We start from the raw sequence: 144,179 nt of genomic DNA on the forward strand, positions 1-144,179 counted from the left end.
GTATTCTGTTGCTACTTTCAGAAAATTTGATGGAGGTTTAATATTAGCTGCAACCTTTGCAGTAGTTTCTGCATACCTCTTCTGACAGATATTATCAATGATGTTTAAAGTATATTCTGCCCAAATTTAATATAATGAACGCTTAATTCCAATCTTCACGAGTTGTAGCGCTAAACTTAAAGTAACAAATAGAAAACTCATTTAAAGAGGTTCTGGCAGTCTACGAGTGTACGAAACTGGATTATGTTCACAAAGAATCTCGGGATACAATTATTGTGAATCCTGTAGAGACTGCAGATGAGACCAATTTTTTTTACGTTAACGACATGTACTCGGGAGTAGATCTTCTGGAAGAAATGAAGTCGAAAGATGTTTTGCCCATGCCTCATCTTATAATGGAATTTAGAGAGAGATGCCGTAACTTCTTAATTCGTAGATGTAAAGGAATTCAAATGCGGTTTAAATTTAGTGACCATCTTCTAGAATATTTATCTGTATTATCTCCAGGAAGATCCTTGTCTCCTACAGAGAGAGAATTAACACCTACTTTCACAACTCAACTCAACACCATGAGTTAAAACCACCTGAAATGCAAAAGACTGGATGGTGAACGGCGCTGTTTACGGTTGGATGTACTATAAGCAGACCTTTTTTCGCTGGCTGGTGTGACCGAGCGGTTCTAGGCGCTTCAGTCTGGAACTGCGCGACCGCTACGGTCGCAGGTTCGAATCCTGCTTCGGGCATGGATGTGGGTGATGTACTTAGTTAGGTTTAAGTAGTTCTAAGTTCTAGGGGACTGATGACCTCAGATGTTAAGTCCCATAGTGCTCAGAGCCATTTGAACGTTTTTCGAGATCTGAACCTGACAGATTTTGGCAAAAGATACGTTTAGCTTCTCATAATAATATGCTGTGTATGAACTTTTAAAGTAAATGTAGTTTGAAGGAAAAAGCGTTATGTCATGCTTTAAATGTCTGTAAAAAACAGATCTAATTGTAGGACAAGGTACATAATTTTCGGGTTGGACAAATCACATCCGCTGGCGGCGTGCATTTCTATGGTGCTTTAATGGACTTCGCCCAGGCAGTACTGTTACTTCCAAATTCCACAGCAGAATGCGAATAAGTATTCAGTTAAGATAAAAATCATTATTGCCCTGAGATTGTAAGTCATTTAGTTGCTACTCTTACCATCCGTATCGTCAACTATTGAGTTTTTCAACAAGATAATGAAAAAAAAGTTGAGAAACCGACTGTCTACACTTACAATGAATGGAACTCTCGTGGTATCAGAGTGCTTCAAATGCAACGGCGGTTCCTGTACTATATTCCAGACGACCAAGTCTATGATTGAAAGGATAACCACAGCTCAACTTTACCCATCGAAGGACGTAGATGAAGTTGATTGTTTTCATCTGTATCAGACGATTACAATGAAATCAGTGACAGTGAATAGATTCATCCAGACCAAGGCAGGCAGTTCTAGCTTTGACATTGTTTATTTTTATTTTGTTAAACAGGCTTAAGAGTTTATTTATGTAACCATGGAACGTAGCTCAATACTATCAGCCTAGGCCGGGACTGTGGTGGGTGGGCGGACATTGGGGGATGGCTGGCATTGCGGGTGGGAGCAGACTGAGAAATAAGAATGTATGATGTTTCAAGTGGCAGCAGCATAATTTTGCAGTCAGTTGTAAAATGGTAGCACCATAATTTTGCGGTCAGTTGTGTGGTACGAATGCAGTTACTTCCGAACACTGTTTCTGCTTACTACCTCACAGCCGGCAATTGTATTCCGTGATATCGTACATCAGTGAAATAGTCTATCAAAGGTTTAGTAAGTGTCTTTATGAAGTCAGTTGTATCGTACGAGTGCAGTTATTCCCGGGCACTTTCTCTGCTTACTAACTCACAGCCGACAAATATCGTACATGAGTGAAATGGTCTGTGAAATTTATAATAACTTCCTCACAGCCGACAATTGAAAATGGTCTATAAAATTTTTAATAACCCCCTCACAGCCGACAATTCAATTCTAGCATATCGTACATGAGTGAAATGGGCCATGAGTGAAGCGGTCAGCCGACAATTCAATTCTTACAAATCGTACATGAGTGAAATGGGCCATCAAAACTTTAATCGAGCCTCCACAGTCTGTAGCATAATAGGTAGCCGATTTTATAAAGAAATGTAAGATAACTAACTGCGAGCGGCAGTTTGGCTTATACCAGAGCACACGAATATTTCTATTATTAGTAATCTGTTCACTACTTTTAAAATTTTGCCTCTCAGACTGTTTTCAGTAACCGAATTGAAATGGTCTTTACAGATCTACAGCGTTCGTATAGCTCATCAAGCAGAAATATTTCTACGCTATGTTGTAGCCACTGTGGTATAGACGTGCGATATCTTATTTCGTTTTGAAACCAAAGATCAGAATGTTCTGCACCTTGCGCTGTCGAGAAGATCTCTGGATTCCAACACCGTCGTTCATTACCTCTGGCCACTAATACGGCGATGTGTCGTCTGGAAAATTAAATAGATTAATTCAAACTTACTGACACTCAAAATACAGCTTCGCAAAACAGCTTGACAATACGAAACGCTCTAAACATTTCAGAGAGGATTTCTGGATAGGATTGCGATGCAGGTAATGTCCAAAACATGGCATATAAGTTTATTGATGAGCACACCCACAAATGATGTATTTAATAAACGACGTGCCCCTTTATTTTAATATTTGCAAAACACTAATGCATGCTATTCCCGACCATGAACATTTCTGACTTTGCAAAAGTTCTGAATTCGTCTGCTTGAAATGAAAGTTCACGTAACAGTCATTTTTCTTCAGATACCGTTAATTCGTCTGCCACGGTCCCCCTACACCTTTTTCCGTGGCCCTACCCCATTTTTCTCTCTGACGAATGAGTAACTAATAAAATATTCTCTAAAACTTAAGGACGAGCGCGATAAAATAACATAACGTATTAGTATGGGTGAATGTATGTATTGAACTGAGGACCTAGAAACGGCGGAGAGGCTTTCTCCCCGCCGTAGCCCTCAATGGTACACAACCCCACAACAGGCTACAGCATCGGCCCCTAGTGGACCCCGCCGGGAACGTCTCATTCCAGACGAATGCAACCCCAATGTTTGCGTGGTAGAGTAATGATGGTGTACGCGAACGTGGAGACCGTGTTTGCGCACCAGTCGCCGACGTAGTGTAACTGAGGCGGAAGAAGGGCAACCAGCCCGCATTCGCCGAGACAGATGGAAGCCAGCTTTAAAAATCATCCACAGGCTGGCCGGCACACCGGACCTCGACACGAAACCGCCGGGAGGATTCGTGCCGGGGACCGGCACACTTTCCCGCTCGGGAAGCAGTGCGTTAGACCACACGGCTAGCCGGGAGGGCACATAACGTATTAACTAATCGGTGCGGAAGCATATTGCCAGAGGTCTCCCAGTCCTGCACAGAAAGCTGTACTTCGCATGGCGAGACGTCAGAGTGACCATAGCGCCAAATGTGGTTGGTCCCCCAACACGAAGCACTCGAAGGGACAGGAAAAGACAGCGTATGTTAATCAACGAGAAGTTGCGGTGCACTGTGGTGGTGCTCTCCATTACAACATGGCCGGCGAAGACTTCTGGATGGCTTCACACAGGGAATAATCATCGTGACTCGTGTAGCCCAGGAGTTTGGTATTAACTCGCATCATTGTTGTTCGTGCGCTTCGAACCACAGACACTGCTGCCCGAAAGAGAGGAGCTGTTCGACCACCACCATCAACTAGAGCAGCAGATGGCTGGTACATCGTGCAACAGAAAAAAAAGAGACCCACATCAGACAGCGAGAGGGTGCAGTTGCAACCACATTAAACCGGACTGCAAAGCACGTAACCTGACACTCCACTGTGGTACGGCGACTGCATCGGTGTGCTCTCTTTTCCAGGTGACCAGTACGTTGGTTCCGTTGATTCCCGCATAACGGCAGCACCGTTTGCGATGCTGCCCAGAGGATAGGGACTGGACCAACACGAGGAGTGGGGTCGCGCGCTTTTATCGGATAAGAGCAGATTCGGTCTGAATAGTGATTCCGAACGTACCCTCATAAGGCGAAAGGTGGGAATAAATAATGCGCTCAGGAGCATTGTCAAATATGATTGTTATCATGGTCCAGACGTCGGCGTGGGAGGCATAACGCTGCACGTACTTCTTCTGTCTTTTTTTTCCCATCAGTCTTCTCACTAGTTGGATGCGGCAAGCCACGAATTCCTCTCCTGTGCCAATCTCTTCATCTCAGAGTAGCACTTGCAGCCTACGTCTTCAATTATTTGCTGGATGAATTCCAATCTCTGTCTTCCTATACAGTTTTTGCCCTCTACAACTCCCTCTAGTATCATGGATATCATTCCCTTATGTCTTAACAGATGTCCCATCATCCTGTCCCTTCTGCTTATCAGCGTTTCCCACATATTCCTTTCCTCACCGATTCTGCGCAGATCCTTCTCATTCCTTACCTTATCAGTGCACCTAATTTTCAACATTCGTCTGTAGCACCACATCTCAAATGCTTCGATTCTCTTCTGTTCCGGTTTTGCCGCAGTCCGTGTTTCGCTGCCATACAATGCTGTACTCCAGACGTACATTCCCAGAAATTTCTTCCTCGAATTAAGGCGTATGTTTTATACTAGTAGACTTCTCTTGGCCAGAAATGCCCTTTCTGCCATTGCTAGTCTGCTTTTGATGTCCTTCTTGCTCCGTCCGTCATTGGCTATTTTACCACCTAGGTAGCAGCGGTTGGGAGGGGAGTGAGACATTCTCATTTCTGCTCCTTCTCATTACATTCGACTTACTCTCAATCCGTATTCAGTACTCATTAGATTCTTCATTCGATTCACCAGATCATATAATTCTTCTTCACTTTCACTCAGGATAGCAATGTCATCAGCAAAACGTGTCATTGATATCCTTTCACCTTGAATTTTAATTTCGCTACTAAACATTTCTTTTATTTCCGTCATTGCTTATCCGATGTACATATTGAACAGTAGGGGCGAAAGACTATGTCCCTGTCTTACACCCCTTTTAAAATGGTTCATATGGCTCTAAGCACTATGGGACTTAACATCGGAGGTCATCAGTCCCCTAGAAGAACTACTTGAACCTAACTAACCCAAGGACATCACACACATCCATGCCAGAGGCAGGATTCGAACCTGCAACCGTTAGGAACAGCACGGTTCCAGACTGAAGCGCCTAGAACCGCTCGTCCACCACGGCAGGCTCGACGTTGTTGTGACACTGTATTTCTTCCCCATTTGCGTCATTTCAGGAAATTTTGGAAATTTGTGGTAAGTTCCTATGGGACCAAACTGCTCAGATCATCGGTCCCTAGGCTTACACATTACTTAATCTAACTTAAACTAACTTACGCTAAGGATAACACACACACTCGCGCCCATGGGAGGACTCGAACCTCCGACGGGGGGCAGCCGGTCTTTTCAGGGGTGCATTCGGCCATTACTTCATTTTTCTGGATGACAATGAGCACTCGCGTCGAACTACGCAGGTCGAGGAGCGTTTGGAACGAGAGGATATTCGGCGAATAGACTGACCTACTCGATCCCCCGCCTTAAATCCCATCGATCACATATAGGATGCGGTGGAAAGACGTATCTACATCTACTATACTCCGCAAGCCACCTGACGGTGTGTGGCGGAGAGTACCTTGAGTACCTCTATAGGTTCTCCCTTCTATTCCAGTCTCGTATTGTTCGTGGAAAGAAGGATTGTCGGTATGCCTTTGTGTGGGCTCTAATCTCTCTGATTTTATCCTCATGGTCTCTTCGCGAGATATACGTAGGAGGGAGCAATATACTGCTTGACTCCTCGGTAAAGGTATGTTCTCGAAACTTCAACAAAAGCCCGTACCGAGCTATTGAGCGTCTCTCCTGCAGAGTCTTCCACTGGAGTTTATTTATCAACTCCGTAACGCTTTCGCGATTACTGAATGATCCTGTAACGAAGCGCACTGCTCTCCGTTGGATCATCTCTATCTCTTCTATCAACTCTACCTGGTATGGATCCCACACTGCTGAGCAGTATTCAAGCCGTGGGCGAACAAGCGTACTGTAACCTACTTCCTTTGTTTTCGGATTGCATTTCCTTAGGTTTCTTCCAATGAATCTCAGTATGGCATCTGCTTTACCGACGATCAACTTTATATGGTCATTCCATTTTAAATGACTCCTAATGCCTACTCCCAGATAATTTATGGAATTAACTGCTTCCAGTTGCTAACCTGCTATATTGTAGCTAAATGAAAAGGTTTTTTTTCTATGTATTCGCAGCATATTACACTTGTCTACATTGAGATTCAATTGCCATTCCCTGCACCATGCGTCAATTCGCTACAGATCCTCCTGCATTTCAGTATAATTTTCCATTGTTACAAACCCTCGATATACCACAGCATCATCCGCAAAAAGCCTCAGTGAACTTCCGATGTTATTCACAAGGCCATTTACGTATATTGTGAATAGCAACGGTCCTACGACACTCCCCTGCGGCACACCTGAAATCACTCTTACTTCGGAAGACTTCCCTCCATTGAGAATGACATGCTGCGTTCTGTTATCTAGGGACTCTTCAATCCATTCACACAATTGGTCTGATAGTCCATATGCTCTTACTTTGTTCATTAAACGACTGTGGGGAAATGTATCGAACGCCTTGCGGAAGTCAAGAAACACGGAATCTACCTGAGAACCCGTGTCTGTGACCCTCTGAGTCTCGTGGACGAATAGTGCGAGCTGGGTTTCACACGGTCGTCTTTCTCTAAACCCAAGCTGATTCCTACAGAGTAGATTTCTAGTCTCCAGAAAAATCATTATACTCGAACATAGGAGGTGTTCCAAAATTCTACAACTGATCGACGTCAGAGATATAGGTCTATAGTTCTGCACATCTGTTCGACGTCCCTTCTTGAAAACGGGGATGACCTGTGCCCTTTTCCAATCCGTTGGAACGCTACGCTCTTCTAGAGACCTACGGTAGACCGCTGCAAGAAGTGGTATCCCATCAGGTCGAGCGGCCTTTCCTCTGTTGAACGATTTTAATTCTTTCTCTATCCCTCTGTCGTCTGTTTCGATATCTGCCATTTTGTCATCTGTGCGACAATCTAGAGAAGGAACTACAGTGCAGTCTTCCTCTGTGAAACAGCTTTGGAAAAAGACATTTAGTATTTCGGCCTTTAGTCTGTCATCCTCTGTTTCAGAACCATTTTGGTCACAGAGTGTCTGGCCATTTTGTTTTGATCCACCTACTGCTTTGACATAAGACCAAAATGTCTTAGGATTTACTGCCTACCTTTTTTAATATTTCTATTTACGGCTGAAATCATCGATGCAGTAACCTATTTATGATCGCTGATTCCCTGTTCTGCCTTAACTGTTTCAAATAGTTGGGGTCTGTTAGTCACCAGAAGGTCTAATATGTTATCGCCACGAGTCGGTTCTCTGTTTAACTGCTCAAGGTAGTTTTCAGATAAAGTACTTAAAAAAATTTCACTGGGTTCTTTGTCCCTGCCACCCGTTATGAACGTTTGAGTCTCCCAGTCTATATCCGGCAAATTAAAATCTCCACCCAGAACTATAACATGGTGGGGAAAGCTACTCGAAATATTTTCCAAATTATCCTTCAGGTGCTCAGCCACAACAGCTGCTGAACCAGGGGGCCTATAGAGACAGCCAATTACGTATTGCAGTACGTCCACGTGCACCACCGAGCATCGAGCAGTTGTCAAAAGCGCTGGTGGAGAAACGGAACGCCCTACCACAGGAACTCCTTACATCATTCATGGTGACCGCCGGGAGACTACAGATGATTTGTGTCGCATTATCTCCGTAAAGGAAGTGTAATGACAATTATTGAACATCTGAGGTACTCAAATGTTTGTGCAACTTGGGTACCACGAATATTAACCGACCAGAATAGCATTTGGAGACTTCCATCTGTTCGGGCTAATAGAAGAAGCTCATCATAAAGTTGATCGTCGGTAAAGCAGATGCCAGACTGAGATTCATTGGAAGAATCCTAAGGAAATGCAATCCGAAAACAAAGGAAGTAGGTGCATGGGGGCTTAATTAAATATAATGCAAATAATTTTAATTTTAGTCGCTGTCTGTCCGGTTACGCAGTCTCGTAACCGGTTGGCCCAGACTAGTATTACTCCGCAATCTGACTGCATAGAATTACAACAAAGAATGAAAGAAAACTTCCGTTAACACAATTAATTAATTAAGTCCCCAGCAACTATAAAACCTACGAAACAACAAAACACAAGTGTAGCTGTTCTGTGTGTGGAAGTGTGATTCAACGTACACATCTGGCACAGTACTTCGTCAATAAGACAAGATATTTTAAATACCATTTAGACTGCATTAATTAAATAAAACTAAAATACTACAATTGCACATAGAAACCAGAAATACAGTCTAATACAAGAACACGAGCCAATGTTTTGTTGACTGAACCTGTGTCCAAGAGGCATTATTGTTTAAGGCATTGAAATAATAAAAAAAAAGGAATTTTTAACCTTCATATATATATTGACGAAAAGCACATTACAGCATCCCTAATCCAACCACATCTGGTGTCTAGCCCATAAAACAATATGACAACATCTGAACAAACACTTTCCGTGGGAACTTCTCAACAACGACACGCTACTGCAACATCTCCACAAGCACTCTCTCCACCGCTTCTCGACAAGAAGTCCGCCTACCAACGCTTCTGAACAACTACTGCCAGTGGAGGCGGCTGAATAATACTCTTTGGCGCAATCTCTGGCGCTGTGACTCAGTGTAGCCACCTTTCATAGGTTACAGTACACTCGTTCGCCCACTGCTTGAATACTGCTCAGCGGTGTGGGATCCGTACCACGTAGCGTTGATAGAAGAGATAAAGAAGATCCAACGGAGAGCAGCGCGCTTCGTTACAGGATCATTTAGTAATCGCGAAAACGTTACGCAGATGATAGATAAACTCCAGTGGAAGACTCTACAGGAGAGACGCTCAGTAGCTCGGTACGGGCTTTTGTTGAAGTTTCGAGAACGTACCTTCACCGAAGAGTCCAGCAGTATATTGCTCCCTCCTACGTATATCTCGCGAAGAGACCATGAGGATAAAATCAGAGAGATTAGAGCCCACACAGAAGCATACAGACAATCCTTCTTTCCACGAACAATACGAAACTGGAATAGAAGGGAGAACCGATAGAGGTACTCGGGTACCCTCCGCCACATACCGTCAGGTGGCTTGCGGAGTGTGGATGTAGATGCAGATGTAGATCATAGGATTCACGTTTAAGATGAAGAGGCGCCGATGGTTTCGAAAGCAGGACAGTGCGTTTTACCACACTGCCATACGTGTCCTTGTTAAAAGATGGACCAAAAGTGTGGAAATGAGTGGAGGTTATACTGAAAAGTCACAAATTAATCGTCAATTTTGTGGTTTTCAACCTATGTAGTTGCATTTGAAATTCTTGACAAATAAAAGAAAAGAAGCATTACATTTTGACTGGCCCTCGTAGATGTTAATATTTGCATTGCGGGGCCGTAGCACTTCTTTTACATTAAACACAAAACTAATATTGATATTACATAAAACATGACAAGAAAACATACATTTTTAAAATTTGTATAAAAAGTCTGTAAATAGATTTATAACACCAACCTTATATCCATAGATAATAAGCGAAACGACTCTACCCGAATCGACCTTGCAGTGGAAAAAAATCTCCGCCACAATACGTTATATGAAGAGTCAACTGACAAGTCGCATCCTTCTACATTAGCGGAAATCAATACGAAGGCATGTTTATTTGCAGGAAAATTAGCTGTGTCGGTCGGAATAGTTGGGTATAGTGTACATGAAATAGTATGAGGTCCAGTGTACTGGTAAGTGTAGTCAAATGGTATTGTAGTTGATGTCAGTAGTACAGTAGATAATATAACATCAATGATTCATGTGGTAGTGGGTGGAACTCGGTATAAAGTCAGTCGGCTCTGTGCTGTGTTAGTTTGTGTGTACCTGCCTTTCCTCTCTGGCTTCCGGCGGCTATCTGATTTGGTGAAGACTGCCAGTCTCGCTAGCGGGATGAAAGTAGAGCTCACCATCTGCAGCATCGTCGACAGGACTGACTGTGGACCTTTGGTACAGAGCCGAGTGGAGGGTCTGAATCGGAGGCTGAGACGGTTCTGCGACCGTGTGGGCTGCAGATTCCTCGACTTGCGCCATAGGGTGGTGGGGTTTCGGGTTCCGCTGGATAGGTCAGGAGTCCACTACACGCAACAAGCGGATACACGGGTAGCAGGGGTTGTGTGGCGTGGGCTGGGCGGTTTTTTAGGTTAGATGGCCTTGGGCAAGTACAGAAAGGGCAACAGCCTCAACGGGTGCGGGGCAAAGTCAGGACATGCGGGGACCAAGCAGCAATCGGTATTGTAATTGTAAACTGTCGAAGCTGCGTTGGTAAAGTACCGGAACTTCAAGCGCTGATAGAAAGCACCGAAGCTGAAATCGTTATAGGTACAGAAAGCTGGCTGAAGCCAGAGATAAATTCTGTCGAAATTTTTACAAAGGTACAGACGGTGTTTAGAAAGGATAGATTGCATGCAAATGGTGGTGGAGTGTTCGTCGCTGTTAGTAGTAGTTTATCCTGTAGTGAAGTAGAAGTGGATAGTTCCTGCGAATTATTATGGGTGGAGGTTACACTCAACAACCGAGCTAGGTTAATAATTGGCTCCTTTTACCGACCTCCCGACTCAGCAGCATTAGTGGCAGAACAACTGAGAGAAAATTTGGAATACATTTCACATAAATTTTCTCAGCATGTTATAGTCTTAGGTGGAGGTTTCAATTTACCAGATATAGACTGGACCACTCAGATGTTTAGGACGGGTGGTAGGGACAGAGCATCGAGTGACATTATACTGAGTGCAATATCCGAAAATTACCTCGAGCAATTAAACAAAGAACCGACTCGTGGAGATAACATCTTGGACCTACTGATAACAAACAGACCCGAACTTTTCGACTCTGTAAGCGCAGAACAGGGAATCAGTGATCATAAGGCCGTTGCCGCATCCCTGAATATGGAAGTAAATAGGAATATAAAAAAAGGGAGGAAGGTTTATCTGTTTAGCAAGAGTAATAGAAGGCAGATTTCAGACTACCTAACAGATCAAAACGAAAATTTCTGTTCCGACACTGACAATGTTGAGTGTTTATGGAAAAAGTTCAGGGCAATCGTAAAATGCGTTTTAGACAGGTACGTGCCGAGTAAAACTGTGAGGGACGGGAAAAACCCACCGTGGTACAACAACAAACTACTGCGAAAGCAAAGAGAGCTTCACTCAAAGTTTAAACGCAGCCAAAACCTCTCAGACAAACAGAAGCTAAACGATGTCAAAGTTAGCGTAAGGAGGGCTATGCGTGAAGCGTTCAGTGAATTCGTAAGTAAAATTCTATGTACCGACTTGACAGAAAATCCTAGGAAGTTCTGGTCTTACGTTAAATCAGTACGTGGATCGAAGCAGCATATCCAGACACTCCGGGATGATGAAGGCATTGAAACAGAGGATGACACGCGTAAAGCTGAAATACTAAACACCTTTTTCCAAAGCTGTTTCACAGAGGAAGACCGCACTGCAGTTCCTTCTCTAAATCCTCGCGCAAACGAAAAAATGGCTGACATCGAAATAAGTGTCCAAGGAATAGAAAAGCAACTGGAATCACTCTACAGAGGAAAGTCCACTGGACCTGACGGGATACCAATTCGATTCTACACAGAGAGAAAGAACTTGCCCCCCTTCTAACAGCCGTGTACCGCAAGTCTCTAGAGGAACGAAAGGTTCCAAATGATTGGAAAAGAGCACAGGTAGTCCCAGTCTTCAAGAAGGGTCGTCGAGCAGATGCGCAAAACTATAGACCTATATCTCTGAAGTCGATCTGTTGTAGAATTTTAGAACATGTTTTTTGCTCGAGTATCATGTCGTTTTTGGAAACCCAGAATCTACTGTGTAGGAATCAACATGGATTCCGGAAACAGCGATCGTGTGAGACCCAACTCGCTTTATTTGTTCATGAGACCCAGAAAATATTAGATACAGGCTCCCAGGTAGATGCTATTTTCCTTGACTTCCGGAAGGCGTTCGATACAGCTCCGCACTGTCGCCTGATAAACAAAGTAAGAGCCTACGGAATATCAGACCAGCTGTGTGGCTGGATTGAAGAGTTTTTAGCAAACAGAACACAGCATGTTGTTATCAATGGAGAGACGTCTACAGACGTTAAAGTAACCTCTGGCGTGCCACAGGGGAGTGTTATGGGACCATTGCTTTTCACTATATATATAAACGACCTAGTAGATAGTGTCGGAAGTTCCATACGGCTTTTCGCGGATGATGCTGTAATATACAGAGAAGTTGCAGCATTAGAAAATTGTAGCGAAATGCAGGAAGATCTGCAGCGGATAGGCACTTGGTGCAGGGAGTGGCAACTGACCCTTAACATGGACAAATGTAATGTATTGCGAATACATAGAAAGAAGGATCCTTTATTGTATGATTATATGATAGCAGAACAAACACTGGTAGCAGTTACTTCTGAAAAATATCTGGGAGTATGCGTGCGGAACGATTTGAAGTGGAATGATCATATAAAATTACTTGTTGGTAAGGCGGGTACCAGGTTGAGATTCATTGGGAGAGTCCTTAGAAAATGTAGTCCATCAACAAAGGAGGTGGCTTACAAAACACTCGTTCGACCTATACTTGAGTATTGCTCATCAGTGTGGGATCCGTACCAGATCGGGTTGACGGAGGAGATAGAGAAGATCCAAAGAAGAGCGGCGCGTTTCGTCACAGGGTTATTTGGTAACCGTGATAGCGTTACGGAGATGTTTAACAAACTCAAGTGGCAGATTCTGCAAGAGAGGCGCTCTGCATCGCGGTGTAGCTTGCTCGCCAGGTTTCGAGAGGGTGCGTTTCTGGATGAGGTATCGAATATATTGCTTCCCCCTACTTATACCTCCCGAGGAGATCACGAATGTAAAATTAGAGAGATTAGAGCGCGCACGGAGGCTTTCAGACAGTCGTTCTTCCCGCGAACCATACGCGACTGGAACAGGAAAGGGAGGTAATGACAGTGGCACGTAGAGTGCCCTCCGGCACACACCGTTGGGTGGCTTGCGGAGTATAAATGTAGATGTAGATGTAGAGAAACAGACACCATTAGTGACAGTGGGTATTGTGCACATAAACCAAGACTGTGACATAGTCATGCGGAAAACAGGTATCATGTGATGAAAAATCAAAAATCGTTGCGTCTAAGGAAGCGGGACTCCCTAATTGTCAAATCGCCAATAAGTTGAACCGTGGAAATACAGTGATTATAATTTCGTTAGATTCGGCAAACGATATGGACGGAACGGGTAATCTGGGCAAAGTAGAAAATTATTTGAGGCGTCGAAACGGTTACTTTTGGGCAAAGCAAGGTCCACAAACCGTTATTCTTCTGAGTTTGTTGCTGATTTACAGTTACCAGTAACTGTCAGATACGTATAACAAATTTTAGCAAATGAAAACATCTTGCATTCAAGAAATGACTGCAGAAACCTGCTTTAACACGCAAACATAAACATGCCAAAACGTATGTCATAAACTTGAGAACGGGATAAAGTGATCTTCAGTGATGAGAAGAAGTTAAATTTAGATGGTCTGGGTGGATTTCAGTATGACCGTTATGATCTCTAAGAACAGAGAAGCAGGCAAGAATGAGCAGAAATTTTGGTGGTGGAGTGTTATGATTTGGGCAGCGTTCTGCACTAAAGGGAAATCACGCATTGCTTGGGAGAATACAACGAACGCCACAGGTACACTGAGATGCTAGAGACAGAATGGGGTAGAATGTATGATGACCTAAGGGACATAAGTCTAACGTTGCAACAAGATAATGCATCTGCCGAGGTATCTGCACAACAAAAAAGTGTTTTGGACACAAAGATATCTATGTCTTGCCCTGGCCTGCACGTAGCATGGATTCAACCCCGTGAAAAACCTTTGAGGAATACTTGCAAGGAGCGTTAATTGCAACGGAAGGCATTTTCAGGCCGTATGTAAGCTGAAAAGAGCGATACGAGAAGAGTGGGGGACAATTTCACTGCAAGAAAATCAATGCCGAAGAGAATTTTTGAGGTAATTCAGAAGAACAGAGTTTGGACAAATTACTAACAATGCAGTGAGTGCTGTTCTACCAATTTCCATACAGGAAATGCAAACGCCTTATTTAGTTAGTCGTGTTTTGAAAGAATGTAAGTAATTACGTCACGATTGTTTACGTCTTAGTGTATCTATTTGGAATTTGGAGCCGGTCAATGTGGCCGAGCGGTTCTAGGCGCATCAGTCCGGAACCGCGCTGCTGCTACGGTCGCAGGTTCGAATCCTGCCAAGGGCATGGATGTGTGTGATGTCCGTAGGTAAGTTAGGTTTGTAGTTCTAAGTCTAGGGGACCGATGACCTCATATGTTAAGTCCCATAGTGCTTAGAGACAGTTGAACCAGTTGGAATTTGGAATTTTGTCGTAAGGTCTTATGGGATCAAACTGCTGACGTCATCGGCCCCTAAGCTTACCCACGACTTAATTTAACTGAAACTAATATACGCTAAGGACAACACACACACCCACGCGCGATGGAGGACTCCAACCTCCGGCGGGGGGAGCCGCAAGGACCGTGACAAGGCGCCCTTGACCGCGCGGCCACCCCGCGCGGCTCTATCTATTACTTTCACAATAAATTCAAACACTGTATATTACTTTCGTGTTTCTAGCATTTGTAGACTTAGAGAAAGCTTTTGACAACGTTGACTGGAATACTCTCTTCCAAATTCTGAAGGTGGCAGGGGTCAAATACAGGGAGCGAAAGGCTATTTACAATTTTTACAGAAAGCCATCTGCAGTTATAAGAGTCGACGGACATGAAAGGGAAGCAGTGCTTGGGAAGGGAGTGAGACAGGGTTGTAGCCTCTCCCCGATGCTATTCAATCTGTATATTGAGCAAGCAGTAAAGGAAACAAAAGAACAGTACGGAGTAGGTATTAAAATCCATGGAGAAGAAGTAAAAACTTTGAGGTTCGCCGATGACATTGTAATTCTGTCAGAGACAGCAAAGGACTTGGAAGAGCAGTTGAACGGAATGGACAGTGTCTTGAAAGGAGGGTATAATATGAACATCAACAAAAGCAAAACGAGGATAATGGAATGTAGTCGAATCAAGTCGGGTGATGCTGGGGGGATTAGATTAGGAAATGAGACACTTAAAGTAGTAAAGGAGTTTTGCTATTTGGGGAGCAAAATAACTGATGATGGTCGAAGTAGAGAGGATATAAAATGTAGACTGGCATTGGCAAGGAAAGCGTTTCTGAAGAAGAGAAATTTGTTAACATAGAGTATTGATTTAAGTGTCAAGAAGTCGTTTCTAAAAGTATTTGTATGGAGTGTAGCCATGTATGGAAGTGAAACATGGACGATAAATAGTTTAGACAAGAAGAGAATAGAAGCTTTCAAAATGTGGTGCTACAGAAGAATGCTGAAGATTAGATGGGTAGATCACATAACTAATAATGAAGTATTGAATAGAATTGGGGAGAAGAGGAGTATGTGGCACAACTTGACAAAAAGAAGGGACCGGTTAGTAGGACATGTTCTGAGGCATCAAGGGATCACAAATTTAGCATTGGAGGGCAGCGTGGAGCGTAAAAATCGTAGAGGGAGACCAAGAGATGAATACACTAAGCAGATTCAGAAGGATGTAGGCTGTAGTAGGTACTGGGGGATGAAGAAGCTTGCACAAGGTAGAGTAGCATGGAGAGCTGCATCGAACCAGTCGTAGGACTGAAGACCACAACAAATACAACATATTACTGTCGTAGTAAACCTGCCTTTAAACTGATTTTCATTACTGTATATCTCGTGGGAAGACTATGAAGATAAAATGAGAGAGATTTAAGTTTATACCGAGATTTACGAACAGTCTTCCAGAGCACAATTCCCGAATGGAGCAGGACAGGGGAAAAGTGGTGGTGTTACACGAAGTATCCTTCGCCACGTTTGCGAAGTTTGTTGTAGTCGTAAATGTCGAATATGAGACTGGGATAAATGAGCAACTGGTTAATGTCAGTCACTAGAGAAGTTGTTAAGAATAATGCCTACATTTCTCGGCGCTCCAGATCCGTATGACACTCAATGTTTACGTGCTGCAGTGAACATATTTAGTGTGGCGGTGGATCAAGTCGCAGCGCGCCTGCAGGCACCGTACGAAAGGACGCGCGGCGTTACGTCAGGATGTGTGCCACGTATCCGGGACGCGGTGCAGTCCGCCGGAACTACCCGCACCAAATGACTGGGAGAGTAACAGGTGTCTCGCACTCCGTCACTGTCTGCAAGTCAATGAGCTGCTCGGTGAAAGCTACCGTCTCTAACAGCACGCTGCGCTACGACAAATATTTCTTATTCCTCGTAGCGATCTCTGACGCCAGATGACGTAACCGAATGCGGTCTTCACGACAGAAGGGGTTCTCTTTCAGCGATAAGTGCTCATATCTGTCCACTAACGCGACAATAAATTCCGATTTCCCATTCCTTACGATTTTCCCAAATAAGTCCTACACTACTTGATCAAAAGTATCCGGACACCCACATGAAACGTAGAATTGACCACTAGATGGCACTAAGAGGCGGACGCGCCGGTGTAAACGGAGGAGGAGAGTATTGTGTTGTCAGTAGAGAATCAGTAACAGCAGAATGGGGTCAGCTGAGTTCAATGGACTAGTCGCTTAATGTCAGCTGAGTAACAAATGGCCAGCCGGATTGGCCGAGCGGTTCTAGGCGCTTCAGTCTGGAACCGCGCGACCGCTGGTTCGAATCCTGCCTCGGGCATGAATGTGTGTGATGTCCTTAGGTTAGTTAGGTTTAAGTAGTTCTAAGTTCTAGGGGAGTGATGACCTCAGATGTTAAGTCCCATAGTGCTCAGAGCCATTTGAACCATTAGTAACAAATGTGTCAACAATCAAGTATGGGAGAGACGGTGATCAGGTAGGGGGTGTTTTTCTTTGTTTATTCTTATTGATCTGAAGAAACAACTGTCAGTGTGCCAAGATATGCAAATGCTTCCTTTCTCCAAAAAAAAAAAAAAAAAAAAAAAAAAAAATATATATATATATATATATATATATATAGGTATATATATATATATATATATATATATATAGATACTGCTTATTGATTTAACAAAGTGTGTGTGTAGACAATCTTCTTTCCACTTGAGTGTTCTCGTCTGCTATCTTCATCCTCCTTGTTCCATATAGACCAACAAACAAAAAAAATGCTCCTCACTTACTTCACCTCTTATCCACCAAAACTCCAATAATCATTATCATCACATAATCTTAATACTTCAATAATACCCCTTACGTCAATACATATAAACCTTATCATCAATACCATTTACCTTACCTCTTGTCTACCAAAACTTCAATAATCATCAACTTCACACAATCTCAATACCTCAAAATTTACCTTACCTCTTGTCCACCAAAACTCCAATAATCATCAACTTCACACAATCTCAATACTTCGATAATACCTCTTCAATACGTCAATACATATAAACCTTATTACCAATATCATTTCACTTCCATAACAACTCTTTCCTCTAGTCAGTCTCCTCGAACTAGTACAGACAAAATCCTAGTGCAAACTACAATTCATCCTCCCATACAATCCGAAGACACAATGTCCACACACAACCTCTGTGTAATCCATCTGACCCTAATCTTCTACTCATTATGAATTATAAAATACATTTTGGTTACCTTGTCCATCATTAAATAAAAGAAATGCATACATGACCTCTAACAGCCTTCAGTTTGAATAACTTTCAGTAAGTAAGTACGAGTACGGAGTGTGTATGATCATAATTTTTCACAGTGTGGACACCACTTCAAGAATCATGGCAAAACAGAAGCAAACATGTGGAGTATTTCTTGTGTCAAGTGTCACTTACTGTTTCAATTGCTCACGAAGAATGCAGTGTAATAACTGTCAATTGTCTAAACCTAGTGTTGGTATGTCATGTCGTTAGCTTCCTTCCTATTAGCATAAATTTATACAGCTTCCATAAAACCTCCAGCTCATGTGACTTCAATGAAGTTTCTTGTACCAATGTCGATCATAGAATTATAGCAGTTCATTTTCTTATCTTAAAATATAAGGCACTGAGCGTAAGCAAAACATGCAATAGCGAGTAAATGTACCAGTAGAGAACACAATGTCAACAAATGGATTTAGCACAATCCCTACAACGAGGCTCTGCCAAGCGAACAATAATTAATACCATAGTGTGACCTAAACTCCATGTTCGTACACTGCATATCAGCATTTCTATATACCAAAATAAAGAATAGTTATGACAACAAGCAGCGATGAGTGCTAATATCTGTCCACTAACGCGACAATAAATTCCGATTTCCCATTCCTTACGATTTACCCAAATAAGTCCTACACTACTTGATCAAAAGTATCCGGACACCCACATGAAACGTAGAATTGACCACTAGATGGCACTAAGAGGCGGACGCGCCGGTGTAAACGGAGGAGGAGAGTATTGTGTTGTCAGTAGAGAATCAGTAACAGCAGAATGGGGTCAGCTGAGTTCAATGGACTAGTCGCTTAATGTCAGCTGAGTAACAAATGGCCAGCCGGATTGGCCGAGCGGTTCTAGGCGCTTCAGTCTGGAACCGCGCGACCGCTGGTTCGAATCCTGCCTCGGGCATGAATGTGTGTGATGTCCTTAGGTTAGTTAGGTTTAAGTAGTTCTAAGTTCTAGGGGAGTGATGACCTCAGATGTTAAGTCCCATAGTGCTCAGAGCCATTTGAACCATTAGTAACAAATGTGTCAACAATCAAGTATGGGAGAGACGGTGATCAGGTAGGGGGTGTTTTTCTTTGTTTATTCTTATTGATCTGAAGAAAACGCTAAATGCGGAACGATATGAACGAATTTTACAGCATCGTGTGCTGCATCGAGTAGAGGAGCAGTTTGAAGACGATGACTGTATCAGCATGTCACTGCATTCTGTCATTAAGCAGAATCTGTGAGGCAATTGTTTGTGGACAATAACGTTCCTGAAATGGACTGACCTGCGCAGAGTCCGACTCTAAACAGAACACCTTCGGAATGTGTTAGGACGTCGACTTCGCTCCAGATCCCACCTTCTCAAATTTCGGCTCCTGAGGAAAACCGGGCCGCCATTCCTCCGCAGACACTTCATTGAAAATGTCCCCAACAGAATTCAAGCCGTCATAAAGGCAAAGGGTGGACACTTTTGATCAGACAGTGTATACAGGGTGGTCCATTGATCATGACCGGCCCAAATATCTCACGAAATAAGCGTCAAACGAAAAAACTACAAAGAACGAAACTTGTCTAGCTTGAAGGGGGAAACCAGATGGCAATATGGTTGGCCCGCTAGATGTTGCTGCTATAGGTCAAACGAATATAAACTGCGTCTTTTTAAATAGGAACCCCCATTTTTATTACGCATTCGTGTAGAACGTAAAGAAACATTAATGTTTTAGTTGGACCACTTTTTTCGCTTTGTGATAGATGGCGCTGTAGTAGTCACAAACATACGGCACACACATGTTTCATACAGGTAATACATGTTGAACTAACTTCTCTTATTTCGTGCAACTTTCTCAGGAATGACGCTCGTGCTGCAGCTATGTCACTTTGTTCCATTAAAAATTTTCTTCCATCATTATTTTTAACATATTTGAAACCAGTGGCTTTCAAAAATCCTTTATATTGATGAAGCACTACCTTTGAAGCCATTTTTGTCATTCATAATTTTAACAAGTTTTTTGAAGTCGTATATTCACCATTCATATACATTCCAAAGACGGAGCGCCTTAAAACATCCTTGTCGAAACCATCCATTTGTGTAACAGCTTTCTTACGATTTCAACGCTTTCCAGGCGACATGAAACCAACTTCTTCTGACGTTTCTACAGCTGTGATACTTTCATTTATAATGCGCTTTCCAGTTCTCTTACCTATCCGCCTCTGCAGCCCGTTCTTGAGTCTTCGAAATATTAACGTTGGGAGCCCCACTTTCAGATTCACGTTTGAAGAAGTTGTAAACGCGATAAATAAGCCCCCTCGCCTGTCTGTGAAGCACTTCGCGTTTATTGCCATCACCTCACATATTTACTTGGAAATCGCACTAACACGGTTAAAGATAAGACGTTCGCAGCTATAAGGAGACAAGAAAATAATACCGATACCTGAGTGAATAATACTCTGTCTCTGTGAGTTAAATTTCATTGTTCCGAAGTATGGCAACAGCTCAGCTTGTAGGAGAGAGATTCTCGTAACTAGCGGCTAGCCACGTGGAAAGAGAATGAATATTATTGGCTACCAGCGCTTTATGGAAGGGGATGCACAGAACGGCTGAATATTGGGCCGCTTTCCTACGTGAAGTGCACAATAAACAGTCACAAGAGCGATTTTCTTTATATACAGGGTAATTCAACTCACCTGTACACCTCAGATATTTCCTGAACCGTTTGGGATATCGTAATTCTGTTTTAACTCCAAATATTTGTGAAAAAGTTCTCACTAACTGCCGCACAGCTTTTTTTTGTAGCTATATTAAGAACAGAGATTTCGATATCAACTACGCTTTTTCAAACGTAATTTCAAATCGTAATTTCTGCTGCTGCTATCATAATACTCAAAGAGATGAATTCAATGGCGTTTCACTCTTCAGAATCCGATTGGTAGTTCCGGAGAAATTACAATATTTAGAACTTAGTATTTATCTGCTGCTTATGCTAACAAGAGGACAGTAAGAACTCTCACCTATTTGATCCATGCTGACATAATGTGTTTGGCACGACTACTACTTCAACATATGTAAACAAGAAAACGAAACTCTCAACCGTTTTCGAGAAAATCGAGTTTGAAAATTTTACGCGTAATATTTGTACAAGGTGACAATTATTGAACTATATGAAACAAAATCCTCATAACTTCTGAATGATTTGCTTTGGGACGTTCAAACTGTACGGTTAGTCCCGGGGTATGATAGGAATTAGTATGCGCATGCGTAAGGTTTGGTTTGGCGACGAAGCCTGCTTTCATTTGGATGGGTTGGTCAATAATCAAAATTGGTGCATTTGAGGGACTGAGAATCCGCATTTCGTGATCGAGAAGTTTCTTCACCCTTAACGGGTGACTGTGTGGTGTGCAATGCCCAGTCACGGAATAATCGGTGCGATATTCCTTGCTGGCAAGGTAACTACTGAAAGGTACATCTACACATCGCTCAAAAGAGGGGAGGCCGCTGGACCTGATGGGAGTACGCGAAGGAACTTGCCCCCCTTCTTGCAGCGGTGTACCGTAGGTCTCTAGAAGAGCGTAGCGTTCCAAAAGATTAGAAAAGGGCACAGGTCATCCCCATTTTCAAGAAGGCACGTCGAACAGATGTGCAGAACTATAGACCTATAACTCTAACGTCGGTCAGGTGTAGAATTTTGGAACACGTATTATGTCGGAGTATAATGATTTTTCTGGAGACTAGAAATCTACTCTGTAGGAATCAGCATGGGTTTAGAGAAAGACGATCGTGTGAAACCCAGCTCGCGCTATTCGTCCACGAGACTCAGAGGGTCACAGACACGTGTTCTCAGGTAGATTCCGTGTTTCTTGAGTTCCGCAAGGCGTTCGATACAGTTCCCCACAGTCGTTTAATGAACAAAGTAAGAGCATATGGACTATCAGGCCTATTGTGTGATTGGATTGAAGAGTTCCTAGATAACAGAACGCAGCATGTCATTCTCTGTGGAGAGAAGTCCTCCGAAGTAAGAGTGTTTTCAGGTGTGCCGCAGAGGAGTGTCGTAGGACCGTTGCCATTCACAATATATATAAACGACCTTGTAGATAACATCGGAAGTTCACTGAGGCTTTTTGCGGATGGTTCTGTAGTATATCGTGAGGTTGTACAATGGAAAATTGTACTGAAATGCAGGAGGATCTGCAACGAATTGACGCATGGTGCAGGGAATGGCAATTGAGTCTCAATGTAGACAAGTGTAATGTGCTGCGAATACATAGAAAGAAAGATCCTTTATCATTTAGCTACAATATAGGAGGTCAGCAACTGGAAGCAGTTAATTCTGGGAGTAGGCATTAGGAGTGGTTTAAAATGGAATGACCATATAAAAGTAATCGTCTGTAAAGCAGATGCCATACTGAGATTCATTGGAAGAAACCTAAGGAAATGCAATCCGAAAACAAAGGAAGTAGGTTACAGTACGCTCGTTCGCCCACGGCTTGAATACTGCTCACTGGTGTGGGATCCGTACCAGATACGGTTGATAGAAGAGATAGAGATGATCCAACAGAGAGCAGTGCGCTTCGTTACAGGATCATTTAGTAACCGCGAAAGCGTTACGGGGATGATAGATAAACTTCAGTAGAAGACTGCAAGAGAGACGCTCAGTAGCTCGGTACGGGCTTTTGTTGAAGTTTCGAGAACATACCTTCACCGAGGAGTCAAGCAGTATATTACTCCCTCCTACGTATATCTCGCGAAGAGACCATGAGGATAAAATGAGAGAGATTACAGCCCACACAGAGGCATACCGACAATCTTTCTTTCCACGAACAATACGAGACTGGAATAGAAGGGAGAACCGGTAGAGGTACTCAAGGTACCCTCCACCACACACTGTCAGGTGGTTTGCGGAGTATGGATGTAGATGTATACAGATACATCTACGTGATTATTCTGCTATTCACAATGAAGTGCCTGGGAGAGGTTTCAATGAACCACCTTCAAGCTGTCTCTCTACCGTTCCACTCTCGAAAGGCACGCGGGAGAAACGAGCACTTAAATGTTTCTATGCGAGCTCTGATTTCTCTTATTTTATCGTGATGATCATTTCTCCCTATGTAGGTGGGTGCCAACAGAATGTTTTCGCAATCGAAGGAGAAAACTGCTGATTGAAATTTCATGAAAAGATCCCGTCGCAACGAAAAACGCCTTTGTTTTAATGATTGCCACTTCAATTCACGTATCATGTCTGTGACACTATCTCGTCTATTTCGCGATAATACGAAACGAGCTGCCCTTCTTTGTACTTTTTCGATGTCATCCGTCAGTCCCACCTGATATGGATCCCACACCGTGCAGCAATACTCGAGAATAGGGCGGATAAGCGTAGTGTAAGCAGTCTCTTTGGTAGACCTGTTGCACCTTCTGAGTGTTCTGCCAATGAATCGCAGTCTTTTGTTCGCTCTACCCACAATATTATCTATATGATCATTCCAATTTAGGTTATTAGAAATTGTAATCCCTAAGTATTTAGTTGAATTTACAGCCCAGTACGTGAAGGTTTTGGAAGATGATTTCATCCCCAGTATCCAAAGTGACCCTGACATTGATGAGAAGTGGTTCATGAAAGACATGAGCTCGACCCCATCGAAGATGGGGAGAGTGTCAGATGTCCCGGAAGAGCACATTGGGAACCGTATTCTGGCTCTTGGGTACCCAGAGGCCACTGGCATGGGCCTCGATTGGTCGCTAAATTCTCCGGATCCGAACACATGCCACTCCTTTTTGTGGGGCTATATTAAAGACTAGGTGTACAGTAATAACCCCAAAACCATTGCCGAGCTGAAAACAGCCATTCAGAAGATCAATGACAGCATCGATGCTCCGACACTTCAGCGGGGCATGCAGTATTTCGATATTCGCCTGTGTCATATGTTCGACAATGATGGCAGGCATATCGAACATGTCATAACCTAAATCCGAATATGATGTATGTGCACGCTGTAGTTTGTAACTAATTTACTTTTTTTTTGTATAGTTCAGTAAGTGTCACCCTGTATATTTTGTATGTCCGTAGCAGAGCGTGTTAAACACTTAGTTCCAGGAGCGCGAGGTCCAGGTGTAACTAGGCTGTTTAGGTTTTCTTATTGGTAACGCCACGTAGCGCTCTGTATGAAAAATGACTGGCTGTGCTGTGTGCAGTCTGTGGCTAGTTTGCATTGTTGTCTGCCATTGTAGTGTTGGGCAGCTGGATGTGAACAGCGCGTAGCGTTGCGCAGTTGGAGGTGAGCCGCCAGCAGTGGTGGATGCGGGGAAAGAGATGGCGGAGTATTGAAATTTGTAAGGCTTGATGTCATGAACTGCTATATATATTATGACTATTAAGGTAAAAATACATTGTTTGTTCTCTATCAAAATCTTTCATTTGCTAACTATGCCTATGAGTAGTTAGTGCCTTCCGTAGTTTGAATCTTTTATTTAGCTGATCTGAAAGTTCAACTACTTTCTCTGATAATGAACTAATTTCCTCCATGTGTCTTTCTGAACCAATTTTCAGAGTATCTACTGTGTCCTTTAAGTTTTCCTGAGTTTTTGCAAGTTGCGTAACCGAATCGGTAGATGCAACTGAGTCAATTTTAGCTTGCAAGGTCTCATGATTATCATGAACAATAGTTTGCAGTTCTTTTACGGCTGCTTCGTGATTCTGTAATGCATTTTCATGACGCAAAAAAATAGGTTGGAAATGCTCACAAATTTGTGTTTTTACGTCATTACAGACTTTTTGACATTTCGCTTCGATTTTATGTAACTCAGTAGTTAAATCTTCACGTGTTTGTTCAAGTGTGGTGTCTAACTTTTGAAGATTTTGTTCCATTGCGTCTAACTGTTGCTGTGTTTGTCTCTGGTGTTGTTCCATTGTGTCTAACTTTTGAAGCTTTTGCTGTGTTTGTCTCTGGTGTTGTTCCACTGTGTCTAACTTTTGAAGCTTTTGCTGTGTTTGTCTCCGATTTTGTTCCATTTGTTGCATCAGCTGTAATAACAATGCATTAGTGTCTGGAATCTGTTCCTCTACGCTTTTCGGCAGTGCATTTGCACCGGCAACATTCACATTTTGACAAGCAGAAAATGTGTCTTGACTTATTTGAGAAAACGGTGAGGACGCAAAACCTGAATCTACAGTATTTGTAAAATTGTGTCCTGTCATTTCGGATTCTTGAGACGAGCTGTTGCCGAGCGATCGATCGATAATGCTTCCCTGTTCACTAACTGTTTCACTGCCTACGCCATTGTTTGCCGCCCGCTCCATTTCCCTATGCACAGTTACCAAATTACAATGTTGAACATTAGTTAATTCATTACACGGTGGCGCTAACACACTGCTTTCGTCTTCACTGTCATTTCTCAGTTTATTTTGGAGCCTAGTATTACGTTTTTCACACGCCATTATTGTCACAATATTTCACACGACAACACAGAACAACACAATTTGAAGAGCAAAAATAGGGGAACACATTAACATAGCACTGAAAATAATATCTAGTTAATTGCAAGCGCAGCTGCGAAATACTTTGTGCAAATCTACATGCATGCCACAACTGTTTTACTGTACAAGAATGAAAAACTACAACTACAAAGGAAATTCTCTCTACAATTACGCGCTAGCAATAAACAATAGCTACACTAATTACACAAACTACAAGAAAAAAAAATCAGAAGATTCCAGTGAGGTACCCTCGGCTAAGGGTCGACGTATGAAACGTCCCCTTTGAAAAATTATATACGACTGCGCTTAAACTGACACACAATATTTTTTAGCGCAACGCAATCTGACTTTCAAAAATCCCTACAAAAGAATGGCCATGACCAACATTAAAAAAAATGGCTCTGAGCGCTATGGGACTCAACATCTTAGGTCATCAGTCCCCTAGAACTTAGAACTACTTAAACCTAACTAACCTAAGGACATCACACACATCCATGCCCGAGGCAGGATTCGAACCTGCGACCGCAGCAGTCCCGCGGGTCCGGACTGCATCGTCTAGAACCGCACGGCCACCGCGGCCGGCGACCAACATTAACCTATACCTTTCACAAATCACTTACTTCACCAAAAATCTTCGTTACCCGAACTACTGCAATACAGCGAGCGCCATTACTGCCAGCTAAATAAAAGATTCAAACTACGGAAGGCACTAACTACTCATAGGCATAGTTAGCAAATGAAAGATTTTGATAGAGAACAAACAATGTATTTACCTTAGTAGTCATAATATATATAGCAGTTCATGACATCCAGTCTTATAAATTTCAAAACTCCGCCATCTCTCTCCCCACATCCACCACTGCTGGCGGCTCACCTCCAACTGCGCAACGCTGAAATAACGAAAGAGTACTGGAAGCGAGAGTCGATCCACATATCACGCTCTTATAAAACTAAGCGCTTAGTCGCTTGGCTGCGGAATTCTTGATTACTAGCGACCATACGATGTATATAAGCATGCGTAACATGTTCGAAATCAGTTTTTCTCGAAAACGGTTGAGAGTTGCCTCTTGCTATTTAGCGACACATCGTCTGGAAGGCAAATGACGTGGCATATCAAGATGATTCAGCAGTTGAATACAATAAAAATTTCGCTCTTTTTTCTGTCAGAGCTTTGAAAGGAAAGAGTGAATGGATTTGTAAAACACAGACTTCGAGAAGATGTTCCATAGGAATGAAAGCATAAGAAAGTCACGTAATGACTCAAATAATTATAAGGGATTGGCAGTGATCTCTTTCGGTGGAAGACTACTCGAAGGTACTGAATGATCAGGTAGAGAAAGAAACAACCCACAAGAGCAAGAAGAGCAAGCAGGATAACGAACGATAAGATCGACAATGAACAACATGTCCGCAATGAAACTAATATGTGAAAAACGCACAACAGTTGGACTGGTAATGCATGCTGCATTGATTGACTTAGAGAAAGCGTATGATACTGTAACCGTTGTTGCATTGCTTGACCTAGAGAAAGCATATTATAATGTAACCTCCAACAAACTGTGCGAAAAGCTGAAACAGATAGAGTTAGATCAAAGATTACTAAGACTGTTATGAAACTAAATGAAAATAACACAGTGAGAGGAAGGATTGGGAATATTTAGACAGAATAATTTGAGATAGATAAGGGTCTCCGGCAAGGATGTGTGGAGTCACCGACCCTCTTTAAGCTGTATCTAGGAGCAATCCTTCAGACTTGACATTGAAAATAACAGATCATGGGAGTGACAGTAGTGTACAGTAAAATATTTAGCCTGTATTTTGCAGATTACTAGACTGTACTAGCAGAAGATGAAGATTGTCTGAGCTATATGATAAGAAAGATTAAAGAGGAATACAATAAGGTTGGTCTGAAGATGATCATGAAGAAGTGGATTACACGATAAGTCACACAAATCTGAAGGCTGTAAATTCAACTAAATACTTTGGAATTACAATTACAAATAACCTAAATTGGAACGATCACATAGATAATATTGTGGGCAGAGCAAACCAAAGACTGCGATTCATTGGCAGAACACTTGGAAGGTGCAATAGGTCTACTAAAGAGACTGCTTACACCACACTTGTCCGCCCTATTCTGGAGTATTGCTGTGCGAAGTGGGATCCGCATCAGGTGGGACTGACGGATGACATCGAAAAAGTGCATAGAAGAGCAGCTCGTTTTGTATTACCGCGAAATAGGGGAGATAGTGTCACAGACATGATACGTGAAATGGAGTGGCTATCATTAGAACAAAGGCGTTTTTCGTTGCGACGGGATCTTCTCATGAAATTTCAATCACCAGTTTTCTCCTCCGATTGTGAAAACACTCTGTTGCCACCCACCTACATAGGGAGAAATGATCATCACGATAAAATAAGAGAAATCAGGGCTCACACAGAAAAAATTAAGTACTCGTTTTTCCCGCGTGCCGTTCGAGAGTGGAACGGTAGAGAGACAGCTTGAAGGTGGTTTATTGAACCCTCTTCCAGGCACTTTATTGTGAATAGCAGAGTAATCACGCAGATGTAGATGCAGATGTAGAGTATTTGGCTGTTGGAACGAAAGAAGTAAATAATTTGAAGGTAGATGGACAAGTAATTGTAGGTGTAAGGCAAAATATCTTGGGGTATTATTTAATAAACAGGGCACAAGCAGTGATGGAATCACTAGCAGGAGTAATAAAGAACAAGCTGTAACAAGGGCAATGAAGTCTTTCCTCTGGAATAAAAAGATAAGAAGAACAACGAAGAAGAGACTGTATAAGACTATAACCCATAGTGTAGTTTTGTACGGCGCAGACGCCAGGGACTTAGGGGAGAAAAACAGCTTGCCACAGAGATGGATTACTTAGTACGAAGCTCTAACTGTACTGGGACGGATAGGGTTAGATATGACGCAGTAGTCCAACAAAGGATGAAAATGGATAGGGATTTCTGTGACGACATCCAACAAAAACAGGTGACATAGTTTGGCCTAGACAGGATACCAAATAAGATACTACGATAGATACCATCCCAGCGGAAGAAAAGGGGTCGCCCATGACGCAACTAGCAAAATAATGAGAAGCAGGCAATGGAAGCGAGGAATATGGTCGTTGAGGGAAGACAGAAGTTGGCGACCGGGGACGGAGAAGCGGCGCTAGCCGTAGATAATCCTTAAGAAGATGAAGAATTAAGGTATAAAGACCGTTTAATAATTTCGTGTCATGAGATACACACTTACATATCAAAATTAGATCAGCAAGAACAACAAAAACTAAATCACAAAAGAGAATGGTCATAAACACCTTGTTTTAAAAATTCTGTTTATGTCATCAAGTGTTCGAAATGCCTACTGTCTACTGCAATACAAGACTGCAGCCACTGGTGCTGGGATTTCTGGATAACTGAAGAGATTTCTTCGGTATCATTGCACGTGCTGCAATAATGCGTTGTTTCAAACCGTACTGTATCGTCGGAAGCTGTGCATTGACTTCACCTTTGAGATTACTACATAGGAAAAAGGTCAGTGGCGTTAAGTCATGCGAACGAACAGTCCAACTGATGGCGTCATCACGCCGATCCAGAGGCCAGGTAAGAGCTGGGCGAGCGCATTCCTAACCACAAACAAGCAGTTTGCGGGCGGCTGTCGTGCTAGTACTAGATTCAGCTACGTCTTTCATGCGGTACTCCTCTAGGAGGGACGGCACCACTTCGCTAAGAAATTGTATCTTTTGCCCGTTAAGGTTTCTTCAATGAAGTAAGGACTAAGCACGTAGTCTCCAACGATCCCGCACCAAAACGTTCACACTCCACTGCCTCTGATGATCAGTCTGTCTCAGCCAGTGACTATACTAAGCGGCCCCGTAATGCATATTTCTTGCATTCACGTTTCCGTTATTTGTAAAGGTAGCGTTATAGGTAAATGAATTATTCGAAGAAAGAACCTATTTCCCTGATGTCGCATCAGAACCGAGCGACTGAACTCGATGTATCTTATGTGTTCCCACTGGTTAACCTGCTAGCGAAGTGACACATGATACTGGTGGAAGTTGTTTGTGTGGGAAATGCGAAGAACGGTGGGTTCACTTGCTCCAGAGGCACTCGCAGTTTCTCTGGAGCAAACGTATGGATTACAGCCGCCACAGCGCCTACCCCGTTCGCTCTGCTTGTCAGGTTTGCTCCTTACGCTCTGTGTAGTATTCCATCGCCCTTCCAATAATTTCTTGCCCGTTCTCTGAACTGTCATTCTTGTTGGACACCATCTGCCGGGATACAATTCTGCGTACAATTTAGTTGTTCATGTTTCTTCTGCATTCTCTGTTAAAAAAAAAAAAAGTACCTTATCTGGTTAGAATTTGGAGGGAATACCAAGTGGGCTCAGGCGTGCGTGGGAATTTGTATTGAGAAGGTAGGCGCTCTAGGGTAGTCCGTGCAGTTATCCAAAGCCAGTGTGCCAGGAGTCCAGTAGTGGTTAACGCATCTGTCTCGTGAGCACGAGACCTAAGTTCGAATCATGCTGTTGGAACAAATTTTAATTTGTTACTCCAGTCTGCATATGTACATCATAGACGTACATTTCACATGATATCTAGTTCATTTTGGTCTGTCAAACACATTTGTTTTTTCAAGCTAACCAGCAATCGACACACGTGAACGACACAAAATGAAAGCTACACATCCTCTGTGCCCCTTTCATTCTGCATCGCAGCGGTGCAGTGCTCTGTTTCTTCTTTATCCGACGAGACTTATGTCATTTATTTGGGAATGAAATCGCGAGCTTCGGCGTAGGACAGCAATCGGTTTCTTGTTAAAAACAGATAAATTCGAAGTTCTAAGTAGTGTAATCTCTCGAAACTACTAATTGGATTCTGAAGAGCGAAACGTTGTTGAATGCGTATCTTTCATAACTACGACACTAACAGTAGAAATTATTTGTCTTAGTAGACAAATTTGACCAATCGTGCAGAAGAGACGTGTTCCACATTAACAGAGATGTACAAGAGCACAGATCCCGTGTTTACTGGACATTTTTTATTGCATTGCTCCATACTACGACCTCTCATAACACAGAAAGCAAGGAGACTTCATCAGAGGATAATTTGTTTCACAGTATCGAAGATAGAGAAGTGATCATAGCTGTTAAGATATGCATTTTAGATGCATGTTTACTAGACTTGTGGCGCTTCGAATGATCGATCTCATCATATCTCTCAATATTGACCATTCCTCCTGGGACACACTGTATATCAAAATGTGCTTCATATATTTGTTTTGCCGTTCAGTGTTCACAAACAGTCAACAGTGCAATATAACGACAAGGGAATTTCGAGGTAAGTAACCTAACTGCAACAGTTCTACCTTAGACAGGTTTGTTTACATTCGTTATTAGGTACAGTTACAGTGAAACAGGCCGTTTCTCACATTGCTTTTTTCTGTTGGGTACCACCAGCCCAAGAAACTTTCGCTGGAAAAACCAGCCTAAAACGACAGCAAACGTGTTTTAACATGAACAACCGTCTACAGTGTTGTTTACATTCGTTATTAGGTAGAGTTACAGTTGAAAACATAACTGTGTGTCGTTTAGTAAACACTTACTCACAATTCATCTGCAAGAGAACAGAATTACGATATCTTAAACGTTTCCGAAACAGCCTGTATATGCAGGATGTCCGTGAAGTCCCCGTACTTGACTTTGTACAATTGGGGAAACAGATAGTTGTTTCATTACAGGGAGTTGCAGTCTGCAGTGCTTTGTTGGCAAATGCCTTGTCTCGTTCGGTAGCGAAATTTTCTAGTGAATTTGCGATATATCGATGTCCACATAGGTGGAAAATATTTTTATGGTCTAGGGAAGATACTCATGAGGTGCAAATTTTGGACAAGAACTCGCTTCATGTTATGATATGGGCTGAGATGTCCTCAAGATACCTATTAGGACCATGTTTGTTGAGCAGCACTTGAGTGGATGTTCTTGTCTAGATATGCCGCAAACGTGATTAATACCTAAACTCGATGAAAAAGGCATCAGGGTCATATGCAGCTCCAACACGATTTTCCTGTTGAAGTGTGTGAATTCCTTGATGGAAAATTTCGAGACCGCTGGTGTGGGCATGGTTCGGCAAGACTCCAGCCCCATTGCAATGGCCACCTCGAAAGCTGGGAACTTAGTACGCGAGACAACTAATTAAGGGTATCAAATCAAATTCCATGTGGATCAATGTCAACACAGCTCTAACGAAGAATTGCGTAAAAGTGTTGAGAAAGCCTCCTGAGGTGTCCTGTAAGATGTTAAGATGTGTAAGTTACATACAGAGGTTTTTTTTTTTTTGTCATCAGTCTGCTGACTGGTTTGATGCGGCCCGCCACGAATTCCTTTCCTGTGCTAACCTCTTCATCTCAGAGTAGCACTTGCAACCTACGTCCTCAATTATTTGCTTGACGTATTCCAATCTCTGTCTTCCTCTACAGTTTTTGCCCTCTACTGCTCCCTCTAGTACCATGGAAGTCATTCCCTCATGTCTTAGCAGATGTCCTATCATCCTGTCCCTTCTCCTTATCAGTGTTTTCCACATATTCCTTTCCTCTCCGATTCTGCGTAGAACCTCCTCATTCCTTACCTTATCAGTCCACCTAATTTTCAACATTCGTGTATAGCACCACATCTCAAATGCTTCGATTCTCTTCTGTTCCGGTTTTCCCACAGTCCATGTTTCACTACCATACAATGCTGCACTCCAGACGTACATCCTCTGAAATTTCTTCCTCAAATTAAGGCCGGTATTTGATATTAGTACACTTCTCTTGGCCAGAAATGCCTTTTTTGCCATAGCGAATCTGCTTTTGATGTCCTCCTTGCTCCGTCCGTCATTGGTTATTTTACTGCCTAGGTAGTAGAATTCCTTAACTTCATTGACTTCGTGACCATCAATCCTGATGTTAAGTTTCTCGCTGTTCTCATTTCTACTACTTCTCATTACCTTCGTCTTTCTCCGATTTACTCTCAAACCATACTGTGTACTCATTATACTGTTCATTCCGTTCAGCAGATCGTTTAATTCTTCTTCACTTTCACTCAGGATAACAATGTCATCAGCGAATCGTATCATTGATATCCTTTCACCTTGTATTTTAATTCCACTCCTGAACCTTTCTTTTATTTCCATCATTGCTTCCTCGATGTACAGATTGAAGAGTAGGGGCGAAAGGCTACAGCCTTGTCTTACACCCTTCTTAATACGAGCACTTCGTTCTTGATCGTCCACTCTTATTATTCTCTCTTGGTTGTTGTACATATTGTACATGACCCGTCTCTCCCTATAGCTTACCCCTACTGTTTTCAGAATCTCGAACAGCTTGCACCATTTTATATTGTCGAACGCTTTTTCCAGGTCGACAAATCCTATGAAAGTGTCTTGATTTTTCTTTTTTTTTTAGCCGTAACGTCAGAATTGCCTCTCACGTCCCTTTACTTTCCCTAAAGCCAAACTGATCGTCACCTAGCGCATTCTCAATTTTCTTTTCCATTCTTCTGTATATTATTCTTGTAAGCAGCTTCGATGCATGAGCTGTTAAGCTGATTGTGCGATAATTCTCGCACTTGTCAGCTCTTTCCGTCTTCGGAATTGTGTGGATGATGCTTTTCCGAAAGTCAGATGATATATCGCCAGACTCATATATTCTACACACCAACGTGAATAGTCGTTTTGTTGCCACTTCCCCCAATGATTTTAGAAATTCTGATGGAATGTTATCTATCCCTTCTGCCTTATTTGTCCTCCAAAGCTCTTTTAAATTCCGATTCTAATACTGGATCCCCTATCTCTTCTAAATCGACTCCTGTTTCTTCTTCTATCACATCAGACAAATCTTCACCCTCATAGAGGCTTTCAATGTATTCTTTCCACCTATCTGCTCTCTCCTCTGCATTTAACAGTGGAATTCCCGTTGCACTCTTAATGTTACCACCGTTGCTTTTAATGTCACCAAAGGTTGTTTTAACTTTCCTGCGTGCTGAGTCTGTCCTTCCGACAATCATATCTTTTTCGATGTCTTCACATTTTTCCTGCAGCCATTTCGTCTTAGCTTCCCTGCACTTCCTATTTATTTCATTCCTCAGCGACTTGTATTTCTGTATTCCTGATTTTCCCGGAACATGTTTGTACTTCCTCCTTTCATCAATCAACTGAAGTATTTCTTCTGTTACCCATGGTTTCTTCGCAGCTACCTTCTTTGTACCTATGTTTTCCTTCCCAACTTCTGTGATGGCCCTTTTTAGAGATGTCCATTCCTCTTCAACTGTACTGCCTACTGCGCTATTCCTTATTGCTGTATCTATAGCGTTAGAGAACTTCAAACGTATCTCGTCATTCCTTAGTACTTCCGCATCCCACTTCTTTGCGTGTTGATTCTTCCTGACTAATGTCTTGAACTTCAGCCTACTCTTCATCACTACTATATTGTGATCTGAGTCTATATCTGCTCCTGGGTACGCCTTACAATCCAGTATCTGATTTCGGAATCTCTGTCTGACCATGATGTAATCTAATTGAAATCTTCCCGTATCTCCCGGCCTTTTCCAAGTATATCTCCTCCTCTTGTGATTCTTGAACAGGGTATTCACTATTACTAGCTGAAACTTGTTACAGAACTCAATTAGTCTTTCTCCTCTTTCACTCCTTGTCCCAAGCCCATATTCTCCTGTAACCTTTTCTTCTACTCCTTCCCCTACATACAGAGTAGGCCACACTAAATTAGGCAGATTCTGATTATTTGTTGTTTTTATTGTTAAATGTCTGTAATGGTTACAAAAATGAGGAATCGCACACATGCTAGTAATTGTTGTGACATATTCATCGATTTTCAAGGTAATGGTCGACTGGGTCTCCCTCTATGTCAACACAGGCTTACAAATGCACAGAAACATTTTCATTCGCCTTCCTACACATATCCACCGGGAGATTGTTGAATTCCTGAACAATCACCTCACGTGGTTATGCAATAAGCGTACACCTTGTGCAGAATATAAACCCAACGAAAAATTGCCAGTGGAGCGAAGGCGGGAGGTCCGACCACTCCACAAGTCCTCGACGGCCAAACCAAGGTTCAGGAAACACTTCATGCAAGAACGGTCAAGCAGTGCTGATGAGAAAGCGTGGCAGAGCACCATCTTGCTGTCACCATACTTCACGGAAGTTTGGGCAATTCTGAGTTTCTGTGAAGGCAGTATCTATCACTAACTGAAGGTACGTTTTCCCCATGACTCGACCTTTCAGCAAGAACTGGCCAATCAGTACTTCCTATGTCACCCTGCTCTACCCAGTTATTCCTGAGAACTGGAGAACATAGTGGTGACAACGGGGTTCTCTCCCCTCCAAAACTCGCAGTGGTGTCTGTTCACCGATCCTGATGTGTGGAATTTGGCTTCACCAGTCTGAACGGTATTTCGCATGAGGTCAGGAGCCTCCAGTAACTTGGCGAGTATCACCTCAGCAAACTCAGGTCGCCTGTCGAAGTCGTCCTCGTTTAGCACATATACAAGATGTGGATGATATGGCGTCCGCTCCAAGTCTCGCAAAACTGTGCGCAAACTTGTTGTTCAACAGGGCCAACAAATGACGGGTAGACATCGATTTCTCAGGAGAGGGTGCCAATTCCGAAGAACGCGTGGCTATGTGTGTGTGGAGTTCGGACAGTTCTCAGCTGGCCTTGATGTTTAGGAATTACAGCATAGGTTCAAATGGTTCAAATGGCTCTGAGCACTATGGGACTTAACATCTATGGTCATCAGTCCCCTAGAACTTAGAACTACTTAAACCTAACTAACCTAAGGACATCACACAACACCCAGTCATCACGAGGCAGAGAAAATCCCTGACCCCGCCGGGAATCGAATCCGGGAACCCGGGCGCGGGAAGCGAGAACGCTACCGCACGACCACGAGCTGCGGACGATTACAGCATAGGCACTAGCATCAAAATGCTTGTTTATTCGAGCGATTGTGTCCCTGTGGACTGCAGGAGGTCCAAATTCTTCCAGCAATCGGAATTGGACTTCGCATAAATTGTTCGAAACTGAGAAAAAGGACACACATTTTAAGCCCTGATAGACAGACAACGTTCTTCCCGTCACTGTGAGCGCTAGCTGACAAGGGAACCTCCCCATCGCACCCCCCCCCCTCAGATTTAGTTATAAGTTGGCACAGTGAATAGGCCTTGAAAAACTGAACACAGATCACTCGAGAAAACAGGAAGAAGTTGTGTGGAATTATGAAAAAAATAAGCAAAATATACAAACTGAGTAGTCCATGGGCAAGATAGGCAACATAAAGGATGATCTGAGCTCCGGAGCGCCGTGGCCCCGTGGTTAGCGTGAACAGCTGCGGAATGAGAGATCCTTGGTTCAAGTCTTCCCTCGAGTGAAAAGTTAAACTTTTTATTTTCAGACAATTGTTTTGCGAAGCTGCACGGGTACACAGAGTACTATTGTTTACGTGATCGTGTGTCAATTATCAGAGTTCAGGCACTCACACATAATCAACTTCGCTCTCCAAAATTCCAGGACATGTTCAGATTTGCTTGGACATATGCAGGATTTGACGGTCTACACACGGAAAAATTTGAAAACGTTAAAAACATATGTTTTGACAGAGCACAGGGAAAACTGTGCGACTGTGAAACTGTTGCATTCATTTGTTGCAGTTTATGTGACAAACTCTTATGTTTTCATCACTTTTTTGGGACTGATTATCACATTCACAAGAAAACAAATCGGGCAAGGTAGAAGAATCTTTTTACCCATTCGCCAAGTGTAGAAATTAGGTGGGTCGACAACATATTCCTGTCAGGTGACGCACATGCCGTCATCAGTGTAGTATAGAATGTATCAGACGTGTTTTCCTGTGGAGGAATCGGTTGACCTTTGACCTTGCGATCAAATGTTTTCGGGTCCCATTGGAGAGACACGTCCTTTCGTCTACTAATCGCACGGCTTTGCGGTGCGGTTGCAAAACACAGACACTAAACTTATTACAGTAAGCAGAGACGTCAATGACCGAACGGACACATCATAACTTTGCGAAAATAAAGAAATTAAACTTTTCACTCGAGGGAAGACTTGAACCAAGAACCTTTCGTTCCACAGCTGCTCACGCTAACCACGGGACCACGGCGCTCCTGTGCTCACACTAACCTTTATGTTGCCTATCTTACACATGGACTACTCATTTTGCATATTTTGCTTATTTTTTTCATAGTTCCACACTTCTTCCTGTTTTCTCGAGTGATCTGTGTTCAGTTTTTCAAGGCCTATCCACTGTGCCAACTTATAACTAAATCTGAGGGGGGTGCGATGGGGAGGTTCCCTTGTGAGAAAAGCAGTGCCCTTGGTGCTGCAATCATCGACAACTCAAGATGTTGCCACCTGTCGACAAGGTACTTTCCCCTTTTTTCTTTGAATGATTTTATTATTGCCTAACGAGTCTGGCCCAGGAATTAGGTATCTGTGACACACACACACACACACACACATACACATACACACACACACTGGATGTGTGCATATACAACACCTTCCTTGATTCGAGATGCCGACCGGGGTTGACCGAGCGGTTCTAGGCGCTACAGTCTGGAACCGCGCGACCGCTACGGTCGCAGGTTCGAATCCTGCCTCGGGCATGGATGCGTGTGATGTCCTTAGATTAGTTAGGTTTAAGTAGTTCTAAGTTCTAGGGGACTGATGACCTGAGCAGTTAAGTCCCATAGTGCTCAGAGCCATTTGAACCATTTGAATTTGATTCGAGATGGTGTCCCGTGATTAATGACCTCGTCGCAGACTGGCTCGCTTAGCCTGCAATCTAGCTTGCTTCCATCCGGGTGAGCTACTAGTGTGGCGTACCGTTAGTGGCTACTCTGCGAGTGTCTGTAACTGGAACTCGTGGGCAGCGCTTTGTTGGCTGGAGACACGCGGAGGCGCCGGTGCGTGCCGCGGCGTGGGTGTCGGCGCCAGCTGCCGCGGTCCAGCTGCCAGGCCAGGCTTCGACTGGAAGTGCAAGCAGCCCTTCGCTACAACCGTAATTCCGAGGGGATAAGGGGTTGTGACCCGCCCCCTCAACAGATTTTAGCGAAAGCGATAATTCAGAAATGTCTGTAACTCTGCCCTGACTGGTAACACATTCTAAGGCATAATAAAAAGACTTAGCACCAAGGAATTATCCGATATGGCTGGAAATCGGTAGACGTGATGTGCATGTGCCGACATACAAATCATTAAAATTTTAGAGTTAAATGAATCATTTATTGAAGAGAAAGTGCTTCAGAAGTTGAGCAAGTCAATAACATGGTATTCCATATCTGGCTCTTATGCAAGCACTCATTCGGCTTGGCACTGATTGATAGAGTTGTTGATTGTCCTCCTGGGGGATGTCGTGGCAAATTATGCCCCATTGGTGCGTTAGATCGTCAGTTGGGGGAGAGATCAGGCGACCTTTCTGGCCAAGATAGGGTTTGGCAAGCACGAAGACAAGCAGTGAAAACACTCGGCGTGTGCTGAAGGGCATTATTTTGCTGAAATGTAAGTTCAGGATCGCTTTCTACGAAGGGCAACAAAACGGGGCGTAGAATATCGTCGACGTATCACTGTGTTGTAAGGGTGCCGCGAATGACAATCAAAGGGGTCTTGCTCATTGGCTCCTCACACCATTGCGCCTGGTTGTCATGCCGTATGGAGGGCGACAGTCTGGTCGGCATTCCACCAACGTCCACGGCGCCTCCAGACACGTCGGCACTGTTCGAAGCGCGATTCATCACTGAAGACAGTTCTACTCTAGTCAAGGACTTTCGAGGCCGAAGAAGGTGATTCGAGACGTCCCAAACGGCTGTCGGATGCCAACCTTACTGTCGCCCGACTTACGGCCCAACAACCAGCAGTGACGGTCAGGGGAGTCATTTCTTTGGTTGTCATTACGGCACCCTTACAGCACCGCGGTACATCGACGATATTCTAAGCACCGTTTCGCTACCCTAAATGATAAGTCATCCTGGGCTTACATTTTAGCAAGATAGTGCCCACCCGCATACGGCGAGAGTTGCAGTGGCTTGCCAAACCCTACCTTGGCCAGCAACACCTCCAGATCTCTCTCCAATCCAGCCACCTTAGGATTTTTACGATCTGTTGCCCTCATTGGACAGAATTTGGCACGATATCCTTCAGGAGGACATCCAACAACTCTTTCAATCAATAGCAAGCCGAACAACAGCTTGCATAAGGGTAATAGGTGAACCAACGCATTACTGACTTGCTCACTTTCCGAAGCTCTTTCTCTTGAATAAATCATCCAATTTTTCTGAAATTTTAATCCTTTGTATGTCTGCACGTCACATCTACTGATTTCCGTCCCATTCAGATAATTCCTTCGTGCTGCGTCGTCTTTTTGTCTTTTCTACAGAAAAACAAAATGCGTAAAATTACTGCACTTCTGTTTGCCGACCAACAGCAGCTAGTCAGAAATTATAAAAACCGCTGCACCATTCAAATATTGGCAAAATTTGTGACAACCTCGAACGGTGGCCTCAAAGGGGGTAGATACGATTATCCCACACCAAAGCTAGGATATAATCCAATTTTATTGCTCAAAAAATATAAAAGATAATTCCATCCATTTTATTGTGTCAAAAATAAGCGTACAGACAGCGAGAAAGACAGGCACTTGAATAATTAGTTTAAAAATGTCTTGATTAACAATTAAAATTTAACCTTGAAACAATGGTGATGTTTACGCCTTCCATGATTACTCAACATGTAATAAACATTTTCCGTTTTTGTTCATTAGGTTTTATGGCCGTTATACATAGGAGGAACATTCACTAGCATCATCAAGACACTCCTTGTGGAAACTGTTTTATAATCCCTAAATTGAGGTCCTTAACCGCTTTTTGCACCATATTTACATCCCTTTAAAACTCATAACTTAAAAAATTTACGTCTTCAACAACAATTTTAGTTTATATTTCAGACCAACACAAGTAGAATATACTTCCAAAATTATGAGATGATGCATACATTAGGCAAGGTGCTACAACGGAAACCATTTCGTAACTGTACGAACTGAGAAAATCAACATCTAAGTTTGATAAATGCTTTACTGTACCTTCGGATGACTTGTGTGAATGAAAACTCCCGGAGAACAGCATTTACATGCTCTTCTTCCTTTCTTGCTTGCTTTTGTACCTCCAGCCTCCTTTCTGCTTTCCTTGCCTCCACGGTGAATCATTTTCCCCGCTTTAAAAGAGTTTATTTTCTACATGTCTTTTATTCTTCAAATATTTTATGACTTTTCCCCCGCAGATACTTTAGGTCTCTCAATAACTTTTAATGTGCCATGCATTCTAATATTAAAAGTAATCTCAGCGTCACAAATCCCTTTTTGGCTATTCTTCTTCCAAAAAAGGTAGTCTTTGGACATATTTTCCGATTTTGGAATGGAAATGATTCATTTGCATTTTGAGTGAATCCACACACACACTTCTTTTTATTTCCTTAAAATTTTAATCTATATTACAAATCACATTTCCGCTGCCTGCTGTAGGAGCCATAGAACTAATACAGTTCTTCACTTGTTTTCATGGAATAACATGGTGCGTGGTTATGGTTATTAACATACCCCTGAAAATTACTATGTCTGTTACCATTAAAGCACGTCTTTTTCATTTTATAAGATGCTTCGAGCTTTCTTATCTCTAAATAAAAAAGAATCGCCTCGGATATCACACCAAAACAGCTACAGAATGTGGTCCACAGACCCAGTAACACAAAACAATTCAAGCAACGTGCAGTTCTAAAGGTGAACGATTGAAGAACTGAACAATGCCTAATAAGTGCGAGAAAGTTGCAGTAGAGTTCTGCGAGACAGAATGTGGCGTTACCTGCAGTCTCACAATGAGATATTCACTGGGAAGATTTCTCAAAGGAACGACATTAATTAGTAGTTAACAGGATATCTGACTCTGCATAACACGACAGTCGCGACGTGGAGGCAACCCATAATGATGACTACGAAGTCTTTCGCGACGGAGTCCTTGCATAAAAAGTTCTCGGTTTACTTGCCGCGTCAAATTTGCAAAAAATCCCGAGCTTTCGATGACTACCTCCGTCATCTTCCCATATTCCCTGACGAAGATGACGGAGGTAGTCATCGAAAGCTCGGAATTTTATCCAAATTTGACGCGGCAAGTAAACCGAGAACTTTTTATGCAACCCACATTGATGATGGACAACCTCCTCAAATAACACCATCCAGTGCAACTCACTGAAACTTCTCTTGCTCTGACTGAAACATTATCTTGTAATGGTCCATCATCAGAACATTTTCTTGTAATTGAGATTGCACCAGGCCAGTGAGCAGGCTGGCTGGCATCATTGTTCGCAAACGGAAAGCGATCAGACCCACGCAATTGTCACAATGAAATGTTACGTATAGCAAAGGAAATGATCAGTTACAATATTTCAGGGGGTTCTCGTTTTCTCTTGTAAAGCGTTAACGAAAGAACACGGACAGCGTTCGGTCGTCTGCCTCCGAACAATCTGCCGCCAGCCTCTCTTATTTTTGCTCTTATACCATTGCCAACGTGTGATGTATTTGTAACCATAAGCCTTTTAAAAATTGGTAAAGTAACAGTATTACTGTTGTAATTGTTATTATAATTGTCATTGCTATTATTATAGCGTTATTGTTTACGATTATCCATTACTGCTTCTCATCACGCGCTAGTAATACACTGAATAATGCATACAGTTGATTAAAGTACAAGAAAACTTTAGGTCTACTGAGCGATAACGGATACTCACAAAATACATTTTATTGTATCTATATGAATAAAGATGATATTAAAAGTTCCGGTACTCGCAGTTTTATTTGTATCTAAGGTCAGTTATGCTGTCCTTGTCGAAAACTTCGGTCACGGAGTCGTAGAATGACACTTGTTGTTTCAGGGACTTGAGCAATCGTTTTTCAACAGACAACAAAGCAAGATGAAGAAGTCTGATGTGCGGATGTGTATTTCCAAGGCAAGTTTTGATTCTCTTCAACGACGAAAATGATCTTTCTGACGGTGCACTGGTTGCAGGAATGGTTAAAATTAAATTCATGAGTTTTGATACATTAGGTTGCTTCATGTGACCACAGGAGTTGACAAGAATACCGGTATGTCAGACTCCTTAGTCGAGGGATATCAAAATGTCCACCATAGGATACCTTCAAGGAATTAAATGCAGCCTCAGTGAAGCTATCTTTATATTGACTGTACTTTTCACAATTCATAAGTGAAAGAAACTCCAAACCATTCAAGTAAGCACACCTGTCAGTCAACTGCCGCGAGACACTATCAAGAACTTCACAAAACAAAGCACGGTGCTATCTTTCTCTGTCAGTCACGCCATCCCATTGCTCCTTTCTTGGAGGTTCACTATCGTTTTCTTCTGGCTCGGTTTTTGGCCACACTTCTTCATATTTAGCACGAAGTTCCTGTAACTCAGTCTTAAACTGATCAGCTTTCATCAAACAATAGTCGACACCAAGGAGTTTAGTTTGCAGTATTCTGTAAAGAGCTACTGTCTTGGGAAGTATGCACGAAAAAACATTAAGCAAGAAACTAAAACTAAATTGCTTAAGTGTCAGGTACAAGCCTTTGGCACACGCTCCTGTTTCATCGTTCCGCACATTAGGATCATCTTTCTTAGACTTAAAAGCTCTTAGAAACCAGTCTTACAGTTCGCCACTAGCTCTATTAATCTGCTGTTATATAATCATCTGGTGTTGGATAATGAAGGAAAACGTCGTTTGATCAATTCATCCGAATCACTGGATCTTTTAGATGATATGGAGAAAAAAAGAGGCAAAACTATAGATTATCTGAAAAAATATTTTGCACTTCTGAATATGTTCAACAGACTGCCTCTCACAAGTTTTTGTAACCCATGATGTTGTCCAGCCATGACGGCACAACCCTGGTATGTCTGAGCTGCAAGTTTTCTTCCACAGTTCCATTCTATTAATTATTTCTTACAAATGACTTCAGCAATGGAACCGACTAGCTTATTCTGAATCTTGAAAAGTTGTTGAACTCTGCAAGTGATTTTACAAACATTTATCTTTTTGTGCCATTAAGTGTAACAGTTCAACACTTTTGCTCTAATTATCACTGTCCTCTGTCTATCCTGAAAGAAAGTTCTCGTGCAGCTAGGAAACATGTGACATTAATTAACATTTAATATCAAGGTATTCTTCAAACAAAAATCTATCTTCATGCTACCAAATTTAATGAGTATCCACAGAGATATAATATGCTCATTGGAATTTTCATGCTGTTTCCTTGAGTAGTTGAAATTTTTCATGTCAATCACGCCATTTTTACGTCCACAACTCATGGGATGGAAACAAAACACAAGGCCAATAGCATAATTCTTGTGTCTGTGTGCAGCCACATATTCATTTGTAAGGGGAGTACCAGGATTCTTGAAAATGTCTGTCATAATATTTATTTACTGTATTTAAATGTCGAAGATTTGGTGTAGGCCGCCCCTGTTTGATCACGTCACTTTTTCCCTCGAAATTACGGCTTCCAAATACACTACTGCCCATTAAAGTTGCTACCCCACGAAAATAACGTGCTACAGACGCGAAATTTAACCGACAGGAAGAAGATGCTGTGATATTCAAATGAGTAGCTTTTCGGAGCATTCACCCAAGGTTGGCGCCGGTGGCGAACCTACAACGTGCTGACATGAGAAAAGTTTCCAACCGATTTCTCATACACAAACAGCAGTTGACCGGCGTTGCCTGGTGAAACGTTGTTGTGATGCCTCGTGTAAGGAGGAGAAATGCATACCATCACGTTTTCGACTTTGATAAAGGTCGGATTGTAGCCTATCACGATTGCGGTTTATCGTATCGCGACATTGCTGCTTGCGTTGGTCGAGATCCAATGACTGTTAGCAGAATATGGAATCGGTGGGTTCAGGAGGGTAATACGGAACGCCCTGCTGGATCGCAACGGCATGGGGACATTTGCAAGACAACAACCATCTGCACGAACAGTTCGACGACGTTTGCAGTAGCATGGACTATCAGCTCGGAGACCATGGCTGCGGTTACCCTTGACGCTGCATCACAGACAGGAGCGCCTGCGATGGTTTACTCAACGACAAACCTGGGTGCACAAACGGCAAAACGTCATTTTTTCGGATGAATCCAGGTTCTGTTTACAGCATCACGACGGTCGCATCCGTATTTGGCGACATCGCGGTGGACGCACATTGGAAGCTTGTATTCGTCATCGCCATACTGGCGTTTCACCCGGCGTGCTGGTATCGGGTGCCATTGGTTACACGTCTCGGTCACCTCTTGCTCGCATTGACGGCTCTTTGAACAGTGGACGTTACATTTCAGATGTGTTACGACCCGTAGCTCTACCCTTCATTCGATCCCTCAGAAACACTACATTTCAGCAGTATAATGCACGACCGCATGTTGCAAGTCCTGTACGGGCCTTTCTGGATACAGAAAATGTTCGACTGCTGCCCTGGCCAGCACGTTCTCCAGATCTCTCACCAATTTAAAACGTCTGGTCAATGGTGGCCGAGCAACTGGCTCGTCACAATACGCCAGTCACTACTCTTGATGAACTGTGGTATCGTATTGAAGCTGCATAGGCAGCTGTACGTGTACACGTCATCCAAGCTCTGTTTTGACTCAATGCCCAGGCGTATCAAGGCCGTTATTACGGCCAGAGGTGGTTGTTCTGGGTACTGATTTCTCAGGATCTATGCACCCAAATTGCGTGAAAATGTGATCACGTGTCAGTTCTAGTATAATATATTTGTCCAATGAATACCCGTTTATCATCTGCATTTCTTCTTGGTGTAGCAATTTTAATGGCCAGTAGTGTAGATGCTTCCGCCGACTTTCCAGTAGGAATTTACAACGCGATATGTTTGTATCTTTTGAGGAGCCCGCTATTTCGTTCCTATTGTTTCAACAACCCAATTTCACAATTACGCAAAAACTAATTTTAAATCATTAAAAGTATACCTGTTTACTAAAATTGTAATGAATGAATAGTAGTATGTACTAAAACACAATGAAAGACTGAAATATGTACCGTGATTTACATATTGTCTGGAAGTCTTGTTATAAAAGCCTTATTCACAGTAATAATAAAGAAAATTGTCGTTGTTTGATGGAAGGCTGATAGACCAGTGCGTGCCGGCGAGCGACAGAAGGAGCGTCACGTCGTTGCAAGACGAGACCGGGGGTACGCGCAATCTGGAACCGCCATCGCGAAGGACAGTTGATTAAGGCCTCAGGTCGGACTGGGTGATGGTCATCAAACAACTCATCAAGGAATTCGTGAAAGAACTGAACGGGCAGTACGAGTGTTATTTAATGGCTTAACGTACTATGCTGCCCTGTCATACATTTATTTTACGAAGAAGATTTTAATTTACACATATATACATTCGTGCGACCCAGATCCGATAGGGACTTATACTTTTTACTATCCACAAGTTGGAAACTTCTTTGCTGGCGTAAACATTCTTATACACTAACTGTCTTTCTCAGTTCGTATCGAAGCATGTAGCATATTAGCCCCTAGAAATCACTTGAGTATTCACAACAGGCAAGTAGTGTATCTCACATGCGCGAATCCACATTCGATGTTTTTTTACATACCAGCCATGATACGTGGCGCCAATAGTCTCTGTTTCATGGAAGAACAGTTCTGTTTTGGATGACAGAATATTTTTGAGCTCACTGACTGAGCATTGCATCCGCAGGGGGGCAGTGCGTCAAGGCCGTGACGTGTGTCAGAAACTAGTACTCTTGGCGGGTAGGCCAGCAGAGATAGCAAGCTCAGCAAAGCAGTGTGTGACTTGTTAACAGTTCAGCAGGACGTGTGCGACAAAACAGAGCTAGAAGAGACTCAGTGAGCCTCTGTAACATCATGCAAGAAGCAATGCAACTTCACTCACTGTGGGTTTGTCACGAGGGCTGACGTAGCGAAATGAATCGTTAAGCAAATGTAGCAGTGGGAAAAACTATTTACACCTAGGAATAAAGAAGGATGGTTTCGTCATTGCTAATGACGTCTAATACCGAAACTCCTTCCCCAACCATAATCAATACCTTGGCCGACAGGCCAGTAGTTACTTGATCAGAAGTATCAATGGCATTCACCTCGTTTGCACTCGATTATTTGATTACTGTTGGGCAACAGTTTGTGCAAGATTGTTTCAGCTCTCCAGTACATCTCTGCTACATTGTTGGGCATCCTCATGAGCTGAAAGGAGCCATTCTCAAGACAGGAACAACAACTGCCACTGATGAATCACTTACGAGGCTGTCACCGCTACACCGAGTTGAGGATAGGCCATTCTAATGCCACGGCCTCTAATCTACCATCGGCTTGCTGGAGGGTGGGCCAGGATCGGCAAACATGACGACTTGATGGGCAGTAGCGTCGGTCACCACGACAACCGAGAACACGGCAGTATGCAGTGTCTGGTAGGGCAACAGCGTTTGGCATCACGGCTTCCAACGACTCCACAGTGCAGTGTGGGAAGGCGAGAGGAGCCATGGGTGGGCCATCTCAGACGTCCAGGCAGAAGACCACAGCAGCCGACACATATTAGGGCAGGGGCGGGCAAACGTTGCACGCGGCTCATGAGCACACGGCGCTGCACGTGTGCTGCTCGCGTGCAATCGTCAAACGGGACAGTGACGACAGCCGGCAGGTTGCGGCAGTGTAGTACCACGCTAAGCTGCGGACGTTGAAGCGAAGCCAAATGGTTCTGAGCACTATGGGACTCAACTACTGAGGTCATTAGTCCCCTAGAACTTAGAACTAGTTAAACCTAACTAACCTAAGGACATCACAAACATCCATGCCCGAGGCAGGATTCGAACCTGCGACCGTAGTGGTCTTGCGGTTCCAGACTGCAGCGCCTTTAACCGCACGGCCACTTCGGCCGGCGTTGAAGCGAAGCGACCACTACGTAGTGAACGTTGTATTTCAAGAACCGGGAAATGCAGAGTGAATCAAGGAAACGGAGAAGTGGAGATTTGCTATCTTTTAAAAAGGAATGGGAGAATCATTTTTTCTTTGTGCAAAAACGTGAAAATTCGAAAAGTATAATATGTGATAGTATTCTCGCTGGTCAGCGGAAGTTTAATATTGAACGCCATTATAATAAATTTCAGTATGTTCCCGTACTTAGTGCAATAAAAGAAGAATTTCTCAAGCGATTTGGGGATATATCACACTTATCCCAAGGTTTTGTATAGTTCTCGAGACAATTTGCTGTTTCTGTAGATGATATTCATCCCAGTTTGCAAATGGAATTAATTGATCTGCACTGTAGATTCTACAGCATAATTCTCGCCTGAGAGACAAGTTCCTTTTGGCAAGACGTGTAGTAGATTTTTATCACGACTTTCCACAGCAAGAGTTTCCTCGTCTTCATCGTGAAGCCGCGAAGATAATGTCAATGTTAGGTTCGACATACCTTTGTGAAAGACTTTTTCTGTTATGAAAATTAAGAAGTCTCGGTTAAGAGCAAACATCAGTAATGAAAATTTACGTAACTGTTTGCGTTTGTCTGTATGTATAAATTTTGTTCCAGACATTAAATGTATTGTAAACTCCACGTATCGTAGGTAATAGGTACTCTTTCAAACCACGATTTCTTTCAAGCACTCCTACTAACCTTATTCCTTCATTCAATAAAACAGGCCAGGAAACAAAACGTATTACAGAGGAAGAAGCGGAGAGACGGTATGGTGGGGAGTGGAGAGAAGCGCGTGGCCAGCTTGCCCCTGTGTGCACGCAGAACACCTGTTAACTGCACACGTGCAAGTGCATCGCACACGTGCAGGATTCCTGCCCGCCCCCGTATTAGGGTGTGCCTCAGGACATAGCAGAGAACGGAATACACCAGCTCGATTGTAAAATTACTGAATAAACATGTCTTGAAATTGATTCTCCTTTCACTACAACTACCAACAGGTCCAGGACCCTACCACCACCACCCTGAACACAGTAGGGGCATCAGCTTGGCGTGCTGGGCCCTACACGTCAAATGCCAGGGGATGATAGAAAACACCATAGGCAACAACTTTTGTCGGAGACAAAATGGTCTATGACGATAAGGTGGCTTGTCTGCGCACCTTCTGATTTGACTCTTCAGGCTGTATCTATGCTGAGTTTGGAGGTCACCAGTGTTTGCAACATTAATTCTAGAGTACCGGTATATATTTCTTTTGAACAACTTCAGTAAGTTGACTGGAGTTTCATTGCACGCCTGCAGGAAACTAGATGGATATATAGACAGATTGCTGTATGTTTTGGCCACAATGTCTCGGTGGTGGATGCCTGCTTTTCCCAGTAATATGTGAAACATTCACACACTAGTAGGCCAGGTTCTCGATGTTCGTGTTGTACAGATTCACATAAAAGTCGATGCATTGTGGTGGCCAGCCGAATACCACCCAGGGAAAAAATCAAGACAGATGTTGCACCTGCTCTGTCACCAAGAACCATTGGGAACTGTGTGCCTGCAGCACAGCATACGCCTATGGCAAGGCTAATGCAGACACTACAACGCCAAACAAGGCTACTTTGGTTTCGTGGAAAAGTCGACTCGAGAGAGGAATGGCGCTCTACTATTTCAGTGATGAGAACAGATTCAGTCTGTACGTGAATGACGCACATACAGAAGTATGGCATGGACCTACCGAGCGGCCTGTTCCAGAATATATTCGACCACGACACAAAGGTCTCACTTCAGGCTTTCATGTGCGTGTGTGTGTGTGGGGGGAGGGGGGTGCATCAGTTACATCTCGCCATCACATTTGGTGTTTCCGCAGAGTAAAGTAGCCACTGTCCGCCACCTTACGCAATTTGTTATCCCCGTGCCACTGGAATTTCTTCGGCAGGATGGTGATGAGATTTTTTAGCAGGACAGTGCACGTCAATTTGTGACTGCCGCTTATACGAAAGATGCTCTTCTAGTGCATAAGAACCTCCGTGGCCAGCAAGATAACCAGTTTTCTCGCCAATTGAACACTTATGGGACACGATGAAGCTACAACATACTCTTTCTCCAGGGCCAGCAAGAACCAATTCCGAATTGAAATAAAAGGTGCAAGAGCTTGGGACAGTCTTTCGCAGGATGCCATTTGTCACCTTTATGATCGCTTGAATGCAAGAATGCACGCCTGCGTTGCCGCCCAAGGAGGATGTACAGTGTGAATTGAATTGACTGTTTGGGGACCCTTTACTGTGACATGCGTGTTTTCGTTTGGTCTGAATGTATAACCATATACTTCTAAAATGATAAACTGCCTGTCACATCACCAAATGATCTTCTCCTTGAGGGTTTTGCATTTTTTTTCCCGGCAGTGTATCTCTCTTCACTGAGAGATACTCATTTTCAAGGTTTTCTTGTTTAAGATTACTCGCTATTCACTGAATTGAGCAGTATGCAGGTGGAGAAAACCTGGCTGGCAGGCCCTGCTGGTTCGGCGAAATCTCATCGTTCTAGGTCCGGCGAATCCAATAAAAATCTTCGCCAGGAAACATCACCGACCATTCTGTCTCTAACAAGAGCTGATCCCCTTGATAAGATCTATCATCCCTGGATGTTTGTTGCAAAGAGTTTGAAGCACCTGTATAAATATACGAAGGGTACTCGGAAACTAAGGTTACAAAGCCTGCAGTAAAATGTGTACATTTTATTTCATACAATCAATACAACCAACTGACAGTACATTACATTAGATATCGGTTTAGTCACTTGCCCTTCGTGGGATGAGTTTGATTATGTCCTCCTGGTAAACATCTTGTTCTTGTGTTTTCAGCCACGTAGTTGCGTAGTGTATCACCTCCTTGTATGAAGTGAATCGTCAGCCTACTTGGTGTTCCTCCAAGTGAGGAAAAATGTGGAAGTCGCTTGGAGCGAAGTCAGGGCTGTAGAGAGGATGTGATCGATGATGTCTCAGCGAAACTGCGATCCTCTTTGGTGGCTTTTCTGCCAGCTGCAGACCTTCGACACCGTTCTGCGTCGTGATGACGAGGCATTACAGTATCTCCCTAAACCTGTACCAGTTTCCGGTGAATTTCAGTCGCTGTGACGGATTTCGCCCACAGAAATCGAATACCTGAGCGGATGTCTTCGCGAGAACAGTTTTCCGAACGAGTCGCCATTTGTGTTTACCTACAACTAGCGCTTTAGGTGGTTGGTGGCTGAAACTCTGCACAGTTGCCAACCACATGTACGAGAATTATCGCACAATGATAATTTCTCTATAGCAGACGAAAGTCCAAAATATCGGCCTTGTAACCTTAGTTTCTGATCACACCCTCGTAGAAACTTTCCTTCTAGTTCTGACTAGTTCCTGTATGACCATGAGACAGCCGGCCGTGGTGGCCGAGCGGTTCTATGCGCTTCAGTCCGGAACCGCACGACTGCTACTATCGCAGGTTCGAATCCTGCCTCGGGCATGGATGTGTGTGATGTCCTTAGGTTAGTTAGGTTTAAGTAGTTCTAAGTTCTAGGGGACTGATGACCTCAGATGTTAAGTCCCATAGTGCTCAGAGCCATTCGAATCATTTGAACTATGAGACATCTCGTAAACACCCTGTACAACTGAATAGTGTCCCCGTTGCTGATCAGCGCTACCAAGCTCGTGCGACGTTAAATCTGCCCTGGATGTTTTACTGCAAACTGCTCCCTGGGACTGCCGGTTGTTGCATCGGGCTAAGCCTGTATCGACTGGCCGCAGCATTCGCTGTCGCAGCGCACGAAAAACGAACAGACACGCGCGGCCGCGTTCTCGTCGCTCTGCCGGAGGTCTGCTCTGAGTCAATATGAAAACAAAAGTTTGTCTACAAAAACAAGTTCAAAATGGTTCTGAGCACTATGACACTTAACATCTGAGGTCATCAGTCCCCTAGAACTTAGAATTACTTAAACCTAACTAACCTAAGCACATCACACACATCCACGCCCGAGGCAGGATTCGAACCTGAGACCGTAGCGGTCGCGCGGTTCCAAACTGAAGCACCTAGAACCGCTCGGCCACACCGGCCGGCCCGAAAATAAGTGACACGGAACTAAAAGGCAGTTGTGGTGGTCGTCTCAAACAAACGTATATCTTTGTTTTCTGTTGAATAAAACTGTTATTGCTGTTACGTTGAATTAGCTTATTATTTGACTTCGTTCCAACTTCCTTTTGTTCCTTAAAAGATTAGGCGATTTCATATGTCGTGGCCAAGAGGATACAGCCGTCTCTTCCGTGATCTTCCCATCTCTCTTGCCCCTTTAGCTCTGCTGTCAAGAACTTGTTTTGGAAGTTTGTCTTCATACACTCTGTCAACATGTTCCCAGCATATGGTCATGTTGTGTCTATATTCTTGTGCGCTGAATTTATTTGTAAAATATTTCTAATGTCTCCATCTCTGAAGCAGTCTTCTGTGGTGCGCCCTGTAACACTACGGAGAAATCTTATTTGTGTAGACCGGTTCCTGTTCCTATCCTTTTGCGTGACAACTGGAGCCATGTTATCCATGGCTATCAGTGATCTCCTTGTTGAGATAGGGGAACCGCCACTAAGCTTGAGAAGGGAAAGAACTTGCGAATACATGTATATAGAAGCGAATCTCACAGGAAGAACACCCTCTAATCAATGACGAAATGTAATGTTGGTCAGACACTGAGAAATTTAGCTGTTTCTCTGGAAACAGAAGAAAGCCACTGATGATGATAACACTTGAATTCTAGGTCTTGTATGAAAACAAAATACGGAAATACGATCTCTTACAGAATTCCTAGCCCCATTCAGCTACCAAGGAAAAGATGTAGGTACTAATCTTTGATAATAGCGTACAGTGTTCACCAAATATGAAGATTGACGTCAACATTTTGCTCAATACTATTTTTCGTGAATTCGACGAAGAGGTATACGGACAGATGCAAGACCACTGACGGCGATAAAGTAAGAAGTGCAATGCACAAGCCGACATAAAACTAACAAGCCCTATATTCTCTACCTAAGGAGGCAACAACCTATTCCGCGGAAGACATCGCAGTTAGCGAAGCAATAAAATACGGCAGATCTCGCACACGAAACAGTTTGGTGATATTAACTGATTCCCTACGTGTACTAAAGAGTCCGAAAAAACCATAATGGAACAAAAATGTGTAGCCCGTTAATTATAGATATTATTAAAGAACTCCCAACAAATAACCAAGCAGGAAAAGAAATAATTTCTTGTGGATCCAGGACACAGTGGTGTCTTTCAAAATGAAAAAGTAGACACCTTAGCGAAGCGAGCAATTAAAAGTAAGTGAAGTACTAAACGATAGAATTTCTTATCAAGAAATGCCAAGCTCAATTAATTAAAAAGCGAGAAACGACTGTCAGAAGAAATGGGATTCGACCAAGATAATAGAAGGAGCACGATATGGTCGCTGCGCCATAAAATAGCGTTCCCCTTGGTTTATTGATTGGAATAGGAGCAGACGATTCATAACAACCACTACGCACATGCTTTTAAATCATGTCAAATTTCCAATCCACCTGATTCGGATACTATTGAAGGAATCTCCACTACGTGATTTATGCAATGAAGAAGGAGACATGGGTCATCTACCGTTCTCTTGTAGCAGATACAAGACACGACAAGAGTGCTTTATCACCGCAAGGTTAACGCAAAGATTCCTCTTCCTACATCGGCTGCAATGTTGTTGTCAACCGAAAAGAGTGCATTAACATTGAATGTGATGTTAAACCACTTAAATTATTAGAGACATTGTGTACATGATGTGTGGAGTTACGTATGCTATGTATTCTTTTCATATTATTATGATAAAAGCACTGTGTGAGAAGGTTATAGCAGTGAGCTTATCAATCATTCATTCAAGCCCTATTTATTTATTTATTTATTGTAAATAGTAGTTCAAAAAGTGTATAGCAGAACAAACGTTAAGAGATGAATTCAGATCCACTCAGCGTAGATTTGTACTGCCATGATTTTGTAAAACTTCGTCTGTGCCTCTTTCGTGGCTTCTTTACGTAGTGTGTCTCTAATTATTCCGAAGACTGCATTAGCCTAGAGTTTAGGATCTTGTTATCAATTTCATTGACGGAATTTCGTCCTGTGTCACAGCAAAGATACTGAAAGTGGGTTGTCTGTTCCTGTATTACATTATTTATTATAATTTTAGATCTTATAGGCGATTTTCCCTTAAATGCCATAACTTCTGTTTTATTAATAGGATGTTCATATTATATTTAGAAGCCAACTAATTTAGTCGATACATGTCTCTTTGAAAATAATCTTCATTTCCTAGAGTTGTTATCAGATCGTCTGCATATAGCAGAGGGTTCTCCCTGTTGATCTTTATGCCGTAGGTGATATTTTGTTTCCAACCCTGTTTAGGTCATCTACGTAGACGTAGAAGCAACTTGGATGCAGACCGCATCCTTGTTTGATTCCCCGTCTTGTTAACTGTTTAGACAAGTTACCTCCATCTTCCATTACAATTTTCATCTCTTTATAAATAACCTCTACAGATCTAATTAGACGCGTTGGGAGGCCTTTTTTCGTGATACGCCGTTGTCGGTGTCTATTAACTTTATCAAAAGCTTTTTTTGTTGTCTACAAACGCTATGTGCGTCTCTAAGTTAAATTCTTTCACCACTACTTGTTTTAACTAAAAATACTTTCAGCGCGTGGTCGTCCTTTTCTAAAATTAATCTGCTCTTCGACTGTAAGAAAACTATCAGAGATGCGGCGCACGCTATGATTTCAGACAGTGCTACGGATTTTATAGCTTGTATTAACGAGGCTAATTCCTCTGTGGTTGTTTGCGCCTTTTCAGTTTCCTTTCTCCAATATAGAGGAAATTTTAGCCAGAATCCACTCCTCAGGTGCCCTGCCCGCAGTCCAGCGTAGGTTAATGAGGTATAGCATACGTTCCTTCAGTAAAAGACATCCGATTTTATAGAATTCGACGTTTTTATTCCGTTTGCCCGTGTTGCTTTTCTATCCTTCAATTTTTACAATGCTAGCCTAATTATTTCATTTCGACGAGGTCGATGTTCTTGTCGATGGATAATATTCACAATATTCCTTCACTGCTGAATCATTAAGCCACATACACTGCCGGAAAAAATTAGTACACCTGGAAAGACGACGTCGATTTTGATCCGATGACGGTATATGCCTCCTGGAGAATAGTATATGTTATGTGTGACTGCTTCCTCGTATTATGACAGACTGCCTATGGGGGGTGAAACGTTATTGACTTCGGTACTCGATACTTGTGCCATCTTGGAGGGTTTACCGTTCCTACCGATTCTAATTGTCGAACTTCGTCCCTAAGGGCATCGATTTTGTCAAAAACTAGTAGAGCCTTGTCATGGACCTTCTCTTGTATGGTGGTCTCGTGGAGTGCGGTGCGGATGTCGACGTTTCTTGTCCACCATGGAGCTCCTGTGATCCATCGATAGCAAATGTTTTGCAGCGCTTGGAGTTTGTTGTAGTTGGAGACGCACGTAGTTCCCCACGAGGTGCAGCCATAGAACATTGTGGGTTGCACCGTTGCCTTATACAATTGGAGTTTAGTCTTAGGGTTGAGATCCTTACTTTTCAGGAACGGAATCAATGACCTAGCCATCTTCTGGCCTGCCGTCTTCTTGTCGTCAATTTTTTGTCAAGGTAGACACCGAGATACTTCACTCCCGGCGACCATGGGATAAATTGATCAGATATTTGGAGTCTGTCGTTCCGAACTGGTTTCCTCCGTGTGAACAGGGGGAATAGTAAATGTAATGATAGCGATTTTAACGTCGTCCGCCAGCAGATAGCGTAGTGGCCTAGCTACCAGAGCGCTATCTGTGTCTGCTCTTTAATAGGGAGTGCACACAGCCACAAAGCTCAGTGTTGCGCAAATGTGTGAAGCAAGCAAGCAACCATGCCATGAATACGCATTCGTGCTTCCTACAATCAAGTGAGCCATTTTCAAAGTGGCCTAATTGTGGCCTTCCGAAAGGCAGGATAGTCCTTTCGGAGAACTGCCTCACAAACTGGACGTGCTGCGTCAGCTCAGCAACAAGGCTGGTATCAGTGGTCATGTCAACATTCTCACACGCGTGGACGAGGTTCTGGCTGTCCAAGCAGCACAGACGCCCGCCAGGATCGTCGTATTGTAAGGGCAGCAGATCGTACAGCTACCACGGCACAGATAAGAGAGCTTTTCAGTCAAGACGTGCCAACACGAACTTTTGCGAACCGGTTATTAGCGGCAGGACTACGGACACGCTCACCTCTGGACCGTCGTCCACTCACGCGACAGCATCGACGCGCACGACTCGACTGGTGACGTCAGAGGATCAGAGGATGACTTAAAGGTAGAATGGTACGCCATGGTCTTCAGCGATGAAAGCAGATTCTGCGTGCACGCATATGATGGCCGTGGGTGCGTACGATGCAGACCTGGTGAGCGCTGTCTCGTACAGTGCATTCGTCCAAGACACACTGGCCCCAACCCTCGCCTTATGGTCTGGGGTGCGGTAAGCTCTCCTTCACCTTTGGTGTTTGTTGTGTCTAGACAAGACAGTCTAGACACAGGGTGAGGTTACCGAAAGGGCACGCGTCAACTCACGCCGACTGGCGTGAAGTCTGGAACAGGATAAGTTATGAATGCACCAAGGAAAAGTATACAGCTCCTCGGATACTTAACTTTATTCCATCATTGTGGTACATCGCTATTGACGATACAAGTGAGACTATCTCCAGATACGGTTAATTACAATCACTGTAAGGCTAATGGCGCCTTGCTAGGTCGTAGTCATGGACTTAGCTGAAGGCTATTCTAACTGTCTCTCGGCAAATGAGAGAAAGGCTTCGTCAGTGTAGTCGCTAGCAAAGTCGTCGTACAACTGGGGCGAGTGCTAGTCCGCCTCTCTAGACCTGCCATGTGGTGGCGCTAGGTCTGCAATTACCGACAGTGGCGACACGCGGGTCCGACATGTACTAATGGACCGCGGCCGATTTAAAGCTACCACCTAGCAAGTGTGGTGTCTGGCGGTGACACCACAGTGTTTCTGGAGGGGACGCTAACCAGTGCTCAGTACGTGCAGAATGTTGTTAGACCAGTTATTCTGCCGTTCTTGCAACAGGAAGATGATGCGTTGTTACAACAAAATAATGTTCGCCCACACACTGCCTGTGAAACTCAATGTGCTCTGCAAGAGGTGCAACAACTTCCCTGGTCAGCACGATCTCTGGACTTGTCTACAATGGAGCACATGTGATATATGATGGGATGAGAAGTGACTCGTGTGATTGTCAACCAACAACTCTTACAGAACTATGTGAACAGGTGGAACTGGCGTGGAATAACGTATGCCAGAACAGTATTCGTCATCCCTGCGATCGACTGGATGGCAAAATCAGTGACTGCATTGACCCACATGGAGGCTACACCACTTACTAATATGGTTATGTCAGCGTGGATCGATACATGGTATCATAGAACCACTTGTGCTATTGATCAGTAAGTGTAATCATTTCATGTACTAAATACGCACTGTTGCGACAATAAAGCTTGAGTGAATTGGAAACCTGTGAAAGCGTGTGTTGATTTTTTCCGGCAGTTTATTTTTATAATGGTGTTCCCACCGACCTAAAGTCATTACATTTATTTCGGCTGTATCTTTTTCTTTTTGTTTCATATGCCGCCTTCATTTGTATGCTATTAACGGACCGTCCAGAAATGTCATTTTCAATTTCATTAATGAAAAGTTTCCATGATTCCTGTTCCTTTTTCCTATTTATATTTATAGCTATATTTCTTTTCCTGTGATATATTAGGAGATTTTTTGGGAGTGTGATTGTAAGTAAATATTATACGCTTTTACTTTCACTGCTTGCTCTGTCTCTTACTTCCAACGCTTTATGCCTTTCTCTCTTCCGTATACTGCATTTTTACCAAGAATCTAGTTAGATGTTTTCAAAAATTCATTCTTAATGGTTTTCTATTCTTCTTCAGTCGTATCTTTTGCACTTAAAATAGTTAATTTGTCTGCTAATGTTGCCTGATAGAGGTGTCTAATACTTTCCATTTGCAGAAGGTGTATCTTACATTTTTTCTAAATGTTCTAAATTTTCCAATCAAAATCATAATACTTTGTCGAGAAAGCAACACCACAGAGATCGACAGAACAGTTTTTACTGCGTGATCAGTGAAGTCAAATAGAATAAACAGTAGAATAACATAGTTTATACTGATCTTGTGTTGCTGTGGCCTTCGGTCCAACAACTGGCGTACTATACCAATTCACTCTAATCCGTTCTGTAGTAAGTCAGATGTTAAGTCCCATAGTGCTTAGAGCCATTTGACCCATTTGTATTAAGTCAGTTCTTGTTTGCAGAACTATAGCAACCTACATCCATTTGAACCTGCTTACTGAATTCAAACCTTGGTCGTCGCTGCACGTTCTTTACTCCCCACACTTCCCTTCGATACAAACTTGGCGATTCCTTGATCCTTCACGGCGTGTCCCGTCAGTCGGGTTGTGCATTAATCTCTTTTTTCCCCCCAATTCGATTCAGTATCTGCTCATTACTTATTCGATCTTTCCATCTAATCTCCAGTATTCTTCTGTAGTGTAACACTCCAAAAGCATATGTTCTCTTCTTGTCTCGACTATACATCGACCAAGTTTCACTTCTGCATATGGCTACACTCAACACAAATACCTTCAGAAAAAATTCCCTAACATGTAAGTTTGTATTCGACGTAAGCAAATTTTCCTTTCTAGAAATACTTTTCTTGCTATTGCCGATCTACATTTTATGTATATCCTCTCTCGTTCGGTCATCATCAGTTAATTTGCTGACCAAATTGTAAAGCTTATTTTAGTTTCCTATTTCCTAATCTAGTTCAATCAGCATAGCTTGATTTAATTCGTATACATTTAATTACTCTATTTATATTTTCCTTGAAGTTCATCTTATAATCTATTTTAGACATACTATCCAGTCTATTCAACTGCTCTTCCAAGTTTTTTGCCGACTCTTACAGAATAATTCTGAACTTTAATTCCATTTTTAAATTTATCTTTGGATTCCTTTCCAGTTTGCTCAATCTACAGACTGAATAACATTGGGGGGCAGGCCCTCTTCATCTATTGCTTTTCTTTCATGTCCTTCGATTCTTGTAACTTCAGCCTAGTTTCCGTATAAGGGGAATACTATATTTTTTCTATATTAGAGATATTATTCAGTTCTCTGATTCCCATTACATTTTCAATTTTACATCTGGTACGTGTGTAAAGCTTAAGGGAAAACATGTACCGTAATTTCAGCCATAAAACTGAGTGTGTGCATAATAAGATCGACTCGAGTCGGAAACCATTATCTCACTGAAATAACGGAGAACATGACGCATTCACACATTGAAGGCAATTGTGCGCTAGTGCGAAAAAATCTAGTTTCTGACTGCGACCAATCTAGTTTCTGATTGCGACCAGCGGTACATAAAGCACCACAGGGCGGACTGCGAAGTATAGACGCAAATAAAAATGATTTCACTTTTCAACAGGACAACTGTAATGAACGCACTGCCAACGGCACTATAAATTGGTTCCGGTACAACATCCCAATACAGCTGAAGATACTCCAGTCTCCTAATTTAAATCTGTTGAAAATTTGTGGAACATCTTACACTCCTGTACTAAAAGCAATCGGAGGAAGCCGCTTCCAAAAGCCTGGGATAAAATATCAGCAGTGGAGACATCGAAATTGGTAGAATCAATTAATAAATGCTTTCAAAGAGAACTTATGCAGAAGAAACTAGACTTCTGTTTATATTCGTGCTTAGTCTGATTTAGCTTGTAGACTGTCCTCTGTTTGTGAGTACTTTTGTAAGTAAACGTCAAAATCTCGAGTTTTCGGGTTTTTGCTGCATGTTCATAGTGTTGCAGTAATTCATATGCAACCTACAGCGTTAAATTGCCTCCGTATTTTTAGTTTCTGCGTACATTTAGACCATGTTAGCGCGAAATCTGGCCACAAGAATTGGTGTTGCATACCTTGTGTCACTGTGCTTAGGAAGATAGCCCTCTTGCTCACCTTCATAAGTAAATTATACTTCATCCTGAAATTTGGAAATTTGTGGTAAGGACTATGAGACCAAACTGCTGAGATAATCGGTCCGTTGGCTTACACACTAATTAATCTAACTTAACCTAACTTACGCTAAGGACACCACACACACCCATGCCCGAGGGAGGGACTCGAACCTCCGGCGGGGGGAGCCGCGCGAACCGTGACAAGACACCCTTAGACCGCGCGCCCACCTCGCGCAGCCTGCATCCTGAATAACCTCCAAAAGTCAATTAGCAAAACCTGCGTGACATGGACACGATCTTGATTTAGCTTTTCCGTGGTTTCCCTAAATTACTCCTCGCAAAGCCCAGGATGTTTTCTACTTCAAGGCCGCGGCGTGTCCCATCCTTGTTAAACTTGATCAGTGGGTATACAATGCCGGAATAAATGAATTATGTGCTTTGCTCTTAAATTTTAATAACAATAAGCCCAGTATCATTGTAAAAGTGATCCACATACGAAAAGAACTGATGCTGCGTCTACTGTTATTGCTAATTACTACTACTACTTGGATACGTCGAAGCAAGTTCCCCACGGTTTCATAGAGCAGAAAACTTGTACTCTCTGATGCTCAGAGACAGTGCTACAAGTTTGTGATTTCTTTGTTCCAGATCTGGAATAAAACACAGAGACGCAGCATTAGACCACTGGCCAATAAAAAAGCAGCGATTCAATATTTCACGTCTTTCTGTGCTGTATCTATGTACCACTAACCTATATTGCGAAGTTCCTTAGTCGTTAAATACGTCTTACTAGCAGCTTCATATTCTCGTGGAAACCAAGGTGGCCGAGTAAATGGTATGATACTACGCAACGCTTCGCTTAGAGCATCTCCCGTCGTACTCACTAGTGCCTTACTTCAGGTCATCTTTACCTCACTGTCCTGGCATTGGAATTACGTTCTAGAAAAGGCCACACTAGCATCTTGCATGCGATTTCCTGTACAGGCGCACATCACTTTGCCAGGACCGTTTGAATTCTTCTTTTAATTCAATTAAGAGCACAGGGGAGAAATCTGTAGTTTTAAAAGGAATAATTTTTTCATTTCTATATATCGCTCATGATTAAATTTAAGAACTAGAGTGAATTAATTACACAAAAATGTAAAATTTACTGTGGGAGAAATTGTGACAATTCGAGCTTTCAATTCTGCAAATACGCACCTAACTATTTTATCCGCACAATGGAAACATGTTTTTGAGATGCTAAACAGAGCAAGAACTCTGGAGGCCAAATAAGAAAAAGTTATTTCGCTTTCCCTAATACTGATTTTCCATGATCATTCCATTTCAAAACGCTTCTTAATATTGCCCCTAAATTATTAAACGACGCGTTGGTCTCCAGAAGTTGCCACTTATCCCTAGTCGGGTGTTATAGGACATTGTTTGTTCGCTGGTTGACGTCGTTTCTTGTCGATTGTGATGCATGAATTCTAAGATCCTTGACGCGACCTCTGCAAGATGTGCGGTTATCTGTACTGATTCAGTAGATAAGGCAACACAGTGCATAGCTACCGTTGTGGACTACAGTAGGAAGCATTCTGTCCCCTTCACGGAAGTCCACCAATGCTCGCGGTGCACGTCGCATTTAGCTTCGTCCAGAAAACTGTAGCTACTCACCCATCCTTATCACAGTCCGATCAGTACATACAATGATTTCCTTTTGCTTCCTGCGATGGAGATGAAACACCAAGGTCAGAAGACGGAGTTAAGGCGGGCGAGAAGGAAGCACATTCCGCAGGTCTGAAAGGAGCGGCACCGTTCCTTCGAGACTCGGTTCCAGGAAATGAAATCTAGTGAAATGAAAGTAGTGCTCTAGGACCTGAAGGCGGAATTCCACCGAGGTAGCATTTGGAGTGGGGCTATGACGCATGCTTATTGAGCAAGGCAACACGACGCATGCGCCACTGTAGGCTGCCACACTGAAGCCCGTTTTATCCGAGCAACTTTCTGGTCGAAATCGACTACTCGATGTGCGTGCACCTTACGTATCTGCGCTTAAATCAGAAGCCAACCACGGCGCGAGTGTGTCTGTGACGTCAATGAGCCATAGACTGTGCGGAATGTGTTCTACATTTCCTAGTGTGCTGCACTCTGCGCAGGCGCAGAAACGGGGGACAGTGACATCGGAACTTCAGAAGTTAACCTGTTCTAGCAGAACTCACTTCTATTATAGAAATAGATTTTGTGCTTTCGTATCTTCTTATTCTTTATTGTATTGTTTGCTTTGTTTTCGTGACACAATGAAAAGGTTGGACGAGGTCCTGGTATTTTTTCTACTCTGTCTACAAGACAGACGAAATATCTGAAAGAAAAAAGATGTTAACTTTTTACAGAGAAAAGTCTGTACAATGCATGTATAAAAACACAAATAGATAATCATGTTTTATTAAAAATTATATCATCAGCAACAAAATCAGAATTATTTGAGGAGAAAAATAATTTTCGTTGTTATTTGGTATTTAGCAAGAAAACAAAAGATAAGGGATTACGTAAAACAGGTTCCAGTTACTGCGTTCTAGACATTGTTTGATGTGTTTCTAAATACATGTATGTGTTCTGAAATGTTTGGACGACACTTTTCCAGTTCTTTCACTTCTCAGGCAAGTAAAGAACTTAACACACGACCACTGACAAGAGCACCCACCATGAATTGTGTTTTGATCATTAACAGACACTGTTGAAATTGCTTCTTCCTACATTTTGTTATTATATTTGGATCTTTTTCGTAAGAATGGTAGTCTTTCGTCACATCCATTCACCTTTCAGGTGCCGAGCTCTATAGCAGATAGCAGTCACAACGTACGCAGTTTTGGCGCTGAGGTGTGAATAGAAATGTCTACTCCTAACAGACGAAACCCACTACAGAAGTAAAACGCCAGGGGCGTTGCAGTAGATTCTCTTCTCTCCAATAGTCAGTTGACACAAGAAAGTCGATCGTGTAAAAGAGGCTTAAACAAATTCAACTTGTCGAAAGCCGCATGTGCCACCTGTCGACAAGGAACAGAGCGTTGCGTCTAGTCGCCAGCCATCCGTCAGTCAGCAGTTGAATGCAAGACAGTTGTCATTAGTGTCCGATTACACGACAAATGGCGAAAATGTGGTGGACGTTATATATTTTAATTATTAAGGGATAAAACTATGAAGCGATATGAAATGGGATGATCATGTAAAATCAGTATTGGCGAAAGCGAAACGACGACTTAGCTTTGTTGAAAGGGTACTGGCAAAGACTAGTGCTCCCATACACGAAATCGCACACAAGACAATACCGTAAAGCAACTGCGTTTGAGGTAGCGCCGTGACTGGGAAGCAAGGAGTGCTGACGAATGGTGTCGCATTGTGTTCAGCGATGAACTGCGACTCTACTACCCGGGTCGTCAGCGAGTGGGGAGTGGTCATATTCTTCCAATGTTTTGAGAGGCACAGCAGTGTTAACTCTTGGCATCATGGTGTGGGAAACCATCGGGTATGACTTCAGGTCATGGCTGGTAGGGACTGAGGGAGCTCTGACGGCACAATGGTACGTCGTGGACATCCTGCGTCTTCATGTGTTAACTCATAGTACAGATGTGCCATGCTTCAACAGCACAACGCTCATGCACACAAGGCCCACGTCTCCGTCAACTGTCTGCATAATATTGAGGCGCTCTTGTGGCCACAGGATGCCCAGATCTGTCCATAGAACACGTGTGGGGCCAAATTACCCATCAACTCCGTTCCAGTGCCAGTAACCGGGATATAAATGATCATTTACGACAGCTGTGTGTCATTTGCTACAGAGAGACTACAACGGTTTTATGACGCCCTTCCCACCTGAATCAGTGAATGCATGCAGGTCTGAGGATATGCAACGCCATACTGATATCAGAAATATACGTCCGAAAGAACAGACACCATAACCATATAACCGTACTGATATGTCTCACACTGCCTAGTTCTTCGTAAATTGGACTCGACTTTGTAACGACTGAAAGAACATCACCATACTCTCTCAACTGGTGATGTTTCATTTCGTTTTCTGCTCCTTTTCTTGGTGCTAACGTTATTGTCAGGCGTGCAATAAAAGGATCAAAGGCCCTGTGTTATATAACAGTCGCTGTATAGATTTTGAACAAAAATATTCATCAGCAATAGTGGTCAAAGAGTTTTGGTATAGGGAATCACCCTGATTCTGCCAACACCCTTGTCAAAGAAGATGGAAGGGTGGATAGAGGTTCAGGGCGCCCCTTGCTCTTCTGTATGGCTGGGCAGAATAATCAATAATTATCAATGACATTAAGATGGAGAAGGCAATGTAAACCACGCATTAAAGACACATAACATGTATTCTCAGAAAATGTGGCTCGTAGGCAAGTCGTATCAAATCAGCAGAAAACTGATGGTAAAAAAGAAGAAAAAAGACCTGTTATGTCATCAATTTTGGTGGCTGCGCGCTTTGTCTTTTATTTCTGAAGGACTCTAAAAGCTTCAAAACAAACTTGATGAAAGCTGTTCCTGTAGGTATTTAGAGGCCTTCAGAAGCCTTATCTAATCTGAAACAACTTAAAAATTTTATAAATAGTTTTTCAAATCACAGCCCTGCCAAAAAGTACCGTGTGATCAAAAAGTCAGTATAAATTTGAAACTGAATAAATCACGGAATAATGTAGACAGAGAGGTACAAATTGACACACATGCTTGCAATGACATGAGGTTTTATTAGAACCAAAAAAATACAAAAGTTCAAAAAATGTCCGACAGATGGCGCTTCATCTGATCAGAATAGCAACAATTAGCATAATAAAGTAAGACAAAGCAAAAATGATGTTCTTTACAGTAAATGCTCAATATGTCCACCATCATTCCTCAACAATAGCTGTAGTCGAGGAATAATGTGGTGAACAGCACTGTAAAGCATGTCCAGAGTTATGGTGAAGCATTGGCGTCGGATGTTGTCTTTCAGCATCCCTAGAGATGTCAGTCGATCACGATACACTTGCGACTTCAGGTAACCCCAAAGCCAATAATCCCACGGACTGAGGTCTGGGGACCTGGGAGGCCAAACATGACGAAAGTGGCAGCTGAGCACACGATCATCACCAAACGACGCGCGCAAGAGATCTTTCACGCATCTGTCGGACATTTTGTGAACTTTGTTTTTTTCTGGTTCTAATAAAACCCCATGTCATTCCAAGCATGTGTGTCAATTTTTACCCCTCTATCTACATTATTCCGTGGTTTATTAAGTTTTCAAATTTATACTGACTTTTTGATCACCCGGTACATTGACGAGACAAAAATGTAATGTAATGTCTATTGATAGTAAAACTGTAAAACTCTCGTGCGTATCTGTCTGTGTGTTTGAACCCGCTAATCTCCTAAACTAATAAACGAATTTTCATGGAGTTTTCACATGTAACTTTGGCGTAGCTTGGGGCAGCATATTAGATTTATTTCCACAAAATCCGATCACAAAAATGTATTGTAATACTGTGTAAGGTAACATAGGGAAAAGGTGTTTCAACTGAATCACATTTGTGAAAATGCTTTTATTGATTGATATGTTCTACGTAATTCGGTCCACCATAATCAATACAATGGTTGTACAGTCTCAACGTGTTTAATCTGTACTTCCACACTAATACAAGGTCCGGCAGAAAAACCTCCCCTTTAAGGAAAGCTAATAAAAACAAAACCAAATAAGGTAGAACAATTTTATTTATACTAAATAAAAGTACATATTATGCCATTTTAGAAAATACTCTTATGGTCTTACTTTTTAAATAAAACATCCCTTAAATGGCTTCCTGCACTGTCGACACACTGATTGAGTCTTTCCCTGAAGTTATTCATTACTCTTTGAGTCATTTCAGGTGGAATAGCTTCAATCTCTTGTGTAATTGCTTCTTTCAGGGCTCGTAAAGATTGTGGACGTTGTTCATAAACTTTTGCTTTTAAATAGCCCCAAAGAAAGAAATCACAGGGCGTTAAGTCCGGCGATCGTGGGGGCCAGCCAATGTCTCCACGCAACGAGATCACATGTCCAGGAAACATTTCCTTCACCAATGCCAGTGACTGCCGCGCTGTGTGGGCTGTAGCACCATCTTGCTGGAACCACACGTTCTCTATTTCACCAAAAAGCTCCCTTACTTGCGGTTGGAGAAAGTCGCGGAGCATGGCACAAAAGCGTTCACTGTTGATGGTTAAATTCCTGTCATTTTCTTCGAAAAAGTAAGGACCGATCACTCCGAAATTGTAAACAGCACACCATACTGTTACTTTAGGGCTATGAAGTGGTCGTTGATGAAGTTCTTGGGGATTGTGTTCACACCAGTACCTGCAATTTTGGCTGTTCACTGTTCCGGCAAGGTGAAAGAGTGCTTCATCAGAAAAAATCACAATATCGTTGGGACGAATGTTCCGAAGAAGGTCTTGGCACAAACTTACACGGACACCACAGTCTTGTTCACTCAGTTCCTGCGTAGTTACAAGTTTGTAAGGATGCATTTTAAGATCTCGATGCAAGATTCTTCTCACACTTCGATCAGATATCCGTAATGCTGCCGCATGCTTTTTAGCGGATCGTCGAGGAGATTGTTGAACTGAAGCTCTAACTGCATCAACATTTCCGGGGCCTGTTGCAGTCCGTGGTCGTCCAGGTGGTTTCCTTTTTAATGCGGAACCTGTCTCACGAAAGTTAGCAACCCAAGAATAAATTGTTTTCTTATCGGGAACAGGGTCCCGTCGTCCGAGCGCAAAGCGAACGCGAAAAGCACGTTGAGTATTAATAGGCGATTCGCCATTTTGAATAAAATCTTCCACTACGAAGGCACGATGTTCACCAGACCACGCCATGGCGTACACTGAAAACGGCACGTAGGCAGCTACTTAACGACGCGCCCCCCACCACTCTGCTCCTTCTACTGTCCGCTGCACGTTGCTTTGTAATCGGGGAGTTTTTTATGCCGGACCCTGTATTACAAACGCAAAAAACTCTGTCTGTAAACTGTTGATCAAATTTCAATGAAATTTGATATGGAGATGGCTTCAATGCAGAGAAAGAACCTAGGCTACTTTAGAAAGTAAAAGAAAGAATGGAAACATCGATCCCTAAGAGCGTAAAGTGAAGGATGGAGATTTTTTTCACATCGGTGAGTATAAAGTACGTTAAAAATAATCAAATATGTTGCATAATGTTGTATTCATTTTTCTCTAGAACTAACAGGTTGTATAAACATAATTAGAGAATACTGAAAATCCTGGGTGACTTGTACATACTGTACCTTAGGTAGTTTTTGTACACCAATCTCAAGTCGTTTCCCGACTTGGTAGACCAAATTGTTGCTTCCTGACTTCCTGCATAACACTGTGACTCATTGTAAACAGTTGTCGTTTAAATTCTGTATGAAGTGCATTAATGCAGTATTCTGGAGAACTTATCTTTCTTCATTTCCTATTCTTTTCGCGGCTGAGAAAAACTACACACATTAGTAAGCCATGCAAATCCATACATGCACATGGTCCACAGCGCACTTTTTTCGCAGCTTTGGAAACGTTTCCTTCAGTATGTGATTTGGGGCACTGTTGGAGCAGCCTGCCACAAAATCCGTGTGCTGCTCACTAGTGTCTCCAGAGAGACATTCTGGATCAGTGGAGCTAGTGCTCCTTTTTTCTGAGTTACCGATCAGTCACTACTCAGAAGGATCTAGCTCTCTGAAGCAGTTCAGGACCAGATCGCCCATCTCTAGTCCACAGGCACCAACGTCCGTGCAGCAGTTGTCAACTGTTTGGTAGAACAATGGAACGCCCTATCACAGCATAGAGAGTACGTTGCAGAGCATGTATTAGCTTCCCTATTAAGAATCATGGCCCAGTTTTTGTAATATTCAGGGGACCATAATAAATCGCGATGACTTAGGCCTAATTGAGGCATTGACTAGAAAATTGACTTAATTTAAATACAGTATATTGAGGTCAAGATACAGAGCATGAATCGTTTCTAAATAGTATTTTATTCATTTCAAACTGTTGGACATGGACTTCATTTCAGACAAATATAACCGAAATATTGTGGTCTCAGGATATATGGCGTGATGGTGTAATGTGTAAGAACGACGACTCATTTGGGTATCAGTTAAGACGTTGTTCCAGACAACGCCTAAATTATTGCCTTTGAATAACAGTGTCTTTTCTGTATGTATCACTTTGTATTTCTTTCAGTGTTCTTCTGTACTATACTGTGCTAGTTCTTTATATGTGTGGTACGAGTTTCATCGAGCTGTGTTAATTGACAGTGACGCATAATGCAGAAGTTACTTTCGTCCTTACGTTTCGCACACCATTGTACATATACGGAGCAGATATAAATGGGGAATAATTGTAGTGGACCGCAAACAGGGAAATCCATTGACATAAGAGACTTTGATAAACGGTTGACTTATGGCCCTTCGGAGGGGAATCGGTATCTCGGAAAAGGCCATGCCACTCGTCTGTTCGCTGTTACTTCCGTGAGCACCGATGGCATGATCTGTGGCAAATCTGAAGACACAGTACAATGCTGGCGCAGGCGTGAGTGTTTTTAGAGCACATTGTTGAGTGCACATCTCTAAACTTGAGTCTGCACAGCAGACGACACACACGAGTGCCATTTTGACCCAACAACAACGTCAGTTACGACTGCAATGGGCGCGGAATCACTAAGAACGGGCTGTGGATCAGTGGAAACGTATCGCCTGGTAGGATTAGTCATGTTTCTTGTCCATCATGTTGGTGCTCGTGTCCAGATACGGCGCATCCAAACGGAGGTCTTAAAAATACAGCATGCGATGGACGTAGACCAGTGTGGGCAATATTATGCTATGGGAGTCATTCATCATCTCTTCCATGTAACTTGAGGTAGAAATCGAAGGCATCATTACAACTGTGGGTAATTTCCAGGGAAAGGTGCACATCGAAGTCGCGGCTGCACTGCGAGCGACTTACACTCATGTTAAGGAAAAACAGAAAACGTTGAACTACTACAGATAAGACGTTAAAAAAATGGCTCTGAGCACTATGGGACTTAACATCTGAGGTCATCAGTCCCCTAGAACTTAGAACTACTTAAACCGAACTAACCTAAGAACATCACACACATCCATGCCCGAGGCAGGATTCGGACCTGCGACCGTAGCGGTCGCGCAGTTCCGGACTGAAGCGCGTAGAACTGTTCGGCCACTCCGGCCGGCTAAGACGTTCATATTCACGAGACATGTACATACTATGTTCTGCAGCAATGATTAGCATTTGAAACATGCGGGTTCAAGGTCAACAACGATATCGCGGCGCAACACCACCCACCGTTAAAATGTGCCTGCGGCTCTCGTTGTCGCTGTAAGCGGAAGGTAATGGATCAGTGTGACTTGAGCAGACGTGCAAAATGCCTCGCAGATGTATGCGCGAACCGTACCGTCAAATCAGTGAGTTTGAAAGAGGGTGCATTATTGGCATAAGAGAATGTGATGCATCGATCGGGGAAATTGCCGCTTGTGTGGGACGAAATGTTTCGCCAGTACAATGGGTGTATGTAGAATGGTTCACGGAAGGCCATCGAACAGGACGAGCTAGGTCACGTTGCACCACCCAGATCACTCCCCTCATCTGAATGGCATAGCACGACAGATCTGCGTCCTCTTCGGCTCTGGGGCGGAAGAGTAGAACAGTGTAACACATCATACACTATTAGGGGCCTGTCGCCGTTTATTACTCCATGGGTTACGTGCACGTCGACCACTTCTCCGCCTAACTTTGACGAATGTACAGAAACATGGCAGTGGTGTATGGAACGACGACGCTGGGGACAGGAATGACATCAGATAGTGTTTTCAGATGAATCGAGGTTCCGTCTGTTTGAAAACGAGGACCGCGTGTTGGTTCGCCACAGATAGGGGGAACGGCATCACAATGACTGACTGCATTCTCAAAAGACACTGATGCAACTCAGGCCTAACGGTGTTGGATGCTATTGGGCCCAACCACAAATCACAGCTGGTGCGTGTCCAGGACAGTGTGACCTACATTTATGATATTCTGAGACCTGTAGGCATACCCTTTCTGCGCAACACCCCAGACGCCATTTTTCAGCAAGACAATGCACGACCACATGTTGCTGCACGAATACGTATCTTCTCGGTGTCACGGGATGTCAGCCTTCTGCACAGCCCCGCCTGATGGCCAGACTTGCCGTCAATCGAAAATATGTGGAGTATGATTAAACGACAAGTGCAGCACTGAGACCCAATGCCAATCACTACCGATGAACTTTGGAAGAAAGTGCATGCAGCATGGATGCCTATCCACAGGACGCCATCGCCTTATACGCGTCGATGCCATCACGCATGGAATAAGTTACCAGAGCCCATGGCGGACCCTCTGCCTATTAGGCAACAGGACGCGTGCTGAACCGAGGTGAGTGAAATGCTAAACATTTATGTAGACCGTACTAATGTACATGTCCTGCGAATGTGAACGTCATATCTCTAGTCGTTCAAGGTGTCCTGTTTTTCCTGAACATGAGTGTATATAGAACGCTCGAATCTCGAAGCGTGGATGTATGGATATTATTTTCTGCTTTGACAACGGAACATCGCACGAAAGTAGCAGAAGTCACGGGTGAATCTGGTGCATGTTCATCTCGAATTCTTTCACGTGGAAGCAGTTGATTCCCCGTTTGAGTCATACTGAAAAATACATGGGATTCTGTTGGCAATATGGATTGCTTCCAAATCACGGCGCGAGTAATTGCATTCAAAGTGTCTTCGAAAATTCTGTGACGCTGTAGAAGGGGAGAGTGAAAGTTAGTTTTCCTTGTCTTTGGGTCAACACAATGAGAGACGCTTCTAAGTGCATTACACGCTCTTTGTGCACCAGGGCTGAAGAACACTAGTTGGAAGTTCGAACTGAGTGACGATTTGGAATTGCTTCTGGATACGCCGACGGAAAATTGTGCCTCAGTTTGTTGAAGATACTGCGAATGCTGGACGCAGTGTGCCATCTTCAAGTATTGCACGAATTGTGTCAGGCAGATGAGTATTCCACGGTCCACCGTTTGAAAAGTGCTGCGAACAGATGTAGACTGGTATCCCTAGTGAGGTTCCAGGCTGTAGTGGTCGCCATAATGAGCAACGTTTGTAATCTGGAACGTAAGCATGGCAGGCAGTTCAAAACTTTTACACTCTTATGTAGAAATTTAAAAAAAGTTTATTTTGCTGGTTTAATCGTTATTTCTCTTCTGCATATCCTTAAAAATGTTTACACAAACTTTCATTGTCCTACGCTCACTCGTTTTTGACTGGGGCGCTTTAAAGTAACGAAAGTTTAATTACAACCGCCCTGTACACTGGAGAGCCAAAACATTATTACCACTTGATTAATATCTGGTTGCTCCATCTTCGTATCGCAACTATTTCCATTTTATTCTTGCTTATGGGTCCGTTAATTGATATTCCGACACCAAGCCTGTCTATAAATTACGTAAAGTTGCCTATAAAATAGAGATCAAGCTTCTGTAGGCAAGCCAATAAAATAAGAATATGCAAAGAGAATAAAGTACTGGCTTTGAATCTGCTTTGTGTTGGTGGGTTCACTTTTATAATACAAGGCGCCTAAACAATTTATATATTTTAAGATTCTCTCGTTCGTAGTCATGGCCAAAGCTGCTGTATCAAACTTGGATCTAAAATACTGTAAATACTGACACTGTAATAAAATAAACTCTTTGCTATGCAATCTATTATTAAATGAAAGTCTTTAAACTGCTTTGTGGCTGCTGCCGTGGAAAAAGACATGAAATATTTTGTGTACTTGAAATTGCCTCGTAATTACGGCTGATTGTTGCATACCATGTTCTGTGTCCTGACGTCGCGGCAGCTATAAATTGCTAGAAAGCGTTTAAATGTTGAAAACATAGACATGAAGGATCGGAAGGTGACTTCAATAATAACAAGGCTAACATTTCATACATATACAGGCAGACATTTACAACATACACAGCTCCTCAACGTGAATGACTCTTTCTCCAAGAACAGCGAAAACAAAAGTAAGACAGACAGAAGACTTAGCGGTTATTAGGACGCTTCTTTTGGAGAACAAGAAAAGATGTTATTATCTATAATTGCAGATGTCAGGTGTTATTGTTGTTGTGGTCTTCATTCCTGAAACTGGTTTGATGCAGCTCTCAATGCTACTCTATCCTGTGCAAGTCTCTTCATCTCCCAGTACCTGCTGCAGCCTACATCCTTCTGAATCTGTTTAGTGTATTCATCTCTTCGTCTCCCTCTACGATTTTTACCCTCCATGCTGCCCTCCAGTACTAAATTGGTGATCCCTTGATGCCTTAGAACATGTCCTACCAACCGATCCCTTCTTCTAGTCAAGTTGTGCCACAAACTCCTCTTCTCCTCAATTCTATTCAATACCTCCCCATTAGTTATGTGATCTACCCATCTAATCTTCAGCATTCTTCTGTAGCACCACATTTCGAAAGCTTCAACTGCTCTTCAAAGTCCTTTGCTGTTCACTGACAGAATTACAATGTCATCGGCGTACCTCAAAGTTTTTATTTCTTCTCAATGGATTTTAATACCTACTCCGAACTTATCTTTCGTTTCCTTTACTGCTTGCTCAATATACAGATTGAATAGCATCGGGGAGATGATACAACCCTGTCTTACTCCCTTCCCAACCACTGCTTCCCTTTCATGTCCCTCGACTCTTATAACTACCATCTGGTTTCTGTACAAATTGTAAATAGCCTTTCGCTTCCTCTATTTTACCCCCGCCACCTTCAGAATTTGAAAGAGAGTATTCCAATCAACATTGTCAAAAGCTTTCTCTAAGTCTACAAATGCTAGAAACGTAGGTTTGCCTTTCCTTAATCTTTCGTCTAAGATAAGTCGTAGGGTCAGTATTGCCTCACGTGTTCCAACATTTCTATGGAATCCAAACTGATCTTCCCTGCTGTCGCCTTCTACCAGTTTTTCCATTCGTCTGTAAAGAATTCGCGTTAGTATTTTGCAGCTGTGACTTATTAAACTGATAGTTCGGTAATTTTACATCTATCAACACCTGCTTTCTGTGGGAATGGAATTATTATATTCTTTTTGAAGTCTGAGGGAATTTCGCCTGTCTCATACATCATGTTGCTCACCAGATGGTAGAGTTTTGTCAGGACTGGCTCTCCCAAGGCTGTCAGTTGTTCTAATGGAATGTTGTCTACTCCCGGGGCCTTGTTTCGACTTAGATCTTTCAGTGCTCTGTCAGACTCTTCACGCAGTATCATATCTCCCATTTCATCTTCATCTACCTCCTCTTCCATTTCCATATTATTGTCCTCAAGAACATCGCCCCTGTATAGACCCTCTATTACTCCTTCCACCTTTCTGCTTTCCCTTCTTTGCTTAGAACTGGATTTCCATCCGAGCTCTTGATATTCATGCAAGTGGTTCTCTTTTCTCCAAAGGTCTCTTTAATTTTCCTGTAGACAGTATATATCTTACCCCTCGTGAGATAAGCCTCTACATTCTTACATTTGTCCTCTAGCCATCCCTGCTTAGCCATTTTGCACTTCCTGTCGATCTCATTTTTGAGACGTTTGTATTCCTTTTTGCTTGCTTCATTTACTGCATTTTTATATTTTCTCCTTTCATCAATCAAATTCAGTACCTCTTCTGTTACCCAAGGATTTCTACTAGCCCTCGTCTTTTTACCTACTTGATCCTCTGCTGCCTTTACTATTTCATTCCTCAAAGCTACCCATTCTTCTTCTACTGTAAATCTTTCCTCCTTCTTGTCAATTGTTCCCTTATGCTCTCCCTGAAACTCTGTACAACCTCTAGTTCTTTCAGTTTATCCAGGTCCCATCTTCTTAAATTCCCACCTTTTTGCAGTGTCTTCAGTTTTAATCTAAAGTTAATAACCAATAGATTGTGGTCAGAGTCCACATTTGCCCCTGGAAAGACTTACAACTTAAAATCTGGTTTCTAAATCTCTGTCTTACCATTATATAATCTATCTGAAACCTTTTAGTATCTCTAGGGTTCTTCCATGATTCTTGAACCAAGTGTTAGCTATGATTAAGTTATGCTCTGTGCAAAATTCTACCAGGCGGTTTCCTCTTTCATTTCTTAGCATCATCATCATCATCATTTAAGACTGATTATGCCTTTCAGCGTTCAGTCAGGAGCAGAGCCCCCTTATAAAATTCCTCCACGATCCCCTATTCAGTGCTAACATTGGTGCCTCTTCTGATGTTAAACCTATTACTCCAAAATCATTCTTAACCGAATCTAGGTACCTTCTCCTTGGTTTGCCCCGACTCCTCCTACCCTCTACTGCTGAACCCATGAGTCTCTTGGGTAACCTTGCTTCTCCCTTGCGTGTAACATGTCCCCACCATCTAAGCCCGTTCGCCCTGACTGCTACATCTATAGAGTTCATTCCCAGTTTTTCTTTGATTTCCTCATTGTGGACACCCTCCTGCCACTGTTCCCATCTACTAGTACCTGCAATCATCCTAGCTACTTTCATATCCGTAACCTCAACCTTGTTGATGAGGTAACCTGAATCCACCCAACTTTCGCTCCCATACAACAAAGTTGGTCGAAACGGTGCACAGATAACTTAGTCTTGGTACTGACTTCCTTCCTGCAGAAGAAAGTAGGTCGTAGCTGAGCGCTCACCGCATTAGCTTTGCTACACCTCGCTTCCAGTTCTTTCACTATGTTGCCATCCTGTGAGAATATGCATCCTTAGTACTTGAAACCGTCCACCTGTTCTAACTTTGTTCCTCCTATTTGGCACTCAATCCGTTTATATTTCTTTCCCACTGACATTATTTTTGTTTTGGAGATGCTAATATTCATACCATAGTCCTTACATTTCTGATCTAGCTCTGAAATATTACTTTGCAAACTTTCAATCGAATCTGCCATCACAACTAAGTCATCCGCATATGCAAGACTGCTTATTTTGTGTTCACATATCTTAATCTCACCCAGCCAGTCTATTGTTTTCAACATATGATCCATAAATAATATGAACAACAGTGGAGACAGGTTGCAGCCTTGTCTTACCCCTGAAACTACTCTGAACCATGAACTCAATTTACCGTCAACTCTAACTGCTGCCTGACTATCCATGTAAAGACCTTTAATTGCTTGCAAAAGTTTGCCTCCTATTCCATAATCTTGTAGGACAGACAATAACTTCCTCCTAGGAACCCGGTCATATGCCTTTTCTAGATCTATAAAGCATAGATACAATTCCCTGTTCCACTCATAACACTTCTCCATTATTTGCCGTAAGCTAAAGAACTGGTCCTGACAACCTCTAAGAGGCCTAAACCCACCCTGATTTTCATCCAATTGGTCCTCAACTAATACTCGCACTTCCCTTTCAACAATACCTGAGAAGATTTTACGCACAACGCTGATTAAAGAGATACCTCTGTAGTTGTTACAATCTTTTCTGTTTCCATGTTTAAAGATTGGTGTGATTACTGCTTTCGTCCAGTCTGATGGAACCTGTCCCAACTCCCAGGCCATTTCAATTATCCTGTGTAGCCATTTAAGACCTGACATTCCACTGTATTTGATGAGTTCCGACTTAATTTCATCCACCCCAGCTGCTTTTATTGCACTGCAATCTATTGACCATTTTCTCCACTTCCTTAAATGTGATCCTATTTCTCTCATCATTCCTATCCCATTCTACCTCGAAATCTGAAACATTACTGATCGTATTTTCACCTACATTGAGCAACTCTTCAAAATATTCCCTCCATCTGCCCAAGGCATCCACAGGATTCACCAGCAGTTTTCCTGACCTGTCCAAAATACTTGTCATTTCCTTCTTACATCCATTTCGAAGACTGCTAATTACACTCCAGAATGGTTTTCCAGCAGCTTGACCCATAGTCTCCAACCTGTTTCCAAAGTCTTCCCAAGATTTCTTCTTGGATGCTGCAATTATCTCTGTTTGGCTTTGTTTCTTTCTTCAACATAACTTTCTCTGTCTACCTGCATTCTGGTATGTAGCCATTTTTTATACGCCTTCTTTTTCCTTTTACAGGCTGCCTTGACTGTGTCATTCCACCAAGCTGTTTGCTTCATCCTACTTTTACACACTACTGTTACAAGACATTCTTTAGCCACTTCTAGTACTGTGTCACTGTACCTTGTCCATTCCTTTTCCAATGACTATAATTGACTACATTCAACTAACTGGTACCTTTCTGAGATCGCTGTTATATACTTGTGCCTAATTTCCTCATCCTGAAGTTTCTCCACTCTTATCCTCCTACATATGGACCTGACCTCCTCCACTTTCGGCCTCACAATCCCAATTTCACTGCAGATTAAATAATGATCAGTGTCATCAAAGAATCCCCTGAATACACGTGTGTCCCTCACAGCCTTCCTGAATTCCTGATCTGTTATTATATAGTCGATGACAGATCTGGTTCCCCTGCCTTCCCAAGTATACCGGTGAATGTTCTTATGTTTAAAAAAGGAGTTTGTGATTACTAAGCCCATGCTGGCACAGAAATCCAAGAGTTGTTTCTCGTTGCTGTTGGCCTCCATATCCTATCCAAATTTACCCATAACCTTTTCATACCCTTCTGTTCGATTTACAATCCTGGCGTTAAAATCACCTATGAGCAGAACACTGTCATTGTCCTTTACTCTAACAACTACATCGCTGAGTGCCTCATAAATCTTGATCTATCCCTTCACAATGCGAATATACAGACACAATCCCAATTTTCTTCCTAGACACTTTTAAATCTATCCACATCAGTCGTTCGTTTACATACCTTTTTGCAACTACGCTGGGTTCCATTTCTTTCCTGATGTAAAGCCCTACACCCCATTGTGTAGCCGGCCGGAGTGGCCGTGCGGCTCTAGGCGCTACAGTCTGGAACCGGGAGACCGCTACGGTCGCAGGTTCGAATCCTGCCTCGGGCATGGATGTGTGTGATGTCCTTAGGTCAGTTAGGTTTAAGTAGTTCTAAGTTCTAGGGGACTGATGACCTCAGAAGTTGAGTCCCATAGTGCTTAGAGCCATTTGAACCAACACATTGTGCTATTCCTGCTCTGACTCCTGACAGGTAGACCTTGTATTCTCCCACTTCCTCTTCTTTTTCACCCCTTACCCGAATGTCACTAACAGCTAAAACGTCCAGCCCCATCTTACTTGCAGCCTCTGCCAGCTCTACCTTCTTCCCAGAGTAGCACCCATTGATACTAATAGCTCCCCATCTCATTACCATTTGTTTGCCAAGTCGTATCTTGGGAGTCCCTGGTTTGTCAGTTAGAGGTGGGACTCCGTCACCTCCAAAGGTCCGAGGCATCCATATTCACCTACTATGGGGAAATCCATATTCATCTACTATGTTTCCTTCTCTCCCTTCTCCTACTCTCGAATTCCAGTCACCCATGACTATTAAATTTTCGTCTCCCTTCACTACCTGAATAATTTCTTTTATCTCATCATACATTTCATCAATTTCTTCGTCATCTGCGGAGCTAGTTGGCATATAATCTTGTACTACTGTGGTAGGCGTGGGCTTCGTGCCTATCTTGGCCACAATAATGCGTTCACTATGCTGTTGGTAGTAGCTTACCCGCACTCCTATTTTTTATTCATTATTAAACCTACTCCTGCATTACCCCTATTTGATTTTGTATTTATAACCCTGTATTCACCTGACTAAAAGTCTTGTTCCTCCTGCCAGCGAACTTCACTAATTCCCACTACATTTAACTTTAACCTAACCATTTCCCTTTTTAAATTTTCTAACCTACCTGCCCGATTAAGGGATCTGACATTCCACGCTCCGATCCGTAGAACGCCAGTTTTCTTTCTCCTGATAACGATGTCCTCTTGAGTGGTCCCCGCCCGGAGATCCGAAAGGGGGACTATTTTACCTCCGCAATATTTTACCCAAGAGGACGCCATCATCATTTAATCATACAGTAAAGCTGCATGCCCTCGAGAAAAATTACGGCTGTAGTTTCCCCTTGCTTTCAGCCGTTCGCAGTACCAAAACAGCAAGGCCGTTTTGGTTAGTGTTACAGGGTCAGATCAGTCAATCATCCAGACTGTTGCCCCTGCAACTACTGAAAAGGCTGCTGCACCTCTTCAGGAACCACACGTTTGTCTGGTCTCTCAACAGATACCCCTCCGTTGTGGTTACACCTACGGTACGGCTATCTGTATCGTTGAGGCACGCAAGCCTCCCTACCAACGGCAAGGTCCTTGATTCATGGGGTATGGTAGTTATATTGTTCAGTCTATGTCTCTGATGAAAAATAATTACTGTATACTTCAGACATTTTAGTAATAAGTTACAAAAATCATGCAGTTTTTAATGTCCAAATTTGGAGACGTTATACACCGCAGCAGTGATTCTACGTGACTTGAATGAGGTAAGTACTTCGTAGGTTTCTGAATGTGTATGGCAACAGATGCGCACAGGACAAAAATTCTCATAAATTACAGGTCGAGAGTTTGCGTGCACAGATATGGCACTCGACAGCGTTCCAGATGTGTTCTATCGAGTTCAAACCAAGCGAATTTGGTGACCAAGACATCAACGTGAGTTCCCTGTCATGCTCCTCAAACCAATGTACCACGATTCTCGCCTTGTGACACGGACAGTTATCCCGCTGGAAGATGTCATCGCCACTGGGAAAGACCTTAGGTGTGAAGGAATACAAGTGGTCCGCAACAACATTCATGTAGTCCAGAGCTGGAGAATTTCCAAGAAACGGTGAGTACTGAAGTAGCAGCCTCATTGCGCGCACATCGAAGTCACAGCGTCATCGCGGGCAAGAGATGTCGAACGCTCGAAAAAAAAAATTTCAAATGTGTGTGAATTCCAGCTGAGGTCATCGGTCCCTAGACTTGCACACTACTTAAACTAACTTATGCTAACAACACCACACACACACACACACACACACACACACACACACACACACACACACACACATGCCCATGCCCGAGGGAGGACTCGAACCACCGTCACTACGCGCAGCAAACGCTCGACTCACGAGAGACAAGAGTGGCGACAAAAGACGAACGTATTGAAAACAAAGTCATTAAAAAGGACAGAGTGACAGCATATTTTCACTACCGGAAATTTACTAAAAAAATGAGTGATTCACTTAGACTACTCATCAGGTATATCGTCCTTGTGCACAGTACCGTGTGAGCTGCAGACAAAGGGGACCATCCCCTTCCCGTACAGGGGATACACTTTAGACACGTCTTTTAGGGGAGTCTCACAGGAGAGAGATTTGCAAGATCGTCGAAAGATGTGAAAGTATAAAAACTGAAAACTGTATCTCTCTATCCCCAGGCCTCTTCCCGTACTTGTTGTTGTGGTCTTCAGTCCAGAGACTGGTTTGATGCAGCTCTCCATGCTACTCTAGCCTGTGCAAGCTACTTCATCTCCCAGTACCTACTGCAACCTACAACCTTCTGAATCTGTTTAGTGTATTCATCTCTTCGTCTCCCTCTACGATTTTTACCCTCCACGCTGCCCTCCAATACTAAATTGGTGATCCCTTGATGCCTCAGAATATGCCCTACCAACCTATCCCTTCTTCTAATCAAGTTGTGCCACAAATTTCTCTTCTCTCCATTTCTATTCAATACCTCCTCATTAGCTATGTGATCTACCCATCTAATCTTCAGCATTCTTCTGTAGCACCACATTTACAAAGCTTCTATTCTCATCTTGTCTAAACTATTTATAGTCCACGTTTCACTTCCATACATGGCTACACTACATACAAATACTTTCAGAAACGGCTTCCTTACGCTTAAATCTATACTCGATGTTAACAAATTTCTCTTCTTCAGAAACGCTTTCATTGCCATTGCCAGTCTACATTTTATATCCTCTCTACTTCGACCATCATCAGTTATTTTGCTCCCCAAGTAGCAAAACTCATTTACTACTTTCTATCTACATCTACATCTATACTCCGCGAGCCACCTTACGGTGTGTGGCGGAGGGTACTTATTGTACCACTATCTGATCCCCCCTTCCCTGTTCCATTCACGAATTGTGCGTGGGAAGAACGACTGCTTGTAAGTCTCCGTATTTGCTCTAATTTCTCGGATCTTTTCGTTGTGATCATTACGCGAGATATATGTGGGCGGTATGTTGCCCATCTCTTCCCGGAATGTGCTCTCTCGTAATTTCGATAATAAACCTCTCCGTATTTCCTAATCTAATTCCCGGAGCATCACCTGATTTAATTCGACTACATTCCATTATCCTCGTTCTGCTTTTGTTGATGTTCATCTTATATCCTCCTTTCAAGACACTGTCCATTCCGTTCAGCTGCTCTTCCAGGTCCTTTGCTGTCTCTGACAGAATTACAGTTCCATCGACGAACCTCAAAGTTTTTATTTGTTCTCCATGGATTTTAATTCCTACTCCGAATTTTTCTTTTGTTTCCTTTACTGCTTGCTCAATATACAGATTGAATAGCATCGGGGAGATGATACAACCCTGTCACACTCCCTTCCCAACCACTGCTTCCCTTTCATGTCCCTCGACTCTTATAACTGCCATCTGGTTTCTGTACAAATTGTAAATAGCCTTTCACTTCCTCTATTTTACCCCCGCCACCTTCAGAATTTGAAAGAGAGTATTCCAATCAACATTGTCAAAAGCTTTCTCTAAGTCTACAAATGCTAGAAACGTAGGTTTGCCTTTCCTTAATCTTTCGTCTAAGATAAGTCGTAGGGTCAGTATTGCCTCACGTGTTCCAACATTTCTACGGAACCCAAACTGATCTTCCCCGCGGTCGGCTTCTACCAGTTTTTCCATTCGTCTCTAAAGAATTCGCGTTAGTATTTTGCAGCTGTGACTTATTAAACTGATTGTTCGGTAATTTTCACATCTATCAACACCTGCTTTCTTTGGGAATGGAATTATTATATTCTTTTTGAAGTCTGAGGGAATTTCGCCTGTCTCATACATCATGTTGCTCACCAGATGGAAGAGTTTTGTCAGTACTGGCTCTCCCAAGGCTGTCAGTTGTTCTAATGGAATGTTGTCTACTCCCGGGGCCTTGTTTCGACTTAGATCTTTCAGTGCTCTGTCAGATTCTTCACGCAGTATCATATCTCCCATTTCATCTTCATCTACCTCCTCTTTCATTTCCATATTATTGTCCTCAAGAACATCGCCCCTGTATAGACCCTCTATATACTCCTTCCACCTTTCTGCTTTCCCTTCTTTCCTTAGAACTGGGTTTCCATCTGAGATCTTGATATTCATGCAAGTGGTTCTCCTTTCTCCAAAGGTCTCTTTAATTTTCCTTTAGGCAGTATCTATCTTACCCTTAGTGATATGTGCCTCTACATCCTTACATTTGTCCACTAACCATCCCTGCTTAGCCATTTTGCATTTACTGTCGATCTCATTTTTGAGACGTTTGTATTCCTTTGTCCTGCTTCATTTACTGCATTTGTATATTTTCTCCTTTCATCAATTAAATTCAGTATCTCTTCTATTACCCAAGGATTTCTACTAGTCCTCGTCTTTTTACCTACTTGATACTCTGCTACCTTCACTATTTCATCCCTAAAAGCTACCCATTCTTCTTCTACTGTATTTCTTTCCTCCCCTTCTCGTCAATCGTTCCCTAATGCTCTCCTTGAAGCTCTCTACAACATCTGGTTCTTTCAGTCTATCCAGGTCCCATCTCCTCAAATTCCCACCTTTTTGCAGTTTCTTCTGTTTTAATCTACAGTTCATAACCAATAGATTGTGGTCAGAGTCCACATCTGCCGCTGGAAACGTCTTACAGTTTAAAACCTGGTTCCTGAATCTCTGTCTTACCATTATACAATCTATCTGAGACCTTCCAGTATATCCAGGCATCTTCCATGTATACAACTTTCATTTATAATTCTTGAACCAAGTGTTAGTTATGATTAAGTTATGCTCTGAGGAAAATTCTACCAGGCGGCTTCCTCTTTCATTTCTTAGCCCTAATCCATATTCTCCTACTACGTTTCCTTCTCTTCCTTTTCCTATTATCGAGTTCCGGTCACCCATGACTATTAAATTTTCGTCTCCCTTCACTATCTGAATAATTTCTTTTATCTCATCATACATTTCATCAATCTCTTCGTCATCTGCGGAGCTAGTTGGCATATAAACTTGTACTACTGTAGTAGGTGTGGGCTTCGTTTCCATCTCGGCCACAATAATGCGTTCACTATGCTGTTTGTAGTAGCTTACTCGCACTCCTATTTTTTTATTCATTATTAAACCTACTGCTGCATTACCCCTATTTGATTTTGATTTACAACCCTGTATTCACCTGACCAGAAGTCTTGTTCCTCATGCCACCGAACTTCACTAATTCGCACTATATCTAATTTTAACCTCTCCATTTCCCTTCTTAAATTTTCTAACTTACCTGCCCGATTAAGGGATCTGACATTCCACGCTCCGATCCGTAGAACGCCAGTTTTCTTTCTCCTGATAACGACGTCCTCCTGAGTAGTCCCCACCCGGAGATCCGAATGGGGAACTCTTTTAGCCCAGAATATTTTACCCAAGAGGACGCCATCATCATTTAACCATATAGTAAAGCTGCATGCCCTCGGGAAAAAATACGACTGTAGTTTCCCCTTGCTTTCAGCCGTTCGCAGTACCAGCATAGCAAGGTCGTTTTGGTTAGTGTTACAAGACCAAGGCCAGATCAGTCAATCATCCAGACTGTTGCCCCTGCAACTACTGAAAAGGCTGCTGCCCCTCTTCAGGAACCACACGTTTGTCTGGCCTCTCAATAGATACCCCTCCGTTGTGGTTGCACCTACGGTACGGCTATCTGTATCGCTGAGGCATGCAAGCCTCCCCACCAACGGCGAGGTCCATGGTTCATGGCACGCGGGAGGGGGGGGGGGGAATCCCCGTGAACCCTCCGGGCATCGAACCCGAGACCCCGTGCGCGGGAAAGCGAGAACGCTACCGCAAGACCAGGAGCTGCGGACTTCCCGTACTTACTAGATGATTTAAGTGACTTTCAGAGACGCTCAATGTTCTGTGTGTGCACAGATGGGTCGTCGGACGAAATAAATTCTACTGATTCATAGACGAATTCGTGATCAGTTCCCTCGTTTTTCAATGTTTTATGTGATTTCCAACCATCAGTGAACACTTTGGTACCTGGTAAAATGAAATGTGTAATGAGATGTATTAACGTTTTCTTTCCCCCTTCGATGCTTACGGGTAGCATGTGTGATTCATTTACGTCTACAATTTTGTTCTGAGCACTAATAGGGCCATTACCATTAGTAACAAAACCATAACACACCTCCATACAAAAAGTGTAGCGGTTAGAAACAGTATTCACTGAATGTTCGCAATCAGACACAGACTCGTCCATTGTAAAATGACGTATCTAGCATGCAACAAGTATGATGCTCTGGTTAATATTTAATTTTGTACTGTCAAATAACTTGTTCTTTGTTGTACCACTTCCCATCCTGTATTTCTTACACATGAGCTGGAAAGGAAAACTAACTTTCACTGTCCTCTTCTACAACGTCACAGGATTTTCGAAGTCACATGGAACGCCAGATTATTGGCTTATGTTGCACATTTTCATTCCCTGTTGTCTTATGGAACTACCTTCTGGGGCTCTGCACCTAAGCGAGCAGTAAGAATATTGTGCAAAGTGAATAACTGTACATCTTGCAGAAGCCGTTTTCAGTGCCTGGGAAGCATTGCACGTACTTCCCAATTTACTCCTTAATGATTTTCGTTGCTGATAATAAAAACCAGTTTGAGCTGAACACAAAAATAAGTTACGTGTAGACATTGCCTTCTTGTTTATGGTTGGTTCAGAGTGGAGTTACGTCCTCTGATAGTAAGATATTCAACAGGCTTCCATCTAATACAGAGCAAGGAAATGGGAATGCCTACCAATTCAAAGTAAGTTAAAAAAAACAGCTCATTAGCCCCGGAATATCAAGGTTCAGACTGAAAAGTTCTATTAGTTGCATTGTACGTAGCATTTGTTATCAAGCTGTACGACAAATAATAACGTAATGTAAATAGGACTCAGTATTTATGGATGTAAAAACATTATCTCTGAAAAATACCATTGTCATCAAGTAAAATTAAGCTACTAATAGCAAATAAATAACCGCTGTATAATCCTAGGCCCATTCGAAAAGTAAGGTCCTTCCGGGCGCGAAATGGAAACCATAGTGAAAAAACGACGAAGCTTTGCAGAGTTGCATTGGGCTGTTTCTCTGGTATGCCCGTTGATCGCGTCACGTCACTCTTTTCAGTTCTGAGCGCACAGGGAGCTCGTAAAGACGCCTAGATACGTGGGTTGGATAAATAGTGGTAGCATCACTGCCGTAACATGAAGGATATGTATCGTATGACATGTCCGCTGTCTGCAGCTCATAGTACAAGGTCATTTAAAGTAGTGCAGGGAGCGGCGACGATTGTGTTTGCGTCAGCTGCTGTGTTTACTGTCTGAAAGTGGGGGAGGCAGTCCATGAGTCCTAAAAGTATGTTTAGGTAACGCGAACAAAATGTGTGTATCAAGATTGCCGTGGCACGTGGTCGGAGAGTACAACAATGTTTCCTTCTGGTTCTGTATTCCATCATCCTCCACGACTATGCACAATGCTGCATCGCGGACCACGTGCAAAAGCTGCGCGTACTTAGCGTTGGGAGATACTGGAACATTCACCGTGTTTACCGGATATGAGACCATGAGATTACGACCTGTTCACCAAAAAGAAGAGATCTCTTCGTGGCACGCGCTATAACACAAGAGAAGACATAATCCGTGCCATAGGGCGGTCCTTGCGAGACATCGACAGAGATGCTTGCGCTGACGGTGTACGATGCTTTGCGTATCTGAGGGGAAATGTGATCCAGATGCGAAGCCATCATATTGAGGGCACGTAATACGGTGAACGTTTGTCAATAAAGCCTGGTACAAATTATTCCCATGTAGCCATTACTTTGTATCCAACCCATGTAAGTAGCGCCTCCCGCCAAGTATGAGGACGTGGTGAGAGATTTCGCCTGATATCAAACAGCCCACATATCATAACTATCACATGTTTTCATGAAACTTGCTAGCAGATTAAAGCTGTGTGCCGGACCGAGACTCGAACTCGGGACCTCTGCCTTCTGTGAAGTTTAGAAGGTAGGAGACGAGGTACTGGCATAATTGAAGCTGTGAGGACGGGTCGTGAGCCGTGCTTGGGTAGCTCAGTTGGCAGAGCACTTGCTCGCGAAAGGCAAAGGTCCTGAGTTCGAGTCTCGGTCCGGCACACAGTTTTAATGTGCTAGGAAGTTTGATATCAGCACACACTACGCTGCAGAGTGAAAATCTCATTCTGGAAACATGTTTTCATCTACGTGACAATTCTCGGTCGCCCCACGCAAAGGAATGAAGATACTCCTGGAGTGTTTCCAATGGGAAGAGTTTGATCACCCACAATACAGTCCGTAATTGGATTCCCCTAAGTTCCTTCACTACTCACATGAACCGCTGGATTTGCAGATAACATTCTGGCACAAATAAAAAGCTGTAGATCAGCGTACATAACTGGCAGAAAACACAGATGGTTGCAGTCTATGACGAGGGCACTGGATCGTTGGTACAACGCTAAAATAAATACCTAAGTCGGAGCGGCGATTACGTACAGAAGTAGATGGAAGGTATAGCTAGTTGCAAATAAAACATTTTTGATTTTCAAAGTGGTTTCCATTTCGTGACTGATCGGACCTTACTTTCCGAATAACCCTCATGGAACAGAGGAGACAGTAGCTTTTTTTGCAAAGTTGCAGCTTTCTTACTAATTTACTCGATTAAATTTAGATGGCATAAGCGAAAATAGCATTAAACATTACACTGATTGTTTTTATACAGATCAGTTACTATGGTGTGTCGGACTCATATTAAGGAATATCTTGACTCGTTCCACATTCCTGAGATTCTCCTTGATGAGATCTGCAGAAGGCGATGAATATATGAATGACTGACTGACCCGTTCACACAGCTGTCGGCTACACTACTCGCTCGTGTTCAACATAGACTTCTTACAACTGCTTCGCTACGGTATTGGTCGATCTCGAAGGTCGGCGATCAGGTGCTGAAGCAAATACACTACAGTGTTTTAATGAAAGCTTCTGGTTTTTGCTGATTTTTGCCGACTGAGGACTGGGACGAGACCCGACGGTGGATGAAGCAAGCGGAAAAGGTGGAAGGGATGTGCAACTTACTTACCTCTCCAGCCAGTACCTTTGCTGCTCCCAAGTTTCGGTTAGTATGATCTGTTGGGTAAATGAAAAAGATTTCAAGAATAAGTCTTCTGCGGCTGACTAATAATATTATGAAAGTTGTCATTCCTTGTGCCTGTTGACAGTTATACTATGTTCATTTAAGTTGAACCGTCGTGTAAACAAACGCACCGGTATGCTCTGCCGTTGGTCATCAGTTGCAGTGCTCAAGCATCCGGTGTCGTAAGGCCATTGTAAGTTGGCCTTACTTACGTTGTTCACATTTAATTTGTTGTTCGCAATATTTTTCATGAATATACACTGCCAGAAAAAAGTCCACCGTTTTAGAGGTTTCCAATTCACTCAAGATTAATTGTTGCTCGAATGCATATGGGCACAAGAAATTATAACATTTACAAATCAATAGCACAAGCGGTTTTGAGGTACGAGATAACGACTCTTGCTGAAACAGTCATGTTAGTAAAGGTATATCCTGCTCGGGCGGAAATACAGGCACTGACTGGCACCCAGTCGGTCTTACATATGCCGAATACTGTAATGGGACGCGTTATTCCACGCCTGCTCGACCTGTTCACGTAGTTCTGTAAGCGTTGTCGGTTGAAGAGTCGCGCAAGTCACTTCTTGTTCCATCATATCACACACATGCTCGACTGGAGACAAGTCTGGAGATAATGCTGGTTAGGAGATTTGCTGACCGTCTTTCAGAGTACATTGAGTTTCGCAGGCAGTGTGTGGACGAGCATTACCCTGGTGAAACAATACATCGTCTTCATGTTGCAAGAACGGCAAAAAAAACGTGTCTAACAACATTCTGCGCGTACTGAACGCTGGTCAGCGTCTCTTCCAGAAAAACCAAAGGTGAAGGAGAGTTGTAGCTTATTGCACCCCAGACTATACGGCCTGGGGTGGGGCCCGCGTGTCTTGGACGAGTGCACTCTTCGAGACAGCGCTCACCAGGTCTACGTGGTACGCACAAACAAAAATCACTTGAGTGCAGGCCGAACCTGCTTTCATCGCTGACGGCTACGGCATGCCATTCCATCTTCAGCATCTCTCCGACAGCGCCAGTCGAGCCGTGCACGTTGATGCTGTAGCGTGAGAGGAAGATGGGTTAGACTCCATAATGCTGCTCCAGGTGGGTGTAAAATGAATGTGCGCAACGGAAAATAATAAACGCTAAATGAAGATCTGGCCCTGTCTGACTACCCCTTGAAGCAGATCTTAGGATCTCTTAATTCTATAAATTAGAATCTAAGCATAAATGAATAGTGAAGGCGACTAATCCTACTAAATGATGACCTTGTTCCTGCTTATATATTTATTTTAGATTTTTTAAAAATCTTTAGATTACAAATTTTACATTTCCTAAGTAAAATTACTAATCAATTGCCCAACTCTGCCCCTTATTATGACTGCGCGGTCTAATATCAATAACTCGAAATGACTGACATCATCTACATACCAAACGGTAGAAGACACTACTTTCAAAGATGATCTACGGTGGTGTGCAAACTCAGTGAAAATAAACTAACGTGATCACAGCTGTTTAGCTTTTTAGCCCTAATAAGCCGAAGCAGTTTGCGATGTTGCCGTATGTACTGCATCTGGTGCTTCGAAGTGATGGTTCTCGTACTCGCCTGCGACGATAGAAGAGCTCCAGCCACAAATAAACTCTTTCAAACACTATGACGGCAGAAGGCGGTCCTCTAACTAATATACTCTAATACTGTCTTCTCCTCTCTGTGTTCCACAGACGAGAAACGCGAACTCCTAGCCACAAGGACGGAATTGAGATGATGTCTTAACGTAAGTATAGGCAGAGGAACTGCTCTCAGTTACTGACCGCTGTATACTCAACGACGACTTCCAACCGGGAGGTGAAGTTCAGAATCGTATACGTTCGCAACAGTACAATGCCTAACTGTTCTGTCCTTAGGTTAGTTAGGTTTAAGTAGTTCTAAGTTCTAGGGAACTGATGACCATAGATGTTAAGTCCCACAGTGCTCAGAGCCATTTGAGCCATTTGAACCTAACTGTTCTAACTATAAACTCTACTGAGAGCAAAGACAGCAAGTCCGTCTGTACCAACAAAGCTGATATCGAGTGACCGTCACACACGGGCGCTCACAACGGAAGACCTCGTCTCTCCACTGCTGGCCTCCCAGCGAGGCTCAGCTCCCCACCATCGTAATTCCGAAAACGAATTATAGTCCCGAAACCACAGAATATTCTCCCTCTTTACAGATTTTTCCGAACGCCGACCAACCATATTTTAGTCTTTTGTCGTCCAGCGCGGAAAGTTTGCGAGGAAAAACCTATACTCGTACCATGGTACGCCTCTGAGTAAAAATCCTTGGAAATAACCCAGCCTGTATTGTTTCCGAGGTGCCGCTTCTTCGTTCCTCGCACCTGCGCCAAAAATTTGCAGAGTTCGGAAGTATTATCCAGTTATCCTTCCGGCCCTACTACAATAGCGGCGGATAGCGGCCGGTCGCCCCAGTATTGTGTCTTCGTGCTCAGGTGTCACGACGTCCGTCTAGCTACTTCCTGTGTTAAAGCAGGACCAACACACCTGTGTGGGCCTTCCATCCAGGGTTTGAGTTGCACCTGCCGTTTCATCTCCACTGGCGTTCCAACCTCTATAATAAAGACACTCCGTCACCTTCCATGCAATAAGCATTAACAATTATTTACAAGGTGTACGTGACAATGTCAGTCTCCTTTATGTATTCATATATGCGATGTACAACCTATCAAATGATACCTAACTGTGTTTGTAGATCACGGCAAAGTATGTGGATGGGTGCTTGTAAGGTGCGAAATTACAGCCACCTTACAAGAGGTGTGCGTGCCTGTAGTCCCACAGCTAACAACCGGCTTGCAACAGCTCCTGTTGACGTGTCTGTGCTCACAAGCCCTCTTACCTGTGCTGTGGTAGCTGTACGATCCGCCTCTATTCCCCTTACAATACGACGATCCTGGCGGGCGTCTGTGCTGCTTGGACGTCCAGAACCTCGCCTACGGGTTCACGTTGAACACTACTACGAGCATCGTTGCGTAACTGACGCAGCACGTCCAACTTGTGTGACAATTCTCCGAAAGAACCCTCCCACCACTCAGAAGGCCACAATTTGACCCCTTTCAAACTCGCTCAGTTGGCTGTAAGAACCACGAGTAAGTCTGCGTGGCACGGTTGTCTACTTCCTTCACACGTTGCAGCACACCGAGCTTTCTGGCTGTGAGCGTTCCCTTTTAATGACGCTGAAATCATCTTAAGTACATCTACTATCCTTCAGGTGGCATATGCCGTCATTGGATCAAAATCAACGTCATCTTTCCAGTTGTACGAGGGCTATCCACAAAGTACATACGTTTTGGAATTAAAAATAAATAAAGTATTGGAAATTTTTTTATTATATACAGATGAAAGCCACACTTAAATACTACTTTTCTACATAGTTGCCATTTAAATTAAGGCACTTATCGTAGCGATGGACGAGCTTGGAAATTCCTTCGTCGTAAAATTCGGCCGTCTGCGCCTTCAACCACGTGGTTACCTCTTCTTGAAGCTGTGCGTCGTCATCAAAACGCTGCATAGCCAACCACTTCTTCATTGCTGGGAATAAGTGGAAGTCGCTCGGTGCCAGGTCGGGACTGTACGGCGGATGAGGAAACAACTCCCACTTAAAAGATTCGAGAACTTCACGAGTGGCATTTGCCGTGTGGGCCCGAGCGTTGTTGTGAATGAGCAAGATCTTGGAGCCCAACTTTCCCCTGCGCTTGTTTTCTATTTCTCTTCTGAGGTTGTGCAGTGTTTGGCAATACCTTTGAGACTTTATTGTAGTGCCTCTTTCCAGGAAATCCACAAAAATCACACCTTTTCTGTCCCAAAAGACAGTCGCCATCACCTCCCTTGCCGACATTGTCTGCATGCATTTCTTGGGTTTTTGGGGGGGAATTTGTGTGCCCCCACTGCATTGACTGCAATTTTGTCTCGCAGTTCACATGCTTAACCCATGTTTCGTCACCAGTAACGATGCGATAGAGTAATGAGTCGCCATCTTTCTCGTAAGCGTCCAAAAACGTTAACGCTGCAGCCATTCGCTGATTTTTGTGAATCTCTGTCAAGATTTTTGGTATCCATCTTGCACAAAACTTGTGGTAACCAAGCTTTTCGGTAATGATTTCGTGCAACAAACTTCGTGAAATTTGTGGAAAACTCATGAGTTCCGTTATTGTGAAATTACGGTTTTCACGGACCGCGGCATCGACTTTTTCGACAAGTTCGGCACTCACTATGCTGGGTCTTCCACTTCGCTCTTCGTCGTGAACGTTAGTTCGGCCATTTTTAAATTTTATGACCCACTGACGCACTCCACCTTCAGTGATTATGTTGTCCCCACACACTTCACAAAGCTGCCGATAGATTTCTATCGGTGTACAGTTTTTTGCAGTCAGAAACCTTATTACAGCACGCACTTCACACTTCGCGGCATTTTCAATTAACGCTGACATTTCAAACTGCCACAGTAACTCAACAGAGTACAACACGAACCTCACACTAGCACGGCAGGATGCCGACTGAGCGGTGGAATGCCATGACACCAAGATGGCCGCGCTAGCCCCGCGCCTAATGTACTTTGTGGATAGCCCTCGTACTAATTCTTTTCCAGCTGTGTAATTCATTTAAGAAATATTTTTCAGTAATGCATTTTTATTAAACTTTTAGACAAAACTATAATTCTATTTTTACGGTGAGTAGTTGGGGAAGAGGGCCAAGGAGGAGATGGGGCGGAACTTTGGCATTTGGCAGAGACGCAGGATAATTTCCGTAAGGCTCTGTTTTTAAGCAATATTTTATAATGAAGGCAATACTAAAGGGCGGATTGTTCATTTTTCTGACATATCTAAAATATCCACGCTGCACTTCCCTCATTTCTCGACGTTTCGCTCTGCACTAATGAAAAAAGCGCTGCTTGTATGGTTGAAACCTTGGCAGTGACCGCAGGCTGGGAACTTCCCGGTTCGCGGTTTGTGCAGCCTCATACGTGTGTCGGAGTAATCGGAAGAAGAAGCATCATCCTCGCCTTGAGCTGGCTTCGCACGCGGCGGGATGAGTCACGCCGCGCGAGTTCCTTCCACCTACTTGTCACACACTTTCTTCTGCAACGGTGCGCTCTCCCAGGAGGCAAGAGAAACCTCTGTAGTTCGCCACGGACGCGGACATCTCGCCGTTTCCCGGGTTTCAGCCACGGGTGAAGAACTCGCCCGTTTGTGAGACACTCGCAGTTTACTTGGCGTTTGCTTTGCTGCCCTTAAAGGAACCACGTACTGCAATATGGCTTACTAGAGTCCGTTACCAAGTTTCGAGAAAGAAACCTTTTTTTGTTACGGCTGTTACATTCATCTCATTTTTTTATTTCAGAGTATTTCGTGACAACACCCATGTATAAAATTTTCTCGGTGTGCAAACCGCGTCATGTTTGCGTTCAATCTCGAACTTTTCAAGATATTCACCAAGTCTTCGTCAGGAGCTGACTGACGGGAATAGTTTGTGCCTCAAATATTACAGTCGAATTCTGATTCTTGGTGAACGCTTTGTTTATACTGACCGCCATCAAACGCAGATAACATTAAACCCATTGTCTCTGTTAAACATATTAACGCGTCAGAATTTCTAATGCTGCTTTTATTTTTAAAAAAATGGTTCAAATGGCTCTGAGCACTATGGGACTCAACTGCTGTGGTCATAAGTCCCCTAGAACTTAGAAGTACTTAAACCTAAGTAACCTAAGGACAGCACACAACACCCAGCCATCACGAGGCAGAGAAAATCCCTGACCCCGCCGGGAATCGAACCCGGGAACCCGGGCGTGGGAAGCGAGAACGCTACCGCATGACCACGAGATGCGGGCGCTGCTTTTATTACACAGTGCTGCTAAGACAAAGCGAGAGATATAATCTTTGTATCTCTAAACGAAAACTTATTTGCCATAGAAGGGCTACATTTTGCTGTCACTGACTTTTACTGTTTACCGAACTTGGTACGTTGGTTCAGTACAGGCTCAGACACAGTGTGGGTAGTCACCACTGCTGGCCACAAAATTGCTGCACCATGTTGGCGGCATGCAACAAACGTCAAATAGGCATAAAGCGCAATACATGCGACGGTATGGAAATGATTATCGTTGCACAACAACCGCACAAGATAAGTAGCAGGAACGCCATCTTCACATTGTATGTAAGTAAAGAGACATCACAGTTGAATGTTGGTTGTGAGAATATTGTGTTATGCCATCTGTAAGAAGCAGTCATGTGGGTCAAGGAGGAATTGCGAAGAAATCGAAAAACAAGTGGTAGTCGGAAGGACGGATTCAGCATATAGAGAAGTCAGCACAGCCTTCGGTGAAATTAAAAGCAGGGGCGGCAACATTAATTGGAAATTCCACTGTTAAATGCAGAGAAGAGAGCGGATAGACAGAAAGACGAGGGAGAAGACTTGGGTGGTAACGTGATAGAAGAAGAAACAGTACACGACAGGGAAGACATAAGGGGTCCAGTAAACAGAATTTAAAAGAGAGAGCAAGAAGGACATGAAAAGCAGACTAGCACTGGCAAAAAGGGCATTAGTGGCCAAGAGAAGTCTGCTAGTATCAAACATAGATCTTCATTTCTGAGAATGTACACTTGGAGCACAGCATTGTATGGCAGTGAGACATGGACTGTGGGAAAACTGGAACAGAAGAGAATCGAAGATGCGGTGCTACAGAAGAACGTTGAAAATTAGGTACGCTGATAAAGTAAGGAGTGAGGTGGTTCTCCGCAGAATCGGTGAGGAAAGAAATGTATGCAAAGCACTGACAAGAAGGAGGGACAGGATGATAAACATCTGTAAAGACATCAGGGAATAACTTCCGTGATACTATAGGGAGCATCGAGAGTAAAAACTATAGAGAAAGACAGAAATTGGCACACATCCAGCAAATAATTGAGATATTGGTTTCATTTGCTACTCTGAGATGAAGGGAAGGGTTGGCACAGGAGCCGCATCAAATCAGTCAGAAGACTGATGACTCAAAATAAAAAAATAAAAAAGCGAAATTTCTAATACTACAAGTCGGAATTTGACAGTGGCTGGATAGTGCCCTATCGAGACGGCGGTTTATCGATCCGCAATATTGCTGCTCGCCTTGGTTCGTAACTTGAGACATCATGTGAAAATAGAATCGAAGGATTCACTAAGATCATAATCAACGCCATGCTGGATCTCAACGGCTCCATGCGTGTATCGACTGAGTGGGCAGACATACACCGTCCGTCTAAATAGTTACGAAACTGATTTCGTTCCTGGCGTACGACCGACGTCAGCGCAGTGACTATGGTGGCAGTCTGAACTAACAGCTGTAAGCAACAGATGTGCATTCGACGAGTAAGCGATGAGCAAGCAGAGTTAAGTAGTGGACGTACGATTGTAACATTAGTGTGTCGGCGTTCTTCTGTCTCGATTTGCAAGGGACAACGAACTGAACATCTCTAAATTTATTGTTCAAGACACACTTCAGAATGTTTTGAAGAGGAGAAAAGCGAGTGCAATGTTTGTCCCGCACGTCATGACGCCCGAACGAAAAATAACAGCCTGTGGACGCCTGACGCGACTTCACTGAAATGAAAAACACGAATGGGTCTATTTCGGGAAAAAAAATCATCACAGATGTCGAGACTTGCTGTTATCAATAAGAACCTGATATAAAAAAAAGTGCAGAACAGGTCTCTGTCCGTTCGCCAAGATCAAAAATGGAACGACGTGGCTTGCGAATTGAGCAACAACCCAAAGGATTTTTCTGACAGTTTCACGTGGGTGTTGAACGTTCTGAGACTTGTAGTCAAGGTAGTGGGAGGGGGGGGCGGGGGGAGAGGGAGGGTTACCTAGAACACCTGAAGCATTGAAAGCACCATCTTAACGTATCTTTATTTTTTTTATTAATCCAGTCTCGAAACTTTTTGAATTGACAGGGTGTTGTTCGTTTCGCCGCGCAGAATCGTGCAGACGCCTCACGTAACTTGCGTCAGACAGTGTCCTTGTTTGCAGCAAGACTTGCGTCCACACGAACAGAGGGCGTCTGAAGCACAATGGAGTGTCAGCAGTTCGACCGTAGTTGCGGCTTCGCTTGATGCCGCAACACAGAGACGCGCACTGTAGTGTTACACGCCTTATGTGCACAAAGGGCTGAATTCAGAATTATTTCTGGAATGTTCCGCTCCCATAAAACCACAACTGACGGCTGCTGGGGAAGTTCCGTAGGTATTTACGGCAAATATTTAGTTCTGTAAAGGTATAAAGACACTTTTGATGCTGAGCAGCCCAGTGAAATATCCTTTCATAATTACTTTACCGCCAACTTAATGATACGCACCTACAGTCATCGTATTTAACAGATATTTCCTTTAATTATACTTTTCTGTTGTCATATCGGACTTTGTCTCCAAGTTCAAATGGTTCAAATGGCTCTGAGCACTATGGTACTTAACATCTGCGGTCATCAGTCGCCTAGAACTTAGAACTACTTAAACCTAACTAACCTAAGGACATCACACACATCCATGCCCGAGGCAGGATTCCAATCTGCGACCGTAGCGGTCGCGCAGTTCCAGACTGAAGCGCCTAGAACCGCTCGGCCACACCGGCCAGCTTCTCTCCAAGTAACAAAAAAAAAAAAAAAAAAAAAAAAAAAAAAAAAAAAAAAATTCAAATGTGTGTGAAATCTTATGGGACTTAACTCCTAAGATCATCAGTCCCTAAGCTTACACACTACTTAACCTAAATTATTCTGAGGACAAACACACACACCCATGCCCGAGGGAGGGCTCGAACCTCCAACGGGACCAGCCGCACAGGCCATGACTGCAGTGCCCAAGACCGCTCGGCTAATCACGCGCGGCTAAGTCTACAAGTAACACATTTCACAGAGTTGGAAAATGTATTGAAATACATATCCTTTTGAACTCTGAAGTAATACGTCTTACATCAACGACACCGAGGTGCTACAGAAAAATGAAAATCATCCAGTTCAATTATTTTCACAGATAGTGCCTCTTTTGCCGTGGGAGATGTACATGCGAGTTATTTGAATAAAAAGACAACTATATTCCTTGACATTTAGTACACGAACAAGTATTCTAAATACAGCACAATTGCCCACACTGGCTGCTGGTGTCATGAATTTACAAATGAATTACTATAGCAGTCAATAGTATGATATCAGCCATTTTATAGTGAGAGGCGTCGAACATTCAATGCACAGTCCAAAAAATAACAAATGTTTAGTGCTTATACATTCTTCAGCATCATACCAGAATTTATTGCGCAGAATACATAGCATTCTACAATTGTATAGGATGTCCTTAAGGAAATTTACAGACATTAACGGCTAGTAAGTAAACCGCGGATAAAAGCATTTATATATAGTGCACACTCTTCATAGGCTTAGGGCATCACTTCATTTTGACGTTGGTGTAGATCTATAATGATGTAGTCAGAAAGTGTCGGAACACTGTTCCATGTATGATAGTGATTCACCTTGTGCCGTCGAGCTCATCTATTTCGTGATTGCGTCGACCCGCGAGTTTATAATGTAGGCAGAAAGACACAGGATGCTAAACACGCTACTTGCATTTCAATCAGATAAGTTGCTACGCATTTTGTCCGCGGAGATCTTCATGAGGCGACTGCAATTTGTCTCTTGTCGGTCCCATCACACGCTTTTCGATACACGAAACAAGGTTTGCCTCTCACTTAATCCATTGGCGTGAAGCGAGTTTATTTTGAATCACTAATGTTTTTATTTATTTCGTTCTGACGTTATTATTGTGGTACCAAACATCCTGTTACGTCTAGTTCCTAAGTTCCTATTTATACACACAACGCCTTTGCACTTAAGATGGTTCAAATGGCTCTGAGTACTATGGGACTTAACTTCTGAGGTCATCAGTCCCCTAGAACTTAGAACTACTTAAACCTAACTAACCTAAGGACGTCACATACATCCATGCCAGAGGCAGGATTCGAACCTGCGACCGGAACGGTCGCGCGGTTCCAGACTGTAGCCTCTAGAACCGCTCGACCACTCTGGCCGGCTGCACTTAAGACAATGTCAACTGCCGATTATAGTTTTACATTAAATAAAATTATTTTCATGAACACACTTGATTCGCAATGTTCCGTAAACACACTTGCTTTCAGAGTCTGGCTCTGCTCGTATTTAGTCTGCTTACTACCGTGGAAACCGATCTTACACACCAATTAAAACAAATAAAATATTCTAGCTTTATTATTTACTATATTTTACAGTGAGAAATCGCGATTCACGCTCGATTCACATCATACTCAACACAGCGTAACCCCACATTACATATAAGATCCGAGTAGTTGGCAACTAAATCCAACAGTCGTCTAGAAGAGACTCTAGACTTTACTCAGTGGATACATTTCAGCTATGTAAATTTAAGCAAGGAAAATGTACGTTGTACATCCTACAAGTGAAGTGAAACATAGCTAATTCTACAACCGAAGATGCATTAAGTTAAATATACATCGAATCTATAGCAAAGGCATGGGTCGGCATTATCTCCGCACTAGCCCCTCCCCCCCCCCCCCCCCAATGGAGTATCATATTACACTGGATAAAAGGACTCCCAGAAATCAGCGAATATATTACTCCAACAGGTTCAATCATTTTTTATGATTATGTAGCAATATAGACTGCAATGCATTCAAACACCTTTTAACAAAAGAATAAGAGTGGCAAACAGCTTACTATCTAAACCAATAACTATCATTTAATTTAAAATGGGCGTCCTATTGTTTATTAATTCACATTTTTACCCTGAACTCCAAAACAGATACCAAAAAACTGCTTTAAAACAAACACACACACACACACACACACACACACACACACAAGCGCGTGCGTGCGTGTTTATTCCAAACTCTTCTATGTACATTCATCATTAATTTAATTAAAATTCCATCCACCGCTGTGTAAAGTTAGAAATTTGAATTAGTCACTTCCAAGGAGAAAATTCGATTCAATCATGGATATTACTGTTTGTCTGGAATAATTTGTCCCACTATCTCTCTAGTAATACAGCTAAAAAATATTTACATTACTTTAGTTTTATTCACTTGTGTGCAAAGAAAAATCTTTTAAGTTGTCTTCATATATGTGCATGTGAAGAAGAAAAATACTAATCTTATTAACAGAACATATTCACTGTTTTTCCTTCAATTTCGTATTACCATTTGCATGTTATGAGTTTCACACTTCAGACTGACTTATTGTATAAGTTCTTGCTTGAACTGTATTTTGCATATAGTTTCAGATATAATACAAAATTGTGCCTCATATAGCAAAATTGTATAGTGTACATCAATGTTTTATGCTGTCATTATTTTACATAAGAATATAAATAGTCACACCTCCAAGTGTGGATGAGAGAACCAATCCTCCTCAAAACTCAGGCCCTATACCAGTCAGTTAAAGCATAAACTAATGAGTGATTCATAGCTCGATGTCTAGGTTCTAACTCTTTTTTTGTGCATACACACCACCAAGAAGATTGAGGCTTGCGACAGTGAAACAATACTCCATTTACATAGTTCATCATGACTATTTTGCTGAATATTTTGTTTTGCAGCTTTCCATTGTTGATCAGTATCTTGTGGGAGACTCACGTTATTACACATCTTTAAATACTATGAACAGAAAGCGCCATTATGTATAAGTAAAATGTGAAAGTCAGATGTTTGGTCAGTGAGCTCCACACTCTCATTAAGACCTCATGGAAGACAAAAATGAGCACCCAAAATTGATTTGTTCTCCATCTATACATACAAATTCACAATTAAACTGTTGAAGAAAAAGAGGCCATCGTGCAAGAAGTAGTTTGCAAGTTAAAAGAAATGACAGTGCTTGGTGGTCACAGAAAACTTTGGTGTGTTTGCTCCACAGATAATACTGAAATTTCCTAAAACCCCAAACATTTGCTAATGCTTTTAATGATCTCACTGAGTATGATCGTTCACACTCCATGAGAAATTTGCTCGCAAAAGTTATTGCAGAAATGGTAGATCTTCTGTGAACATCTTTAATTTGATGCGGAAGTGCTCCCACCACATTAAAAGATGGTTATCCATGGCTAAAGAAAAATCTTTATTCAGGTCCAGGTGGTGCAGTAGATTTGGATTGACTAAGGCTTCCTTTATTATCTCAAAATTTTTTTGGTACAGGTTTGATCACAACCAAGTGGAATTCTTATGCAGTATATGCAGCAAGGTATTGCTGTTTAAAAGCTGGTTTGGTACAAAAGAACAAAAAAATGATTCCAATCCAAGGAATGCTTTTAGTTGTCTTTCTGTTGGAGGCACAAGAAAATGCTTAATCACTTTAATATTTCCTTTATCCGAAAGTATTCCAGATCAACAAATAACATGACCCAAAATTTTATCTCCTTATAGCTGAATTTTGATTTTTGTAAATTCACAGTAACTTCAAAACTTAGAAATCTACAAAAGAATTTGTCTAATAGTTCCAAGTGCCTAACAATTCCAAGTGTTCCTTCCAGGATGTGGTCACAGTTAAAAGATCACCTACATATATTGTTACTATGCTTAATTGCTGTGGGCACAAAACACTATCTAAACTGAGACGAAAACTCCTGCTCTGAGGTTCAAACCAAAAGACAAAGGCTGTATATTGTGACTGTCTGGATGGGAACAACCTGCCAATAATGATATCACAGATCTGTACTGGCTAGATACCTGACTTCATGGAATTTTAATATTTGTTCAGCTAATATGTCTGGTTTTGTTCAGAGTGATACAATAATTTTGTTATCTGCACTCACATCTAAAACTAGGTGAAAATTTCCATCGGGATTTCCAACTAAAAGTAGTAGACTACAGAATGGGGATTGTCAAAGGTTCTATTATTTTTTATTTGATCATTCTTTCAATTTCTCTTCTAACAGCTTCCATTTTATGTCCAAGTTGCAGTATAAGATGAGTGACAAAAGGTCTGGTGGTGAAAAATTTCCATCTTGTACACGTATTCACAAATAATCTCAGGTCTCTTGTCAAATACTGGACAATATTGTAATAATAAAACTTACTATGGTTTGGTGTAGTCTTAACCAAATACAAAGAAATTTCTTGGTCGTCAACATAGAAATAGAACTCATCACTGTATGAATCTATAATGCCTTGTTGACTTAGCATTGTTTGCATATATTTAAGTAACACATTTACATTACCTGGTTTCTCTAGGGATGCATCATCCTGCATTGGTAATGCTTGGACATTGCCCGATTTCTGATCGACAAACTAACAGGAATATCTGATCTTGGTACCACCTCTTTCACAAAACCATTCGGAAGAAGAAACAAAATTTTCTAGATAATTTGACGATGCGTCACCTGTTACATGAATAAAAATTTCTCCTGAAACGTATGCTTCAAGAGAATTTTGTGCCAAATTTGACTTGTCACTTACCTGTGAAGTACTGTCACACAGCCAGAATGTTTATTTATTTAGATTTTTTTACGTGGAGTCATCAGTATGATGGCTTTTGCAAACATCGGGTACAGTTACAAACATAAAACACATGTAGATCTTATCCTTACAGGTGGTAATTAAACAGTAAATTGATGCTTGTCAAAATACATTACATCTTACACATATTAATACAGCCAGTTATTTTTTATACATTATTTTACAGCTCTTAAACTTAACCATTAAAAATTCTTTGAGTGATTACAGACACTTTCCAATTAAGAATTCTTTTAATTTTGATTTGAATTGCTTTTTTATTACTGTTTTTCAGTGACTCTGGCAATTTATTATACCATATCAGTCCATTAGTATATGGGCTCTTGTCCATCACTTTCGCTGCCTGCGACATTCCTCTGATTAATCATTTCATTCATGTTAGCAGATTCGCTTACTGTTTGCCTTACATCACAATATAGCGCTAATATTAGCCTTTTTTTAAAAAAAAAAAAGAAACAAAAGATACAGAGTGGGGCAAATAAAAGTGGCCTAGACGAGTGGATTGGATGTGAAATATGCATATAACCACACAACGTGATGCACATACCACGTGTACGCCCACCGTGTCATCCACTCTGGTTCTGAGCATAGTGCGGGCTGCGACAGTGTGAGTGGGAAAAAAAAAGTTCAAATGTTTGTTTGAAATCTTATGGGACTTAGCTTCTCAGGTCATCAGTCCCTTAGCTTACACACTACTTAACCGAAATTATCCTAAAGCCACACAGTGTGAGTGGAGCAGTGCAAAGATAATGCTGGCACTCACAGTGGAGCAGTGGGTGCTCGACGTGGAAAGTTACTTTACAACAAAGTCTCAGAAACAGTGTGTCAGTTGTTTACTGAGAAGTCTGATGGTGTCAAAGAGTAACATGAAACGCTTAGTCCGAAAATGGTGTCATACAGGATCTGCTTAGAACAAGTCAAAAGTCATCCTGAACTGTGCCCACACACCAGAAAACGTGACTGCAGTTCACCAGAAAATGCCTCTGAGTCCTACCAAATCTACCAGACACCTGTTGCAAGAGACCAGCATATCACGCCAATCATGTGGAAGAATACTGCTCCACCTGGACCTGCACATAAGCCCCTCCGAGTGTCTGTTGTTCATGCATTACAACCAGAAGATGCTCCTCAGAGCCTCCAGTTTTGTGAGTGGCTGTTCACTGAGATAACAATGAATGGGTGGACATTGATCTGTTCTTTATGTCTAATGAAGCCTGGTTTCACTTGAGTGGCTATGTCATCTCACAGAATCACAGGTTCTGGGCAGCAGAGAATCCGCATAACTTCCTTGAAACACCACTGCATGATCAGAAGGTTGGGGTTTGGTGTGCAGTGTCTGGACACCGCATTATTGGTCCCATCTTTTTTCATTAGATGCTGACTTCGGCGTGTTATGTTGTCAACTTTTTGAATCCATTTGTGACAACATTAACGGAGGAGGAAAAGACCTACAGTTACTTCCAACAGGATGGAGCAACTGCCCATACAGCTGGCCAAATCTTGGAGCACATTTACACAATCTTCATGCCAGACAGAGTTGTTAGCAGAGGTCAGTCTGATCGTGGCTGCAGCTGCCACCCAGGTCACCTGATCTATCAGTGTGCGATTACTTTGTTTGGGGAGCCCTGAAGTCTAAGTGGTGTCGCAACACCCCTCACAGTCTTCAAGAACTGCACCAGAACATTTATGATGAGATTGCAGTAATTCCGGCAGTTCAGATTCGATATACTCTCAGCAACTTGCTCACCAGGGTCCAAATGTGCTAAGAGATGAATGGTGGTCACTTTCAGTATCTGTAACAGTCAATTTAGTACTGTATTTCCTTTCCTACGGTGTGTATCTTTGCACCCTGGAACTGTGTTCTCCAGGCCAATTTTATTTGCTCCACCCTGTATAAGCACACGCCATAGAATGCCACAAAGATGTGAGAAAAAATTTTAATGATGTTAACTAAACAGGAAAAAAGACATCTTCGGCTGTTAGATCAAGTTACAACTGCTTTCCTCCAATAGTGTTCCATAAGAAGTGGGATAATTAAAAGTCGATTACATTCCCTCATTTGGTGCGTGTCATACATGAAACGGAGAAATTATTATTATTATAGACGAAATTTTATCTTCATAAATTTAAACATCACACAACGAAAACATATAGCACTCTCGCGATTGTTCATGTCAGTATCAGCCATTCGTAGTGTTATATGGGGTATGTGTAACATAACTATTTATTTTTTCATTAGAGTAGGACGCTTGCAGAATTTAGGGAAGGAAACATATTATACTATTTATAATTTATCCAAAAACAAGGACATGATAACAATGTATTAATTACATATAATTTAAATTAATCAACATCACATTGCAGTTGCAGATGTATTTGTTTTATATTTGTCGGTGTAGGAAATCAGCTTCAAAATGTCGGGTCTAGTTTTCAAGTAGGAATGAAGTGTATCACATAGTTGATGTTACTCTTGGTAAGCAAAATGGCTTTTAAAACTGCGACAGTTAACTGTGTTTTGTCACTTGTCCATATCTTATTTATTAGAGAAAAAACTCTTTCGATAGATGCTTTACTTCCACACAAACATAAAACGTACTCAATAATTATACGAAATTTCGTATTGTTCAGATTGTTAAGAATGTGTGAACAACTCCTCCCAATAGTCTTCAGCAGCAACATTTTTAGTGTTCCAGATTGCTATTTTTTCATCTGTGGCGTAGATGGAAATAAGCGAAAACTCGTCGAATGCGTTCGTATCTTGGTATCTGCTAAGAAATCCTTGTGTAATCAGCAAATCTGCCGCATTTTGTATTTCTTCCGACGTAGTTACTTTTGCCAAAGTTGCCCATACAAACACTTCTAAGTCTGCATTGAACTGACACCACAGATCCAAGTATTCTCTGCTGGTCCCAAAAATTCAGCCGCCGCAGTTTCTACACCCTGAACAACAGTGTCATTTTTTTAATAATTTTGCTATTAGATTATGGACGGTGTGAGGAAGAAAAAGAGCACTCTCTTTACGAGCCAATTTATGTGGAGACGCTGAAGTTCCTTTGTAGATTCTTCAGCAGACACGCATTGTGCTTCAAGTTTGAACACCGTTTGATTGAAAGTCGCTGCCTGTGTGCAAAGAGCATAACCATTATACAGAGGTGTGTAGTGCCCCCAGAATTTTACGAAAGTCTGGAGTCACTTGTGTTCCAGCCACTTCGAACACACGTTATTTTGTAGTGGGTTGTAGCATAAACAGATACACACTACCGCAGAACGTTATTTGTGCAGGCTAACCGGGAAACAAGAGCAAAACCGGGCCAACAAGTGACGCGCTCGGTTGCAGCAAAGAGAAATGAAAAACTTCCGGCCCAGAATTCCGTGGACGAATTTCATGCACGAAAAACATTGGTGATTGTTGTGTGTTCTGGAGAGACAACGGAAGAAGAAAATGATTATTATTAATAGTGACTTGGTCTCGAGCAGACGGACATGTATATTAGTATTGTACTGTTGAGAAAAAATGTTATTTAATTTGGTTGAATTCAGTCGCGTGCGAATGCCCTAAGAACGTGTGGGCTTACTGTTTAATGTGGCAGTGAAAAGGTGTATTGAATTTCGATTATAGAATATGTTAACAGCAACTGAATTTTGAGACAGTCTTTATTTGGACTAGATAATAGGATTTTGGAATAGTAGATGAATTTTCACCTTCTTCAAAATATAGAATCTTCGGAGAAGAGTTGGATCAAGCAGAAGACGCCGGAGCTGCGGGGAAGCTGAGCCTCTACCCGAAGTTCACACTGATAGTCCAAGGAGCGCAGCTCTAACTTTTAGAGAAGATACAACGGGGCACCGCTGGTGGAAATTTAGAAAAATAGTTTTAAAATATTTGGGCTTTATCGATATTTAGGAAAATGGTTTTTAATGGCTGAAATAATTTAAAAAATCTTTTAGGTGCCGGTATTATCGCGAGGCACGTGGTTTTGCTGTAGCCCAGCAGTTTCTGAAACACTGTGTCACTGGAATCACGGAACTCTTTGAGAGCTTCCACTCGAACGCTGTAGATGTAAAAAGATGAGTAAATTTTCACAATGATGCAGTCACAGTCCACAGGGAGACACTGTGAAGCTCATTTGATGGCGTTGTGAACTACACTTCTGGCCATTAAAATTGCTACACCACGAAGATGACGTGCTATAGACGCGAAATTTAACCGACAGGAAGAAGATGCTGTGATATGCAAATGATTAGCTTTTCAGAGCATTTATACAAGGTTGGCGACACCTAAAACGTGCTGACATGAGGAAGGTTACCAACCGATTTCTCATACACAAACAGCAGTTGACCGGCGTTGCCTGGTGAAACGTTGTTGTGATGCATTGTGTAAGGAGGAGAACTGCGTACCATCACGTTTCCGACTTTGATAAAGGTCGGATTGTAGCCTATTGCGATTGCGGTTTATCGTATCGCGACATTGCTGCTCGCGTTGGTCGAGATCCTATGACTGTTAGCAGAATATGGAATCGGTGGGTTCAGGAGGGTAATTCGGAACGCCGTGCTGGATCCCAACGGCCTCGTATCACTAGCAGTCGAGATGACAGGCATCTTATCAGCATGGTTATAACGGATCGTGCAGCCACGTCTCGTTCCCTGAGTCAACAGATGGGGACATTTGCAAGACAACAACCATCTGCACGAACAGTTCGGTGACGTTTGCAGCAGCATGGACTATCAGCTCGGAGACCATGGTTGCGGTTACCCTTGACGCTGCATCACAGACGGGAGCGCCTTTCTGGATACAGAAAATGTTCGACTGCTGCCCTGGCCAGCACATTCTCCAGATCTCTCACCAATTGAAAACGTCTGGTCAATGGTGGCCGAGCAACTGGTTCGTCACAATACGCTAGTCACTACTCTTGATGAACTGTGGTATCGTGTTGAAGCTGCATGGGCAGCTGTATCTGTACACACCATCCAAGCTCTGTTTGACTCAATGCCCAGGCGTATCAAGGCCGTTATTACGGACAGAGGTAGTTGTTCTGGGTACTGATTTCTCAGGATCTATGCACCCAAAATGTAATTACATGTCAGTTCTAGTGTAATATATTTGTCCAATGAATACCCGTTTATGTCCGCAGCTCGTGGTCGTGCGGTAGCGTTCTCGCTTCCCACGCCCGGGTTCCCGGGTTCGATTCCCGGCGGGGTCAGGGATTTTCTCTGCCTCGTGATGACTGGGAGTTGTGTGATGTCCTTAGGTTAGTTAGGTTTAAGTAGTTCTAAGTTCTAGGGGACTGATGACCACAGATGTTGAGTCCCATAGTGCTCAGAGCCAATACCCATTTATCATCTGCATTTCTTCTTGGTGTAGCAATTTTAATGGCCAGTAGTGTATATGGGCACCGCATCCATTCCTAGTGAGTTGCCTTCCGAGTGACAGGCTCAATTTTGCGTGAACATTATTACTTCCTTTTCTATTCTTTCCTCCAAAACTGCAATTAGTATTATCTCCACAAAATGCCACCATTTGCTTACTTAAACCATTTCAGGATAATACCTCCTTCGGATAATCGACAACTATATCTGATGTTTCACCAAGTTGCTCTCGAAACTCTAAAGTCTAAAATCTTGACTTTCACACCTTCATAAGGTAAAAAATATCGAATCAAAACGGGGAGTAATTTAACTGAGCCGTGATTTGAAACGTCTGTTAATAACGACGTGCAGTGGGCTTCACAAAGATGCTCTTTCAAGTCATCCATCATCATAGGTGCCAGCACATTTACAACAGTATCCTGGGGTTTTGTAAGAGAACATCAAAATATTTTCTCAAAACATGTTTGAATTAAGAATTAGAATAAACTTCCATGTCAGACAAATTGCGACGTGATATTGTGTATAAGATGATATGTAGCTTACATAATATGCAGAATATGTCCATAAATGAGAGATGAAAAGCTTTCAAAGCAAGCAAAATTTTAATGTAAAGTGGTGTAGACCTAAAACACACGGCGTCCCAAGAGGGATGGTTAATATTTAGGGATAAGACAGGAACGATAACAGAAAGGAACAAAAAAAACTAATAAATATGGGCTCTATAATGCACACTTTAAGAACTCGTTTATTTTCGTTACTGCGAAACGCACTTCTTATACTGAACAAGTGCTCACCGCTCTTAAGGTACGAGTTTTAGAGCTTACTTTTACTAGACTTTTTTGCTTTGAATGATCGTTCCTGTCATATGCTATTGACCATTCCTCCTTTTATCGATGTATGTCATACTAATTCCCCAATCACTGGTTACTAGATTCCAAATCTGTCTCGATTGGTACAGTGTATATTGTGTACGAATCCAATAACCTTTACATTACATTATTTTTCTTCTGCTACTCTGTAACAGAAAAAAAGTGCTAGAAACTCATATGTGCGCTACCATGTGTAACAGAGACTGTACTCTTAGTGTAGCCTGGTGTCAGACAGTAGATGTGGACTGTTCACAAAGAACCAAAATTAAAAACTTGAGATCAAAGAAGTCATGATGGGCGTAACCAAACTGGGGCAACCGGGGCACCAATCAAACTGGTTTTGGAAATTATTTAATCAGCTTTAGATAACAGATGACACTGTTTTCAGTGCGTCTAAGTACTCGTAAACGTAAGCAGACGTAATACGCAGAATTCCAGATCATAGAAATGTCACATGTAACTGAATATGAAATAATTTAAACTGATTGATTTCTTCAATGAAGTTACTCTTCACACGATATTAAAAGTTTAGAACGGTGGCGACCAGACACAGGTGAATATAGTCCGAAGAACCACACAGTCTTTCGAATTCTATCGAAATAGCTACTCTCGTCACCTATGCTCCGAGAGTGAACGATTAAAACTTCTTTCAGATCAATTGGTACTCCACGGCATACAAATATACTTCTAAAAATTACTTAACAGCTAAATGAGACACAGCATAAGACAATGAAGGTCTATTGCGCTCAGTATCATTTGATCGCCAAAGTTCGCAGCTGGAGGAATCAACATATTTGCTGGTCGAATTCAAGCGAGCTCTATCGATATAGTACTAGGGGGATGAGAGGCCACGAAATGTGGGTGTACTCTAGTGGGATCGAGGATGTAAACTGCACTGGCACAAAGTCTAAAGCTGACCCACCTTAATTAATTATACGTATGAAGAAATACAGCATAATGTTTAAACTTCGTCCACAGCTGTGCAATGCCAACATCGCATTGGCATAAAGAACCAGTAACTATATTTTATTATTTATTTGATTTCCTGTCACAGTTACATGCGTATTCCTTGAAAGTGACTAGTTTCGAAAATGAACGGACCCGTTCGAAACGAGTCACCATTAAGGAATATGTATTACATGGCGACAGGAAACTAACTAAAAAATTATTTTAAAAAAGGCTTATAAAAATGTATTACTTCTTGCATGCATGGAAAACGCGTATTGAAACTTCGTGGCAGAATGTATAACTTGTAGTATTCCGATTTTCCTGTGATTAGAAGATATATAATATTAATGCTCCTCCATCACAAACTGCCTCAAACAAATCTTGTTAAACAGTCTAACGGTCAGGATGATTGCTTTACAAAATGAAATTACTCTCTATAGAATTTCAGTGTCGAAGAACTCAATGTTACGTGGTTGGTACGTAAGTCTGTAGCGTTTTACCGTAAGTGTAATAAACACCATAGATATACAAAGCAGAAACTTTGGTCACCAATAATATGTTCTCCTTCATTATTTACAACAGTCTGCCAGCGCTGGGGTAAATTTTCCATTTCGCGACTGCAGAAAGCACGTGGTTTTGACGCAGACAACTCATCGAGTCATTTTAGGAGCGTATTTTCATCCAGAAACGAAGTTCCCTGAAGTCTGTTCGGTAGAGAGCGGAAAAGGTGAAAATATGAGTTCATCAGATCAGGTGAATTAGGGGGGTGCGGAATGACGTCTCAGCTCAATTCCTACTCATTGTTTTTTGTCAATCTAGCAGAATGCGAGCGGACATTATCGTGGAGTAACACCACTTCACTCAGTCTTCCTGGCTGTTGTTGTTGGATTGGGCCTACAAGACGTCTCAGTTGTTGACAATAAATGTCAGTAGTTGTAGTTACACCTCGGGGAAGCAATTCGTAGTACACCACAGCGTCGCTGTTCCGCCAGATGCAAAACATTGCCTTTTGTGAATGCAGGTTTTTGTACGAGGAGTTGCTGCTTTGTTGGGGATCAGCCATTCCTTTCCCTTTGTTAGCATTAAGACATCATTTTTCGCCACCAATAATAATACGGAACAGAAATGGCTGGTATTGTTCCGAGCCAATTGATGACGAGCAAGCAGAGATTCACATGTGGCCACACGCTGTTTTTTGTGATTTTGGCTTAGAGCATGTGGTATCCATACACCCGATTTTTTAAAAAAATGGTTCAAATGGCTCTGAGCACTATGGGACTTAACATCTATGGTCATCAGTCCCCTAGAACTTAGAACTACTTAAACCTAACTAACCTAAGGACAGCACACAACACCCAGTCATCACGAGGTCCGATTTTTGAACCTTCCGCATTGCATGTAAATGTCGCACCTGGTAGAATGATCACAGTTCATCACATTTGCCAGTTCGCGAACACACTTAGGTGGATCATTCATCAAACCCCGAAGGTCTTCCTGAACGTGGACAGCCGCTAATGTCAAAACGATCCTCCTTAAAACGAGAAAAACATTTTCCTGCCCCGCTCTGTCCGGTGGAATTACCGTATCCCCAAACACGGCGTCAGAGTTCCTGGCTGCCTCCATTGCGTCACCCCTCTACTGAACTCAGACAGAATAATGTGTCGAGAATATTTCAATTTCTCCATTTGGCACAGCATTTTCTAGCGTCCACAGCTCCAGCAACTATCTTCAAATGAGAAAACGAGATACACTACTGGCTATTAAAATTGCTACACCAAGAAGAAATGTAGATGATAAACGGGTATTCATTGGACAAATATATTATACTAGAACTGACACGTGATTACATTTTCACGCAATTTGGGTGCATAGATCCTGAGAAATCAGTACTCAGAACAACCAACTCTGGCTGTAATAACGGCCTTGATACGCCTTGGCATTGAGTCAAACAGAGCTTTGCCATTCATGCACACAGGTTCGTCGTTGAGTACACCATCGCAGGCGCTCCTGTCTGTGATGCAGGGTCAAGGGTAACCGCAGCCATGATCTCCGAGCTGATAGTCCATGCTGCTGCAAACGTCGTCGAACTGTTCGTGCAGATGGTTGTTGTCTTGCAAACGTCCCCATCTGTTAACTTAGGGATCGAGACGTGGCTGCACGATCCGTTACAGCCATGCGGATAAGATGCCTGTCATCTCGACTGCTAGTGATACGAGGCCGTTGGGATCCAGCACGGCGTTCCGTATTACCCTCCTGAACCCACCTATTCCATATTCTGTTAACAGTTATTGGATCTCGACCATCGCGAGCAGCAATGTCGCGATACGAACAACCGCAATCGCGATAGGCTACAATCCGACCTTTATCAAAGTCGGAAACGTGATGGTACGCATTTCTTTTCCTTACACGAGGCATCACAACAACGTTTCACCAGGCAACGCCGGTCAACTGCTGTTCGCGTTTGAGAAATCGGTTGGAAACTTTCCTCATGTCAGCACGTTGTAGGTGTCGCCACCGACGCCAACCTTGTGTGAATTCTCTGAAAAGCTAATAATTTGCGTATCAAAGCATCTTCTTCCTGTCGGTTAAATTTCGCGTCTGTAGCACATAATCTTCGTGGTGTAGCAATTTTAATGGCCAGTAGTGTATGTAAACCCAATGAACTACAAATAAAAATGACAATCGATAACCAACGTGCAAAACAAAAACGCTACAAGCTTATGCGTCAACCCAATAATTGAATATAAACGCCTGGAAGAAGTTATGCGTTCTAAGAAAGATGGGAGCGATGACACGTATGTATTGGCGGAACTCAAGATGTTTGTTGATGGGTTACCTTCTGACTGCTGTCGTTCATCCGTTTTCTTACTGCATTTCTCGGTTTTCGTAAGATTTTGCTGATTCGTGATGGATACCTTCATGTTACTCGCCAGTCGTCTCGTCTCAGATTGATGCTAAGCAACTGCGTGGGTCGCTGTAGACGCTCCTACATTGTTGACAGCTGGTTCACGCCGCGATATGTTTACTCTAAGAGGTTATTTTTGTATCGTCAGTCTTGTGGCTGATTTGATCCATCCCGCCATGAATTCCTATTCTGTGCCAACCTGTTCAGCTCAGAATAGCATTTGCACTCTAATCTTCAGTTATTTGTTGTATGCATTCCAATCTCTGTCTTCCGTTTTGGTTTTTACCCTGTACAGATACGTTTAGTACCTTGGAAGTTATTAGTTGATGTTTTAACACATGTCCTATCATGCTGTTTCTTCTCTTTGTCACTGTTTTCTGTTTGTTCCTTTTTCACCGATTCGGCGCAGAACATTCTCATTCCTTGTCATATCAGCCCAACTAATTGTCAACATCCTTCTCTAACGCAACGTCTCAAATGCTTCGATTCTCTTCTGTTGTCGTTTACCCACAGGCTATTATTCACTACTATCTAATGCTGTACTCCGTCCGTATATATGCGTACATCTACATCTACATCTACATCCATACTCCGCAAGCCACCTGACGGTGTGTGGCGGAGGGTACCTTCAGTACCTCTATCGGTTCTCCCTTCTATTCCAGTCTCGTATTGTTCGTGGAAAGAAGGATTGTCGGTATGCCTCTGTGTGGGCTCTAATCTCTCTGATTTTATCCTCATGGTCTCTTCGCGAGATATACGTAGGAGGGAGCAATATACTGCTTGACTCTTCGGTGAAGGTATGTTCTCGAAACTTTGACAAAAGCCCGTACCGAGCTACTGAGCGTCTCTCCTGCAGAGTCTTCCACTGGAGTTTATCTATCATCTCCGTAACGCTTTCGCGATTACTAAATGATCCTGTAACGAAGCGCGCTGCTCTCCGTTGGATCTTCTCTATGTCTTGTATCAACCCTATCTGGTACGGATCCCACACTGCTGAGCAGTATTCAAGCAGTGGGCGAACAAGCGTACTGTAACCTACTTCCTTTGTTTTCGGATTGCATTTCCTTAGGATTCTTCCAATGAATCTCAGTCTGGCATCTGCTTTACCGACAATCAACATTATATGATCATTCCATTTTAAATCACTCCTAATGCGTACTCCCAGATAATTTATGGTATTAACTGCTTCCAGTTGCTGACCTGCTATTTTGTAGCTAAATGATAAAGGATCTATCTTTCTGTGTATTCGCAGCACATTACACTTGTCTACATTGAGATTCAGTTGCCATTCCCTGCACCATGCGTCAATTCGCTGCAGATCCTCCTGCATTTCAGTACAATTTTCCATTGTTACAACCTCTCGATACACCACAGCATCATCTGCAAAAAGCCTCAGTGAACCTCCGATGTCATCCACCAGGTCATTTATGTATATTGCGAACAGCAACGGTCCTATGACACTCCCCTGCGGCACACCTGAAATTACTCTTACTTCGGAAGACTTCTCTCCATTGAGAATAACATGCTGCGTCCTGTTATCTAGGAACTCCTCAATCCAATCACACAATTGGTCTGATAGTCCATATGCTCTTACTTTGTTCAATAAACGACTGTGGGGAACTGTATCGAACGCCTTGCGGAAGTCAAGAAACACGGCATCTACCTGTGAACCCGTGTCTATGGCCCTCTGAGTCTCGTGGACGAATAGCGCGAGCTGGGTTTCACATGACCGTCTTTTTCGAAACCCATGCTGATTCCTACAGAGTAGATTTCTAGTCTCCAGAAAAGTCATTATACTCGAACACAATACGTGTTCCAAAATTCTACAACTGATCGACGTTAGAGATATAGGTCTATAGTTCTGCACATCTGTTCGACGTCCCTTCTTGAAAACGGGGATGACCTGTGCCCTTTTCCAATCCTTTGGAACGCTACGCTCTTCTAGAGACCTACGGTACACCGCTGCAAGAAGGGGGGCAAGTTCCTTCGCGTACTCTGTGTAAAATTGAACTGGTATCCCATCAGGTCCAGAGGCCTTTCCTCTTTTGAGCGATTTTAATTGTTTCTCTATCCCTCTGTCGTCTATTTCGATATCTACCATTTTGTCATCTGTGCGACAATCTAGAGAAGGAACTACAGTGCAATCTTCCTCTGTGAAACAACTTTGGAAAAAGACATTTAGTATCTCGGCCTTTAGTCTGTCATCCTCTGTTTCAGTACCATTTTGGTCGCAGAGTGTCTGGACATTTTGTTTTGATCCACCTACCGCTTTGACATAAGACCAAAATTTCTTAGGATTTTCTGCCAAGTCAGTACATAGAATTTTACTTTCGAATTCATTGAACGCCTCTCGCATAGCTCTCTTCACACTACATTTCGCTTCGCGTAATTTTTGTTTGTCTGCAAGGCTTTGGCTATGTTTATGTTTGCTGTGAAGTTCCCTTTGCTTCCGCAGCAGTTTTCTAACTCTGTTGTTGTACCACGGTGGCTCTTTTCCATCTCTTACGATCTTGCTTGGCACATACTCATCTAACGCATATTGTACGATGGTTTTGAACTTTGTCCACTGATCCTCAACACTATCAGTACTTGAGACAAAACTTTTGTGTTGAGCCAACAGGTACTCTGAAATCTGCTTTTTGTCACTTTTTCTAAACAGAAAAATCTTCCTACCCTTTTTAATATTCCTATTTACGGCTGAAATCATCGATGCCGTAACCGCTTTATGATCACTGATTCCCTGTTCTGCGTTAACTTTTTCAAATAGTTCGGGTCTGTTTGTCACCAGAAGGTCTAATATGTTATCGCCACGAGTCGGTTCTCTGTTTAACTGCTCAAGGTAGTTTTCAGATAAAGCACTTAAAAAAATTTCACTGGATTCTTTGTCCCTGCCACCCGTTATGAACGTCTGAGTCTCCCAGTCTATATCGGGCAAATTAAAATCTCCACCCAGAACTATAACATGGTGGGGAAATCTACTTGAAATATTTTCCAAATTATCCTTCAGGTGCTCAGCCACAACAGCTGCTGAGCCAGGGGGCCTATAGAGACATCCAATTACCATGTCTGAGCCTGCTTTAACCGCGACCTTCACCCAAATCATTTCACATTTCGGATCTCCGTCAATTTCCTTCGATACTATTGCACTTCTTATCGCTATAAACACGCCTCCCCCTTCACTGTTCAGCCTGTCTCTGCGGTATACATTCCAATCTGAGTTTAGGATTTCGTTACTGTTTACGTCTGGTTTCAGCCAACTTTCTGTCCCTAGTACTATATGGGCGTTGTGTTCGTTTATTAATGAGAGCAGTTCTGGGACCTTTCTATAGACGCTCCTGCAGTTTACTATTAGTACATTAATATTGTTATTCCCTGTTGCATTTTGCCTACTCCTATCTTGCCGCGTCTCAGGAGGCGTCTTGTCGGGCCTAGGCATCTTCATGTTTTCGTGGTGTAAAGACTGTTCCATAAAATTTCGGGCGTACAGCCACATACGTTCAGCTTCTTCTTCTAATATTTCGGCTGAATACTGTCCAGTCATCTTCAGAGTGAGCCGAGGTGACTAACGCTCCAGCACTTGCTCTGTCCTTTTAAACTCGGGGGCCGAACCACTGCATATGCGGCCAAAGGCACTACAAATTAAATCAACAGTTGACACAAGAAAAGCGGAAGAAGACACGGAAAGTTTTAAATCCATGGCTTTCCTGCCATACGCGGGAAGCCTTTCATCAAAAATAGGACGGATCCTCAGGAAACAAAGTGAAAGTGATTTTTCGCCCTCCACCAAAGACTGCAGCGCTCCTGGCTTCTGTTAAAGATGACTTGGTACTTCGGAAGCCTGGGGTTTATAAGATCCTCTGTGAGTGCAGCCGTTCATACATCGGACAGACGACACGTACTCTCCAGGAGAGATGGGCAGAGCACTGCAGGTACACCCGTCTCTTACAATTTAATAAATTTGCGGTGACGGAGCATTGTATTGCCACTGGGCACTCTATGGTGTACGATAATGTCGAAATTTAAGACTCGACTTCATCGTTCTGGGACTCAGTGATGGAAGAAGTAACTGAAATTCGGTTGGAGACGAATTTAATAAATAGAGATAGCGGCTTCAGCTTGGACAAATCATGGAAGTCGGCAATTTCTGTAATTAAATCACAAAGACGTCGCGACGGTGCAGCTCTCTGTGACACATCGATGTCACCTTCTGGATCGACTGCGCAGCCATAGATTTAATTTCCATGCATATGTTACACCTCGTTGCCGCCTATCAACGCCTCTGGCGCATTGGTTATCTTTGGCCGCATACGCAGTGGTTCGGTACCCGAATTTAAAAGCACGGAGCAAGTGTTAGTCACCTCGACTAGTTCTGAAGATGGCTGGACGGTTTTCAGCGGAAATATTAAAACAAGAAGCTGAATTTATGCGGCTGCACGCCCGAAATTTTATGGAACATACACGAAAATGTCTGGCTCAGGTTAAGGTCTATGTTTGATACTAACGGACTTATTTTGGCTAGAAATTCCCTTTTTGCCTTGGTAGACTGCTTTTTATATTCTGCTTGCTTCGTCCGTCGTGCGTTATTTTGCTTTCAATATAGCAGAGTTTCTTTACTTCGGTCACTTTGTGGTGAAGATTGTTGATGTTATGTTCAACGCTAATCTCATTTCTGATGATCCTCATTACTTTCGTCTTCCTTCGGTTTACTCTCAATTTATATTGTATACTCATTAGATGGTTCATTCCATTTGACAGGTATTGTAATTCTGCTTCACTTTCGCTGGGGATAACAATGTCAGCGAATCTTACCACAGACATTCGTCAATCCTGAATTTTAATCCCACTCTCGAACCCTCATTTGAAGTCCGTCACTGCTTCTTTGATGTAAAGATTGAGCAGTAGGGGCGAAAGACTCCATCTCTGTCCTACACCGTTTTTAATCCGAACACTCTGTCCTCGGTTTCCACTCTTAGTGTTTCCTCTTGGGTATTGTACAAACCGTATAGCAACCGTCTTTCTCTATGCGAACCATATAGTAACCGTCTTTCTCTATAGCTTACTCATATGTTTCTCAGTATTTCAAAATCTTGCACCGTTCTACACTGTCGAAAGCTTTGTTCTAGGTCTTACTTCCATTATCGGTGCAATGTCAGAACTGCGTGTCTGGTACATTTGTATTTCCTAAAACCAAACTGATCGTCATGTAACAAATCCTCGGTTTTCTTTCCCATTCTTCTGTATACTATTCTTTTCAGCAAGGCGGATGCATGACACAATAAGCTGATTAAACCATATTCTCGCAATTATCTGCCCTTTCTCTCTTCAGGATGGTGTGAATGGTATTTTTTAAAAAAGTCTGGTGGGATGTCTCCATTTTCATAGATGCTACATGCCAACCTGAATAGTTGTTTGGTTGCCTGGCCTACAGTGATTTTAGAAATTCCAGAGGAATGTTGTCTATCTTTTCTGGCTTATTTGACCGTAATTCTTCCACAGCTCGGTTAACTTCTGACTATAATACTGGATGTCTTATATCTTCCACGTCAATTCTCATTTCTTCTCCTACCACATCATCACACTTCTTCTTCCCCTTAGGGGCCTTCAATCTTTTCTTTGTACCTATACTTTCCACCTATCCGCTCTCTCCTCTGCGTTTAACTGCGGAATTCCCATTGCACTCTTATTAATGTTGACGCCCTTGCCTTTAATTTCACCATCCGACGAACATTTCTTTTTCGTTTTCTTCACTCTTTTCCTGTAGCCAAAACGGTATTACTAAATGACATTTATTGCGAGTTCTGTTAGCCTTTTTCTTGTTCATATCTACTACCAGGACCATGTCTCTCTGCCTTCTTTCCTTCTCCTGCAACTGCATTCCTGCCCACCATGATTATTTGATTATCGTCTCCTTTTATATACTGAAATACCCGTCAATGTTCTCATATACTTCCTCTATTGCTTCATCACCTGTATGTGACGTTGGGATACACACCTGAACTATTTTCGTTGGCGTCGGTTTGCTGTTGATTCTGATTAGAACAACCTTACTACTGATCTGTCCACAGTAATTCATTCTCTGCCCGGTCTTCCCATTCACAATGAACCCTACTCCTCTTATACCATTTTTTACTTCTTTCTGCTGCTGTTGATATAACCCTATCTTCGTCAGACCAGAAAACGTTATCGTGTTTGATTTCACTTCATTGACCACCACTCTCTAGACTGATCCCTTGAATTTCTTTTTTCATATTTCTAGTTTCCCTACCACGTTCATTTTTTCTGATATTGCAGACTTGGAGAATGTTACCCTTTCGTTGGTAACTCAGCCTTTTTCTCGTGTTTGCCTCCCTCTTAGCAGCCCCTCCCGGAGATCCGAGTATGGGACTAATCCAGATTATTGTGACACCTTTTAAATACACGCCACATGTCCTACAGAAACACATTATATGTCTTTATTGTGGTTGTTTCTAAGGTCTTCTGCATCCTCGTAGCATTGATCACTGCCAATTCTTCCACCTTTTAGGGGCAATTTCCCACCACAAGGGCGAAAGGGTGCTCTAAATCTCTGTCTGCTCTCCTGCCCTCTTTGGCGAGATTGGTGGCAGAATGAGGGTGACTCCTTATCCCAGAACACTGACCACCATTACTGAGCATTTTTATTCATAACTACTTTTTTACTTATAGCTTCTCTCATGCACAGGTATGTCATATATATTGAACACAGTTCCTACTTCCCCTTTCACGATCAATCTCCTACTCTCCCCTTTGTCAGTCCATCTCCTCCTCCCCCTCTCTGTCAGTCCATCTCCTCCTGCTCCTGTCTCTGTCATCTCCAACTCCCCCACTTTCTGACCATGTCCTTCTTCCCCCTCTCTGTCTGTTCACCTTCTCCTCTCCCTTATCCTTGTTCGCCTATTCCTTTCTCTTCTCTCTGTCCACCAGTCCCCCCCTCCTTTCTCTGCCCATATCCACCACTCCCTTTCTTTGTCCATGTCCCTCATCTCTTCTATCTGTCTATCTTCTACTACTGCTCTATCCATCTCCTCCTCCTACCTTTCTGTCTCTGTATTTCCTCCTCCTCCTCTCTGCCTTTCCATCTCCTCCTCTGACCTCTCTGTCTGTCCACCTCCTCCGCCACCTCTCTTTGTCCATCTCCACCTCCCCCTGTCTCTGTGGCTCTCCAACTCACCCTCTTTCTGTCCATGCCCTCTTCCTCCCCTTGTCTGTCCATTTCCACCTCATTTTCTCCTTGCCTGTCTCGTCCTCTCCCTGTCACTGTCCGTCTCCACTTCTCCATCTCTCTGTCAATCTCTTCCTCTCCACTACCTCCCTGTCCATTTCCTACATCTCTTTCTGTGCCTGTCCATCTCCTTCCCCTTCTCTCTGTCCCCATCCCCCACTCCACCCATCTCTTCCTCCCCTGCTCTCCTCCTACCCCTCTCTGATCATGTCCATCTCCCCACTCTCTCCCTGTCAATCTCCTCCACCTCTTTCTTTGTCTGTCCATCTCCACCTCCCACTCTCTCTGCCCATCTCGTCCACATCCTCTCTCTGTCCATTTCCTCCCCCACCCTCTGTTTGGCCATCTCCTCCTCCTCCCTCTCTTTTTCCATCTCCTCCTGTCCCCTCTGTCTGTTCTACTCCTGCTGTCACCTCTCTTGGCTCATCTCCTCCTCCCACTCTCTCTGTCCATCTCTTCCACATCCTCTCTCTGTCCATTTCATCCACCACCCTCTGTTTGGCCATCTCCTCCTCCTCCCTCTCTTTTTCCATCTCCTCCTGTCCCCGCTGTCTGTCCAACTCCTGCTGTCGCCTCTCTTGGCTCATCTCCTCCTCCCTCTCTCTCTCTCTCTCTTTCCATCTCTTCCTCTCCAATTGCTCGCTGTCCATCTCCTCCACCTCTTCCTCAGGTTGTTTATCTCCTCTTCCCTGTCTCTCTCATCATTTTCTCCTTCTTTCTGACTCTGTCCATCTCCACCTCCCACTCCATCTGTCCATCTCTACCTCCCCCTCTCTCTGTTCATTTCCTCTACACACCTTCTTTGTCCATGTCCTCCTCTCCCTTTGGCTGTCCATTGCCTCCTCCCCATCTCTTTGACCATCTCATCTCCCTTCTGTTTGTCCATATCCTCCTGCCACCTCTCTCTACCCATCTCCTCCCCCCCCCTCTCCTCTCCTCCTCACCACTTTCTTCTCTCCTCACTCAGTCTCTCCACCCATTGCTCCCCACTCTTTTCTTGTCCATCTCCTCCGTCTTCTTCTCTAACTGTCCTTCCCCCTCTCTGACCATCTCCTCTCCCCCATTTCTCTGTCCATCTCCTCCATCTCCTCTCTGTCCATCCTCATCCTCTCCTCCCTCTCTGTCTGCATATCTCCTTTTCCCTTTCTCCCTGTCCATCTTCACCTCTTCACCTCAGTTCGCCCATTTCCTCCTCCCCCTCCCGTTATCCATCTCCACGTCTCCCTTTCTCTGCCCATTTCCTCCTCCCCACTATATCTGTCCATCTTCTTCCTCCCTCCTCTGTATATGTCCACCGCCTATGTCACTTTGTCCACAGTGAAAACTAAGTGGTTCACAGACCCACAGTACTTCATTGCAGACAGTAAGTAGTATGTGTGCCAAATTTGGCTGAAATCGATCATGAGCTTTAGGAGGAGATGTGGAACATACATACTTACACACACACACACGCGCGCGCGCGCGCGCACGCACACACAAACACAAAATTTTTACCTAATTATCAGTGACTGGGTTTGAGCCTGAGATGAAGAACATTTTAATTAGTAGTCAAAGACGCTGCTCCTAGAACACAAGTGGTAAAGGCAGGGGAGGTATGCAGAAGATAATGAGCATACAGTTAAGAAAATTATCCATCGTTGAAAGTAGGGCATAACTTGGCGGACAATGTCCCTAATGATAAGATGCCTCTGGAACTGAACATAAAAAGAAAGAAAAAAAGGGATAAACAATGAAATGAGAAGAAAAGTTAGTAAAATCGATCAGTGCAGGGAAGTATTTTGCCAGGTACCTTAAATTAATGGAAGATTGTTTTGGAAATCGTTCTCACGTAAAGGTGTGCGAATCATTTACCTAATCTAGCCAAGTCAAAGAGAAGTCCGCGTTAGGATACGAACATCAGTTAAATGAATGTATAGAACGAAAGGGACTAGATATGAGGAAGTGTTTCGGACAAGGCTATAAAGGAGCAACCGTCACAGTAGCATATATAATGGCTTGCAAAGAAGAATCAATCACAATTTAAATTTAGACCTTAAAGTCGTGGTAGAGGCTACGTGGTTAATCAAGAAACAGCCCTCGATTTCGAAGTAGCTGAGAACGTCCACATATTTTTTGATCACAGCATGCTAAGGTGACGGCTGGAAAATATAGTCCTGTAAGGACTACCCACTTAAATCTCAAGACGCCAAATCCAACGCGTTGGATATGTAGATAACAAACCATCATTACACTTGAAGGGAGACTGACTGACGTTCTTAACGCTAAGACAAACATAATACATACGAGTAAGAAATTTAACGAAATAAATGTAGCAGTAAGTCTCAAAAATATAATTTACCCTTTTCAGATACAAAATAAACTACTTGAAAGTCTTAATGCAGCACTTAAGGTCTTGCAGCCTGAGAGGATGGACGTTGCAGCTGTACTTGTCTTCTTAGAAATTGCGCTGTCATAAATAAAGATGAAATGCTGTCGTTTAACGCCCCATCGACCATACAGTCATTGGAGACGGAGCATTAACTCTTGTAGGGGAAGGATGGGTAAGGAAATCGGCCACGTCCTCTTTAAAGCTACCATCCGGCATTTGCCTCTGGCGATTTGGGAGGAAATACGGAAGACCTCAACCTGGCTGGGAAGACGCAGATTTGAATCACCGTCCTACAAAAAGCGAGTCCAATGTCTCTTGCTCGGTTGCTTTCAGAAATAGCTAGAGTCAAAGGATCATGCGACAAACTATTTGTCAAAATTTTCAACATCTCTGAATGGTGGGCTACTCGGTGTATGTTATCCAACAACCGAATTAAATCGGTTGAGAAACACTTCGACGAGCTTTACGAGGGCGAGAACTTCACAGAACCCGAAACTTATCTCAAAGTAATAATCTTGATCGAATGATTCGTAACTAAATAGCGTTTTTAAGGAATGTAGTATGTTGTAGACGCATACGTAGCTACATAACCTTTTTTCTTATCTCTCGTTGTGACCAACATCTTAAAAATGTAGTACTTCAGTTTTCCAATGACTTTTCTCGTGATATATCCCTTCAGTTTCCAACACCGCTAAAGTTGACTAGAACTTTATTTAAAGCGGTCCTGGTGTACCTAAAAGAAACAACGACGGTTTGGGAAATCGTTCTCATGTAAAGATGTACGAATCATTTACCTAATCTAGCCAATTCTGCAATGAGTTAGTAATGCTTTGGAAATATCAATAGGAGAAGGATGGCGCGAATTGTCACAGGCTTGTTTGATTTGTGGGAGTGTCTAACAGAAACTTTGAAAGATGTTAATTGGCAGAAATCGAAGTATCCACATCAACATCTGTTGTTGCTGTTTTGGTCTCCAGTCTGAACACTAGTGTGATGCAGCTCTTCACGCTGCTCTACTCTGTGCAAGCCTCTTCATCTCCAGATAACTACTCCAACTTAACATCCTTCTTAATTTGCTTACAGTATTCATCTCTTGGTCTCCCTTTACAATTTTTACCATCTCCCCCCCCCTCAATTTTTTTTCTAATACTAAACTGGTGATCCTTTGATACCTCAGAATGTGTTCTATCCCACAATCCCTTCTTGTAATCATGTTCTGCCACAAATTTCTTTTCTCCCCATTTCTATTCAGTACCTCCTCATTAGTTACGTGATCTATCCACCTCATGTTCAGCATTCTTCTGTAGCACCACATTTCAAAAACTCATATTTTTTTTTCTTCTCTAAACTGTTTATCGTCCATATTTCACTTTCAAACATGGCTACACTCCAGACAAATACCTTCAGAAAAGATTTCATAAAACTTAAACCTACACTGAAGTGACAAAAAGTCATGGGAATGGCAGCTGACGACAGACGTAAGTGCCTTTGCTAACAGCACAATATCACCTGCAGCGCCTTCCCTGGGCTCATGACCATATCGGTTGGACTCTAGACGACTGATAAACCGTGGTCTGGTCAGTTGAGTGACGATTTCTGTTGGTAAGAGCTGATGGCAGGGTTCAAGAATGGCATGGACCCCATGAAGCCATTGATTCAAGATGTCAACAAGTTGGTGATTACTCCTCAAAGCCGTGGGCTGTGTTTACATTAAATGGACTGAGTCTTCTGGTCCAACTGAACTGATCATTTAATGGTTAAGTTCGGCTACTTGGAGACCATTTGCAGCCATTCATGGACTTCATATTCTCGAACACGTCAGCAGGCCACAGCTGTTTGTTATTGGTTTGAAGAACTTTCTGAACAAATTAAGCGAATGATTTGGCCACCCAGATCGCCTGACATGAATCCCATAGAACACTTATGGGCCATAATCGAAAAGTCGGTTCGTGCACAAAACCCTACACAGGCAACACTTCCGCAGTTACGGACGGCTTAATATTTTTGCAGGTGACTTGCAACAACTTACAGAATCCATGTAACGACGCGTTGCTGCACTACCCCTGGAAAAACGAGATCAGACACGATGTTAGGAGGTATTGCATGGCTTTTGCCACCTCAGTGTATATTCGATGTTAACAAATTCCTCTTCTTCGGAAACGCTTTTCTTCGCAGTACCAGTCTACGTTTGAAGTCATCTCTACTTCGGCTATCATCAGTTATTTTACTGCCCAAATAGCGAAACTCATCTACTACTTTTAGTGTCTCGCTTCCTAATCTAATTCTCTCAGCATTACTTGATTTAATTGGCATACATTCCATTATCCTTATTTCTTTCCTTTCAAAAAGCACATCCATACTCTGGAAACCACTCTGAGGTGTGTAGATGAGTTGCTTCCCATTGTACCAGTTATTAGGGCTTTTTCCCGTTCCATTCACGTATGGAAAGCGAGGAAAATGATTGCTTGAACGCCTCTGTGCGCAATGTAATTATTCTTCGATAAGGATAGAAACTCAAGCAGTGAATTAAAATTTTTACCAAGGCTGGGACTTGCTAGGTAGATGTGTTGTCCACTACACCGCCTTGGCATTGTGGCTAATGCAGCTGCACGGAATACCCCAGTACAACGCCCTGCCCAACACAAACTTTAGTTCAACTCTCAGACGATCTTGATTTCCCCTTCTCAAATAGTTATTATTGGCAGAGCTTTCCAATATCGGACTCGCTCCCTAGCTTTATAGGTAATGAGAAAATCCTGCCTGTACCTCAGGTATAGGTGATCTGTTGATCTGATGTAATTACATTTTCCTTATCGAAGATAAAGTTTAGACTCAATATGCCTTCAGGAAAACGAACACTGTGATTAGTCTAATCTTGTTTTTGTGATTCCTATGGGAGCAATATACAGGGCGTTGCAATAAAATGCCAGATTCACCACTTAACACACGCAGAACCTCATGTGTGACGCCGGGTGTCCGCCGGTGGCCACACTTTCAGGCCTGTCCACTTTAACAAACAATACTTGGAAATCACATAAACCAAAGTTATTTTGCTCCATCCTTGGTTATACAAGTTCCTTATGCGTGAAAATTTTGAAGAAAGAAAATCTAGGATCTCTGCAGATACGTCACATTTCAGTGCAACATATGAACCCAGTGCGGCATCAGGTTGTCGACTGCTGCAGTTAATTATCCCACAACGAGAATTAGAAACAAAAATTACACAATATATGTGGTGTCTGATCTTTCGCAGATGTCAGTGCGTCTGACTAGTAAGCAGGAGACCCGGGTTTGAATCTCGACCCAGCACGAATTTTCGACTTTCTCGATTGACTAAATCATGCTAACGTCTTTAATTCCTTTGTGTCTTGTTTCACAGTGACTGCAGGATCAAAATGGTATCCATTGTTTTGGACATGTCTGAAAGAACAGACACCAAATATTGTATAATTAAGGTGAGGACGGCCAGTGTTCCCTTCAGTACAGAGGGACACCTAGCTCGAAATCTTACGGGAATTGGTGAAATGCTGTGAATAATGAGGATATGGACAAGGTGCACTATATCAGTGCTGTGTGGATAAGTCGAGAATTTCGATCTGACGGGAGGCATGCTTGGGTAGTGCGTGCAGTTGTGTTGACTACTGTGTCCGGATAGCGTAATGGTCAGCGCATCTTCGTAGTAATTTGGAGATCTGGGTTGGAATCCTGGTCTGGCACAAATTTTCACCTTCCCCCATTGATTTAAATCAGTGCTCACTGGTAACTAAAGTACTGAATTTCTTTGTGTCTTAAAAACTACACTGTTGGGAAAAAATGCAACACCCTCAAGAACCAGGTCAGTTAATTGGTAGTTGATGTGCCAGGTGGTTCATCACTGTAGGCATACACGATGATAAATTCAGATCAAGTGAAACACACTGATGAGCCGAAACATTATGACCATCTGCTTAACGCCGGCCGGGGTGGCCGAGCGGTTCTAGGCGCTACAGTCTGTGACCGCGTGACCGCTACGGTCGCAGGTTCGAATCCTGCCTCGGGCATGGATGTATGTGATGTCCTTAGGTTAGTTAGGTTTAAGTAGTTCTGAGTTCTAGGGGACTGATGACCTCAGAAGTTAAGTCCCATAGTGCTCAGGGCCATCTGCTTAATGGTTTGTTTGTCCGTCTTCGGAACGAAATACATCACTAATTCTGTGTATTGCTGATATGACAGTTTGTTGGTAGCTTTGTGGAGGTATGCGGCCTTAAACGTCTTCGCGTTAATAAAGGGCTGCTGATTTGCGTATGCGGTGACGGAGCCTGATAGCAGCCCCGATGGTTGCCGATAGGATTTACATCAGGTGAAGTTGGATGCCGAGAAATCAACGTGAGATCACTATAATCCTCCCCAAAACCACTGTATCACGGTACTGACTCCGAGATACGGACAGGTATACTGCTGAAAGATGACATCGCCGTCCCGGAAGACATCAAGCATGATGGGATGCAGGAGGTTCGCAACTGTCACTAGCACAGGCCCCACGCAAGTGCAGGAGAACGTCTCCTGTAACATAATACATCTCTCACCAGCCTGCGTCTGTGGCGTACTGCACGTTTCGAGCCGCCGTTCACGTCGGGCGTTTGTGGAGACGACTATTGACCTAGAGTAGTAAACATGTGATTCACCCAAATAGCCGACACGTATCCATTGATCGGTGGTCGAATCCCAATGATCCCATGCCCACTGCAGTCGTAGTTGACGAAGTCGTTGGGTCAACATGTGAATGCGTGGGGGTGGTCTGCTGCGGAGCTCCGTGCTTAGCAATGTACGATGAACAGCGGACCCAAAACACTTGTGCATGCACCAACAGTGTGCCCTTTCAGCAGATACGCCACAGATCACCATCTATCCTTCTTTACAGAGCAGACAAGCCTACGAAAACCACGTTCTGTGAAGAGTCGTGGTCGTCTAATCATTTAGCACCTCGTGGCAGCGTCACTGTTCTACCTCTTTCCATAGATGCTCATGACAGTAGCATGTGAAGATTTGGCCACGTTCGCCGTTTTCGGGAAACTCGTTCACAGGCTTCGTGTAATAATAATCTGTCCTTTGACAGAGTCACTTACTTTTCATAGCGCGTCACGTGCTCGCAACATCACTGGGCGGCATCGAACCTCACGGTGGGCTGTGATCGTAGTGTTTTGGTTATCGGCGTACGTGTCACAGTGAAGGAGCCCGAACAGTAGTACCAACACACGTGCAACCGAACATAAAAGTGCCAAATGGCATCCTGTGATGGATTGCCCCAAGCATCTTGCGCCTTTTATAACAATTCGGGAATGGTTCTAGCGGTGCCATGGAGAACGACTAAGTTCCCGCATCATCATGTCCCATACATGTTCAACTGGCGAGAGACCTGGTAATTTTTCCGGTCAGGGCGGTAGTAGGACGCCACGAAGAACACAAAGCATCGCAGTAGCCATATGTAGACGTGCATTATTCTGCTGATAAAGCACATTACCTTCCTCTAAAAAAATTGACGGTAGCAGAGGAATAACGGCCTGTGCAGTGTAGTGGGCAAGGCCCTCTAAGTGCCATCTGATCGTCGATGGCCGTGACAAATGAATCAGTAGCACTACAACTTCTCAGTATGCACATACTGGCCCTAATGCCACGGAACACAGTCCTTGAGGATGCTGCATTGTTTCTGGAACTGTATAAACGAAAAGAAAGGAAACGAACACGTTAAAATACATAATTTCTTGAGCAGACAAGTAGAACTGAGGATGGAGGCACAAAGCAATCACTGCATCTATGAATAACAATGCGGAGAGAGTAATTTGTTGGAAGTTCCACAGAATGTGACTGCATTCTCTAGTCGTTTCGAGGCTTCACACCTTCAGTGAATTTCATAAATCTTCAAGCAACAGTCGTGGTATCTCTTTGGCACTTTAATATTTCTGTTATCCTTTTCTTGTGTAACTGTCAGGTAGCGGCCTTTTATACTCGTATTTCCTGATGTTCGACCACTAGATTGTGGCAATGTTTTCTGGCTCCTTTGGGACACTCACAAGATGTTGTACCTGATTTTCTCTACACCGGTTTCAAGTCAATCAAAAAATGCAAATTAATACAAAGCACTACGAGAGGTCTACAGCAAGTAGAGCTGTAAGAAGCCGCATTTGCGACCATTGCTGATGTCGCCAACCTAAGATTTCATTTACAGGCCACTTTCATCCACAATGAGAGTTTGGTCAACAATCCGCATGTGATTTTGATGGTAATACGAGGGTACGTCAATTATTATTCGCAAAGTAGTTATAAAATTTTATTGTAATCAAATATGAAACTTACAAGAACATCATTTTTCGACATAGACTCCTCGTGTTTCAACGCACTTGGTCCATTCTTGTACAAACTTCCTGATGCCCTCATAAAAGAAGGTTCTTGGTTGAGCTGCGAGCCAGAAATGCATTGCTTCTTTCACTGCTTCGTCTGAGGCAGATTGACGGCCCCTTAATGCCTGTTTGAGTGGACCAAACAAGTGATAGTCAGACGGGGCAAGATCGGGACTATATGGAGGATGATCCAGTACATTAAATTTGAGTTTCTGGAGCGTTTCAGCAGTGTGGGCAGCAGCAAGCGGGTGGGAATTGTCGTGCAACAACACAACACCTTTTGATAGCAATACTCGGCGTTTGCTTCGAATTGCAGGGTTTAGCCTGGCAGTAAGCATCTCACTGTAACGTACACTGTTTATTGTTGTCCCGTCCCCCTTTCACCATATTGTTCCACTACTGGACCTTGTGCGTCCCAAAAAACCGTAAGAATCAATTTTCCTGCCGACGGTTGGGTCTTGAACTTTTTCTTGCACGGCGAATTTGGATGTTTCCATTCCATACTCTGCTGTTTACTCTCCAGCTCGTAATGCTGGATCCATGTTTCGTCACCAGTAGTGATCCTGTCTAAAAAGTTGTCCTCTTCGTTACCATAGGGATCCAAATGCTTTTTGCAGATGTCCAAGCGCGTTAGTGAGTTGTTTTGGAACCGATCCTGCACAAACTTTATGAAACCCAAGTCTGCTGTGGATATTTCGTAGGCAGAACCACGACTAATTTGCAGACGATGTACCACTTTGCCAATAGTTAATAGACTGTCTAAGAGAATCATTTCACGTGAACGCTCAATGGTTTCATTTGTGGCGGTAAACGGTCGTCCGGCTCCTTCATCGTGCTTAACTCTTGTGCGACCATTTCGAAATTTTTCAATCCATTCGCAAACACTCTGTTGTGGCAATACACTGTTCCCGTACTGTACCGAAAGTCTTCGATGAATTTCGGCCCCTGATATGCCTTCTGACCACGAAAAATGGATCACTGAACATTGCTCTTCTTTGGTGCAAACAGACAGCAGAGCAGTCATTCTTACCAGCACGGCAGCGATAACGAAACTAACCTAGCAGCTTGAAAATTGCAAAGATATAACAACAAATAAACAAAGCATGTGTCATCAACTTAAAACGACAGTTCTACCAAAATAAACAAAAATATAACTAAACTGCGGATAATAATTGACTTACCGTCGTACAAACACGCCATCCACTGACAGCCTTATTACTAAATGGCTGAAACGGTGCACGGATTCAGTATCAGGTTGTCTATCCAATGGCTTCCAGGAGCAACACAAAATTGATTTCCAGTATTCCACCAAGTCGTTGCCCGAATTTAAAGATTTAAACTGCTGACACATTCTACTCATTAAGAAGTACTATGTATAATCTGATGTTAAAGGTTTAACAAAATAAGTCAAGTATAGAAGTTAGAAACTGTGTACAGGTTTTTAGGCAGCCTAATTCATGGCGCGCAAATCACCCAAATTGTGTCCAACCAGCAGGCAGTGCAGGGTTGCCGCGCGGTCTGAGGCGTCTTGCCACGGTCCGCGCAGCTCCCCCCGACGGAGGTTCGAGTCCTCCCTTGGGTGTGGGTGTTGTCCTTAGCATAAGTTATATTAAGTAGTGTGTAAACCTAGGGACCAATGACCTCAGCAGTTTGGTCCCATAGGAACTAACCACAAAAGTCCAAACAGTATTTGAGAATGACAGCACTTAGCGACTTCTAATAAACTTTACACATAATTTTTAAACCGTATGTATGCATGATGTCTGTTCTTTCGGACACGTCCATACATTTATGTAATTCATTCGCCTTGACGGGCAATGAATCAGCAACCTTCTGTGCGTGTTAACATTTACGTTCGACGCCCAGTGGGAACATAAAATTAGTGAGTGTGAACGACTTGGATGGGAACTGCGGATATGTGGTGCTGGATGGGAATGTGTGTCGGCCAGGGAGCATGTCGAGATAAACACTGTGTCTTGGTGGCAATGCCTAGTAAGAAGGACATCCCAGGTTCGAGTCCCAGTCTGGCACACATTTTCACTCATCTCTGTTGATTCCACACGAAGTTCTCATGCGGCTGATGTCATTAGTTCCTTCTCTTTCCTCTTTCCCTCTCCCTCTTCAACTTACATAATAATTTTTGAGCCTTTTCGCAACATTTTGTCACTAACAATTCCTCCTCCCCGCCCCCCCTAAAAAAGTTATTAAAAGAAAAAAGTTTATCGCTTTCTACGTTTTTGCTCTTCATGTAGTACAACTTTAGCATGGAGAATTACGTTTTAATTTATTACGTCTTTACTATTAACTCTATCCACAAAACATTTTGTAGACAGTTTCTACCTATACCACTGAATGTACGAGAATGAGTCAAATGGAAACCTTAAATATCTTTTTAAATATTATTTATTATGCAGAAGTGGTACAAAGCCGTATCACTTTTCAACATAATCTCCCCCACACTCAATGCAATTCCTCCAGCGCTTACAAAGTGCATAAATTCCTTTAAGAAAAAAATTATTTTGGTAGTCCGCACAAGCACTCACACATTGCATGGCGTACCTCTTCATCAGAACGGAACTTCTTTCCTCCCATTGCGTCTTTGAGTGGTCCAAACATATGGAAATCACTTGGGGCCAGGTCTGGTGAGTATTGTGGATGAGGAAGACACTCAAAATGCAGGTCTGTGATTGTTGCAACTGTTGTACGGGCAGTATGGGGCCTTGCATTGTCATGCTGCAAAAGGACACCTGCTGACAGAAATCCACGTCGCTTTGATTTGATTGCGGGCCACAGATGATTTTTTAGGAGATCTGTGAATATGCACTGGTGACAGTGGTCCCTCTAGGCATGTAATGCGCCAAAATGACGCCTTTTTCGTCCCAAGAGAGAGTCAGCAAAACCTTCCCTGTTGATGGTTCTGTTCGAAACTTCTTTGGTTTTGGTGATGAGGAATGGCGCCATTCCTTGCTCACTCTCTTCGTTTCTGGTTGGTGGAAGTGAACCCAGGTTTCGTCTGCAGTAACGATTTTTGCAAGGAAGCCATCATGTTGTCGTTAAAAGCGCCAAAGAAATTCTTCAGAAGCATCAACACGTCGTTCTCTCATTTCAGGAGCTGCCGTGGCACCCACCTTGCAGACACTTTGTGAAACTGGAGCACATCATGCTCGATGTGGTATGCTGACCCATGACTAATCTGTAAACATGCTGCAACGTCATTCAGTGCCACTCGGCGGTTTTCCTTCACTATGGCTTCAACTGCTGCAGTGTTCTGTGGAGTCACAACTCGTTGTGCCTGACCTGGGCGAGGAACATCTTCCACTGAAGTCACACCATTTGTGAACTTCCTACTCCATTCGTAGACTTGCTGCTGTGACAAACATGCATCATCGTCCTGAACGTTTATTCGTCGATGAATTTCAATAGGTTTCACACCTTCACTACGCAAAAACCGGATAACAGAACGCTGCTCTTCTCCTGCTGCAAGTCGCAAGTGGGTCGGCCATCTTTATACAGATAAAAAAATGGCTCTGAGCACTATGGGACTTAACATCTGAGGTCATCAGTCCCCTAGAACTTAGAACTACTTAAACCTAACTAACCTAAGGACATCACACACACATCCATGCCCAAGACAGGATTCGAACCTGCGACCGGAGCGGTCTCGCGGTTCCAGACTGTAGCGCCTATAACCGCTCGGCCACTCCGGCCAGCCTTTATACTGATACCGCGACGGTATGTGTGCATCTAGAGAGCCGCCAGTATACAGGGTCTCTAGTGTGCATCTGCACTATGTTGCCACCTACAGGCCACTCTGCACGCTGTTTGTAGCACGCTTACCAACTTACAGGATAACGGCGCAAAATTTCGATTTGTTATTACAAATTTAAGGTTTTCATTTGACTCACCCTCATACTAGCAGAATTACGTCATTGTACGATGCATAGTTCAGAAGATACTACTATTACACAAGGGAGTTGAGTTCTTCAACGAATCGTGTGGGCGGCGGGAAGGGTGGGGGGGGGGGGGGGTGTACTGTTAAGGTACCAGTACTACCAAACAGAGTTGAGGTTGCAGTCGCCGGCGAGCAAATGACGTCAGCCGTGAGGCTTGACACACACCCACAGCCTCATGGTTGGCAGTCGCCGTTTTAGAGTTGTCTCTAGAGCCTAGAATCTCTGTAAGCAGTGTTTTGCGGAATAGTTTGTGCTGCACAACTCTCAATAATGTGCTTGGGAAGCTCCAAGTCCCGTATTGCAGCACAAAAACAACATCAGCCCCTTATGTGTCTGCCCGTATAGATCATGAAGATAAAACTATGGACATAAAGATCGCACAGAGGCACAGAAGCATTGTCCCTGTGCTCCAAGCTCTAATGGAACGGATATAGCCTTGTACAGATACAGACTTCACTGTATGGTTCAGTATCCTCTGCCACACAGCTTACAGTGATTCGCATAGTATAACTGAACATGTAGATGTACAAGATATGTAGAAACTAAAGGAGCTCGAAGTATCGATTTTTCTAAACTAACAGACCATTTCCCCATATACAAGTAAGAGAAAAAACTTACAGTTTTTAAGTATTACAAGAATTTAGGTCACTAAGCAAAAACATTTCACTAGAAATTTACATGTTTACATTGATATTCCAACTTATGTACATACTGGAAATTATATATTCATTCTTGTTCTGACTTGCACTGTTATTTCATTTTTTGTGACATTACTCAGTTTTTAATTAATTATTTTTATATCTTTATTCTGAACGTAAGAAGGTTATCTTACAAGTTTCATAAAGATTCTCATAATAAACATTTTGGTTTTGTATAAAAATAAAACGTACCTAGAGTAGTGTGCAGTATTAAATGGAATGATGCAGGGACGAATAGCAGTTTTATGTGTGGATAAATCAGGGAAAAATTTTTAAGATTATATTCCGCCTCACCAAAGTAGGTCTGCTTAAAAAAATAGGCCGTATTTCTATTTTTTTTTTTTTTTTTTTTACTTATTTCACTTCTTGACCCACATGGCAGAAGAGTAGCTGGGGTAATGGTGTGTGTGTGTGTGTGTGTGTGACAGACGTGTGGAAATTCTCCTTCCAGCCTGGGTGCCCCTACCTCCACTGCACCCATTACAGCTGCTCAACCTGCAGCTACGGAGATGCAAGAATACATGTGTAATGAAGCACAATGGTTAAAGGAGACCAACTTGCCTTTCCACGAGCCTGACAAGCTTCACGGGACCCTTTCAGCCTGCTGCACCTGACAACAAGTTGCGCTATCAATCCAACAGACTAGCCAGCTATACTGTATGTCTGCGTAGGTAGTTTCACTGCAGCTCATTTATCGTAACAGTGGGAGTAGCAAAATTAACAAACCAAACTTACAGCAGATTGAGGAGAAATTAAGAATTAGGGAATATATACCAGTCACGAAACAGCGCCCCGGCCAAGCGGGAGAAAGGGTGTCATGTGTGTATGAGGCAACTGCAAATAAATCAGTAGCTGTCTCGCAATGCAGATTGTGTAAAAAGCTACTTTACACTTATTTGGGAACCTTGAGTATGTATGTTTTGACATGTTTGTGAATTTAACTATCAGTTTTCTCAGTCTATAGCTGTTTTGAAAAAGGACAGAGACTTAGTGGCTGACACATCTGTGGAAAAGTGTTCTAAGGACTTAAGGTCATTCAGCTTATGTTGAATCTCGGGTGGTCACGAGAGTAATTCGTAGACTAGGAGGCAGGAGACAGACCAGGGTAGCTGGGAACGCTACAGAATATCAATAGACAGTGCTATAATTGAGTAATCGAACACATTTACTTATCTTTTGACAAGCAGTCATGTAGAACATACGAGATTTTGTCAGCTCAACAGCTGTGCTGGTTCTCGCAAGCCTAACTACGACGTATGCAGCTGCCGTGCCATGGAGCCGAGCTGCCGAACTGAAGAGAAGATCTGCACTAACGCACTGGCACCAAAGCGCAGACGTCGGCGTCCTTTATGCCAGTTCTGAGAGAGTGCTGGTGTCGTCTAGTCTTCTCGGAGAGCGGAAGTGCGGCGCCGGATTTGAGTATACTACCACGCTGGCGCTACCTCTGGGGGGTCCGCAGATAATGACATAAGCGCTGACGGGCTTTTGACGGCCAGCGCACGAGCAATATCTTACGATGACACCACACAGTATGTAGGCTTTCTAAATTTAGGGCAAAAGTTGACTGAAACAGAAAAAAAATGGCTCAGTGGATATTAAAAACCAAATTCTGGTGGTATGCAATGAAGAAAACTTAGTATGAAACAAAATCTTCTTCTCTCACACATATATGTTTTAGTCTAACATAATATGGAAAACAAACTTCGTCTTTGCTAAAATACATTTGGGGAATCTAGAATGAAGTATTTTGCCCACTTAGAATGAATTCAATGAACCCGAGCAAATATTCTGGACAAAGTAATTAAAATTGGTACAACTGGGGTCATATTTGGCTGGAATGTACTAAACTTACAGAAACTCCACTTCCAAAACCTTACTTTAGTCGACATTGCGGTATAATAGACATCTTAAGGTTCTTAGGTGCAAAGGATCTCGACATTCAGTGATGGCACTGCTTACTACAGAAAACATGTATTAGAGGTGACCTAATGGTGGTCGAATTGCGAATAGACAGCGCTAGTTGAAGGAGGGTGAAGTCGTGAAGAAAACCGTTCGTATCAAAATAAATAAATAACCCCAAAATATGCTGAAAAGCATAAAAGGGACAAATAGAATCCACCATTTTCTGACCTACAACGACCCAAAATCAATATATATTTTATTGAGCCTCATCTGTGATATCTGAGTAAAAAAAAGACTTTTCATCAATTTCTGAACCCTACTCATAACACTGCAACGAAGGCGTACAGAATACGATGCTATGTAGTGTAGCACGGCAGGAAGACAGGCAGGCAAGCAAGAATCCTGTAGCCTGCTGGGGTTGGGCATAGCTTGGCTTGGAAGGGAGTAAGGCAGCCTGCCCTTTCTGCTGATAATGTGCAGCAGCTTGACTGCCTGGGTAACAGACAATCAGCCTGAGTGTAGTTTTTAGGCAGTTTCCCATTCATTTAGGCAAATGCTGGGCTGGTGTCCTCAAATTCCACCTCAGAGAATGCAATGCACAAACTGTTACAGTTTTATAATATACAGAACCAATTTTGCATGATTCGCAGACAAAAGGAGCGTAAAACTCCCGTCCCCCAAGTTACCTTGATGACTGTTGTGACAGGAATGGCATCTTGGACAACATTAAACCTATAACCATACGTACTACATGTGTATAAACATATGTATGTGTGTGAGTGTGTTCCATATCTCCTCCTAAACAACTGGGCTGATTTGACAAAACTTGGTACACATAACGCATATTGTCTGGAAAGAAGCCCTCTTGGTAAGATACACCTAGTTCCCACAGGAGTGGGAATGGAGCTGAAAAGGGTTGGTAATGCCTGAGATCTTGGCTACCCTGCAGGCCTGGTGTGCTGTGTGAGTAGTACTGGAATGCATTCCAGATGGTATCAGAGTGGATGGACGGGGCTGAGCAGGAGTGGGTGGGAGGAGGAGATGGATAGTGAGAGGAGGAGGTGGACAGAGAGAGGGAGTGAGCAAGGTAGACAAAGAGAGGCAGTAGAAAGGGATGGTAAAAAAAAAGGGTGGGCAAGGAGATAGATGTAGGGGGAGGAGAAGATAGGTAGAGAGAGGGAGAAGTCAATGGACAGTGAGAGGGGAGGAGGTGTTGGGCAGGTAGGACAAGGAAGAAATGGACAGAGAGAGGTGGAGGTTTAGTTGGACAGAGGGATGGTGGAGAAGGAGATGAATGAAGAAAGGGGGAAGAGGACATGAACAGATAGAGAGGGGAGGAGGAGATGAAGAAACAGAAGGGGGATGAGGAGATGGACAGAAAAAGGGGAAGGAGAAGATGTACAGGGAGATGAAACAGGAGGAGATTAACAGAGAGAGGCAGGCAGAGACAATGGGCAGAGAGAGAGAGGGGAGTATGAGATGGATAGAGAGGAGGAAGGACATTTTGGCAGCACGTAGAAGATGGAGAGGTTTACCGAGCAGCTGAAAAAAAGAAAAGGGTGTGAAGTGAAATGAAGCAAGTGGAAGAGTGGTGTGACAAATTGAATGGCAAAGGTAGATTAGGTGAGAGATTTAAATTTCACATTATTATTTTGATGAAACGATTTCTGCAAAATTTGGCATGTACATACCTCACTCTTTGTATGAAAGCAGAGTGGTAATAACATACCCAACTACCGCTATCGATGGGATGGTATGTAAAAATGGTCTAAAATATCTATTGGCATTTTCCCCCTATATTTAGCTGACTAATCCTTTAAAAGTATGAAATGAAATTTGTCTATTATTTGTGCTGTTCAGTATGTCAACTACACAATGTGAATGAGCACTACAGAAATAAAGTATTTCTTTTAATCTGTTTTGGGATCAAAGATCATGCCACACAGCTGAATACCACACATCAATTTATTTTCATCTCTGGAGTGTTACAGTGTAAAACAGCAGAGATTTAAACATGTATGTGTGCAATAGATGCAACACACATGTACGCTGGTGAAGCCACAGGTAAAAAGCTAATAATAGACAGGAGAAATGTAAGGCAAATGCAAATGGCATCATTCTTTATTGCTCCTGGGTGGCCATGGACTATTCTTTCATACATCTTCTGTTAAACATCTTCTGCGTGTGATTAAATATTCCTTTCTGTAATTACAATTGTTCTTTACAAACTAATGATATTCAGCTACTGCATTGCCACATTTACCAACATCAGTCTAATGGTGACACACATATTAGCAGCAACACTTATTTGTGCAGCTTGTGTCTTCCTTTTGCACTTCTGTTTTCATACAATTGCTCACTGTGGAGACCACAGCTTTTTTCATAATAGCAGCTTTCTTTTACTCAATTAAATTTAAATTAAATAAGCATTAATAGCACTACGCATTATAGTGCTAGCTTTTTGTTAACTAATTTTTTACCTCTGGATTCACTCCTGTGTGCATGCAACACATATACTGCACACACATGTACATCTGAATCTCTGCTGTTTTGCACCATACAACTCCACAGAGGATTTTAAATTCATCTGTAGTATACCACCATGTGGCATCATCACTTTGACAAAAATATTGTCTCGCTGCAGTGTTCCATCTCATGGACTTGCTGACACACTGGGCAGCACAAAATCTCATGGACTTGCTGACACACTGGGCAGCACAAATAAAAAACAAACTGCTCTTCATACTTTTAAAGGTCCCAGGTCAAATAAATACAGGAAGGAAATACCAGTAGATTATCTTAGACCATTTTTTTTTTTTTTTTTGTGTGTGTCACTCTCTTCTCATCCCCATCTGTAGGGTTAGTAGGGATATATAATACTACCACACTTCTTTCATACAAAAAATGAGTCTTGTACACACAATTTTTTTAATGATTACATCAAAATAATAAGCAAAAATTTGTCAATCCACTCTTCCACCTGCTTCATTTCACACTGTACCTCTTCCAGAGTTGCCTTCACACAACCTGACCTCCCCCCCCCCCCCCTCGACCTGCTTCAACCACTTGATTCCTCACATGCTCTCTTTCTTCTATCTGCCTCCTCACACTCACTTCCTATTGCACTTGCCCACTCACTAACTCCCTTCATCTTCCACCTGTCTCCTAGAACTCCCTCCCCACCTTTCCCTTTCTCCATCCATCTCCTACTCTGCCATCTCACAGTCCATGTCCTTATCCCCCTCTCTTTCTCTCCATTTCCTCCTCCTGCCTGTCTCTGACCACCTCCTTCTCCTCCCTAACTGTCTGTCTCCTCTAACCCCCTGCCTCTGTCCACCTCCTTCTCCTCCTCCTTCACTCTCTTCCATCTCCTGTTCTCTCTTCGTCTTTCTCAATCTCATTCTCCCCCTTGCTTCTGTCCAGTCCTCTTCATCCCTCCTGTTCAATACTTCTCCTCCCTCCTTCAGTCCATCTCCTTCTTCACCATGCCTCAGTCCATTTCCTGTTCCCCTCTCTTTTTGTTCCTCTCTTCTTTTCCCCTCATGCTGTCAGTCTCCTCCACTCCTCACTCTGTCTATCTCCTCTCCTTCCTTTCCGTGTCTATCTCGTCCTCCCCCTCTTTCTGTCCTCCACCTACGCCATGTCACTGTCACCCCAACAGCAACTAGGTGGTTCTTATGTCAGTGCTTCTTTCCAGACACTGTGTGTTATGTGTACCAACTTTGGTTTTAGCTGATCAAGATCTTAGCAGTAGATGTGAAACATACACATATACCATCCTTTTACTGACAGTTTTCCCATTGTATGCATATGACACATATACTGTTCACAACTTCTTCTCTTCTCTCTTTCTGTCCATCTTGTCTTTCCTCTCTCTTTCCATTTCCTTCTTCCCCTATATCACTGTCCTTCTCTTCCTGCCACTACCTCTTTCCATCTCCTCCTGCTCCTCTTTGTGTCCATCTCCATTTCCCCCACCCTCTTTGTGTCCATCTTCATTTCCCCCACCCTCTTCCCATGTACCTCCCCTCTCTCTGTCCATCTCTTCCACATCCTCTTTGTCCTTTGTCCATCTCTTCCTCCCACTCTTCCCATCTCTTCCTCTCCCCTCCCCGTCCATCTCTTCTTACCCCTCTCTCAGTTAATCTTTTCCTTACCCCTCTCTCTGTCTGCATCCTCCACCTTCCACTGTCTCTGTCAGTTTCCTCCTCCTCTTTTTTGTTCCTATCCATCTCCTCAACCTCTCTCCAGTCATCTCCTACTTCATCTCCATCTGTACCCCTTCTTCTCCCCCTCTTTCTGTCCACCTCATCCTCATACCTCTAACTGTTCATCTCCTCCTCCCCACCCTCTCTGTCCCTCCATCTGCTCCGCTCCACTCTCTATGTCCATCACCCCCTCCCCCTCCCTCTGCTCAGCTGTGCCCATCCATGTGTGTAGTATCTGCAGTGCCTACCAATATTATGTGCACAACACACTCCTGGGCAGGACAGTTATGGTTTGAAAAACCTTTTCACCCACCTCTCCACTCCCATTGGAGCTGTGGAGTTCGAACACCTGCAGTGCTTATTCCCAAGTTGAAAGTGGATCAAATTTGGCTGATACAGTTTTACTCATGGCTACATCTGCGTAAGCGCATGTCATATACAGGATGATTACAATTCAAGTTCCAGTTTCAAAACGTTGTAAAAAAACAACAACTGTTGATAATGATATCAAATTTGAAGTTGATGGACTATCTTGCCTCATGCCCACTGTCTACTGCCACTGTAAAAGACAATATCATGCAGCGCAAAGCGATACTTAGGGCTTTCCTTCGGCTCCGTATGCTGAGAAGGGTGGAGTAGATGGAGCAGTGTCCGACAGCAGCAGCTGTGAAGCAATTCCACCGGCAATGGTCCATCTCGTGGGTGCAAACGATATGAGGCGAGAAACAGTTGCAATGCTTGAACCCTGGTGTGTGTGGACGAAGTTTGGCCATCTGCTGCTTGAAGGTTCTGACAAAACATCCCACTTCAGCGTTTGACTGTGGATGGAATGGTGCACTAGTTAGATTCTGTGTGCCATTGTGTTCACAGAATGTTTCAAATTCATCTGACGTGAACTGAGGTCCGTTGTCTGACAACATTACAACATTACTTCAGGTAAACCTTCGAGGCAAAAAAATAGAGGACAACACCTGAATTGTGCTATGTGACGACGTTGAGTTCATTGGCACAGCACAAGGAAACTTGATATGAGTCAACAACAATTAATCAACGAGTGTTCCAAAAAGGTCCTGCAAAGTCTATGTGCACACATTGCCATGGTGACTGCAACTTAGGCCAAGCAGGGAATTTTTGTGGAGGAGCGGACTGATTTTTCACACATGCGTGACACTGTGACATCGTCTGTGCTATTTGGGCATTCATATCCTTCCAAGTACAGTGTCGACGTGCCAACTGTTTCATACGATCAATCCCCCAGTGGCCTTGGTGAAGTGACTGCAACACTTATTTTTGCAAAGCTGTAGGGATCAACACACGGAACTGTCCACTATCATTCTGAACAAGAATCACACCTTTCTGTACAGTGAGGCTATGCCGACAGGCCAAGTATCAGCGCACTACAGGTTTCTGTATGCAAGGAATGAGGCTAAGATGTGCGAATGTATGTTAGCAAAATGTTCAAATCTTGATCAGCTCCTGTGGCCCGTGCAATTTTCTTATAGTTCAACAGAAAAGACTGAAGCAATTCAGAATCCTGAGCATTGATGGGGCAACAAGATACAGCAGAAGCATCAGAGTCTGTATGAGGGCCAATCGGAAGACGTGAAAGAGCGTCCGCACTACCACGTTGAGCTGTGGTACTGGTACCGGTATTGCAACAACAACAAAGCCCTTCTTTGCAACTTTTGGCTGTTCATACAGGAACCAATTTCATCAGATGTAACAAGGACTGCAAAGGCTTATGATCTGTTACTAAGTAGAATTTTATGCCATACAAATAGTGGTGGAATTTGGTGACACCATACACAATAGCCAAGGCCTCTTTTTATCTGTGCGAAAGCCCTATACCGATTCCGTAAGAGGAAGCATCAACTTGCAGTGTGACTGGTTTGCCAGGATCAAAGTGAACAAAGCATTGATCACTGAGCAATGCATCTTTAAGTTTTTGAAAAGCTTCTTGGCACTCATCTGTCCAAACAAGGAAGACATTCTTGCAAAGCAACCGATGCAGTGGAGCTGTGATTTGTGCAGCATTCAGTATGAACTGAATAAAATAGTTCATTTTCCCTAAAACTGAATGCAATTCTGTGACACTGCTTTGGTTTCCAGAGCTTCTCCGAATATCTGAGATCTCTGAAAGATGGTATTACACTGACGTTATTGTCCTCAGAGGAGAGAACGAAGTTGATGAATTCTGTAGACGAATTAATATCATTGCACAAACCTACCCTGGCCAGATTATCATGTGGAAACATGATGGGGACCACATCCACCTCATACACGAAACCAAAGGACGAGACTAATGAAGAACTTTCGAATTGCATCAAATAGTTCAAAATGGTAAAGATGTATTCGCCTAAGAGTCCATCTCCGTGTGCCAGCTTGCAATTCAATCTCATCATTAAGTATATCATTGCCTTCAAGGACAGTGTTGGTATTTCTGCTTCCAAAAGAGTGAAGATAGTCTGGACGGCTTCCAACAGATTGTCCATTACAAATCTGCAAATAACAAATCAGCTATATCAGCGTCGTCTTCCTCTGAATCCGATACACTGCTTAACGAGCCACCACAACGTACACTTCTGAACAATGGAGTATTTGCACAAAACATGCACCAATGACTATATTGTTTAATATGTGGTGGACAAGTTACCCCATATGAAAATGATGGTGTCTTAGTTACCATATTAATTTTCATTTCAATAAGAAGTGGTTGCAGTAGCACGTTTTGCCATGAATCGGATAATTTATATAAACAGTTCTCACAAACAGTATATACAAAATGCTTGTAAGTTACTTCGTAAAAAAATACTTTAATTTTGAAACTACTTTGCCAGAATGTACAAATGTCAAAAGAAGACATTGTGATTAAACCAAGTGTTTTCCATGGAACTGGAATTCCTGCTCTTATTTTTGCACAAGCTTCTAATGCATCATTTACAATCTCACAAATCATTGGAATATTCTCACTTTTATTAAATATATAACATTCTGGCAACCCATACGAATTTAACATGAAATTAAATTTCTAAACACGAAATTCCAACAGAATATCTTCCCGTATAGTTTGTATTACATCTCATTGAAAAACATCCAACGCATTTTGCAGTCTTCCACAAACAGCAATTCGTGCAAGTTTGTACAATGTTTCCATTGTAATAGAAGTGTACTTACTATTTCTGGCAGCTCGTTAGCGACAATAGAAGTTCTCGAAGTCGATTCAGAGGACATAATGTACAAACGACAATACCATGCCCCTTATATACTAGAGTGTTTGCTAACCAACTTCAGTTATCAATACTCCCATGTCTGTCACTCCAAAACGAAAACTTCTACACGTGCCAATCTTTTGCTGGTGTGGGTGCTTGCTCAGATAATTGTCCTAAAAGGACAAATTATCTCAGCGGGACAGGGACCGCCGCCATGCTGACCCTGGGGGCCCCGGTGGGTAAATGACCTTGGGTGCTTGAAACATGAAGACGAGTCGTCATGTCTTCGTTTCATGAGCGCCCAAGGTCATTTACCCACCGGGGCCCCCAGGGTCAGCATGGCGGCAGTCCCTGTCCCGCTGAGATAATTTGTCCTTTTAGGACAATTATCTGAGCAAGCGCCCACGCCAGCAAAAGGTTGGCACATGTAGAAGTTTTCGTTTTCGAGCGTCATGCAGTGCCCCCTTTTTGTTCAGTATGTATATAAATGCAGAATCTTCTATATTTTATTCAGTCAGCACAATGTTGTGGTTAAATCAGTATTTAAGCACAGGATCACATAGTTCAATTCAGTACGACAGAGGAGCTTTCTATCCAGGACCAGTGGACGATATTGAAATGGCGGAACATGGAAACACCTTTAATGTTAATAGAGATAGTAGTATACGGACAATGTTTCAACAAGATGCCGCAGATGAAATTAGATACGGAGAAAATCCAGCATATAATGATTTAGATGAAGAAGTAGTCGAATTTGAGTTGGAGCAAATGCCATCAGAAGAAGTTAATAATATTTCAAATTAATGGGTTGTCCGAATTGATGGGCAGGTACTGTAGTTAAAAACAATTCTTCATTATTCTTATACCCATACCACGATTTCCAAATTGGATTAAAATTACATTTATGATCTATACTACTGGTTTTCTTAGGAGCTGATGAGCCAAATGCAGTAGGCGTAACATTAACACCAGGTATTTTTAAATTAATACCCACAGAAGTAATCATATTCTTATTTTGATTTAAATTTGCAAGTTCAGAGTCACTTGAGTTTGTTGGGAAAGCAATCCTGGGATTACGTGCAATCACTTGTGCAGAGCAATGAACAATTCTACTACCATGTGGTAATAAATCAAATTCAGGGGGGGTCATGTACAAAAATGGTCGATCAACAGGAATTTCTGCCAAAGGGGTAATCATAAATACAGCACTTTCATGCGTGAGTACTTTATATGCTAGACCATATGTAAAAAATCTGTGTACTTTTCTATATCTGGTAATGTTACCCGTATCTAATATTGATGGTGCAGGTAATGGCACTTCACGTGTGTTGGCAGAATCACCCATTCCATTAGCTGAGGGAGCTCCTGTGCCAGGAAGTGTTTTTTTTAGCCTTCTTTGCACCCTTTGCTTCTTGGGCTGATGCTGTACGTTTAGCTGTTTCTTCATTCATAGCACTATTTTCTGTGTCTGAGTCAGAATAAGGAACTAATGGTCGAACAGGGTTTGGATCGTCTCCGTTGTCATCAGAATCTTCTACGTGCTCTTCCGAGTCGATTTCAGGAACACTTTCTGAGCTTGGTGCTAATGATGTACCGCCAGATGTTGATGGATGTTCATGATCTATGGGCAAACCACGACATACATGTGACATTAGCCACTGTTCATATGCATAACATTCCTGGCCTTCATGCATTTCATTCCAATTTGGGCGTTCCCAAGGAGGCCAATCGTACTTCTGCTGAAGGCGAGAAATGTTATTATTAACATCGACATATAATTTATAATCAATTATTGAATATTCATATGCACGTAAATATACATACCTTCTGGTTTGGCATCTGGTTTTACTGGATATAAAATTTTTCCAATCTTCTGTTCCACAAACGATTTTAATTTCAGTCCGTATTTTCCTGCAAACGAATGCCAATTGCGTGTATGGCTCCAATCTATGACAAAGTCTATAATAGCTTTATCATCCAACTTTTGAACTCGTTCTCGGAATTCTTTTTCAGTAAATGCACATTCTCCAGATTCTTTTAACAGGCAATCGTACCCGACGTCGTGTTCCTTGGCAATTGCATCTGCTGCACTTTGCGGTGCGTCTATATTTATAGGGATTCCAGGCCCAACATAATCGCTTCCTGGCAACGCCAATCCTTTGTTATTTATTCAATCAACTAATCTTTTTGCACCATACGCTACTCCAGCACCGGCCAAAGCAGTAACACCAGCAGCTCCAGCAATTTATGCTGTTGATAACGTCGCGGCAGTTGCGGTACCAGTTCCAGATAAAACTGTGCTCAAGGTTGCGCCGGCCACTGCTGTTTCAGCCGTTCCAGATAAAAGCGGGGTATTTTCGTCTGTATCTACATCTATTGCAGTGTGACCTTCCTCGCCGTACTGATATGGATGACGCTGGCGCAGTCCTGTATTAACTTCTTCTGATGGCATTTGCTCCAACTCAAATTCGACTACTTCTTCATCTAAATCATTATATGCTGGATTTTCTCCATACCTAATTTCATCTGCGGGATCTTGTCGAAACATTGTCCGTATACTATTATCTCTATTAATATTAAAGGTGTTTCCATGTTCCGCCATTTCAATATTGTCCACTGGTCCTGGATATAACGTTCCTCAGTCGTACTGAACTGTACTATGTGATCCTGTGCTTAAATACTGATTTAACCATGACATTGTGCTGACTGAATAAAATATAGAAGATTCTGCATTTATATACATATTGAACAAAAAGGGGACACTGCATGACGCTCGAAAATGACAACTTCTACATGTGCCAACCTTTTGCTGGCGTGGGTGCTTGCTCAGATAATTGTCCTAAAAGGACAAATTATCTCAGCGGGACAGGGACCGCCGCCATGCTGACCCTGGGGGCCCCAGTGGGTAAATGACCTTGGGTGCTCGAAACATGAAGACGAGTCGTCATGTCTTCATTTCATGAGTGCCCAAGGTCATTTACCCAGCGGGGCCCCCAGGGTCAGCATGGCGGCGGTCCCTGTCCTGCTGAGATAATTTGTCCTTTTAGGACAATTATCTCAGCAAGCACCCACGCCAGCAAAAGGTTGGCACGTGTAAAAGTTTTCATTTTCGAGCGTTATGCAGTGCCCCCTTTTTGTTCAATATGTATATAAATGCAGAATCTTCTATATTTTATTCAGTCAGCACAATGTCATGGTTAAATCAGTATTTAAGCACAGGATCACATTGGGCGCTCGAAGTATAGTATAAGTAGTATACGGAGTATAGTATAAGTAGTAGTATAAGTAGTATACGGACAATATTTGCAAGGAACTGGCAAATCTCTTGTGGCTAACAAATGCGACTGAAGAGAATGTACACTTTCACTGTTTATGACATGACCAAGATACTGCAAATCAGGTTTTAAAAAATCACACTTGTCAATCTATACTTTAGTCCTGCATCAAATAACATACGAAACAAAGCACACAGATTTTCAATATGTTCTTCAGATGTATGACTTGCTACAACAATATTGTCCAAATAGTTTGAACAATTTGGCACTTGTGTAGTTAGCTGTTCCAAATACCATTGGAAAATGGCGGGTGTGGAAGCACTGCCAAAAGTCAAACCCAAATACTTAAACAAGCCCAAGTGAGTGTTTACTACACTCACTTTTTGAGATTCTTCATCAAGCGGTATTTGAAGATACAAGTCGCGCAAATCAATTTTTTTAAAAGTAGCATCCAGCGCATAATCTGTCCATGAGATCCTCTTGCTATCACAATGGATAAGTATCAATCACAGTTTGTGGGTTGAATGTAGACTTAAAGTCAGCACAGAGATGAATGCAACCTGAAGGTTTGGGGAGCAAAACCAGCAGACTTGCCCACTGACTAGCTGACATGGACGCAATAACTCCACTATCTTGCAATTCTTTAAGTTCATTGGTGACTTTGTGCCATAATGCAATGGGAACAGTTGTGGCCATGCAAAATTTCGGCTGAGCATTGTCTTTCAGAGAAATATGTGCAACAAAATTTTTAGCTTTGTCTAAACATTCCGAGTTCCAGGAATTCTTGTAGCAGGCTAGCTACACTGTCTTTTGCATTGAATGCAAACATTGACAGCACATTGTCGCAAATGTTAAAGCCAAACAAACTGAAAGAATCAAGACCACATATGTTTTCACAATCTCATGATTGTAGCACCGTAAAAGTCACTGTTCGCGTATGCAAGCGATACATGGCAGGCAAAATACATATTCTGAGGATGGGAATATCTTGTCCATTATAAGCCGTCAGTTGTGTGCTAGTTTCGACATTTGTGGGGAGCCTAACAGTTTATATGTGTGACGATTTAGCAGTGCAACAGAGGCACCCATGTCCAACTGAAATTTCACACATTTTCCACAAAAAAGTAAATGAACAAAAAATTTTTTTTGACTTGTGTGTCATTGAAGAACTGCACGATTTCTAGTTTTGCTAATGCCTGTGGCAGTCTTTAAATATACTGCATTAATGACACGGGCCTTGTGACTAGAAGTTTGTGAATGGACTGTATTCTTATGTGTGTTCCATTGCAAACATATGGATTGTACACTTCCTTTCCTACCACAAGCGTAACACTGAATTTGTTGGGAGGGGCAGTCTTGGCATTTGTGCCGTGAATAACACCAAGGGCAAGACTTAATTCTGTTCGCCTGTGTAGCTGCCTGTATAAAAAACTGCTTACGCAGCATGGAGCGATGTTTTCTCGGTGTCACTAGTGCAGGCCTCCCCTGAATGGGCTGATTGCATGCAAGTGACTCAACCTGACAGATTGCTGGCTGTTCAAATTTAGTGGCTGACAGGACACTTCAATCACACTGATCTAGTATTTGCACCACCTGCTGAAACGATGGATTGGACTGTTTCAAAATCTATTCTCTGAGTTTGACATCAGGTACATTGTACATGATCATATCACACAACATAAAATCTGAATATAAATCACGGCAAGCACATCTGAATTTGCATTTCCTTATCATACCCTGCAAATCTGTTACCCACTCATGTTAAATTTGTTATGACCGTTTTTTGCAGTTAAGGAATTAAAACCTTGCTGCTACCACATTCACGGTTTGGTCATAATAGTTAGTTAGCGAAGCAAAAGCTTGGTCATAAGACAGTTCACTCAGATTGGCGTTAGGGAAGAGTTTGTTGATAAGGTGGAACACTGCACTGCCTATCATGGATAAGAAATAATGGCTTTTCACAGTACCTGGTACGTTATGAGCGAGGAGGTGAGCCTCGAACTGGGACAACCATTCGAGCCATTCCTTGTCTCGTTCACGAAAAGGTGGAATAGCAGCTGTATTAGATGGTGCTCATTCCATTGGGTCACACTGTTGCCCAGTAGCTGCTGCACCATGTTGAGTAGAATAGATATCTGGTGTGTCTGGAACTGAAACATCTGCATTAGCTGTGTGGCATCTAGCACTTGCAGCTGTGGTGCCTGAGCAGGGGGTGGGATGGGTGGGGTAGGCA

This window comes from Schistocerca cancellata, chromosome 1, assembly GCF_023864275.1.
Source record: "Schistocerca cancellata isolate TAMUIC-IGC-003103 chromosome 1, iqSchCanc2.1, whole genome shotgun sequence".
In the NCBI taxonomy this organism is placed as follows: domain Eukaryota; kingdom Metazoa; phylum Arthropoda; class Insecta; order Orthoptera; family Acrididae; genus Schistocerca; species Schistocerca cancellata.